Raw genomic sequence first — 110,851 nt, forward strand, 5'->3', positions numbered from 1 at the left:
ATCTGTGAGACGGGTCAATCATACTCATATTCACAATAAAAAAGTAATACTCTTAGCATAAAAAGTAATACTTTTTCATGGATGACCCAAAAAAAAGATCAGTTTCACAGATACGACCCGTTAGACCGTCTCACACAAGTTTTTACTATTATTTAGAGAATATTAGTATTCATTAATTGTAAAAATCGTTTAATCATAATGTGAACTTTACTTATAGAGTAGATCTCTTGTGAGACGAGTCAACCCTACCTACATTCACAATAAAAAATAATCCTTATAGCATAAAATATAATACCTTTTCATGAAAGACCCAAATAGATATCCATCTCACAAAATAGACTCGTAAGATCGTCTCACACGAGTTTTTATTAAACTTCTATTCTTATCAACTTTATCCCATGATTAAAAAGTTGGATATGACCGGTAAATTAATGTAATCACTCGGATGATGTAATAATTACAAAAAAGTTAATTTTTTTTTTTGGTTATGATTAAATAAATTAATTAAGGAATGAATAAAACAAATTGAATTTTTTAATAAAGCATTTTATTGGAAGAAAAATCTAGGATTTCTCCACACCCCTCTCACCGCATAAATTCAGGCTCGCTCTCCACATCCACACACACATTTTTTTCCCTCTTTCTCTGCCCCCATATCTGTTCCCACGCGAATCCCTCTGCACGCGAAGAAGAGATGGGTGAGTCGACGCTGCTTCCGGATCTCGCCACTGAAATCATCATACCCCTCTGCGCGGTCGTGGGCATCGGCTTCGCCCTCTTCCAATGGATGCTGGTTTCGAAGGTGAAGCTTTCAGCTGATAAATCTAGCTCCGGCGACGGCAAGAATGGATTCAGCGAATCTCTCATAGAGGAGGAAGAAGGCTCCAATGAGCATGATATTGTTCGGAAATGCGCCGAAATCCAATCAGCCATCTCTGAAGGTATAGTTGTTTTTATATATTCTGTGCATCGGTTATGTTTGTTGATATTCCTGAGACAGGGGATTTTTTTTTTACGAAGGAGAGTTGAGCATTCGGTCTGAATTATATTATGGCTGAGGATATGGGTTTTGCTTGGTTTCGAGGATGGTTTGGCAGATTTTGCTTTTGGCCTTTTGGTTATGGCTGCTTCTCACCTTATTTTTTTCGATTGGTTAAAGTATGTAGTAATATGTATGTGGCTCTTTACAGTCTCAAAATATTTCTTTATAAACTTATTATATTCCTCGTGCTATTCAATATTATGTTCTAATTGTACGCTATTGCACGAAAAGTTTGCATTTTTTATAATTCTAGCTGGGAAACCTGGATTATAACTCAGATCTTTTTATGTTAAACGGCGTTTGCGTATGCCTTTAGCAACCTCGAATCCCTGGTTGAAATCTTTAGTTTTACATGAGTTTATTTCCCTTTTGTTGTTTTGGCTCCTTTTTTTCTTTGATTTTCCTGTTGTTCCTTTTTCATGGTGGAAAAGATAGCGTGCTATTTTGTATATGTATTTTGCCATTTTTTAAATTTCCTTTAATATCTCCGTCCATGTGAAAATGGAAGATCAATTTTTTAGCACGCGTCTTGCTAGCTGATGCTCTTCCTTTCCTCCTTGTCAAGCCTATGACGTGGATCTTCTAAAAGGATCCATGATCATACTTCGTTGTTAAACATAATTGTGGCTACTGTTTATTGTGATGCTTTCTTCATTCACACGTGTCGAGACTTAGGCGTTGGTTCACATTATTAATAGTTGTCCTTTTCATACATCAATTTGATAATTGATAACAAGTGTCGGTGTCAATTTTACCATGTCAAAGCTTGTGAGCCGTGTTCAGATTAGATTTCTTTTTATTTGTTTCTAGAGGTTTTATTATTAATATACACGTATAATTTCTCTACGTCACTACACGTTTATTTCTATGTTGGCATAAAATTGCTCTTGTAGCCCTACTTACGATTGGATTTCTGTGTTTTCCTTTTCTTTTCTAGTTTTCTTTTTTCTTAGTTTTTTTCTGAATGTTTGTACTCTGCGCCATTTCTGTCTGAACGGTATATACCATGTTGACTAGTAACATTCTGCAGATTACTTATTTCCGGCATGAAAAGGTAATTATAGCATGAATTAGTCAGTGAAAAGTACCTAGGCATGGCATGCATTAAATATTGCTGTTATTCCACGTGGTAGAAATGATCTCAAAACGATTTGTCAGGCTAAATGATTTCTTCATAACTAAAATGCGAGCGCAAGTGACGAGTTCCGGAAACTAATAATGTTTTCAATCTTGAATTTCTATTGTCTTCTCCCGAGCAGCAGCATTATATGTTTAGAAGAAAGTCAAATATTTGCTTATTAATTTGTCTCCCAGTCTTATAAGCTAATTGTGATGTCACAGGTGCAACATCATTTCTATTTACCGAGTACAAGTATGTTAGCATTTTCATGGTTGCTTTTGCCATATTGGTCTTCCTTTTCCTTGGTTCTGTGGAAGGATTCAGTACAAAGAGCCAATCATGTACGTTTGACAGCACCAAATTGTGCAAGCCGGCTCTAGCAACAGCTGTCTTTAGTACCATATCATTTCTTCTTGGTGGCATCACATCTTTGGTTTCTGGATTTCTTGGAATGAAAATTGCCACTTATGCCAATGCCCGGACTACATTGGAGGCTAGGAAGGGTGTTGGAAAGGCTTTCATAGTTGCATTTAGGTCTGGTGCAGTAATGGGTTTCCTCCTTGCGGCAAATGGCCTTTTAGTTTTGTATATTATCATCAACCTTTTCAAGTTATACTATGGTGATGACTGGGAAGGCCTGTTTGAGGCTATAACTGGTTATGGACTTGGGGGATCTTCAATGGCTCTCTTTGGCAGAGTTGGTGGAGGTATCTATACGAAAGCTGCCGATGTAGGGGCCGATCTCGTGGGAAAAGTTGAAAGGAACATTCCAGAGGACGACCCTAGGAATCCCGCTGTATGGCTACAGTAAAAATAGCGATAATAGTTTCTGGGAATTTTTTGTTCTTGAATTGTAAACTTTTATTTGATGAATGTTGCAGGTCATTGCAGATAATGTCGGAGACAATGTAGGGGATATTGCTGGTATGGGATCTGATCTATTTGGTTCATATGCAGAATCCTCCTGTGCGGCCCTTGTTGTGGCTTCAATCTCATCTTTTGGGATCAATCATGACTTGACTGCTATGTTATATCCTCTATTGGTCAGCGCCGTTGGAATTCTTGTTTGTTTGTTGACCACCTTGTTTGCAACTGATTTCTTTGAAGTCAAGGCTGTCAACGAAATCGAGCCAGCATTGAAGAAGCAACTTATCATCTCCACTGTATTCATGACAGTTGGTATTGCTCTTGTCAGTTTCATTGCCCTTCCGTCCTCCTTCACGATATTTAATTTTGGAACCCAGAAAGATGTCAAAAGCTGGTGAGTTCAATGTGGCCCCAAATTTCTTGATGGCTTTGCTTTCATTGTTTACCTTAATTTACATCTAATTTCCGTTCCTTTCATATAATGCATATATACAATCTCATAAGTACCAGTTCAAATTTGGAAGCTTATTGTTTTCCACGAAGAGAACATTGTAATATGTTTGAATGGCTCTCCAGTCTCCCCTCTTTAAGATTTTTGCATAAATAATGTGCATAGATTTACCGTGTGTACCATTTTCTTAATTCATTTAAGTCTTTGACATCGTTATCCGAATGTTGCAGGCAGTTGTTCTTATGTGTTGCTGTTGGTTTGTGGGCTGGTCTGATCATTGGATTTATCACAGAGTACTATACAAGCAATGCTTATAGGTATATATTTGTACAGTTATCTTGTGTAAAGTAATTATAAAGTAAATGGATTAAGTCGTCTCTCCATTGTTTTCAGTCCTGTGCAAGATGTTGCTGACTCTTGCCGTACTGGAGCAGCCACCAATATTATTTTTGGCCTTGCATTGGGATACAAATCAGTTATTATTCCAATTTTTGCCATAGCAGTTAGCATTTTTGTCAGTTTTACCTTTGCTGCAATGTACGGAATTGCAGTGGCTGCCCTTGGAATGCTTAGCACCATAGCCACTGGTCTTGCTATTGATGCGTATGGCCCCATCAGCGACAATGCTGGTGGTATTGCTGAGATGGCAGGCATGAGTCATAGAATTCGAGAAAGAACTGATGCCCTTGATGCTGCAGGAAACACTACTGCAGCTATCGGGAAGGTACTTGTTTCTTATATCGACAACCTTGATAACCATTTAGTATTTTCTATATCGATCCTTGCTCCTAATTTCAGGGATTTGCGATCGGTTCTGCTGCTCTAGTGTCTCTTGCGCTCTTTGGAGCATTTGTGAGCCGTGCTGCCATCTCAACCGTAGATGTTTTGACCCCAAAAGTTTTCATCGGTTTAATAGTTGGTGCTATGCTTCCTTACTGGTTCTCGGCAATGACCATGAAGAGCGTCGGCAGTGCTGCTCTGAAGATGGTTGAAGAAGTGCGTCGGCAATTTAATACTATCCCTGGTCTTATGGAAGGCACTGCAAAGCCGGACTATGCAACTTGTGTTAAGATATCCACTGATGCGTCACTCAGAGAAATGGTCCCTCCTGGCGCTCTTGTCATGCTCACACCCCTTATTGTCGGTATTTTCTTTGGTGTGGAAACTCTTTCAGGTGTTCTTGCTGGATCTCTCGTCTCTGGTGTTCAGGTAAATTGATTGAAACGTACTTCATCTTATCGGGATATCCTAGGATATTTATTTTATTAAATTTCTTAGTAGAGATTAATTTCGTATCTGGTTGGAAGAAAAGGCAAACAAATGAAAGGAAAACAAAGTACGAGGACGCTATTTATGTAGAAAGCATTCCCAGATAGTAGGGAAATCTACTGCCATCCGAGAAAATTACTTGATTCGTAATGAAAATCTTGTTTCAATTACTAGAGAAATTGTATATACAAATCAGTACAGCACCCACCCTAGATATCTGACGGGCCGTACCCCGCCCGCTAGTCCATCCTTTTATTAGGTTTTACGGACTCTTATCATTCTTTTCTGCGGGGCAGGCAAGGAGACACGTCCTCAAACTGAAATAGCTTCAGAATGTGATTCATAATACTAAGTAGTATTTATTTCTTTTCAAAGTTTCATTTTTGAACAGGAAAATCTTTTGACCAATTTGTTTGTTACAGATCGCCATCTCTGCCTCAAACACCGGCGGTGCGTGGGATAACGCCAAGAAATACATCGAGGTAAAGATTTGTTCCAAATTTTAATCACGTGATAGCTGAATCTAAAGCTTAATTCACTTAATTTTTTTAATGATCTTGATCCCACAACTTATAGGCCGGTGCCTCAGAGCATGCTCAAACTCTCGGTCCTAAAGGATCTGATCCGCACAAGGCTGCTGTAATCGGAGATACAGTCGGCGATCCTCTTAAGGACACATCTGGGCCCTCGTTGAACATTCTTATCAAGCTTATGGCTGTAGAATCGCTGGTATTCGCCCCGTTCTTTGCTACACATGGTGGTTTGCTCTTCAAGATTTTCTGAAGTAAAGAGATACGAGATGCTCTAGATTTCCTGCTCCAAGTTTTTGAAATTTCCATTAAAGTATAATCTGCTTTGCTGATTTCTAATTTAACTTAGATTTGAGGAGAAATTCTCTATCATCAAATGGCCAAATCTCGTGAAGAGTTGGGACATAGATTTTGTGTTCTTTCACCAAATATATGAATTGCTTGTCAACTTTTTCCATTGGCTTTTGCAACTGATCTTTCATCTACGAGTTGATTATGTTCACGTTCTTCCAACTTTTCATAAGTTGTTGACCAAGCTCAGATATTTGCATAAATTATGATCTTTTTTGAATTAATATAAAGTTTGATTAAAGAGTGAAGGAATCATCCTTGTTTAAAAAACATCCATTTGCGTTCAATTAAATTATGCCTACTTCAAATTCAACTTTTTATTATATAGTTAATTCCGCGGTTTTTCTTATAATCAATTAATAATGTTGCATTTACTTTAAATGAGAGGGTTATATAAATAAATTTTATTGTGATTATTAAAGTAATTTATAGGCTGCGAAATAATAGATAAAATTATAATTAGGATATGTTATGATAAAACGATGATTGTCCAATTTACCCTTTCATCATTATATTTTGTATAATAAATTTAATTTATAACTAGTTTTTTCAATTTATATAGTTAATTATATTTGTTTTGATGTTCCTTAATATTTCTAAAAAATAGTAAGTTTAATTCAAAATACATACATACGTGATAATTTTCTAACGTACTTAATAATAATAGCGCATTATATAAAAAATAACACCATGAACTTTAAATTAGTAAATTTAAAACTTTATGTTTAATTTTTGTTATTATTCCATTTCTTCGATTTTATTTTATAAAAAATCTTGTAAATATTTATTTTCACACTTCAAATCTTGTAAATATTTATTTGATAGCTTGAATTAAATTAGATGTTGAGATAAAAAAAAAGCATACAAATAATTACAAGGGGATAGATAATCAATTTTTAACAACAATTAAAACAGACCTATTTATTTGTTTTGAGAGGATAAAATTTGATTATTAATCAAATCCGACTCTTATCCATGCTAAGTAAACGCAACTTTATTATGATATTGAAAATAATCGTTCCCACGTATGGATTACGTATTTATGTTCGTGTATATAAATAAACAAACAAATTTCAAATATAATACATGCAGCCTTGTACGCTTAATTTATGAGGAATTGTGTTCAAAATACAAAAATTCACAGGAAATATAATAGATATCCATGACGAAAATGTAATTACAAATTAAGTAAAATGAAAATGAAAATTAATTGGCAAAATGGTCAGATTTTAAAAAATTAATCATCATTTTGTAATTATTATTTAAGCAACGTACGTACCTAAGGAATATTGGTCAATACAATATTGCTTCACATAAAGATTTATCAAACATTAAATAAAACGAAACCAATGGAGCTTGAAACAACATGTATCACGCATAACGATATATGAGGAACCGCTGACTTTTAGATTTGTCAACCTCTAGGCTATCGAATTTGGGATTTTTTTTTACTCCCACTCACAATTATGAATAGGTTTTTTGAGAAATGCATGGTTTCACGAATTTTTATTTTGAGATGGGTCAATGTCACCGATATTCACAATAAAAAGTAATATTTTTTTATGGATGACCCAAATAATTAAGAGATATGTCTTACAAAATACGACACGTGAGACCGTCTAACACAAATTTTTGCCCACAATTATTCTTAAAATATTATATATGACTTGTCCAATTGTAACAGTTTTCTCCTCGAACTCAAAAATATTATATATGACCGTCATTTCGCAATTTTATAATTTTTTCCTTTCTAATATATGTGTTTTTAGTAATAATTTTTCTTCAATTTAGTTTAAATAGTAAAAAATAAAAATATGAATTAAAGTATATGACTTTATGTTTTATTCACTATTCTACTCACACTCAATATACTCTTAATTAACGTCAAATGGTCATTAAAAAAAAAAATAAAGTTAACGTCAAACAGCGGTACAAATTTGATGTAGGATAGTACAACTAAAACCAAGTCAAAAAAAGCAAGCATGCAGCTAAAATTTCATATAAATAGCCACGAATACAAGGATTTAATACAGATTTTTTTTAAGCCTAACGTACAAAATTTAGCAGTGACAAAAATTATGGTGTTTAAATCAATTGTTTTTTTAACTTGCATAATAATAGTTCTAGTGCAGTTCGTGGCGGCACATGATGGCCATGACCACATGGCTCCGGCACCTTCCCCTATGGCGAGGCATGGAGGCCACCACCACAACCATACGGCTCCAACACCTTCACCTATGACGGGGCATAAAGGCCACAACCACATGACTCCGGCACCCTCCCCTATGGCGAGGCATGGAGGCCACCACCACAACCATACGGCTCCAACACCTTCACCTATGACGGGGCATAAAGGCCACAACCACATGGCTCCGGCACCTTCCCCGATGCGGGCGCCACCACCCTCCGGTGGGATAAGTTATTCTCCAACGCCGGTGATTGGGCTCGTGGCTTTGGTGGTTTCCTTTGTTGGAATACTTGGGAACAAGATCTGAGAATGTTATATGGATCGAGTGTTATTTTGTTTCAGTCTGTTATATATATATATATATATATATATATATATATATATATATATATATATATATATATATATATATATATATATATATATATATATAATTTGCTCTATCTTCATGTATTTCTATTTATATATTTGGTACCATATTCTAATAATGTTTCAAAATTTACTTGTTATATGTACTTAATGTTTAATTTTGCATAATCAATGGTTTTGTGGCCAAATCTAATTAATTATTCAGAATTATATCGGTTCACAGATAAACTTTCAATTACTTCATTCCATATATAATTAATATTTAGTTACACAATCAACATTTTCCAAATAAATATTGGTAATGCTAAAGCCATTTTAAAACCAACATTCTTAGACATGACAACGTTTTCCATGAATTCTCAGAATTCTCCATCATCAAATGGACAAATCTCGTGAAGAGTTGGGACACAGTTTTAGTATTCTTTCACCAAGTATGTGAATTGCTTGTTAACTAATCTTTCAATCTACGAGTTTATTATTATATCAACGTTCTCTGCACTTTTGGACCTTAGCTATGTTAGCACATATGGTGGTCTATACACCCGACTATCCTTGAGTCAACATAATGGAATCACCTCAGACCACATTTGACGAACGACGAACGTCGTTGTAGATTCACTAGCGTCTTTTGCTATTTCTCACCCAACTTCCAGTGTTTGGAAGCCTGAGAATTTTCTTTATTGGCTTGTAATTAAAACTTTTAACCAAGGATATTTCTTAATCTCAATAATATTACAAGTTTAGCGGAAAAAAGAAAAACATTCTCTGCACTTTTCATAATCTGTTTATGAAATCGAGTTAGATATGAGCAAACAAAGTTTTTTGATGTTACCATATGATTAGTTCCCGACACTTAATATTCCTTATTTATTAAAGTTTGACTTAATTATGTCATTACTTGATATTTATATTGCTTTCACCCTTAAATTGAGATATTTTTTAGAAAAATTATTTTAAAGTTTGATTAAAGAGTGAACGAATTTCCCTTGTTTTAAAATACAACAACTTGTGTTCACTTATCGTCCGCACGACGATATATTTGCAAGCACGACCATCCTTCCGCGTTTGACTTTCCTTTACATATCATTGTTTCGATATTTTCAAAAAATAAAAAATATGTGCAATATATATTTAATGTTTGTGTACATAAATAAAGAAATAATTCTAAAAATATAATCTGTAATACGGCTTATCCACTTAATTTTATGAGGAAATTGTGTTCAAAATAATAAAAAAAATGACAGGAAATCTTTGCATCCCACCAGCCTGTATTCTTTTAAAATATAATAGAATCTCTTCCCTATGAAAATGTATTATAAATTAAGGAAAATGAAACAACTGTCAAAATTTAACATTTAATTTCTAAAATTTTAATCGTCGGTATGGAATTACTATTTGAGGAATATTGGTCGTTACAATTACTTCCCATAAAGATTTTCCAAACTTTAAATAAAGCGAAACAAGTGGGAAAATTCAGGACAATTCCGCAAAAATAAACAGGACATCTATAAAAATTAACATTTAGGTCTAAAATTTTCAGCCAGAAATAAATTTAAGCCGAAGCCGCGATGACACAAAACTGAAATTTTTTTTCGAATAATAAATTTAAGCCCCGATTTCGTCACGTCACAAACCTTTCCATTTTCCAAGTCCAAATGTGAATTAACACCAAATTTTTACTGAAAATATTAAATTGGGACGGTATAAATTTTAATGGTAAATAGTTATTTTGCCATAAATTTATGTGAAAATTTTATCCTTCTAAATTTAATTAAATATCCTCATATATAATAATTGTTTTGACCAAAAAAATTCCTTCGATATTTTTATGTGGATAGCGCGTTTTAAGGGAGGGTCAATTATTGATGTTAGCTTAGCTTGCAAGGTATTAAGTTATTTTTGCCAAGTCTGAAATTTGGCAATAATTCATACATTTTAATTAAAAATCAGAGTAATTGTAGTACAAACTTGATGCTGGATGGTACAACTCCAACCAAGTCAACTGAGGCAAGTGTGCAGCTAAAATTGCATATAAATAGCCATGACTGACTACAAGGCTTTAACACAGATTTATTACTCCTAAACAAATTTCTCAAGCATCCTTTAATTTGTGTGTTGCTCTTCTTCTTTTTTTTTTCTGATCAAGTGACACAACAATTATGGCTCTCAGATCAATTGCTTTGTTTGCTTGCATTATAGTTCTAGTGCAACTCGTGGCGGCACATGAAGGCCACGACCACGACCACATGGCTCCGGCGCCTTCCCCTATGTCACGTGCGCCACCACCCTCCGGTGCGATGAGTTATTCTCCAACGGCTGTGATCGGACTCGTGGCTTTGGTTGTTTCCTTCGTCGGATTGCTTGGGAACAAGATTTGAGAATGTCATGCTTTGTGACATTTTACGTCAGTCTTTTTCGTGCGTGTTTATTTGCTCTATCCTCGTGTATTTCTTTCATATATTTTTGTTATGAACTGTGTTCTGAAATCCGTTTGCATGACGATTGTGATATGTTTATCACAAGTTCTTCTAATATATATTTGTAAACTCTGAGTGAATAAAAAGATTATTTAGTTAACGTTGAAAACTACAATTTTTTTACTATTTTATCATTGTTACTTTGCAAGTAAACAATAAATACTCGGGAAATTTTTCCCTCAAAAACAAATTAAGTCGATACTTCTTCGTGGGTCGTCACAGTGTATAAAACTAAATTCTAACATCTTCCATTGGCCTTTTCCCCTGCTGGTAGTATTTTAAATAGGTCTCCGTGTAGTTTCTTACTTTCTTGTGTAATCTCGACCTCGTAGCATCAACTAGTTTATTCACCGGTCCAATCTCTGATTCAGGATCTGGAGCACAAAACATAGCTAGAGTATTTATCTCCCTGACCTTGTTCACATCTTTAATTGCTTAACGAAAATGGTTAATAGAAACAGGGAGGATAGTCCATATTGTGTGGCTTTATAAGTCCATCAACGCTTCTCCCACGATATGATTCAAGTTATCCCCGTGCCATCTGCGTGTGGTTTGAGGCCAAGAACAATGTCTGGCCTCGAACATGGAGTAAAATAGTTGAATCTTGCATACATTGTAGGCCGCTCCCCAAATTGATTCAAAAAGCAATTGTTTGGTAAACTTAATGATCTTGCTATAGACTTTAGTATCAGTCCTTTGACTTTTTTCAAACTACCTATGTACTCATCTAATATCTTCCTGAAGGATTAAAAATCCGTAAAGTTGTCAGATGAACTTACGCTGTCCTAAAAATAATCCATGTTTTTTACACACAGACAATGGCTAATGTCACCTGAAAGTTTCTGGATTTTCGGGCCATATTCAAGATTTTGCTGATCTTAAGGACTAATTAAAAGACAACCGATTGTTCCAAATCAAGGGATTGATTCTCGAAAAGAACCATTTCACTACCGTAACATTCAATGCCATCCACCGGTCTAACATATTGTTGTTTCTCTGTTGTGGGCACTGGCAGCTGGAAAATTTTTCTTGAAACTCCTCGCAGTTGATCCAGGAAAGAATTTTCAATGCCATGGTTTATGGCCTGGATATTCAAAATCTTAAAGGACATCTGCTAATTTAAATATTTCCTAGCTATGATTTGCAAAACATAAAAGAATAAAAAAAAATCAACCACAACCGAGAATGATTCCACCTTTAAGCAATACATGTGACAGGTATTGTCTTGATCAATATATATCAGCAAAATCTTGAATATGGCCCGAAAATCCAGAAACTTTCAGGTGACATTAGCCATTGTCTGTGTGTAAAAAACATGGATTAAAAATTCTAAGCAACCCCCGTCACGATGTACCAAGTGTGGACAGAGGAAGTGGCACCTTTTAAAGAAAAACATCATTTGTACAATTTTTGTTGGTGTCAAGGGCTCCATTTTGAGATAGAGATATGAAAATAAAAGATAAAAATTAACGTCAATATTTACGTAAAAAACCATATAAAAATTATTCGGGTAAAAATCACGATCATGATGAAAAAATTTCACGACAATATTTTATTTTGAGTCGCCTCTTCTTTCTTGGCCCAGACTTGGGAAAATTCTTCAGCTATTATTTACAACATTTATAAACATCGTATTATCAGATACATTGCCAACTAAATGGAAAAGTTATTTGAGGCATGTGATTAGTTTGCAGAACATGGAAGACAATGCGCAGTGCCAAAATAATGATTGACCAAAGTTGACTGTGATGGATTACAGAGAACTTTAATGTATCGCGGGTGTGTTCTTATCTATGATTCATTGTATTATTCTCATTTGATTCATATATATATATATATACTAGCCCGACGTGCATGTTCATTCTATTTTTTTTTTAATATAAAATTTATAATTTCATTATTTTTAATAAGCTTTTTATATTCGTTTTTCATTAAAAAAAATAGGAAGCTAAAAATATTATGACCTAAATGTTGTGTCTTTGCTGTTTTGTCATTAAATATTTTTGATATTCTTTCTAAAACATTGTATCAATACTTCTTCAAAATATTCAAACATAGTATCGGTTTTTGTTAAGATGTTCGAAAATTATTCATATATAGTAATACCATAAAAATACGTACGATATATTTTTGTAAATTATGATATTATATAATATTCAAACGAAAAATTTTAAAATTGATGGATATGGTATTTATAGAGACACGTATGCATGCGTATTTTACACGCAAATTAAAGAGGTGTATAAAGAACTTTTTGACCAATATTAGGAGACGATGGGATAAAGATGAATGCAATAATTTAGTGCAATGAACTCTTGATCATTTTAGTGATTTAAATCCGGGGTCACAATAATTATGTACATATTATCTATACACACTATGTGTGGAGTTCCTTCGTTAATGATTGGCAGCACCAGCCCAGCCCCCCACATATCCGGTGCACTTTCGGTTTCAACAGGTTTAGCCAATGGTGCCAGCAAAAAATGGGTGAAAACTACCCTTGTCCAAAAAAAAAACTCCACTTTATTTCAAGGGTTTGTGACCTTGGCCTCGTCTACATCTGTATGAATCCTAGAAAAAAATGGAATAAATAGCCTTCCGTCACATCTATATGAATCATAGAAAATGGAATAAATAGCCATCGGTCACATAACACTGACGTCCTAACAAAAGAACGAGCTAGGTCTCGAGTTCGAGACTCACTTGTAATCCCCTTCCACGATAACAATTGATCGGCCTTGGTCTCATATTACATCCATCTAAATCATTAAAAATGGAAGAAATCACTATGAGTCTTTGCTAAGTGGCACCAATGTCTGAATATAAAGACGAAATCTCAAGTTCAAGACCACAAGTTTTATCTCCCGTTATATCAAATAAGTAGAAAATGGAAAGTGAATCGAATTATGAAAAACATTATTAATTGAATCAAGGGGTTTTGATGATTTTACATGCATATATATTATTTAGTATACAAAGGATGAAAAAATTTCTCTCTACTTCAATTTTTTCACATTGAATCTATAGAAATATTTTGATTGAATTGGTTTGTGGTCAATCTTTTTAAGTGAATGATTGATTGCACATTCATGAGCAGGAAAATCTTATACTACATGTTTAGATTTCCAACGAATGTTTTCCTATTTCTTTTTTCTTCTTTTAAGATGCATTATCAAGTTATCCTCGAGTAGGGGCCAGCTTGAATACAAAAACAAATGAGTTTGTAAAAGTATTTTTATTAACTACAAGATGTATTGAAAAACGAGGAAGTAGAAAAATGAAATTTTGAAAGAGAAGTTGCAGCAGAAGTCTAAACCCAATTTTTTTGGCCTTGGGTTTCAAGTTCTTTAACCTTTTTTTTTTTTATTTATTTCCTAAAAATTGAATTATTGGAAATTTTGAAACCCTTTTTCAGGAACTTTTTGTGCTAGAAAAGTTTCGTGTCCAATTATATTCCAAATCAAATAAATCTTCCCCGATTCTCTTGCTAAACATGGCACGCCGTAGCTTAGAAGCCTCTTACTCTCTATCGCAACTTCTCTAAATTTCAGGCCCACAGTCACTATCCAAATCACTCCACAAAACATACATTAATTGCACGCATCTCCAAAAAAATATCTTCCTCGATTAATGTTTTCGCTTTTGGCCAATTGGGTTAGTTTTTTTTTCAAAAAAAAAAAAAAACAATTCTGATACTTATTTTTTTGATACGAAATTTTGGTATTCTAAAATATTAAAAGAAGATTTTAATAAAGAGTAAACCTAGTATAAATTTTAAACAAATTATTTTGACATATTAAAAATCAACCAAGCTTCCCCTGTAATGAGGTTATTGAAAAATTATTGAAAATGCAATTCAAATGACCAAAATAAAAATAAAATCTAAGTCAAAAATTTAAATCACAGAAACCAGCTTTTGATGTTAAGGACCCATGCCAAGCAATATAATCAACTCGTTAAATTTTAGCTAAAGATTTACTTATCTTCTTGGCATGCCATGTAGTACTATCGTTGCGTTCATAGAACTCGATCAGATGTTCATTGAGAGCAGATTCATATCGCAAAGAGATTTTTACATGTTTTGTTAAGATTGGAACTTGGACATCACTCAACCCCAAAAGCTAGCTCAGTGGGGGAGGATTGTCCAAGCTCATATATACAACTCCCAGGTTATTTATCCAACCGATGTGAGACAATTAACATATTCTTCGACAATATTGATTGAAATTAATATATTTGAATTTTAGAGTGAAATTTATATTCACAGAATTTAAATTTTTTTCTCTCCTCAAAATAGGTAACAAAACCTTAACTCCCAACACAAAATATTTTAAGATGTCAATACTCTAAATTCAAATTTATAACATCAAATTATATATATCCATGCACATCATGATATTATTTGAAAATCTACATTCAATTATCCATGAATATCACTTCTCTTTGTCACCATTCCATTAATTTTCATCAGTACAATAATGAATACTTGTTATATCAAAATTTCACTCAATAAAAATCATATCAATCAATTATCATTGTCGTATAATTAATTTCTACGTTTTTAAATAATAATTATATTTGAGATTTTTCCACTCATACGGGGGCTCCGCCACTATACCGCTACTCCCGATTCATTAACAGAGACTGCAGCCTTAATATACACACGATCGCCCCCTGTTGCAAAAGGGGTCTGAACTCGGTAATAAGATATTTCTCTTATTCATAGAATTATATATTTTTTTCTAAGTCTTCCTCCCCATACTAGTAGAATTTCTTTGATTTACTTCGCATATTAAATGAAGTAATAGATAGATAATTGTCGAAGTAGATGCGCGTGAAGTAATAGGGTATCATTTTACTTCGTATTGTCACCGAAGTCGTATCCAATAAAAGTCTTTGGCCGGAATTAGACCGATGACGAAGTAAAACAACATCATCTATATCGTTGATTTCGTAAAGTGCAGAAGTAATAGCTTATATGTAACTGCATAGTTTATATAAAATGACGAAGTAAATGTGTTGTATAACTTCGAAGGTTTTGTATTTTTGTGAAGTAATTGATGCAAACGACTTCGGTGTTATGGAACTAAATTAGCGACGATATATAAGGAGAAAAAATACAAAAGGTATTTGAGTAAACTTTTGCTTGTAGGGTACCAATATCACTTACAGAATCCTACACATGAATTGCAGGTGCACATTAGCTGGTGCACTCGTGGTTCTCGACCTCCAATAATGGAGCTAATAATTCTTCGTTTCGTCGGTGTTCATGCTTTTCAAGAACCTTGATATAAAGTATAGACTATATCAGGGATTAAACCCTATATATGAAAGATTATTAGCACGTTTTGATTGAACAACACGTTTTCATTTTTAAATTATTTAATGATTTGTTTTGGAATTATATTTTGAGTGCCTTACATATATATTATACAAGTTCCATATTGCTTCCTTTTTAGCTCTTTTTTTTAATTATACTAAAGAGCAATTTAACAAAATGGTTAGTTCTCACGTACATTCTTGTTGATTATAAATGCCAATAATTTATTCAATGATATATATCTTCCTTTTTTTTCATCAATTATGTTTTAAGTATACAAAATGTTAATTAAAGTTTTATTTACTGTCACAGGTGGGAAAAGCACAGTGTTTGAGTGTTGCAGATGCAGTGGACTACAAGGGATTTCCGGCTGACAAGTCCAAAACAGGGGGCTGGTTACCTGCTGCACTTATCCTAGGTTTGCCACTTTTTCATTTGAACATGGAATATAACATTTTTCTGAAGCTCTTTTGGCCGTTGTCACATATTTTATTCAAATGGAGAAAAGGTATTGTTCATACATATTCCCTATAATTTCATACATACATATATGTATGTATGTGGTATTTTCAGAGGATATATATAGATATTACCTTATTAGTGATTAGAATATTGTTGTAACATTTTTATTTTTCATGTAGTATTTTGTGTGTGTGCGTGTTCTGGTCACTCATTTCATGTAACCTTGGATTTTAAATTGTTATTTTTAAAATTTTAAATTAACATGTATTTATTTGAATTCAGTCATAGAAATATGCGAGAGGCTTTCCACAATGGGAATAGCAGTGAATCTTGTTACCTATTTGGGAGAAACGATGCATCTGCCTAGCTCTACTTCGGCCAACATTGTTACAGATTTCATGGGCACGTGTTTTCTCCTGTGTTTACTTGGAGGATTTCTTGCTGATTCATTTCTTGGAAGATACAAAACAATTGCCATCTTTGCCATAATACAGATGCTGGTGAGCTACAAAATATACTGTAGTACTATTGCAGTCGAGTTACAGCTGCATAACTTATCATATACCGTAGCGGAGTTGATTGAATCTTGACATCTTTAATATATATATTCTTGACCTCTTTTAAATTTGAGTAAATTTCCAACATGGGATGATGGTGGAATATGATCTAATTCAGGGAACTGGCATGCTCGCAATAACAACTAGGCTGCCACAACTTAGGCCACCATCTTGTAAAGATCATGCCATGAATTGTAAGCAAGCCAATGAATTCCAAATGGGAATGCTGTATCTTGCCCTATACCTCATAGCCTTAGGCACTGGAGGTCTCAAGTCAAGCGTTTCTGGATTCGGAACCGATCAATTCGATGAAAAAGATGAGAAAGAAAAATCCCAGATGGCCTATTTCTTCAACAGATTCTTTTTCTTCATAAGTATTGGCACTTTGACAGCAGTCACTGTACTGGTTTACATACAAGATGAAGTTGGTCGAAGCTTGGCGTACGGGATTTGTACCATTTCAATGGCAGTAGCAATCTTGTTGTTTTTTTCGGGGACTACGAGATACAGGTATAAGAGAAGCACGGGGAGTCCTGTCGTTCAGATTCTTCAAGTGCTTGCTGCAGCAACAAGGAAAAGAGATATGAATGTTCCACATGTAGTCGACATGTTGTACGAGGATTCTCCCGAGGGTTCAAGAATCCATCATACAGATCAGTTCCAGTGAGTAGTTAACGTATCCTTGATAGCCCAATTGTTTTCAGTCTAATGATCGATCCCATTATGTACGATCGATATCTCACTCATAACGATTCATTTTACTTTTAAAACTTTCGTTATCAATAAGCCAAGAGCAAGTCCACGAGTACCATATAATACCCAATCTTTTACTTTCTTCCAACTCTTTTGCCAACATACTTTTACTTTCAATATTATCCAAGTCATTGAACTTTCGCACTCACCAGAAGTGCCACTGCGATTGAATTATGCATGCACTTGTACTCGCTTTGACACCAAGCCTTCATACATAACTCAATCTGTGTCACGTACTTTATCATTAAGAGTGCCTAGAATTAATCTACCAAACTTTTGCTCTGACGCTTTTCATTGTAGATGAAGGAAGCCAAGAGTCTGTCCGCACGTTTCTTACACACACACTCATGCATGCGTGAAGCGCAATCTTAATCAAACATAAGCACACAAATCTTAAGCCTATATCTATCAATTAACATGTAATCTCGTGAATAGAGTTGAGGCCGCATTTGTCATGTAGGTTTTTGGACAAGGCAGCCATCGTGAGAGAAGAAGATCTTGGCAAAGGAAGGAACTGTTCCATGCCTGTTAATCCATGGAAGCTATGCTCAGTGACGAGGGTGGAAGAAGTGAAGATGATGGGAAGATTGCTGCCAATATGGGCCACAACTATCATATTTTGGACAACCTATGCACAGATGATCACCTTCTCAGTTCAACAAGCATCCACCATGAATCGATCAATTGGTCATTTCCAGATTCCAGCAGGCTCGCTCACTGTCTTCTTTGTGGCTGCTATTCTGATAACATTAGCAGTTTATGATCGAATAATCATGTCACTTTGGAAAAAATGGAAAGGGAAACAAGGTACTATCTTGATCAGTACTGGCTTGAATTTGTCCACGTTGTATGTATCTTTCTTGGTGTTTACGATGCGTCAAGTCATTTATATTCAAGTTCAAAATATTCCATACCCAATATGGTTTAAGTTAATGTAGAATCGGACGGTAATACAAGCTTTCACCTTGGTTGCAGGTTTCTCCTGCCTACAGAAAATCGCCATAGGACTAATTCTCTCCACGATAGGGATGATGGCTGCAGCTCTCACAGAGATGAAGAGGCTATCAGTCGTAAAGGTCGTCTCGGACCGACCCTCCTCTGATCTTCCTATAAGTGTATTCCTTCTAATTCCACAGTTTTTTCTAGTGGGATCGGGGGAGGCGTTCATATATACAGGGCAGCTAGATTTCTTCATCACACAGTCGCCCAAAGGAATGAAAACAATGAGCACTGGCCTCTTCTTGACAACTCTTTCACTTGGTTTTTTTGTCAGCAGTTTCTTGGTGACAGTTGTGAAAAAGGTGACAGGAGCCAATGGTGGCCAAGGATGGCTTGCAGATGATATAAATGAGGGTCGTCTCGATTGCTTCTATGGGCTTCTGGCTGTTTTAGGGTTGATAAATCTTGGGATATATCTAATATGTGCTGTGTGGTATAAACCTCAGAAAGCTAAACCTGCTTTGGAGGTTGAGATAGGGCATAGTGGTGATGATAAGTGTTGACTATTAGAGATGTTTTTTTTTGGATTTTGAATTAGGAAATTAATCGATCTGAACCATGCACCGATTTATGAAATACGTAATGAAATATAATCAGTTCTGAGTGCATTTATATATGGTTTCAAATTTGTCATATTTTCTACTATGGCGTTTACATACATGCATATAAACGTCACACAACCCAAAATTCAATATAAAATTGGATAAAATAGAAATAATGGTTGTGTAAAATAAAATTTTCTCAAGTAAAAAACCAAACATTTTTCCATTCATTCTAATATAAAAAATTCATTCTTTCATATATATACTCTTTCACTCTATTATCTCATAAAAGAATCAAGCATCATACGTATCTCTTCAGCCTGTGGATGTAGCAGATCACCAGCACGGAACTCTTCAACCCTTCCATTAACTTCAATCACACTGCAACCAGATTTTTATTTGCTGGTCTCCGATCAATCAACTTCCTAATGCTCTAGGCCAACCAGCTTCCTTGTACATATTATAGGAAAGAGCACGAATCCCATATTCAGTCTCTCCTCTACCACCTAAAATCATAACACGCCTTCACTGAAGGCGTGAAAGCGTAGTTGTTTCTGATAAGCCATCCCTTAGCATGCTGCATGTGTTTATAGCATAAAATATACCGGCAAATTGGATTGAACATATCCTCTAATCATCCTGTTGTACAAGAAAGTGGAATGGTAACGGAGATTTTTAAACGCCGGTTGCACATGGGAAAAGAAAACGGGGTTGCTTGAGGGGACAGTGAAAGAGATAAGCGGCGCAACGGCAACAGGGATTTGGGAGAGGGAGAACTTGATGAGGTTGGTTAGGGTACTTGAAATTACAAGAGGTTCAAAGAATGTGTTCTTGATTTATTTCACCTACAAAAAGCATATTAAATAAAATAATTTTTTATTACTATATATATTATATTTTACTATCAATCAATTTTTTATAATTTACTTACAATCATTTGATAATCTCATAATTCGAACAAAACATTTACTCTCCATATTTTTAATTCAAAATTATTATGTTGATTAAATGAGATTTGAGGTATAAATTGAATCAGTGAACTGAATGAAAAGTCACAACACCACCAATATAATTTGGCAAAAACTCATGTAAGACGGTCTCATGAATCGTATTTTGTGAGACGAATATCTTATTTTTGTGAGACGAATATCTTATAAAAAATATTATGTTAAGATTATTACTTTTTATTATAAAGATCGGTAATGTTGACTCATTCTACAGATAAAGATTCGTGAGATCGTCTCACAAAAGACCTGTTCGTATGTATAATTTTTAATACTCAATTAACCTGACACCTATCTACTACTTTAAAGTTTTTTAATCGAGTAGCCACCTCCCCGTGTTGAGTTGGGGATTGAGTTCCATTGTTATGTAAAAACAAAAAAATTCTCCAGCCGAAGTTGTACTTTCTTTTAAAAAAAATTGAGTAGTTCTCGATTTTGTGATATGTTATAATTGTTGAACGAAAAATCGGTGTTTTTAAAATCAGATTGGATCGGACTGGTCGATACGCTAGAGAACCGACTACGGATCTAATCAAGACCAAGTCTAATAACCGTTTTTATTGTCAAATCGGTCAAAACCTGTCCAACAAGTCATGACCGAGTGAAAACCAGTCGGACAACTTCTCCACTTTATTTATTTTTTTAGAATTTGATTATTTTTTATATTCTTTAAATAAATATTACATATTACTATTTTAAATTTTATTTTTAGTTATATATATATATATATATATATGATTATTTAGATTTTGAACTTTTATCAAAAATATTATTTTAGTAACACTTTAACTTATTTTGATTTAATTTTTTGTCTAAAAAATATAGATATAATTATATTTGATTATATCTATATTGTTTAAATTTTAAACTTTGATAAATATTTTATTTTTTTATTTAAATTTTTATAGTTTAAAATATATTTTATTTGATATAATAATTTTCCGGTCCGTCGTTTCCGAAAACCGATTGAGCAATTAAACCATTTTTTAAAGATAAATCGGATGAAAACATTGCAAATAACTTTATGAATATGTATCATTGACACCGTGCATTCTAAAATTGTATTTTTGATATATCATACCTTCTAAACAAACTCAATTAAGACAATGTAGTTTAATTTTAGTTCTCAAAGACTTTTAATTGAAATTTTATAAATGACATTTTTTTTAATTTTTACATATTAGAAAGAAATTTGTACTAATTCATCTTCAATTAATAAATTTGTAAAACAAAATTTTATAATTGAAAATTTTAGAATGTATTTGGTTGGAGTGGAGAAGACAATTTTTTTAAAAAAAAATTTAAAAAAAGTTTATTGTTGGATTATAAAAGTTATTTTAAAAAATCTATTAAAAACTAGATTTATTTAAATATTTTTTAAGTTAACTCTTTCTTATTAAAAATTAATATACTGAGAGCATCTCCAAAATAAAGTATGGGTTAGTGCTCCAACTCAATTCCAAACGCAATCTCCATTTTGGAGATTGCAATAGATTCCACCAAATCAAATTAATGAGATGTTATCATAACAATTACAAAATAGTTCTTTTGTATTTTTATGTATTTGTTTTGCTCCATTTTATATTATTATATTTCAAATTATTTTATTAATTAATTTTAATGTTAAATAATTTTTATAGTTAGTTAATTTATTTTAATTGTTTTATTATTTTCATGAATTAATTATAAGTCTATCGTTTATAATAATCATGAAATGAAAATAATAAACAATATAACAATCAAAAAAATTAATGACATAATTTATTAAAAAACTTATTATCTATTTTATTATTTAACTTTATATTCTCGTCAAATAAATTTATTTAATTTTATATTATGAATGTTGTATTTTGTCATTTATGTTTGTCGTGTCAAAAAAAAAATGTATTATTTTAAATAAATTGAGTTTAACACATGTTTTATTTTATTATGTTTATCGAGTTAATTAAGTTTGGTTATGCTATACATTATGTAATTATATAATTATTTGTATGTTTTTGAAAATGAAAAAAAAAAGAAATAGAGTATTTTGTAATATTTTTAGAGGATATGAGTTGGAGAATATTTTTAAAAATAGAGATTACAGTTCTCTATTTTAGAGGATAGAGGATATGAGTTGGAGATGACCTGATGCACGAAATGATACTTTTTATAATTTATTTTGTTTATATTTAAACGAGAATCAAATGTAATTATAAGAATTAGTGAAGGATACACTGTAATTTTGATATATAAATTTAAAAAAAATAAAAAATTGAAAAAAACAAGTACAAATAAAAATTGAACTTACGACTTAATATTTTAAAAACAAAATTATATATGTTGAACTACATAATATTTGTTTTAAATATTAATATTTTATTAATATATATAATTATTAAAACAGCACTATAAAACTTAATAATATATAATATAATATATCATAGATTGAGTGGCAACCCAACCGTCCATCGACGACCCCTCTAAAACCCTCGGGCTTTCCCGCCATCGCCCTTGCTGGGTTCTCCCATTTTTCAGCGCCATTCGTCTGCTCAACCCAATTTCCGTAGTATTGATCTAGAAAGAAGAATGGTATCTCTTATACACCTGATTTCGATAATCGAATCTTCACTACCTGGACAGACTCCACCAACTGCAGCACAGAGAGTCGAGCTCCTCCATGCCATTCGCCGCTCTCTTCCTTCCCTCAAATCTGTCCTCTCATACCCGGTAACTTTTTTTTTTTTTTTTGGAAAAAAAATATTATTTACAAAATAGACCTTTAGGAGACTTGGGAATTGTTAAAGAAACAGTTTTTTGATAGAATTCTGTTTTTTTTCTGTTATCTTGTGCTTTATGAGGCTTGATTGTGTTGGAAAAGGTAGGGTGTGAATGGCTGGCTGCTGGCGTATAAGTTCTGAAATTAGATTTTCAATTTAAACCTTTTTTATGTTTATTTTTTCTTAAAATGTTTTCTTTCGTTTATGTATAGAACTTGAATTAGCAGTCTATATGAATTTGTTTGACTGAAAAAAATAAAATAAAATTTTCAGCATAAACTCACTGGCACAGTTATCATTTTTTATACCACATAAATTTTTTTAAAAAAAGTGCACTCATAATCTAGTGGAATTGGACCAAAATTGTTGTTTTGATAAACACCTGACTTTATATACGATACTAACTTGTTCTTTTGCTTTGTCATTCTCTTAGTTTGGCTGACTGGCCTTTGATTTAGTGCATCTCTGATAATAGTGTTAATCTTGAGCATATCCTACTCGAGTTCACATTGTTCGTTGAACGGCAGTGAGTTATTTTTGGAGATTATTTTGCTAGTTTGATTTAGATCACCTTTTTTGAATTCATTTTTCATCTAATATAGATTATGTAATTATGCATCAAGTTAAACCACTGCAAGCTTAAATCTATGTAATAATATCAACTTCTTTATGATTTCCTTTTCTCTAATACGAGATATATTGCAATGGTGGCGATGTGCCAGATTGTTGGGCACAGGAATCGGCTTATTATGCTTTTGCTTCTACTTACACAAAACGCGATGAACACTGTCCTTGCTCATTTCCAAGATAGGTAAAATTTGTCCATACTTGACACTCGTGGTGGGAAAATTTATCTCTCTTTCCCTGATGAAAATTTTCTCGACAGTGCATATGTAAATGATTATAGCCACCCTATGAAAGTAATTGCGCATAGCACCCAACTTGATGCCGAAGAAGACCTCCATACGTTGGGAAGTCAATTCCAGTTCTTGAAAGATTTGAAGCTCTAAGACAGGTAAGCTCTCCACTTCTTTTGTACGTACTCATGTTTGCTATTCATGATATTTCATTGCTAACCATATCTTTTATGTTGACAGATTATAGTTATCTTTAAATTCCTTCGCTTTTTTTCCTAATTTGAGAGGAAATTCCTTTGCTTTTAGTTGCACCAAAAACTAGATACTACCATTCAATGGACGAACAAAATACACTGGTGGATACCATATCTACAGAACGGAGTTGCATTTATGTTTTGTCCTCCTATATCCTCCATTTTAGCTATCCGTTTTGATTTGATTTTATGCGACTAACGATGAAGTTGGAGCTCATAATAGATTCTTAATGGACATAGTTACTGCAAGTATAAATCACGCTATATCGAAGAAGAAAGTTTTTACATAGTGACTTGAAATTCATTATAATAATCAAGTTGAAGAGACACGTTCTCTATCAAAATTTGGTTAGCACCATCATTTTGTAACTCATTAAACGATTTTACATCAATCTGCCTGCACGTTTTGTTATGTTTCTATTTTTTTTTCTTTTTTATATATACATTGTTGAATTCACAGGATAAAACACGGCAGAGCCTCAAAATTTTTGGGGAAATAGCAATTCAGAAGTTGTCAACTTAAAGAGATTATGTAACCCATTAATGGCGTTGCGTAATTTTATGTACGTTGTATTGAAAAAATAAGAGCACCCCCTTAGTTTAGATACTGGCCTTATTGCATTTATTATAGTTAAATTAAAGCCATTACAGTTGCAATTTTTTATGTAGGGCATGCGTGGTCGGGTATTTCCTGATTTCTTCGTTGATAGTTTTAGCAACGTTCTAAAAAGCAAGGTTCGTGGTAATTTAGAAGGATTAAGCATGAATCTGGGATAAAACACATATCATTATTGTTATGCTTAATGATCTAAATTCAATATTTACACTTCAATAATTAAATAGGTTGTTTGAAAAAAAATTAAATATTAATATTTCATGTTGGTTTTAAACAACTTGAAGTTTTGTCCATCAAATTAAGGAATCCAAGTTTCGTTCATTGCCCCTTGATAATTTTATAAAATCGAGTTTGATTTGAATGCTATGTTTTCTACACGTACCTATGATTAACTATAATTAAGCCTGTGATGTTTAATGCTAAACTTCGATTGTTTTAATGATTAAATTCTTACATCGTTTTTATTTTCAAACCTAAATGAATCAAAATCATTGTACCTGTTGAATAATTATTCTTATTTTTTAACGTTTTTTTTTATTATAAAACAATTCGTTCTTTGCCTTATTTTAAATATTCTTTTTTAGGAAAACCCATTTTAAATATTCTATGTCTAGATCTTACGTGAATTTTTAGGTCGCATTTCAATTCTGAGGCTCCCGGAGGATCTTTATTAGATGCAATGTGCATAATAATGTAGGTAAGAACTTTTTAATAGTTATATGTAGCATTCAATTAATGTAGGGCAAAAACTTGTGTAAGACGGTCTCATGGGTCGTATTTGTGAGACGCATATCTTATTTTGGTCTTCCATGAAAAAGTATTATTTTTTATGATAAGAGTATTACTTTTTATTGTGAATATGAGTATGGTTGACATGAGACCCACTCTTAATGTAGATTGTAACCCTCAATTAAGCAATACGATGACAAATATTAATTAGAGTGGTCTCATTTGAGACCGTCTCACGGATCTTAATATGTGAGACGAGTTAACCCTACTCATATATACAATAAAAAGTAATACTCTTAGCATAAAAAGTAATACGTTTTCATGGATGACCCAAATAAGAGATTTGTCACACAAATACGACACTTGAGACCATCTCACACAAGTTTTTGTCTATTAATTAAAACACAAAAAGAAAAATACTCGTAAGCTTTATTTATTTCTTAGCATGCATGTTAGCACGATCATTTAAATTTATTGATCAAACAACATATTTATCAATCTTAGTCTCCACTCTCTTCACATTGAAAGAAAATCTCAAAAACTTGCGTATAAAAAACCCACATTTGTTTCTATTTGTTACTCATTCCAAGTGCATGAATGTCCAAGGGTGGAGAATTTAATCAAAAAAACAAGAACATGAGTAAGAAAGTTGATCAGAACATATTTTAATTAAATTCTCCACCCTTGATTCGGACTACACAAATTAAGAAGGGATTTTTTCTCCTTGCTGAACATCAATCGAAGTGTAAGGACTATTGATTTGAAGCAGCTCTTCGATCATTTGCAGTGCAATTATCTTTCTTCTTCATCCATCATCAGTGCTTCATTTCCATATTCCTCCTTTCGTTCGGTGTTGCTCGAATCCAGGACTTTTGCTCCAAACTCGGCGTCGCCTTTATCGTCATTTTTCTTCTTAAACTCGACTCTCATAACCCATTTGGAATCAGAAGTCGGGCCTGCGCGCTTCTGCCACACCCCGATTCTCGAGTTCTCCGTATCTAGCCTCAGACAAGTAAGTGATGGAGAAGGTGCCTTGCTGCATTTTCTTACCTTCGCATAAAGGATTTCTGACAAGGGTTTTGATGATGAATTCTTGCTGACATCGTTCTTGGTACTCTTCGATTCTTCGTGGTCGGGAGTTTGAATCACTGGAAAGTTCGTCTTTGCATTCCTTCCGTTCATCAAAACGGATGCTTCGTCGTATGCTCTTGCCGCCTCTTCTGCCGTGCCGAATGTACCTAACCATACCCTTCTCTTCCTGAAATTATATCCAATTGGTTAAACTTTATAGATATCTATATATGATCATATGTTTCATAGATGATCCTCAATGTTTTATCAAGCTGTATGCATGGAACTGTGATGTTTAATCAACTCTATAATAGAGAATTATGTTAAAAAAATCAAAAGAATTCAAATTCATGGATATATAGCTACACTCACAGCAGAGGGTGGCGAATTTCAGACACCCAAGAGCCCCAATGGCGTTGCCTCACACCTCTGAATTTCTTTGAATGAACCATTTCTTATCTTATATATTCAAAATTATATAAAAAACATATGTATATATATATGTGTATATATTGCAAGCTTATGAATTTTGTTTGTATATTTATGAATAAGCAAACTCAGATGTTATATATATATATATACATATATATAGGCTAGTGTACGTACAGCAGAACGTCGTACAGTTTAATTACTTGCACTTGAAACTTTAATGATTGAACTCTTCATCATTGTGTGCAACCACATTATTAAATCCAAGATTTGACTACTAACTTAATTATTTGTTAGTTTGCATGTGAAATAATTTTTATTATTGGGTAAAATCAAAACGTTACACATTCTGCTTCCATGTATAAAAAATTGCATGTTAATGACTCGATGGTTAATTAACAAAATGATGTTATTTTTATAACATTATATAAATACAATTACGTTTTCATAAATATATATAATGTTTTATTATAATAAAAAAATTGATTGTGATTAAGAAATACACCTCCTTTATATTTTATAAATTGATAATAACACCTCTTATGGAGATCAGTTAATAATAATAATATATAGTTTTCATGTGAGACGGTCTCAGATATCTATATCCGTGAAATATGTCGACTCAATTAATATTTGAATTGAAAATAATACTTTATACTTATCAATTTCATGGATCGAATCAAATAAGAGATATGTCAATACCTAACAATTATTAATGAATACTATCTTTTCGACAGGAATTAGCGAAAGTTGTCTTAAAGATAAGTAGGGTGTGGTTACATCTAATCCATAGAGTACTTTGTACTTACCCCTCCCACATGGAACCAAATTATAGGTTTAATTACCGATTGATTTTTTCTCGTCTACCTTTTTTTTTTGTGTGGAACATTCTACCTTCGCATTTTGTCAATTATCTAGATAATTATGTCTGACTTTGAATCTTCGGTTTATTTATGCAGATAAATATTGACAAATATCTACTTAAAAAAGCCATCTAATTTAATTAAAATAAAACAAAAAATATTTTCTCTGGAAAATTCTAGCTCACGTAGTAGATAAAGTTAATAAAACACACAGTTTTTATAATAATTGACAAGAAATAATAACTCAAAAAACCAAATTAATCATAAAATCAGTTAGGAACATAAACTCAAATTTAATAACTCAAATAAACTTAGACAAAAACTTGTGTGAGACGGTCTCACGGGTCGTATTTGTGAGACGGATCTCTTATTTTGGTCACCCATGAAAAAATATTAATTTTTATGTTAAGAGTATTACTTTTTATTGTGAATATGAGTAGGGTTGACCCGTCTCACAAAATATGATTCGTGAGACGTTCTCACATGAGACTCACTCATAAACTTAATAAAACACACAGTTTTATATTGCAACATTTCGAATTCACAACATAATACCATCATTCGTGATGCAAAAAAAAAAAAAAAGAAAAAAAGGTTACGTATAAATAATTGGTGTGGGAGGGGAAATGAGGGTACAAGAGACGAGAGGCAAATCAATAAATTGGAAGAAGTCCACCGACTAATTTAGAGTCTTTTCAATTAGGAAATGGATGTTGACTATCAAAAAATGACGCGTCCATTAATGGGAGTATCGCGTGAAAGCCGACACCCATGTTTCTTAGGGCTGCTCATCAATTGGGACTTGATAATGATTTTTAAATTATATAAATAAATAAAATGAACTCGATTCAGCGACATCCTTGGGGGATTTTTCTATCCTACATTGGAGTTTTTTTTTTTTTTTTTTTTTTTTTTTTTTTTAATGACGAGGTGGAATGTATTTGAATTATCAGTACATGATGTCGACTTCCATTAATATTAAAACCGTCAAAACGGGCTAGGAGCTAGTCGGCTCGCAACCCGCCACAACACGTCATTTGACAGATCGGGACATGCTAACTCGCCAATTTTTAGTTATATTAGGCGAATCTTGACATGTTGGCTTGCCATGTGCAACAACGTACCCACCATTTGGGTGGATCGAAAAATTGTCATCTGAATCCACCTATTTGACAGAGCTTGGCGGGGTGGACAAACCCGACGAACCTATCTCGTTTTGACAATTCTATTTAATATATGTCAAACCAACATCATTTGAATCGATAAAAAAATTGCATCAGAAAATAAACGTAAGTTATGTTATGAAAATAAGTAACATACTCCAAAGAACTTGACATCTAAAAATCTATGTCATATTATAATCTTTGATAGGTTTAAAAAAACTATTTTTGGTATCTTCAAATTTCCAAAAAAACACTTGTCTATAATAATTAAATAAGCACAAATTCTTTTGTTAATAAAAATATCGCAGTGATATGATGAAATTGATAATCTAATTTTTAACTTCCTTTCCCCACTTTCCCTTCATGTATTCAATTTCATGTTTTCCCTTCAATTGGAAGAAATGTTCATTGCCATATTTTTTCCTTCAAATTTCTAGCGACTAACATTGCCAAAGTACCATGTACAAATAGAATTCTCTTACCCAGATACTAAATTTCCGCTATGGTTTTTTTTATTATTCGTGTCCATGTTTTCTTTTGATTTTAATGTGTATATATAAATATAAGTAAAAGATCTACACGCGTTGCATCTATTATTATTATTTTTAATTTGATCAAATAATACTAAACAAGTAACACGAAGAAGAGTTGTTTGATTTAAAAGGGAAGTTTTGTTTAGATATTTTTTCAATGGAAAATATTGAGTGACTTGAGGAGTTTTTAGTAGGATACGAAAGACAATTATGAAATTAAATATTTTGCTATCATCTAAGATAGTTAATATGATGATCATATTTAATATAATAGTACAGAACTCTCACTATATAAAAAATAAAATAAAATAAAACTAAATACTTTTATAAATTTAATATCAAAACCTTCAGCCCAAAATAAACCAAATCGATCGATTTTCATATGGTAGAATTGATGTGGAGGTAACAAAAGCAAATCAAGATTTATTGGTCTAGGTGTTTGGCGCACAGGCGTTCTCAGTGGTTGCTACGGCTCGTGCTTTTCATGCCTGATCGTACGCGGTAAAAGTAGTTTTCCCACCTCTCCTTTTGATTGTTTTATTTATTTTTCGAACGAATTATTGTAATTAATTTTTGAATTGTTAACGGGTTTCGTGAAAATTGACAGGGTTTATGCTGATCTGCTATAGCTCTCTGTTGAGAGATTTCTATGATTTGGGAAGAGAAATTCATGTATTGGAGTGTTAGTTTAGGTATACGATGCTTGACAGTTGTTTCTGTTCTTGGATCAGTCATTTCCTAGCTTGTATGGGGTATGTTGTCTGATTTTAATCCTCTTTTCTTTTCGCCTGATTGTTTTCTTCACATAATACAAAAGTTAATCTGTTGTGGTGAAATATGAATGGGGTTTGTGCTGATCGGTGTTCTTGCTGATTTAGTGCCTGAAAGTTTTTCTTTTGTCAAGTTTTTCATAGCAATTGTAGGAAATTTTATTTACTGAGTGGATAACTTTGTTCTTCTTAGAAACGCATGTAATCGCTGTCTCTACCATAATGGGAATTTAGAATGTCAAATTTTTTGCCATTTAATTATGTTGTCTCTTGCATAAAGTCCCCAGAATTATTCGCAAATCGATTTGTGTTGTAAATTTCATCGAGCTAAGAGTTGAACCTAGTCTTGGGGCAAGTAGGCAGTTGTGGCTCATCAAATGGGAAAAAACCATAAATTTTTACATGTTTTTTTTTCTACAAATGGAAGTACTCTCTCACTTCCCGTATCCCCTCTCATTCAATAACTTGGTTTTCCACTGCGCTTGGACTCTTTTGGTTTGAAATGTTAGTTGTTAGTGGGCTGTCGTCAAAAGAAATTGCCCCATTTTATCTTTGTACGTAGAAAACTAGATCAGGATACTTGCTATTCAATACCCATAGACTGGAAAATTTGTCCCTTGATACCTGTGTGGCATAACATATTTGCCGTCTCTTGGATGTCTTAATGTTTCAGTAAAAGAAAACATGCTACTTTGAATACATAAGTGACATCTTGCGTGTGCGTGTGTGTGCGCGTGTGTGTCTGTATGCGTGTGTGCATGCTTTACATCGACCAGATTTAGCACTATTTAGGCATCCTGGTTTGCAGTTAGTCATGCCAATCATTTTTGCTCGATCATTTACATATTTGAATGTGTTTTGGCTTAAGTCTTGACAGTAGCATAAGTCAAGTGTCAAATAAATAGCGAACGCAGCAGATGCGGTCCAGTCTAGAATAAACTCAGCAACGTCTTGCTCCACTTTTAATGTTTTTAATTTAAATTTTACTTTTGGAAAACATGTCTGGCTGCTGTTTTTATTGCATCATCGCTGTCTCTGCTGATTGGAAAGAATTGTTAAACCACGTGAAGCCGCCGTTTTCCTCGTATTTTTTGTTTTCATATGATCCAGCAGCATAAATTGGTTGCAATTAAAGAGGTTTAGCTACTCCATTTTTTCTTGAATTATATAATATCGAAGTGTTCACCACCCCTCAAAACTTTACTCAGAACATGTTTTAACAATCGCATAAATTTGTAATAAAGATCAGAGCTCAGATGATGAAATGGATTTGATATGAATCCTCTGAAAACACGAACTGTTTGATATGTTTGTATTTATCAGACAGCTGTCTTTTGGACAACCATCTAATGTAACAAAATCATTCATCTTGTGGCAAATTATTTTTTATTATCTTTAGCTTTGCTTTTCAAGAGATCGAGCTCAATACCCCTCTATGTATTTTATCTATACACAATTTATTACGGGTTGGTTCTACATTGACCCTTTATCACTTGGCTGGTGTTTATTAAGAAAAGTATCGGAATATATTTGTTTATGTCAAAAACAATTTGATACTGTTGTTTATGTGTAGAGGCGCAAAACCTCTAGTAAAAAGTATATTGGTTTTAATTATGATGATTTATGTGAAATATCGAGAATACTGTTATATTACTGTGGTCAAACATACACCTATCAATTCACAAACACCCGAATAATTCATGTTGGCCCAACAATTTTTAGTAGTATATAAATGGTAGGTAAGGCCTCATTAATTATTTGCATATACTGTCAAGAATTTGACTTGGTAGGTGTCTGTTTAACCGTTGCTCCAATTTTCTTGTCATGGAAGCATTTCTTGCGAATGTGTATAAATACGGTTTGTAACAGAACAGAAATTGTATCGGTTGCTGTGTTAATTCCCTAACGACTATTGGGGATGAGTCATCAAAAGGACTAAAAATTCAAGGACAGGCAGTGAATAGACCAGTCATTTCAGATGGCTTCTGGAGCACGAGTACATATGACTTGGATAACAGCACATTTCCATCGCAGAAAAGCTTGTCATCGATCAGTGTATCAGCTCAGAGCCTCAGCCAATCCAGTGGCATTGGAAGCTCCGGCAATTCTGAATTCGTAAATCATGGCAAGTCTGTTCTTTACTCTTGGAATAAATTGATGGATACAGATTATGAATAATGCATGGTATATACATGAATCCAGAAGGCACACCCTTAGAGTTTAGTGTCCGATTAAAACTGAGGGACTCTGAAGCATTATCTCTTTGTTTTAATGTTTTTTGTTTGTTCTGGCATACGTTGGAAACACGTTCAAACTTTCTTATCAACGTCATTTCTACAATTTTCTTTACGCTTAGTTTTTTACACAGGTCTTATGCTCTGGAACCAAAGCAGACATCTATGGGTTGGCACTCAAAAGTCTCAGCGCCAAGGAAAAGTTAGGGAGGCTGTATTGAGGTGCATAATTATGCATACTTCTGTCTTGAGCTGTATGTATGGATGAATGGTAAACCTTGTGTCAAAAAATATGGTGGATCAACTAGTTGGCACTGTGATTCTAATTTGTAGTAAATGTTGGTTTATTATATTTTAACTTATTCCTCGTGTTATGGGTTCTGTTGATTTCTTTCTCACATTTTAATGCACCTTGAGAGTACACATTTGACTAACTCTCTGTATTTATAGTTGGAACACGACTTATGAAGGCCTGTTGGGGACTAGCAAAAGGTTTTCTCATCCTGTTCCTCTCCCTGTGAGTCACTTATCCAATTATTGGTGCTTTATTCGCTTCTGTTATTGGTATTTGTAATATGGAGTCTCATTAATAAATCAAATAACTCTTCATACCAGGAAATGGTCGATTTTCTTGTGGATATATGGGACGAGGAAAGGTTATGTGATTGAGGAAGCACAAGTTTGAGATGGATTATTTCTAGACTTGTATTTTCTGTAAGTTTGGCCTTACAAACACGATTTAATGTACAGTTTGAAATAGGAAGAGGGGGTTTGAAATGTTGGAAAATCAGGACTTTCAAGTGCCATCATATTTTGTGTTGTACTCGTGCCATGATATTGTGATTTTACTATACTTGGTCTGAATCTGTTACCTAATATGGTGAAAGCCATCCAAGTCCATTACCTCCTGTAGAATTGGCATGGGATTTGCGGCATCGCCATCCTCTCGGCGCCTATTTTGTTACTTTAATTCATCGTAGTATTCGAATATACAGCTCAATCATATTTATAATGGGACACTCTGCAACATTATCAACACTGTTATATAATCATGAATAATGAGTGGTCGGTGACCACATTTCAGGATGCCGAAGCTTTTGGTCTACAATTGTTGATAACTTTTTCAAGAGCTAATTCTCCTTCCTCCATAGTCTATATCGATTATCAACATGAAAAATGTTCGGTTCAGAAAAATATTAGCCAAGCTAAGTCAAATGAGATCGTTGAGCTAAGCAGAAGGGTTCTTGTAGCGGTACGACCAATGTACTCGACAGAGGCACAAGAAATACAACTTTAGTTTCAAATCTATAAGCTGCAATTTTTCGGTTTTTATCAAATATGTAGTTTTATTTTTCACATTTAGTACTATTTGTTCTTTCTTTTTACTAGCATACCTCTATTTTTAAAATTTTAAAAAAAAATTGCAATCGTTTTTTGATTGAATTAAATAAAGATTGAAATTTGTTTGTAGATTTTGTTTTTTAATGATATTTTAAATGAAAGGAATGCAAACATATAAAATTAAAATAACTTGCCATCTAAATGCAAAAGGACAAGATATATATGGTAAGCACACACAAAATTTTAAAACGAAAATACTTTAGAAAGTACCTTAAAAAATTAATTTCAAAACTTTTTTAAAAAATAATTAATAATTAATCTCAAAACATACAGCCCAAAATAAAACCAAATCACTCGATTTTCTTAAAATTTCTGAAAAACATAGAAGTGTTTTTAAAAACTAAAAAGCAAAATACCCTTTTTCAGATTTTTGCTCTGGATGTTTAGAAAACATGCATTCTGTGAATAAAATTTCGGTTAAATCGAATTAATTGAACGAATCAAGTTAATTCAAAATTTGGTTCGATTAATTCCTAATCTTTAGATTAACTCAATTCAATCGGTTCAGTTTTAGTGGTGGTCGAAAAAATTCTGTTAAACAGAGTTAACTGATAGGGACCATATTTAAACTGCAAAAATCAATTAAACTAGGGTACGTAGTTATGTGAAACAAAAGCATTTCACGAGTTTGGTCAATAAAAATGCGCAGATGTATGAAGTTTCATATCGAGTTTGAAGTAAGCCTATCATCCTTGGAGTAGGGGACTTCATCAATCCCTTGACAGAAGCTTCCCCAGTTGAGAGATGTTCAATATAATATATTCATCGTGACAATTTATATACATTTAAAAATATATATAAAATATTCGAATTTTATTTATTTCAAAATTGATGATGGCAACTCCATTCATATCATTGAAAAGAAGATGGGCAAACCCCATCCCAAAGACACATGCGATGTACCTCCGCGATGAATTGTATTTGCTCACTTCGATGGAGGCTGCAATAAAATTAATCAAATGGAATTACTAATTAATTTCACTACCAAGTTGACATTAACAAATATGCTAGTTGACCCCAACTTGCTGGATTATGTCGTCAATTTTCATCTTCGTCGAAACTTCATCTTCATCTAGCCTGCCTGCCTGCCTGCTTTTTTAAAATTTCCCATAAAGTGACTCAATTATTATGGTATAATTTAAAAGAAAAAATAATAGCAATAACATATACCATAGGGGTGTACGAGTTTATGAAATAGAAAAAACGTTGATCAATGATCATGAGTTAGACTTTTTCTTGTAAGTCGATGGTATTTTTTATTTTCATGAACTCGGCATCGTAGTTAAAAGAAAAGAATATTGTAAAAATAGGATTTATAGCAACTGAATAACAATATATATTTTCTCTATGTTTTTTTGGATGTACAAAATGTTATTTATTTTGAGAAATAGAAAAAATATTGACCCACGCGGTTACCTGTGAGAGCAAATAGAGAGCAGATTTAGCACAAGTGTCGGGACCATGGTGCTGTGACCGGGAGATCCGGTTCTCGGTAACGATTTATTGAACCATGCAAGAACTGAGAGAAGACATGCATTGATTTTTCGGCCACAATCATGTACCTGAAGACTTCACACCAAACCAAATATATGGCCCTATAATTAATTATTATTAAGTGTAATTGATATATTTAAATTCATGCATGATGCAATTGATTCCCGATTATATAATGCTAATACATTGTATGTCTGCTGTGAGAACAAAGCAAAACAGCTACGTTTCGTCCTTCTTTTCTCTACCTTTTTGCCCCTACTGAGTGGGGTTTCTTGACGAAATCTTGGGTCCTCTTTTTCTTCGAATGCTAATCTCTGCTGAAATCTTGATCTGGGTTGTGTTGATTCTTGTTAAAAGCTTTGTCTTTTTTGCTTTTTTTGGGTTTTTTTGTGAAGAACAACCATGCCTGCTCTGGTTAATTACAGGGGTGAGTGTTATCTTTTATGGTCTTTTAAGTTGTGATTTGAATGCTTTTCTTATTCATACAAATTGGGAAATTTGTTTTTTTTTTCCTTTTTAATATGTGTTTGCGATATCTTTCTTCATGATTGTGGTGTAATAACGTTAGTAGTCGATGAATTTTTCTTCTCGGTCATTGAGCAGAATCCCTTTAATTTCTTGTGGAATTTAGGGTTTGTGAAGTTATTTGTTTGCTTGATTTATCACGATAATAACCTTCTGTTGCTGCTTGTGTTTGCGGTTAGGAAAATGCTAAAATTCTTGAATTATATGGTTTTCTCCGCTTTTCCTTTTATGCAGTGGATCTAATTAGCTGTTAAGATCTTTAGATGGATTTGTGATTTGAGAAAACTTCACCTTGTTTCTTGATTTGGGAAATCAGTGTTTAATTGTGTTCCAATTATGAATATACAGTCAAATTTATTATGTATGTGTCCAATCATTTAACATAAAAATGAAAGAGCATAGTTTCTATGTGGATTTATTTTCATTGAAGTTCATGGTTTTGCTGCTTTTGGTGAAAGAAGATACAGGGCTTTGCATATATATCTGACTGTATTATTATTGCTGAATCAGGTGATGATGAATTCTACGCTGGGAGCACGTTTTGTTCCAGAGATTCTGGGTTCATGTTCTCGTTACGTTCTCATGAGGAGATCTACTGCCCTTCTAGAAAACGTCCACGGGTTAGTGTCCCAGACATTTTTGGAGGGAGACTATACGAGCATAAGAAACCATCCATCGACATACTCCCTGATGAATGCTTACTTGAGATCTTCAGTCGCTTACCCGGTGGCCGAGAGAAAAGTGCCGCTGCTTGTGTTTCCAAGCATTGGCTGACACTTTTGAGCAGTCTACGAAATTCCGATTTTTTCCGAATCCAAACCCCGAACGGAATGTTGGACACAATGAACATAGATAAAGCTTTAAACAAAGATCTTGATGTAGAATGTGATGGATACCTGACAAGGTGCGTAGAAGGCAAGAAAGCAACAGATCTTAGGCTTTCGGCTATTGCTGTTGGTACTTCAAGCCGTGGTGGGCTTGGAAAACTTTCCATCCGAGGAAGCAAATCTCTAAGGAACGTCACTAACCTTGGTTTGTCGGCGATTTCTCGTGGCTGCCCTTCTCTCAGGGTTATTTCATTGTGGAATCTGCCCTGTATTAGTGATGAAGGCCTATTTGAAATCGCAAAGGAATGCCATTTGTTGGAGAAACTAGATCTTTGTCAATGTCCTTCAATTTCGGACAGAGGGATAGTTGCAATTGCAGAGAGCTGTCCCAATTTGGTTGCATTAACAATTGAATCTTGCACAAAAATCGGCAATGAGAGTCTGCAAGCCATTGCTAAATACTGTCCCAAGTTACAATCAATAGCCGTCAAAGACTGCCCATTTGTTGGAGATCAGGGTATTGCTAGTGTCATTTCCTCAGGTTCTACGGTCTTGACGAAGGTGAAACTGCAGGGCCTGAATATCACCGACTACTCTGTCGCTGTTATAGGGCACTATGGAAAAGCCATCACCACGCTTACTCTTAGTGGGCTTCAAAATGTGAGCCAGAAGGGATTCTGGGTAATGGGAAACGCTCAAGGTCTTCAAATGCTGTCATCCTTGGCGATAACTTCGTGTTGGGGTACAACAGATTTGAGTCTCGAAGCAATGGGAAAGGGCTGCAAAAACCTGAAACACTTGTGCCTTCGTAAGTGTTGCTTTGTGTCCGATGATGGTCTTGTAGCTTTCGCCAAAGCTGCTGGTTCTCTTGAAAGCTTGCTATTGGAGGAGTGCAACAGGATTACTCAAAAAGGGATTCTGAACTCTCTTTCAAGCTCCAACTCGAAACTAAAGTCCCTTTCCCTGGTTAAGTGCATGGGTATTAAAGATATATCTCAAGAATCTCTGACCCTTTCTCCTTGTGAATCCCTTAGATCTTTGTCCATCCGCAGCTGCCCTGGATTTGGAAGTCGTAGCTTGGCCATGGTTGGAAAGCTCTGCCCACATTTGCATCACTTGGATCTAAGTGGACTTTGTGGAATCACAGATGCTGGTCTTCTACCACTTCTCGAGTGTTGCCAAGCTGGGCTTGCTAAGGTTGATCTTAGTGAATGTGTGAACTTAACCGATGAAGTTATCTTTTCTTTGGCTCGATCTCACGGAAAAACACTTGAACTGCTAAATCTTGATGGTTGCCAAAAGGTTACTGATGCGAGCTTGGCAGCCCTTGCAAATAGCTGCCCTTTACTGAATGATCTTGATCTTTCAAAGTGTTCAATCTCAGATTTTGGTGTTTATGCTTTATCTTGTGGAGTGCAACAAAATTTACAGATCCTCTCGCTATCTGGCTGCTCTATGATATCAAACAAGTGCATGACAGCTCTTGAAAAACTTGGGAGCACACTAGTTGGATTAAATCTCCAGCATTGCAATTCTATCAGCGGCGGCACCATTGAGTCTTTGACGGAGATGTTGTGGAGATGCGACATCCTTTCATAAATCAATAAAACCTCATGCCAAGGAGGTTTTGAAAGGTCTGCATAAGCGATAGAAGCCATTATATCTATAGTTTTTGCCCTCAATATGTTGGGGGTATTCGGATAGCTCACTTGACAAGGTTGTTTTCCATGGAGACCAAAGGCATATCGTTTTTTTTAATACCCGTTTTTCCAGGCTTCATTGTACTTGACAAGCCTGGTTCATCCTTTTTAGCCTCTCGAATGAGAGGCTTCCTCTTTCGTTGCCTTTGGTTTCCTGGGAATACAGATACCAAACCTTGCCACTGGGCCTTCCCCGCATCGTGTTCCACTTCAATCTGTGAAGCCTCGTGCTACTGCCCATAGCATGCTCTCAATAAAGCTTCCTCGAGTCTGCCTGTCGAAACTTTCATATCTTAGGAGTCATGTATGTATGTTCATATTATCGTGCTGTGTTCGACTTGTCTTTGATGTTCGGTGGTCTTCTTTGGGCAATTATACAGATTTTGGGTTCCTGTGACCCGAGATTTCGCATGGGAGCTTAAGCTTATTTTTGTTTCCATGACAGATCTCTATGGTTGTTTTTAGTGGGATTATTGAATCCTATTTGCAGGTTCCTTCGTCTTGTAATTGTACCTCTGACCGTTGATATCTGATGTAATAAAACTGTGTGTTTTGTGCAACTCAACTTTGTGTTCCCCTTGAATTTTCATTGCTTGGACTTGTAATATTTTATTGCAACACTAAGGTTTTGTTAAAAAGTGGTAGAGAAAAATTATCGCTTTTTTGTTTCGTTCTGAGTTTTCTTAAATAAAATCAAAATATCAGTCTCGTTCTCAATTTATGTTCCCAACAAAATATTTCTATCCATTTTTATCAATCCGGCATTAACTAGTACTTCATTCAATTTCTTGCCTTTTTCAAATGTGCAATACCATTTTTTTTTATTTTAGTACACTATATTCTAAATCTGAAATTCTCGCATATATTAATTATTTACATAAATATTAACTTAAATAATTTTACTGTGTGTGGAAAACTGTGGCATCATAATTTATAGAGCAAATTTAATATTGCATGTACAACTCTAAGAGCTAGGCATTAGTGTTAAATAGAATTTTTCCATTAACATGTTTAAAATTTATATGTGGTTATTAGAAGGGTTTTTTCCAGAGATTATATAATGTCACATCAATTCTATTGTGCTTGACTAAGATAAAATAATATAATAATATATTTTTCCTTACAAAGTTCTGAATATTCATTTTATATAGTTTTGTTTCCGATAATCGAACCCAACCCCAAAAGGTCGTTGTTTAATTTTGTCAAATCGTATTGAAAAATAACAACATTTTATGACATCAGCTTGCATTAAGTGACAGAATTCAATGCATTACTACTGTAACAATATTTAAAAGTCATCAAACTCGAATTAAGTTATTGTCGGGTTTTATGGATTCAATGGACTGGTTTTATTGGGTCCACATGACCACGACCTATTCCAGAGCTAGACTTGTCGACTTTTCAAATTTATTTTTTCATTTTCTTACATTTTAGTTGACTTATGGTAGATTCAGTTGAAGTTCTGGTAACTTTAAAAAGTTAGATTAGACGAATTAATGAGAGTAATAAATAAATTAGAAGTGTTTCTTATGATATGATGATGATTTTTTGTTCATTTACAAAAAAATAACTGCAACAAATGACCAACTAGTTCGATTCGATCTGTTTTATTTGTAGTCAAGAACATGTAAGAGGGAGAGGCGCAGGTCCATCAAGCGACACTGCAGAGTAGTTAGATTTAACCAGCTCCACATACATATGAGAGTAATGTTTGTTTGATGACTACGAGATTTTAAATGCTCGACAAAAAATACATATAAGATGGCTTATTTCTGAGAGTAATTCCGTATATTCTACAAGTAACACCAATGTAACAGTAGTAGTTCTACATAGCTACACCACTCAGTACACGCAAATATCTTCGCATCTAAAATTACAATTTTTACTCTTATATTATCTTCCATATAACAAGTTAGGCTAGATTTCTGCATCAACTTGCTTCACACCATTGAGTTGGGTCAGCAAGTCATTGTTTGAAACAGAGTGGAGCTCGGCATGCTTACCTTTGGTCTCCAAATGATACGGTCAATTTTTTCACATAAATGTTTGTAGAACTGCATGAAGCAATCAGATGAGAACAAATCAAACAATTGGTGAGGTTCAAGTATGTTAAGTTGTCGGAAGAATTACAAATATTGAAAAGAAAGCAGATGACGGTAAATAAGGGTGACCTTGTGATACTCCAGGGTGTCTCCAGCAACCTTGCGAACGTCCACCATAAAAAGAGATGGAGCAACTTCAAAAACCTTCAAAAAGATAATAAGATGTATATTTTCTTTAACAGAACAAGAAACCAAGAATTCTTTGAAATCAAAGCATACCTCCAGCACAACAGCAAATTGACTGACCCTGTTAGCAGACAAACCCTCAAGTCTTGTCTGCAAGACATTTTAGTTGCAAAGAATTAGGGCACTAAAATGCAGAAATGTGTAATTTCAGACCCCTTCATTTATTTCCTTCAGTAATCAGCATCATTACCATGTCGAAACACTCAAAAATATTTGAAAGTAGATGACACAACAGATTTGAATTCGCTATAAAGATATCACGCACAAGGTTATCACACTATTTTTAGTCAGCACATCGCAACCAGAAACTCATAAAAGCATTTGTCAAAATATGAGAGAAAAATTGACCTTGTAATTTCGAGTGTGCGCCTTGAAACCCAGTGACACAGCGGCCGCCTCAATTGCTGATGTTATAACTTTCGCAGGTTGGCGAGAAACAAAACGAGTCTGTCTCTTTACATAATCCTTTGAATAGGATAAAAACAAGGTAAAATTATCTTACTTCCTTGGGACTAAACGCATCGCACATACATTCAACAAAAAGTTTATGAGATTATTGGATATCCAATGCTTTAATTTCAAATTCTAACAATTACTCGAAGTTCTAACACATTTATAGGACAAACCAGTTTAACAATATATGTGTTAGAGGACCTAAAGTACAAACAGATTGAGAAGATAACACGAGACTAGAACCGCGAGATCGAGCTTGGCATTTACCAGAAGTTATTGTTAATAGATAAAAATACAACTCAAATATTTTAAATCGTACAGCGGCCCAATGCTATATTTCGATCAATACTCTAGCTAAGGTAATTATTATTTCACAACAATCTTGTCTCTATGGTTATATCACATTGTAATTCATTAGAGTCAAATATATAACCTTGGCTCTCATACTAGTTACAGGATCCAAAGCTTGCCACTTTTTCCAAAATTATAGCCAATAGAAAAGTTGCTACTCAAAATTTTTCAAAACATTACGCAGTCCAAAAATGCCACATTTTGATTGCTCCTCCAGTAGGGGGGACAGTTACTTTTCACAGTAAAGACAGCATATGCTTAATGGGCTTCAGAAAACCAAAATTTGGAGCAGCTATGAATCCAGTACATTTTTTTTAGAGCCAATGGCACCATCTGGCCTCCAATTGGAAAAAAAAATGTTGATTATGCACTGCACCAAGCACCGTACTTCCTTTCAGATGGCTGTTAGACTTAGATGAAAGCCACCACGATCTCAAAAAAGTAAAGGGTAAAAGAAAGTCTATTTGAAGAATATTTATTGAATTGAAGTGTACAACAGTTATGTGAAAAAAAAAATTCTTAGGCCAATAAAATAATTTCAAGAACCCAGGTATAAGAAGAAGAATAATTTGAAAAAGACATTCTGTGAATTTTCATATCTCTTTATCTCACTTCAGAGAGAAAGAAGACACGACAATTTTAGTTGTAAATTTGGAGTGAAGTGGTAAATTATGCAAATAAAATTTCTTATTTTTTTTTCATTTAATTTATATTCTTTCATGAGTATAAATTTTAAGTACAATTTTATTGATAAACAAGTGAACTGTTGGGCTTAGTTCAACTTGTGTGGGAATATTGTAGCCAATAATTTGCATAACTTGAGTTTTAACCTTGAGAGCAAAGATATCCCATTCAGAAAGCTTCAAAATAATCCAACGATATAAAGTAAAATTGAACATAGACCATGTTCATTCAAAAAAAAAAAAAATTGAACAGAGACCAAACTACATTTCTTTATGTGGTCTTAGGTGCCAATTGGAATCTCATCTCATTAATTAACGGTAATGGTGGATGAGTCAAACGCAGCCCCAATCCCATAATCCGTGCCAAATGACTCCCTTCTTTCATCCAAAAGATACAATAAACATAATTATCTTACTCGCAGAAGAGTTTCTACATGGCAATTGTATCATCATCATACCGGGTATTTTAGGTAGATGACTGCCATAAAATTCCATTTTGAATTTTGTTAAAAAGTTATTCTAGAAGATGCATAAAATACTTTTTTGTGCTTAAGAACATAGGTAATAAAACCTTAATGACACTCATCATACCTGCCGCCTTTCAAACAAGGCTGATAAGTTCAGTCCTTGAGATAGGGTTATCATCTCAAATGCATTCATTATTAAAGGCCCATCATCACTGTTCTGTGATTCCTCATTCACAAATTTGTCCTGCAAGTGCAACAACCGAAAGTATTTTGGTATCAATTGATACAAACAAAGGGTTTATGCTCTGTTTTTTATAGTATAAGGTAAAAAATTGATTGACAACCAGAGATCAGGTCATAGCATGAAACAAAATGATAGCATACAGTTAAGCTGTCAAATTATTTAATTGAAAAATCACTCTCAACCACAAGGGTCTTTCTTATACCAAGGACACAGTTTACAAAGAAAAAACTCGAAATCATCTAACCTGAATGCCATCAAAAACAGCAGTAACATCATCCAGATTCACCACTTCATCAGCTCTAGGTGTAATAGGCACATAATTTTTCTGGAACCACGGATCTCTCTTTATTCCTTCAATTTTAATTCGCTGCAAAAACGGCAAAGCCCATCTCAAGTATCAGAATTTTGATAATCAATTTTCAAGTGGAAAGTAAACAATTTTTTTAAAAGTGGAGAAAAAGGCCAGTGAACTACAAAACAGAACAATTACTGTATTTAATTTGTGGAGTGGTGTCACGTGGTCCAATTCTTCTTTTTCTCCACTAGAGTTTTGAAGTAAACTTGAATTACATCACATAAATACCAAAGTTTGGTACATCACATGGAAAATGCTAACCTCGAAATCTAGGTTACAAAATGAACTTAGGAGCGCTGCATTGTACAAAAGCACTAAGCAAAATATAAGTCATTATAACTCGCTGTAACTACAATTGGATTTTTAATCAGGCGGCAAAAGGGAAGGGGGGAACTGAAACCAATGAGAACTCTTTTTATTTCATTTATTTAACAGAACAAAAAAGAAAATTCTAAAAATTTGTTTAATATAACTGGGATCATTAAGGAAGAATAAGATGTACAACATTGAAACTATCACACTTGATTATTTATGTGAATGATTTGCGTCATATCATCATATGCATAACCCACTATCGTTTTTCTCATTAGAAGTTAAGCTCTAATTGGACCCTCATATAACTACGCTTGATGATGGAAGCTGCAAAATGAATTAGCATAAATATGGCTCAATTTTCCAACTAAAAGATAGTACATTTACTAACTTTTAACTCCATTTTCTGTAAGCGCAAGGGTGACCCAACCCATTTTCCTGGTCATTAACTAGAGGGCATGCCAGATCGTTCTTCGGTTTCCCCATTCACCAACATATATCTTGCAAAGTTTTTGCTACACCTTAATTATATTTTGAATTTGGACAAATCTGCCAATCAATTGAAATAGTTCAAATTTAGAACCTAATAGCCAAAATACCACTAAAATAGAAGGACAATATAGTTCCGAACTTCCAGATTGTCAGCTCGTATCGATCTAAGTTTGAGGAGCTAAAGATTCCATGCCGAAACCAATAATTTCACATGATAAACAAAAGTTGTGAACCAGAAGCATAGTTTAAGCTGTATGGCGCTCAAAAAGCAAAAAAAAAGGGCTAAATACATTAAATGGTCTGTGAATAAATAATAAGAACTGGTTACTTTACTCACAGTTACAGGATTTGGATCAAGGATTTTATGTATCAATGATGTTGCAGCTGGAGAAAACCAGCATGGACACGAAAATTGGGCAGCATTTATCTGCACAGCAATTGAGGAAAATGTGAGAAATTTTTGGTGCCAACAAGGATATCCTGTGACTGTGTTTCTACCATAGTATGCGAGATATGTATGATGAAAACTAAATCATCGATAAAGCCTGATAAGTGCATGAAATGAGTCGTTAGTCACCAGCAACCAATATTTAACAGTAACTGAGTTGATTCAGCTAGGGGAAGCAATCATAAGCTACCTTTTTTTTTCAGTTTATAGCCAACATAGAGTTCATTGAATGTATTTACATGTGCTGAGAACTCATTAACAAAACGATGAATTAGATAGCACGAGAGCTTCACTGGTAAAATATCTACGTAAAATTCACTAGTCCAGAAATAGAAAAGAAATGAAGGAATGTCGAGATAATTTCTGGACAGCAATATATGTCAGTGATTCATATAAAACAATGTAAGTGTCTGAATCCATCACAAAGGTCATCAACACATCTATACTATGTTATGTCTGAAAAGTAGGAGTCACTGATTAACCTTGCTGCACAAGGAGGGAAGGTCTGTTTCATCAAATGGTAGATGTCCTGCAAGTAGCACATAAAGGATAACGCCACAGGACCATAAATCAGCAGCGGCGCCATCATAACCTTGGCCACTTAATACCTAAAGACAAATTAAAATTAGAAAGTAAGAACTGAACTGAAGATGGCAGATTTTGTTCAACAGTAGTAAGACGAGGACCAAGGAATTGTGAACTTCTAGGTAGTAAGTTTTATCGAGTTCAAACAACTGAAATCAGCTACAAACAACAAAGTTTCACAACAGATAATTAAGAAGATAATAAATCCCAAAATAATTGCTATTTACTGATCATTTAGTGTTCAACAAACATGGTCGAATATACTATAACTTTCATCATCTACCACTTTTTATGTGCTACATAGTTGATAAGATAAACAACAATACCTCAGGTGCAACATAATTTGGAGTCCCACAAGTTGTATGCAGAAGTTCGACTCCCTGGTGAAGTCATAAGCACAGAGGGGAAAGCAAACAAATCAAGCGAGTAGCATATACGATTTATAGTCAAAAGTTATTTTATTCTCCTTACCTGCTTAGGCAACGCACTAAGTCCAAAATCCAAAACCTTCAAGTTTGCTCCAGAATCAAGAAGCAGGTTTTCAGGCTACACAAAGAGATTTCAAACTACAGTCAATACCTTGACTTAAACGATAGTTACAAAACTCAAGTCATTCAACAAATGACTAACACCTTTAGGTCACGGTGATATACACCCTTTCCGTGGCAGTGTGAAACTGCATCAATGAGTTGTTGAAAATATTTCCTCGATTCACTCTCTGAAAGCCTTCTTTGATGAACCTGAGTACCCCAGTAATGCAGAACAAACAGCCAAGTATGCATAAAATGGAAAAAGAGGTCCGTTTTCCAACATCAATGATGAACAATAAATGATCAAGGTAGACTTCAACAATAGATTCTACAACAATTAAAAACAAGTATACAAATGTACATTTGCAAATGGATGTGTACCATACTATAACTAATTCTGGATTCCTCTGTGCACTAAAATGATTTCAATACTTCTTACTACGAACAAACAACTATAAACAAAATTTCACCTCATTTTGTAAAAGATTTCAAAAGAACTTACAAATCTATCAAAAAGTTCTCCTCCTGAAACCAACTCCAGAACAATGTATATTTTGGTCTGGCTGGCTAAAACCTTCAAAGGAGGAACCAATAAGATCAGAGTGGCTGCCGCTAGAAAATTACTGTAGTACTGTGGCAAAGAACTATGCCTCTGGTAAATTTCAAAAGACCAAACTCAAAAAAGGGAAATTATGAGCATACAAGGCATACCTCATGCAGCCTGACTATGCAAGGGTGTCTGACAATCTTCATTACGGAGATCTCTCTCTTTATCTGTTAACAACTTTAAAAAGTTGTCAATAGAACTTGACAGGACAAATATTAGAAAATGTATGTAGCTTCTCATCGTGAATTTGCATGTATTGCTTGTCCTCCTAAGAATTACAACAATTAAATCAACAAAATAATTTTTCTATGGCAGTACCTGCGAACTTCTATATATTCATTAGGTTTTCGAATGGTAACCCCCATAGTTACACGGGTACTGAGAGTGCAGCCACTTGTCGTCGTGAATATTTTCATACTGAGAGTAGTTTGGTAATCATAAAAACTAACTTCTCAAGTACTAAATCTTGAATTTTCCATGTCCAGTTGAACGATTGACAAGGATAGAGTGAGGCAGTAGTACTTGTGTGAGTTGAGAGCAAAGATGACGATGCATACACAAGCTGTCCGTGCATCTTGGGAGTTGGGACTTGAGGAATAGGAGACATAAATTTCAATCGTTTCACAAGAACTTTAGCTAAATTTTTCCCACTAAAATTTTATGACTGATACTTTTGAAAAGAGCCAAAAAAGTCCTTGAATCCCCAAAATTGCCGAAACCTTTGTCTATCAAACCAATTATTTTAATTAAACTTATTCATGGAAGAATATAAGCTGCGTTACTTTGCAAAAATGGTGGAGCCACATCCAATCGCGGGCACACAATAGCCCCAGGTTCAGAGAAACGCTCTTATTCCTTTTTGAAAATCACAAAAATTGTTGATTAAAACTTTACCCCCTAACACTGGGTCCAGGCTCCTCAATATCAGAGATCACCTGATTTCGGTTTGTATAATTGAAGAGGGAATATTGATGTAACATAAGTCCAGATTATGGATAAATAACTCATTTACTAAGCAGTGAAACCTAAAAGTCCATGAACATAATTCACAAGTTTGCATTTGAATTATTTCCAAAAATAAAAATAAAAAACAAACAAACAAACAACACTATCAATCAGTGAAGAGATAATGTGATACCTGATCAACCATTTTGTGCCTGAGGATAGTACTTTTAGCCATGATTTTGATAGCCACACTCTCATTGGTCTCCATGTTTTGTGCGAACTTAACTTTCGCAAAAGTCCCAGAGCCGATGGTTCTTCCAAGCTCATACTTGCCCACTTTTCTCTTCACTGCCTTCATTTCACTTTAACAATAGTAAATTTGCCTCAGTAGAAATCTATACGAACAGTATCGATCAGGAGCAGTTCAAGAACAGAAAATTCAATCAATTATCAACAAATGATCGCAATCTACAAATTCTATGTGAATATTATTGATCATAAGCAGTTCAAACACAGAAAATCAATCAATTATAAAGAAATGATCGTAACATCCACAATTCTACAGACAATCAACTCCACGAAACTCGTTCATATAACAAAAATGAACACAACATCAACAAAATGAAAATTTGTTGCTATTCCTAAATCAAAAAGCACGTTATTTACTAAATAAAAAAAGACAATTTTTAAACAAAGATTTCTTGTTTAATCAACTACAAATAATTGCAACAATTGAACACAACCGAAAATAATTACCCACCGCAATTCAAAACTGGTGGAAAGAAATGATTGCTGTTGCATTATCACAGGGAAACACAAATTATCGGCAAAACTGAATCCGATCGACGGAGTTGCAGCTCAAACTCGTGATTGATTTCAATAACTCGATCCATGAACTAATTATATTAATTCGATCGAAGTTTTAGTATTTAGAGTATAATTATAAGGTCATTCGACCCGGTAAACGGTGATTTATACTTGCGTAATGACTTTGAAGGGAATTATTTATCATCTCACGCGTAATATTTGACTAATGACTTTGGACACAAAAACAATTATCGTCTTTAATTATAATCTTAAAATATGATCGACTAATATATATATATATACACATGTATATATATATAATTTTGATATTAGAATAACTGTTTTTGGTGTCTTTGGTCTGTTTTTTGATTTCCCTATTTTGCCCCTATTTGATATCAAAATTATATTTTTGTTTTTTTTTAATTTCAAAAAACATTTTTGTTTTTATTTTTTTTATTACAATTATTCAAATAGCACTTTAGTACCTCGATAATTTGTCAAATTTCATTTTAATCCATAAATAATTATAAAAAAAATTGTACACACACGCACCGCGTGTGTAGAATAGCTAGTTGTTCATTAATTATACACTACATATATACGTATCTATTAGATAATAACATAAGTGGGACATTGTTGATGGACATCGGAAATTTTATGCACACGATGCGTGCTTATATTTAATACTTTTTTAAACTAAATAAATTTAACTTTTTTTGTTTTAGACTTATATTTATATAAATATAAAATAATAGGAGAAAACAAAGTTTAATATGAAATTAATATGCCGAATTGGATGAAAGTGTAAAAGAAATTTTTGAAATCGAAAAATGCACACATGTGAGGATTTTTATTTAGCGAAAAACATTATTTTTTAAAAAAAAAATACTTGAAAGTAGCTAAGAGAAACGTGGAACCAAAACTAAAAATATGAAAATTAGAATTAGAGGGTGAAGGGCCTTTTTTAATCAGGGAAAGAATCACCAAATTATAGTTTTTGTTAAGACTCTCTATGTAGCTATATAGATGTGAAGGGTCAATAGAATTTGGAAAATTGTCTTACAATGGAAAAATACGCAATTAATGTGACAAAAGTTGCGTTCTCTAGTGTGCTACATTAATTAATAATAATATATACATGCACACGCGATGCGTGGTACATCTTTTATATTATCGATGGATTGAATTTGAAAATAAGAGGGTTACTTTAATTGAATGGTTGAATAAATAAGAAATTTAAAAAAAAACAGTAAAGGTAAAATGAAAAAAATGGTGTCTCCAGGTAGTAGTATATGCTCTCGCAAATAATAGTTAGTATATTATTTAGTACTCAAATATTATACGAAAATTATAACTGATTCTACTAATATATTTATTCGAGTATTAACTGTTTTAGATATAACATTAATATATAATTTATTAATAGCCTAATGATTGTCTAACAAATTTGTATTATGGCATTTTTTTTTTGAATGAATTCAACTATATGTTGAAAATTTAAAGCAAATCTCCTTAGAAATAACTTTAATTTATTTAACTTTATAATCTTTAATAATAATAGTATCAAATATATATTAATCAATCCAAATTGTAAGATTTATAAATAGTTATTGGATTTAAAAAAAAAACACAAAAAAAATTGTCAGAAAATCTCACGAATCAATTTTATGAAACATCTCATATTTAGATCACTTATTAAAAAATATTCTTATTATTACAAAAATATTTCTAATTATTGTAATTATAAACCGCCTGACGAATAAATATCATATTAATTTAAAAATATTCATCAATGAAATTAGAGAGTAAAATTAATTTAGATATACATAACAAGGAAACTATCCACTAAATTCCATTTTTATTACAGAATTGGACCTTAAATAATTGTTGCTTAATTTTTTTTAGATCATTATTATTGAAGATTCATATGATCCAAAACCACCCCATCACCGACCCAGCAGCCAGACCCAATCCCAGCATCACCGCCATAACAATGGCGGCAACCTCAGACTCCTGCGGCGGCACCGCCTTCGGAGTGAGAATCATAATCACACTCGTCAAATACCCATTACTCAGCCCCAGCATCGCAGTCAGAACTACCACCGGCGCCTCCGTCCTCAGCCACTTCGGGCCCCGGAAACAACCAATAAACAGAGGATAAAACATAATCCTCAGCACGCAACCCCACGTAGCTTTCCTGACACCGTTCATGACATAGATCCCTGTCAGCGATTTCCCCACAAAATCCGCCAAGTTGTAGGTCGCAATCAGCATCACTGGGTACCAGTCTCTGAGGATCTTCGACTCCAGATTCTCCGCCAAGAACCCGGGGAAGATGGACAGAGTGACTGCGTAGATCATGAAGATCCCAAAACCTGGCCAGCGGATTTTGGTGAGAATTCGAAGGAATTTGGGCGGTGAGAGACCGAGTGGCAGAAACCCATCTTGGAGATTGCTGTAATGGTGCTGCATTACCTGTAATTTGCAGAGAAGATTGCAGCAGAGGATGCAGATTAGCAGGATAACTGAGCTGACCATGAAGTAGAATTGTGCACTGATTTTGAGGCCTTGCGGGGTTTGAGGAAGCGATGCTTTTGTTATGATCCGCAGCGTAGATATCATAACCCCTGCCACCAATCAAATCAATGAAATATGTAAAATTTTAATTCAATATTAGACACAAAGTTCAACAAATGGATTTTTGAGAGGTAATTTATTGTCTTAAATTTTTGTGACAAATGGAAAGATGATATTCAGAAACGAAACAATGAGTTATTAACTAATTGCGGTGACGAGTTATCAAAAACATCTAATTTACACTAGATTTGGATTTTTGAGCCCAATCTTATATAACACAATCAGTAAAATATGAATTAACTATATGATCTGATGACAAAAATGTTAATTGTCCTACATCGGTTGGATAAATAACTTTTGAGTGGTATATATGGGATTGGACAATCTTCCCCCTTGAGCTAGCTTTTGGGGTTGAGTTAGGTCCAAGTTCTAATCTTAATAAAAAAAATTAACTCCTCTTCAAACATGTGTCATAAAATAGGATTAAAGGGTGTTTATTCTATTTTTTCAAGAATTATTACTTATCGAATTTTTTATTCTAAAAAACTCAATATTGCTCATATTTCTTTTTGAATTCAGTCGACACAAGTACTACTCCAAAGCCACGAATGAGCTTGCTTACCCGAAGAAGCCGTCCCGGCAAAAATGGCCTGCATGTATTGCTTCGGCAGCTTACCCGCACTCCCCACCAAGCTTCCTCCCACCAACCCGTCAGCAATTCCGCAGACAAAAACCGACGCAACAACCGTGTAGAACGCCGCATCAGAACTCAACATTCTTCCGTTTTTCCGCCAGCTCCAACTCATTATCGGAGTGGCCATTAACGACAGGACAAGCATAGAGAAGCCCAAGTTCATCCTCAACCTCAAGCTCAAACTCCTCCTGAAGAAATCCCAGCTCAAAAGTATGATCAAAACCATCAAAGAAGAGCTCATGTACACGACGGAAAAAACCCTTTCGATATGTCTGTTTGGATAAAGATACCCAAAGTAATCCACGGCTGTGATTAGCGCATTCCATGGAAGCAAGTTGCCAGCTCCGAGGAAGAAATGGAGAATATATGCGATTTTGTATGGGTCTTTTGGTGGAGTACAGTCCGAGTCTTTAATGGAATTAATTTTGCCACCCTCCATTGTTGTAGGTGGATTAATTTTCTGGGTTGGGTGTGGGTTTTATTGACGCATTTGAAATTCGTGGGGATGTGGTTTTTTCGTACGTTTTCGTATATAATATGGTGTCACACCATATATATGAAGGAGATTTTATCAGAACTTGCATGGGCTCACGTTTCTTATGGAAAACTAATTCTGATGTAATATTTTTGTTATTAGAAAGTGTTTGGCTTAGCTTTCTCAAAGTGATTCACGAACGTCCTAGAGTCTGAAATAAGTGTTCGAGAACATGTCAAAAAATAAATTGTAACAGTAAAAATAATAATCGCATAACGTAACTTATATATTTAATTTTTTAATATTATTGTATCCATTTTTGTACATCTACCCGAGCTTGCTACACAAACAAAACACATTTAGAGTGATCGAAAGCATTATAGGTACGACACTAACATTTCATGTTGAATGATACTCTTCAAGTCACATTCATGTGCACGTCAATATGGCGCGTGCTAGCTTAATTAGCTAGCCTTTCTTTCATAGCTTCCTTAAATATCTATATAATTTACCTGCACAAATTTTCCATTTCTATCTCAGTATTCATCATTAACTAAGTATTCATTAAGTACTATATATATAAGAAGGAGAATTTCTATGTTGCACCGGGTCGAACAAAACCAGTGCAAGTATTTATCGTTGATTTTCGTCAGCCGGTCAGCCCCACACGATTTCAGATGGGTCCATAAAATAACCAATATCAACCCCCCACTCACTGTAACAGGGTGTGTTACACCGGGTGGAGGATAGAATTTTCCTATAAGAAGCAAGAGCAAAAACGCCAGGCTCGTAATCGGTGTTTGAGTTGGTAAAATAGGTGAGTGTTTGACTAATGTTCATGAATTTGATTTCCCTTATCAGTACTTTCTCGAAAGAGCTTGTCGCACATAGTTTGCCCATAGTTATTTACCTAGTTAGCTGTTTGCTAGTTAATGTATTAGCTCGGATATTTACTACGTGTGCACAAAAAGGTAATAGTTGTGAATTCTATCATCTTAAAAAAACGAAACAAAACAAAATTGTCACTACTCAAATTAGTAAACTTGTCATGTCCCGATTTCTAGAGTTGGACATACTCAAAAAGAATTACAACTTTGGTTTTGTATATTTGTATTTTGCGATTTTTATCCATTATATAATCAAAATTTTGGTCTTGTTACACTATCTTGGTTCTTATTTTTATTATTTTTTCAATGTAGCACTGACATAACGTTTAAATGTCAATTGTTATGTCAACAATCTTGTTGAAAAATGATTAAAATTATCAAAAGTTGAAAGACACCTGATTAAATTAAAAATTGACAATTTAAAATATACAAATCACAAAAAAAAAAAAAAACAAACAAACAAACAAACATGTAAATCCAAAATTATAATTTTCCCGAAAAAAACATACATAAACTTTCGATGACACTAGATCTTGAACTCTCAAAAGAGTAAAAGACCATGACTAATGTATTTTATTTATCACATACGTACTATAATATTTTTTTATCATATCATCGATAAATTATAAAAATTTATTTAAATACCATGATCAAACAAAACGAAAATGCAGAACAAAACAATTAGCAGCAAGTCTTCACTGACTTTCGTCGTCCAAAATTTAGATATCCTATTCGATTAGTTCGATCATAACACATGAATAGTACTACAAAACTCGATTTAATGTTATAAAAAAATTTATATTATTTTTCCATGTGATGCAATGTATTGAACAACACAAAAAACGTATATATACAACTTTATTCTAATCACTGGATAAAATATTTAGATACTACTCTGATAAAAGTCGGATCGAACAAATCCTACTGTTGGTTTTCTGTCCAATCTCTATCCCAAAAGGTCTTTTCCAGGGAAAAAAAAAATTTCCCAGCGACAATACATCATAATAACAGTAAAACTTTAACTGCGTAATAAATGGCTAAGGTATATGAAATTAATAAATAGAAAACCAAAACAAAAACACCATAATTTATTATCAAAAACCATTTTAAGTGGGTGAGTTCAGTATGAGTAGGTAATTCATAATTGTCTCCCCCACCATGAACTAATTATTATTTTTTACTATTTAATTTACAATTATATATGTATTGTATGAATCTTTGATTTTTTATGAACAAAAATGTCACGTCGTTTTTTTTTCCTTCTTATCAAGAAACGCTAAATTTCAAAGTATACTTTAATTAAAAGAGCGTAAAAAAAAGTGAATAAAAGCCACTTCTTCAGGAGATGGCAAGTGTCGTCGATTCAAAGACTTTTGTGTTATTTTCACATGATTTGGCCATGTTTGAGTACTTTCTTCATAGAATCGTCATAAAATAAATATAGAGAATGAATTAAAACTTCATCACTAATTTTTTGTTAAAAAAAAAATAGACATATCTATTTCATAAATCAAAATATGTAATAATTTTTGTACAATATTTGTAGCCATTGTTGGGGGAATAAGGTGAACCAGTGGTTATAGGTAGTCGATCGAGGATTATATATGCTTAAAATTGACATGGGATTTGATTGATATGAGTTTAAAAATTGGAATAAAATGGGTGATTGATTATTATATATTCTCACTGAATGGTGGGGACAGAAAATGGATGGGTTGTGTTGGAGAGAACCCAATGTTTCTACTGCAGCACATGCTACCAATAATATATCCCAATTCCAGTGATATTGAATGGTTTGCATCGACCAATCCATCAACGTACGTGTTGCTTCCTCCTTTATGAATTGTCAAGCCTTTTGTGTGACATCCAATGGATCGCGTGGGGGTAATTGAGTGAGTCGTATTGTTTGGTGTGGTTGATAAGATCGTAATTGATTCTTCGAATCTCATTGATTGGAAAGAGTGGAATTATCGGTATGGAGATTGTTGGGTGCAATAATTGTCCTTGCTTGATAGAGCGATCGAAGCGTGGTACTTGAGCTGCTGTGCGGTGTAAAATATTTGAGTTGCACCATTACCACCAACTATAACTTTTGGTAAAGCGACAAACGTTCAGTCATACACTACTGAAACCAAAACCGACAGAAGTCTAATTGTTGTCATGAGTTATTTAATTTTTTTTAAAGAATCTATAAGAAAATTGAAATAAAAAAATGCAAGAAATGGGCTGAGAACTAATGAAGAGTGGTCTGGGCTCTAAAGGCTCCTCTTTAGAGCCCACAGAAAGAAGAAAGAATTGAGAAAAAGGCCTGTGAAAATAGTTTAATATTATCAACACTAATTTTCTTCAATTATTTAGAATTATGAAGATTTGGTCTTCCTTACAAAATTGTGGACTTGAAGGCTGAAGCTGAGGAATCTAATTGGCCGGTGGGATTCTATTTATTTTGGGATGCGTGTAAAAACTTATATATATATATAATTTTAAAATTATACATATATTTTTGGAAAATTACCAAAGAACTTACTCTATAATTTTTAAATATTTATTATAACTGACAATAATTTCATTAAAAAAAATACATGTAATCGAGAAAATAAAGCACTGCAATACAAATTCGACATACTGTAATCAACATTACATAATATATCGAATTGATTAAGAATTTTAACTCATCACTAAGTTTATTTATGTCAACATATTTGATAATAATTAAATTAAAAGAATTTATAATCAAATTAAAACATAGGATTAAAAAAGATATAATTTAGGATGAAAAGCTTATAACATGTTTCAAACAAGAAATCTTAAATGAAAAAAAGTGATGTCCAAATCTAAATTATTCCCAAAATTTGCCCATAAATTCACTGTTCCAAAAGGTGAAATCGTTCACTTTAGGCGTCCCTCACCCTCCGGCCCGACAGGAATATGAGAGGAGGTAAATCATGGTGACTCAGCTAACCAGCAACAGCTAGTCCATACATTCACGCAAAAATGATACAAACGCACGCGCATGCTTGAATGACCACTCATTCACAAGTAGGGGACCTCTTTGAAATTATACAAGCTAAGATTACCACTATGAGGCATTATATTAGATTGATGCACATGATTTTTTTAATTTTTTTTTTTCATTTTTTTCGTCTTATTTGCCCATATAAGTGGTCCTAGTAGAGGTCGCTCGGATTAAAATAGTGAAATTTAATATGTACTATTTTTTAAATAAAAATGAAGATAAAAACCTTTCTTATCGACTTTGTGAATCCACCCTTGTAGTTGTACACTTGCATCCTCGAATGATCAGACGACAAAAAAATGGGGAATTTAACTCCTTTGAAAGTTTGAAGTTTGCTAGTACTATTGACTTTCGGCTCTTCATTTCTTTGAAAATTTGGATACGTCTTTTTACGATTTTGATCTTTTATATTTTAAATTTAAATTTTGATAATTACTATTTATCTTTTGAATTTCGGGAAAAATTATAAATTTTTTTTAAATGTAACTAAAACTGAAATTTAGTAATATAAATGATCAAAATCACAAAAATTTATATACAAGACCAGATTACAATTTTCTAAAAATGTATAAGGAGAAAAATAAATATACATATCCGCACATAAAAAGAAGTTTAAGAACATCTGCATTGGTCTTGTTCAAATTGTGTTATAACACCAATTTTGTTGTTTAAATCAATGCACAATTGAGTTGTAACTGCCACCTAGGCAAGAGAGAGAAAACATTGTTTTTCTGCGCGTGAATACACGTACACACTAAAAATTTGGTGTGTGCATACAATCTCACTGTTAGGAGAGTGGAAGTGGTCGACAGTTGTGGTCCACTTCCATAGTGTGTGCATACCGCTTTATATAAGTTTATTTCATCCTACTTATGCGGGCATTGCCTCTATGATAGGATGGATGGTCAAGATTTGTCCATGCATATGTAGGACCCACTTTTTTTTTTGAAATTGTATGTTTGGCAAGATCTTGGCCATCCATCCTCTCATGAAGGCAATGCCCACATGAGTAGGATCTCATTAACCCTTTATATATTCACGCATTACAATAATTATTTCAAACATCAAAATATAATATTTTACATCATAAATCACTCTAAAAATCTTTTCACTTCTATTTTCATCATCTCAATTTCTTTTAAAAATTAATTTCTTAAATATTATTTTGTTCCGAAATATATGAAAAATATAAATAAGATGAATGAGTTGACAACAAAATCTACAAATAACGAGTGTTAATATTAAAATGAATATAGGAGAATATACGTGTTAATATAATGTATATGTGACATGTAGACCTCAGATTTTTTATAAAACCAATTGAACGCTCCTCTGTCAGTTTATTTATTTTTTAAAAAATGGACAATTAGTTTTTAAAAAACGTCGCTGCTTTGATGACCTGCGGGTCCCACATGTATTGAATTATTTTAATTTTATTTTTAAATATTAAATTTTGATTTTCTGATTGGTTTTTTATATAAAAAAAGTTAATTTTTTTCTTTATTTTTATTTGTAAACAGTTGTATATATTTTATTTTTAAGAAATGTGGATAAAAGATATATGTTGTTATAATGAGTATGTAGCAGTGAGACTCATAAATAATGAGTTTGAATGTTAAAAAGAATATGGATAAAAGAGATATGTTGTTATAATGAGTATGTAGCAGTGGACCTTACACTTTTTGATGAGTTAACACCCACCAACTGTGGATGCTCTTAGAGCATGCGCATCAGTAGTCATTAATTTATGTTATTAACATTTCATCTCTTCAAAAAGCATGGGTCCGTGAGCCACATAATCATTATATTAACACTTTCTCGCTATTAATACACACTCACATTCATTTAATATCAACAATTCAACATTCATTATTTATGACTTTATTATTTATGGGTCTCACTGTATTTTATATTAATTAAATATCTTTCTAGTTTTGTTTAAAAATTTACAATAAATATTATTTAAAATAAATAGTATTATTATTTTAAAAATAACATAATTTCAATATTGATTAAAATATTATTAAAAAAATGAAAAAAACCATTGGATTTTTCGAAAGGATTTATTTTTCAGAACAAAACAAAAAGAATATCTTTATACATACATACATATATATATATATATATATATATATATATATATATATATATTTCAAAAGAGTCGTTTGGATTTTTTGACCTTTTTTAAAAAAAGATATGTGAATTAATGAGATTAATACAGATGAATTTTCATTCTGACATGGTAACAAATATTATTAATCTATATATCCACAATGTGCATGAATATTAATTAGTGTTAATAATTATCAATTAATGCATCAATGTGGGTGTTCTTAGGAATATAATGTAATGGACGAGTGTACATACGCCATTGGTCCCCATTAAGATAAGAATTAAGATTCAAACCAACTAGGGATGTAAACAAACCAAACTGTTCGCGAGCTATTCGGAGCACGACTCGATAAAAAGCTTGTTTGAGTTTGTTTGTTAATCATATCAAACCCAGCTCAAGCTCGATTTTGAACTCGACAACTTAATCAAACCAAGCTCAAGCCTAAGCGTATTTAGCTCGGGAGCTCGCAAACATGTTCGTTAATAGGCTCGCGAGCTCGAACTCGGCTCGTTTAGGTGGTTCGTAAGCTCGAGCTTGACTCATTTGTTGAGTTGACAAATAAAAATATTAATACCAATAAAAGTTAAACTTTTATGTCGAATATAAAATTAGTTCATAGATATATATAATTTTAACAAGCTCGAATCAAGCTCAAATTCGAGCTCAATTGTATGTTTTACGAGCTCGAAAAAGAGCCGAGCTCAAGTCAGGCTTGTTAAATATGATAAACGAGCTATTAATAAACCAAGCTTGAGCTCGGCTTGATTAACTTGATAAACGAGCTTTTAACGAGTCGAACTCGAGTTTTTTACAAGCTTAGTAATTTCAAGACAAGTCAAATTCTAGTCTGATAATAAAAGCTCGAATAAAGCTCGAGTTTGAGCTCGAGCTCTATCAATCTTAAACGAGCCAAACTCAAGCCAGATGATAAAAGCTCGAATCAAGCTCGAGCTCGAGCTTGAGCTTGAATTAATCTTAAACGAGCCAAGCTCAAGCCTGATACTGTTCGGCTTGGTTTGGATCATTTACATCCCTAAAACCAACCGTACCACTTTTAAATGTTTATTATTTTAAATCGATAATATATAACTAATGTCCTTCCAGTCGCGCGCGCGTGTATATATATATATATATATATATATATATATATATATATATATATATATATATATATATATATAAAGATATTCATGTAAAAAATTCAACGTCGCTAATTTAGTAATACTTAGGGTGTGTTTGGTTGAGTGGATTAAATAAGGATAGATTAATAGTCAAATATTTATCGTTAAAATTTTAAGTTGTTTTAATAATCATTTTGACCCGGTTTAAGATCCAATTTTATGGATAACTATTTGATTAATAAAATTAGATCTTAAATCGGGTCAAAATGATTATTAAAACATCTTAAAATTTTAACGATAAATATTTGACTATTAATCTATCCTTATTTAATCCACTCAACCAAACACATCCTTTAGATTTTCCAAAAATCCAAAATTAACGTACGGTGTGTGCTTTTGAGTTTTGAATGAACAATCAATCACATGCAATTCACGTGAATATTTTTGCTTCTTCTGATATCAACTCGAGGCTAATCAATTACTTGGTTAGGAAGAGACAACTGTACGTGTCAAGTTCGACGATGACATTCTTCTTGATTTCATGCATGCATCTATTTTGTTCATTTCTTAATTATTTTATATTTAAAATCGTGAGAAGCTAATATTTAGATTTTAAATTGATTTCCAAAAGCATAGCTAGACCATCTATTCATGTACCTGAATTAATTATAAAATTAAATGAATTAGATAATTCGAATCAACGTACGTAAGACACAAATTAGTTGGTATATATGATTACGATTCTAAATATGGACGAAGAAACAAATGGAGTCGATCGAGGTAGTCATATCTCTTCCAATGTAATTTCTCATTAAAATTAACGAATTTTGTCACACCCCGAACTTGGGCCCGCAGCTGCGTGACTGCACAATAAGCCCCTATAGCAACTACTTCGTATTCTTCATCGTTTTACGAAAATGATTAACTCAAGTTGCTATAGAAGTCCATTATAAGTCATTATAAAATCATTTTAAATATTTTTTTAAGACGTGAGACATCACAAATTATATTTCGTTAATCTGTGATTGAATTGATGAATTTGATAATTTTGTGGTTTTTAATTTATTTCGATTCCGATGTAAATTGGTCATTCAAAATTGATCATGATCAGACAGCCACACAGATAGTACATTTTTATTTATGCATTTTCGTGCGACATTTTTGGTGTATCCTCTCGCTTCATAGACAAACCCGAACAAAGGTTGGACCATTTTTTGTTAATGTTTGCTAATTTCTTGTGAAAAATACTACAGGAATAAACTAGAAATCATAGTTTGTTGACCAATATCAGCCTCAATTATTTTTTACGTGTACTATAAAATTTTGAATTCTCGACAAAACGTACATACATTATGTTTTTGTAAAAACTAAGAACATGGGTTTGACGATCCAGCGCTCAATCAAACTCTAGATTTGTTATTTAGTGTCATCTGCCAGCTCGTTGAAATTTTGGAGGGGAAACAAAAACAAGGTTTTCATAATTCGATAATATAAAGTTTGTACTGTTTGATTCGTGAGATGAGATGATAATTAAACTATATACAATATAGTGATGATATATAACAAAATGAGGTATGACTCAAAACTGTTTGTAGAAATTGAGTCAAACTTCGAATGAAATAAGACTGTATAATAATTTAATGTCTTATATCCAGGACCGAGATGATGGGTATATACACAAAAATTATAATGATCATTATATAAAAGTTATTATTAATTTTGTGTATACATCGTGGATTTGTGAACTCATACTACAATCAAGAGCTAGCTAACTTGAGATTATGAACCTAAGATCGGAACTCGATCGAGTTCGTCTATTAGCTCGAGCTGATCAATTCGTTTACCTCCCTAGACTAAAGCTCGAATTCAACCACGTTGTTTAAAAGGGACGTTAACTTGAACTTGAAGGAGCTAGCGTGAGACGAGTAATTAAGTTCATATATATCTATGTATATTTTGAAATAGTTATTTGCATATCCATAGATTCATGTATTGATTTAAGAAAATAATGACACCACAATTTTCAACGCGGTATCTTTTTATAATTCACTCGTTCTTCAAATTTTTGACTGAAAAAATGGGCAGAAAAGAAGTACCGGTGCATTGAATGTGGTGTTGAGTTATCACACAACAAAGGGAAATTGGTTGAAATGGAAGAAATGAATTTGTCGGGGTCCGAAAAAGATGAGCAATTTGTATCGAACAGATGAGCAATTGGGTCGGCTAAAAGACTAGCAATGATGGTGACACACTAGGGAAAATGTTGCCCCCAACTCCATCTCAATTCTCCACTATTACTCCCCACCACATCCCTCGAAACATTTTTCCGAACATATCTTGAATTAATTAGAATTTCAAATGTTCAAATTTTTTCCTTACTTTTAAACAATTCTACATTTTGTTTTTATTAACATTTAACTTGCTGATCTTTTCCTATCTATATATTGTGAGAACTTTACTTATTTCTTTCGAAGGTGTATTGATTAATAAAGTAATTAAGCAGATGGAGCTGCAACTGGGGCTTGCACTCTCAAGCAGCTTAGCTCCAGGGAGGTTCGATTTCGACCTCAATCAAGATTATCATGAAACTGACGAAAAAAATTATCGTTACGACGAGCCGCGAAAATATATGAACAAATCTTTTCTAACGACGCAAAGGTACTTTGTATATATATATATATATTCAGTTCTTTATTACTTTTCAGTGGAAATTTACGCATTAATTCACGTATGCTAGCTTTTCTGACATGAATTGCATATTGTTCGATCATATGACATATAAATTAATTGGTAAGATTTGGAATTAATTTGTTTATGATCTGAATTCTGATCAAATTTTAATATTTTTGCACAAGCTTCTTCTTAGAAATGGTAATCGGGAAATATATATCTTATGGAGATGAATTAGTAGGAATGATATTTATAATTTAGCATTATATCCAATTGACGTAAGTATGTTGGATCAACAGAAAAATTGATTTGAAGGGTGATGATCATTTTGTTATCGGGTGGCCGCCGGTGAAGTCGCGAAGGCAAAACTACGGTGGTCATCCCCCTGCCAACTATGTCCACGTAAAGAACAGCGCCTGCTGTAGCCGTGGCGGTGTATCCAATTCTCTGTTTGTGAAAGTGAAAATGGAAGGGATTGTGATAGGAAGAAAAATCGACCTAAAACTCTATCATTCTTATCAAACACTCGTTCCCATTCTTATTGGCATGTTCGGAAAATGTAAGCCAATAATTTATTGTTATGCTCTTAATTTTCAAAAGCAAAAGCAGCAAAAGAATATATAATTAATTACAGTCTCACATATTTTTATTCGTGAATATCATATTTACATTAAAAAATATATATTACTTTTGTTTTTACATGAGTGACTCAGATAGAAGATCCATGTCACAAAATTGACTCATGTCACGTCTCATTCTCACAAGAACTTTTATGTAATTATTTAACCTCGATTCCAAAATGTTTTTCTCAATTTGACAGGTCGAGCGGATGTTGACATGTACAATCTTATGTATCAAGACGAGCAAGGTGGTTGGCTGCTAGCTGGAGATGTGCCTTGGAGGTAAGTGTACTTACATGCCTTATCCATGTGTTTTGATGAAGGTAGCCATGTTTTGCAGCAAATATCAAGGGCTCACGTTCTTGTTTTTAATGGTTTTTGTTTTTGCAGAATTTTGGTGAATTCAGTGCGACGTTTGAAATTGGTCAAGAAAATAGGGTAGTGATAAATATTTAGCTGAGATTAAGGAGAATCTCATTTCGAAATTCCTTGCTTTTGTAATGTATCTTATAAACTCGGTGAAACTTGATTTTTCCATTTAAGATACTACTAGCTAGTTTTGCTTTTAGATAGTGTAAAACACATATTTAATTTTATCCCCCGATTTTATCACCAGGACGAAACCAATCTTTTCGATTTCATCTTTTCCACAAATTGAAGGGCAATATGGTATTTTTCCTTTCATTAATAATCTTTAAAAAAAAAAAAACTGATGTGAAATCGTCTCACGTGTCAATTTTGTGAGATAAATCTCCGAGCCAGGCCAACCATTGAAAATTATCAGTTCTTATGTCTAAAGTATTATTTTTCAAAGCAAAAAATATCATTCTTCTTTAATTATGTTATTAAAAAATATTGTGTAATATATACTGATTTGAGAGACATGTAATATTTTTCACTACATGTATAGATCGAGACGATCCATATTTTGGACGTAAATATGTGAGATTGTTGCACAAGAGACATGCTCATCTTAAATAGGGTAACTAAACATTTAGCACCGGACCTTGTGAAATCGAAACATACAAACAATCCCTTACAGAAAATTAATGATTTTTTAAACCCATTGGCTTTCTGAAAAATTCAGACGTAAAGCCCTCGCAAATGAAGCAAATATGCCTAATTTTAAACAACATTTGGTTGTAAAAGTGTGAACATGACATAGAGAGTTGATGTTTTTCGATATCTCAAATGGTGATAATTGCAATTTGCCCTGATTAATTGAAATGGAAAGGAAAAGATGAATACTTGAACATACATGTGCTAATGATATCGATCATCATTCATATATATGTTAATATTCAGAGCATCTTAATCAATCTTATAATATAACATGTGTTATCGACACTAATCCGTCTTTTCGAATGCTTCGATTCTCATTAAAAGCCGATGAATACTACCAAAAATTATTATTCTAGCTAGAATGAGAGGTTTTCAAATTCATTAATCACTCCACAATCAGTTATGAGGTCAACGGTTGACATGTAATATAAAAGATGTTTTATATGGATAAACTCCAGAAAGTGTATGACCAGGGACGGATCCAGGAATAAGAGTTGGGGGGGCTTGAACTCAATATGATAAGTTATATATTATTAAAAAAAATTTACATCAGATGAATTAACATCATTCAGTAAAAAGAAAACAATAGAAACAATATGCCTTATTTGTTGAAGGCGAATACTCCAACCAATAAAATTTCTGAAACCATTTTTTCTGAAAACGACGATTCTGGCTTCCAAATTTTGTACCTGGATACTCCAACATATCTAGTTGATAAGGCCCCATATTTAGATATGAACGTCTTATCTCATCTCGTACATTAACATGACGAAAACTGATGATCGTCTCTAGGAGAGGAACATGAAGGAATTTGGATATTGGGAAATAGAAGACTTTCACTGGATTGATGTTGCATTGTAAGGACCGTAGGAATTGAAGTATCTTCACTAGCTTGACGATCTCTCTTCTTAAAGAAAGATGATATCAATGTTTTTTCTTTCTTTGCAGCAGATTGATGTTCCATTTTGAAATAGTTCAAGTTATAATCCTAAACAAGAATAAAATAATTATTAAACAAATAAACAAGTAATAGTCACTCAACAACAAACAATCAAGAAACCACAAATCACGCACAGAGAAGCTATAAAAACAAAATAAAAAATGTATAGCCGATTCTTACCTGGATTGTTGCCTTGCCGATGAGCAATTCGATTTCTTCGGGAGTCCGCAATTCTATTCTGTCGCTAAAGGGCTTGGGACTTGGGAGAGAAATTTTGTAGAATTGAGGTGGGGCGGATCAGAGGATATGAGATGAATTTGGTCTCATCCTTGTAAATGGACGGGACTTGATTGAACTAAGACATTGATGTACGACGGTTTTTGAAATAACCGTCGCTATTAGCGAAGGTTTTTCAAAAAACTGTCGCTAATAGCGACTGTTTGAACTAAAACCGTCGCCAATCACATCGGCGACGGTTGTACTAAAACCGTCGCAAATATTAGCGACGGTTGCTGAAAAACCATCGCTAAAAAAAAAAGTGGGCTGGGCTACAGCCCAGTACAACCCTAGAATAAATCATCTCTGTGTATGACCAAAAACCAAGCAATGCTCCGGTCGTGAACACGGAGATGGGGTTGGTAGCACTGCACGTACCGTATGAATTAACCTTCAGTCTCTTCTGCTACATCGTGTGTTCCGGTGGGGAATTCGAACACTGCATGAAATGTTACAAAAAAAACTTTATTTAGCCAATATTTGAAACAATGAACAAAGTAATTTTACTATTGAGGAGGGCATTATATGTGTACCTAGAACATCCCCAACTTCGAAAACATGTTGACAAGCCCAGTGCTCGTAGGTGGAGGCACCGTCAGGAGCTAGGTACCTTCCAGCCCAAGCTGCCTCCGACCATATAGTTGGCCGCCGCCACATGTGGCGCACCTGCTCCGCGATGGCAGCCACCACCAGAACAGCTAAAAGAATCCGGTTGATTGGTTTTCATTTACTTCGACGACATATTCTTGTTCTCAGATGCCTATTGTGCTATTGTTTAAATATGTTTTCTTTGATGTTAATGTTAAGTTCGTTTGATTTTTATCCATTTTGGGAGAGTTATACTCCTCCTGGAGGCTGGAGCATTACTTTCCCTTCCCTTAACAATGGACATGTGTCTTATTCTACTATATTTTTCTTTCTTTTTTATATTTTCTTTCTACTATCTTTTTCTTTCTTTTCTTATTTATCTTTTTCACCAAACTTTTTTGTTTTTTTTTTCTCGTTTTCTCCTCCTTTTTTTTTTTTTTTAAAATCTAATTTTATTTATTCACTCTTACTTCTAATCGTATTTTTTTTTATCATTCTTTGAACATTAATATTATTATATATTAATTAAAAATTTCAAAATCTAAATGCTAGAATTTAAATACTCCAAGAAATTCTTCATATATTTTTTATTTTTAATTATCTAAACTAAATTGGAAACTACTAAAAAGATATATTTTAAAGAAATAAAACCAAATTATGAATTATGAATCGTTTTAAATAATTTTAAAAATTAATATAATTTTTAATTCTTATTAAATGATAAGTTTAAAAATAATAAGATTATTTTAGGAGTGATAGTTTTTTTTTAAGCATAGAGTTATTAGAGTAGTTTTGGACCTCACATAATTAATTATTTTTCTGATGGACTCAAAAATTAATTTTTGTTCCAAATAAGAATGTTTTAAATAAATTAAATTTTGTTTTAAAAATAAAAGTAAAACATATATAACACAAAAACTTACATAAAATTTCGCTCAAAAAAATTAAATCTAATTGAAATTAAATAAATTTGCATTTTTGTATAGTCACTACAAGAAAAATACAAATCAACAACACTCATACGACAACGGTTTTTACTAAAACCGTTGTCTTTTTTCTTTTAACAACGGTTTTAACAAAAACCGTTGTCGTAGCCTAAAAAAACACGCTTATAGACAACGGTTTTTTAAAAACCGTTGTCTTTTACGGGTCTACAACAACGGTTTTTAAAAACCGTTGTTTTTGATATGTCTACGACAACGGTTTTTAAAAACCGTTGTCTATGAGCGTTTTTTTTTTCTACAACAATGGTTTTTAAAAACTGTTGTCTAAGAGTTTTTTTTTTCTACGACAACGGTTTTAAAAACCGTTGCCTTTGAGCGGTTTGTTTTTAGGCTACGACAACGGTTTTTAAAAATTGTTGTCTTTCAGATGGTTTTTTTTGGGCTGCAACAACGTTTTTTCAAAAACCGTTGTCTATATAAGATTTTGTCAAGGGTCAAAGACAACGGTTTATGTAAATCGTTGTCTTTCGGATGATTTTTTAACTACGACAACGGTTTTTTAAAACGTTGTCGTTTCTTGGTGTTTTATTTGGTTAAAGACAATGGTTTTTTAAAAAACGTTGTCGTAGTTTCAATTTTTTTAAAAAAAATCGGTTAATATTTAGCGACAGTTTTATAAAACACCGTCGCTAATTTAAAATTTGCGACGGTTTCCTATTACTCGTCGCAAATATTAGCAACGGTATTTGTTGTACCGTCGCCGATTTATTTTAGCGACGGTCTATAACCCGTCGCATTTTTAAATTTTTGACGTTTTAAATTAGCGACAAAACAACCGTCGCTAAGTTAATGTATGCGACGGTTGTTTCAAAACTGTCGCTAATGGCGACGGTTCCAATAACCGGTGCAAATAGCGACGATAATAATAAAGTTGTCGCGATTAGCGACGTTTTTATTTAAGACAACGGATTTTATCTGTTGTTGTTGTCCTGACTTTTAACAACACTGCTTACAACATCAGTTTTTCACCGATAACAACGGATAAACTCCGTTGTCATTTAGCGTTTTTCTTCTAGTGAGTATTAATGAATACAAATATATTATCACTATTAATTTTAAAATATTTGATTTTAAAATTCTGAATTTAAATAAACAATTTATAAAATTTGAAAGAAACGATGACCGTTTTATGTGGATGATTATAACTCATAAAATTTATGATGAGTTAGAATATTTTTTCCTGGTAAATGTAAATTCCTTGTAATTTTTAAAGTTTATTATGATTTTTTTTGGGTCATTATTAGAGATATTATGGTTATAAGCATGAAATATTAATAAAATAAAATAAATAATAATGAAATGAGTCTTAAAAAATGACAAATCAAGATTAAGCAAGGGAAAAACGAAAAAAGAGAATGAGAGAGGAATGAAGAAAAAGGAAAAAAAAAATGCAAATGCTTTTTTTTTTTAAATTTGAACATACTTCTATAGAGAGGTGTAGCATGGAAAAGTTTTACGCGGAGAATTCCACATACAATTCTTTCTGATATTTAATTATTAAATATAATCTAAAAATATAGGGTTAATATCTTTTTGTCAAGTAACTTTACCATTTTTTAGTTTTAATCCGCTAATTTTTCAACTTTTGGTTTTGAAATATTATCTTTTTATATTTGACTATTTTCTAATAGAATAGTTAATTTTGGTCGAAAAAAGCTGACTAGATTTGATATTAAGTAACATTCTACTGGAAATGTAAATGAAATAAATCAAGAAATCCTTAGTTTTGTAGTTATATGTTAGCTTTTTCATGTAAAATTGATCACTTCGTGAGAAAATGAACTAAAATAGCCAAATTTGAAAAGATAATGTCCCGAGACCAATATTGAAAAGTAAGTCTTCTGTGATAACGTCTCACAAATTTATATTTGTGAGACGGGTCGATTCGACTCATACATACAATAAAAATAATAATTTTGACATAAAAATTAATACTTTTCATACGTGGGGTGTGGTCATAGATCTATTTCACAAAATTAATTCGTAGGAAGGTTTTACAAATGTTTTTTTTTTTCAAAATTGAGAAGTTAGTTGACTTAATCTCAATATTAGTAAAATTACTACTAGATAAAAATGTATGAGTTCTTTAGACGTATCGATATCGAATGTAATATATAAATTATAAAAACAATTGTATTTTAGATTTTGTCAAACATTTATTTTTTGGTATAGAATCTGATCATGTACCTTACGAACGGTCTGACCCGAAAACATAGTTAAGCTTGAATTGGTCATCCAAATCCAAGCATGATGCATTCGTGCTTCATTTTATTTATAAAAAAAAAATAGATAAAGAAATGCATTTTATTATATAAAAAAATTATTGAAAAAATAAACTCGAGAACTCGGTCTTTCAAGATTAAGGGGCCATCATTCTATCTTTATAAATGGGCAAATCGGGGTTTGTATATATAATAAAATCTTTGAATTAGCAAACAAAAAAAAAAATATCTAGTGATACTTTTTAAAATGCTTGTACATATAAAATCTTGGAAATAAAAGGCACGATATCTAGTCTAGTAAAAAAAAAGTACCAGAGATGATAAAACCATACATCATATAATTAATTCTCTTCAAAAATCTTTAAATCGATCTGTCCGAAAAATATATATAAATTGCTATAAACTTAATAAATTCGAATTTCAAATTTCGAAATTCGAAAAATCATATCTAGAGGTCACGCCACAAAGAGCCAAACCTATAGATCATAGGAACAAGCTCTTACATTCTTAGCTTGATTATTTATCCGTTGGTGCAAAAAACGAGATTGGTTCGACAATATGGCAAGATCGTCAAGGTCTTGAAATTGCATTAGAACCTTAGTACGTTATTATTCAATTTTATTATTATTCTTTGAAAATATATAATTAAAATTTGGAGAAAAAACAATAATTTTGAATAAGAAAAATCTGTGTGCACATGTGATTCAATCCGAACGTCTTCTTATCTGGCTTTATATTTGACTCGTAAAAGTCTCGCTCCACCTTCCTCTAACGAAGTCATACATTCTTGATTCTTCCATGGCTATATTTCCACGAATTTCCATATTCATCTTCCTCTTCTTCGTCGTCCTTCCATTCTCACAATCATTTGATGCGAATGAAGGTCCCTACAAGGAGTTGACGAGTTATGGCTTCCCATTGGGCCTTCTCCCCACAGGCGTCAGTTCCTACACCATTAACCGCACTTCCGGTAGGTTTTCCTTAAATTTGGGGGAATCTTGCCGTGTGACGCTACCTCCTGACAATTACCTGGCTACGTACTCCCCTACGATCACGGGGAAGATTGTTGAGAATCGGATTGCTGAGATTGAAGGGATCAGCGTCAGGGCGTTTTTCAAGTGGTGGGGTATCACTGGAATCAGATCTAGCGACCAGGATCTGGTGTTTGAGGTTGGCGTGGTTACTGCTAAGTATCCTTCCAAGAATTTCGATCGCTCCCCTGACTGCGAGGGACGCCGGTCGGCTTCTTCGTAACGTTTGATGGTATTTCTCTGCCCTTTTTTTCTTAAGAATATTATTCGAACCGTTCTGTTAATTCGATGCTTCTGCTGCCCTTTTTTTAGGTGGAAAATTGGGTGTATTGGATTTATCTGGAATATTAGGGTTTGCTTATTTGCTGTCAATTGGGATTTGATTTTCGGATTTTTTATTTTTAGATTTTTTTATGTGAAGATTTTGATTCCAAGTAGGATTAGATACTATATATTCATGCTTGTGGGTTGATTCATGGCTAAAAAGTCGATTTTTGCAATATATATATTTTTTTAAAATAAACTATTTTTGTTACCTTTTTGACATTAAGTTGCTATTTCTTTTGAGATTAGTACTTTGATCATGGGATAAGTTTTTAACTGATATCCACATTAATTCCAAGAATGAAAATGGCTTCCTCAATGCAGGAAATCACATACTTGAGTTGAGAGGTATAACTTGAATTCGCATTAATATGAAGGAAAAATTTGAAGTATAATGGGATTCCCTCAATTGAAGTATTAGAGGCATGTGTTTCTTTCTCGATTGACAACTTTTTGAGTCTGGTCCACCTGTTAAAGGTCACTGATTATTTGATAGTTTAATTTAAGTAAATGCTAGGACATGACTTGAGGATTATGAAAGCATTAAGAAAGAGGCGACCAAATATTCTTTTAGAAAGTTGGAAGACGGGCCCTCCAAGTGTAATCGAAATGATAGTTTCTTGACCAGTATTTGGTTTACAATCAACCTACTGACTCAAAATCAGCTGGTGTAAAAGTTGTCCAGTTATTGTATTCTACATGAACATGCCAACTTGAGGTGGGAGAGTCAACAGTATATTCTGTTTGTGACGCGCGGGTGAAGTCCTTCTGGAAGTGTCTGACACTCATCGTAGCATATGGAAGTGTTAGTCTCTTGCGGTTGGTTCTAATGAAGTTACATTTAAGCCAGAAAAGTCTCTCATTGGACTTGTTGTTCTTGTGCCCTGTGTTAATACTGTTTGGTCCAGGAAGAGAAAATTAGCCATGCCAAACAATGACACTCTACTTTTGGTTGTGTGGAACAGTCATATGTCAAAGTGGGTTCATTCAAATAACTGGTTGTGAGATTTAACTCATCTCATAAATTTTGTATTGGGGACAACAATAGTGCATGCCAAAGCATGGGGTTGGGTTACTGTTTAAAACATTTATGTTGCGTTATTCTCGTCATCTATAAGCCTACAGATGTATGTCCAACACTTGGCTCTCTTTTTATCAAAATTAGAGATACTTGAACCTTGTAAGCAATCTGAATGGTACTACTATATCCGTGGAATGATTTCTTTGTCATAGGAGTGTATGTTGATGATGACAAAACCATCATCATGGCTTTAAAACCAGTATTATTCTGACTAAAATGGTTCTGCAACTCCTGCTTATGTTTGAATTCTGAACTACAATTTGTTGTTTTTTTCCAGGAAACGGTTTGATGGCTGATTGGCTTCTATTGGACAAGTTCTATGCTATCAATGTATAAGACGACTTTGTTGTGATTCGTCTGTTTAATAAGCTGTATACATATATTGGCAGCTGTGATGTAACAAGATGTTAGGAACCATGGACGCCGTGACTTGCTTTTTTCTGTCTTTTGCCTTAGAACTTCTTATTTATTGTGTAGTATTGATCTATGATAATGTGGAGCCAGTAATGACTTCTGAATATCACGACGTGCGTTGCTTGAGTTCATCAAAGCTAAAATTAACATTCAGGTTTGGAGATAAAAGTGCATGGCTTGAAAGTCAATAGTGGGTTTTTGTGAAGAAAAATTGGAACTGTTTTTCGATTTCATGGTGAAGTATCATTTAGTTATATATCTTTTGGAAGAAATGTACAGAGTATATTATTTGAACTTCTAGTGTTGTGGGTGGTGTTTTAGAGTTGATAATTATGAAACCTTTTAAAACTACAAGAAATGCTTTTTCAATCTACACCTACTGTAAAAGAGCTTCGTGGACTTGCGTTATGCATACTATTGGATCAAACATGTAGTAGGGGGTGTGAATACAGTTATCGAAAAATATATAAATACTAAATATATTGTGTATTTGCTTTTTATTTTTTTTTTGGAATGTGTTCTCATTTTCAGCTGCAAAGTGTTTGGTATTCGGTTCCTACCTTTTCAATGGATGTTGTCATTACAAATGTGCAGGTGCCTAATACCTATCGATGCTGCAGATGGCCCCATAAATTTGATGAAACCCAGAGATTTATAGCAATTTCATACTTCGATCTAAAAATATTATATTGTACATAATAAAATCTGAAAGAGATTTATTTGAAACAGATCAAGGGTCGTTATTTTCCCAAAGCTGTGCATTTTTAACTTTAGATACACTCTCCAAGACTTCGAATGGAACAATGTCTCCACTTACCACTACCATCTTCGTTTCCAAGTCCACTTGGTATGATGTCACTCCTGTTTTCAATAAATATTAATAATATTATTTTACTTTCTGAGAACATGATTTTTGTAATCTTTGCTTATGGGCATTGGATTTGTTTGGTGGAGGGATAATCATTATGACAGATGAATTTAGCAGAAATTAGTTAATTAAATAGCACATTACCTTCCAACTTGGAAATATGCTTCTCTACTTTCCTAGCGCAGCCATTGCAGTGCATTGAAACCTTCATCACCACTATCTGCAAAGTCATATGCACAGGTTCGCAGAGAAGAACGATATTGGCGAAAGCATGATTTTAATTATAGAGAAAGAGACGTAAATACGAAAAAATCCTGTGATCCTTTGCGACCAATCGGCACCAAAAATTCAACCATTACAAGAACTAGCAGACCAAGACTATATATCATTGAAAAGGCAGATCTCTAATCATACAAGTATGAATAAACTTTAGATTAATATTCAAACAAAAAAATTTAAAATACCTTAGGCTTTAACTGGAAGGCAAGGGTAGGGGCTCCAGAGATAAGATCCTTGAGCTTCAATGGTGAGCCTGAAATTACTTCAACTTTACTTGCACTAATCAATGGCTTACTTTCATGTTCATCGTAAGACTTGTCATTATCGGCTTCCGAAAACAGACACAATCTTTCCAGGACTCTGCTGTAACGCAGCACCTTTCTCATGGTACCTTCACAATCCCAAAAGATTATTAGCTTCACCTGTAAAGAATATGTGTTCGTTTACATGCATATTTTCCCTTCCTCCTCCATTATTAAATAATCCTATCGGCGGTGGAGCCACATGTTTTGCCTTGGAGAACGAAGATGAAACTAAGACATACTGCGAAGTGGGTAGGGAGGGTTAGAAGTGTGTTTTATAGTACTACAATTCGTCAGTCGAAAGATTTTGCAAATTCTTTCATTATTTTTATTCATTTTGTGTGTTTTTTTTATTAATAATATCTGTTTTGGATAATATATCTTCGATACGAGTGGTTCAATGTTTCTTTGGCCTTCATTTAATATATTTTATTTAATTATGAAATCTACATGAATATTCTACATATTTTTCCTGTACATGGAGGTCAGGTCTCAGAGGCAATACATCTCGAAGAAGTGAAATTTCATGGGCTCTACTGTTTACCTCAAAATGTATCTAAAAACAAACGTGAGGTCTGTTGAAAAATCAATTAATCTCGCATATATTAATAATTATTGAGAATGAGAGAACCCAAAAAGTATTTTATACAGATTTGAGATCAGGGTGATCATCTTTCTTGCTTCTGTTTTTTTTTCCTTTTTCATTTTTCATAATTAAACCGGGATTGATGGAGTAAATTATTGGATTATATATATATATATATATACATATATATATATATATATATACATATATATATATATATATATATATATATCAGTTCTGTGATTGGAAAAAAAAACAGGGAACAGTTTTCTTTGTGGTTCTTTTCCACGGTTTCTTTTCTCCATTCTGAATACAATCATGTTCTCAAATTGTTGGCCACGTTAGTTAATAAATAAATGCAAATTAATTTTTTTTTTTCATGCTAGCTAACTTTTATCCGATGGAGCACATGCATACAGACAAATGTGGCATAAAATTTAGTTATTACTAATTTGTAACGACAAATTAAATTAGTTGCGAACGTTGATTGGTGAAATTTATATTAGGCATGCAGCTGTCTGTCACTCAAAGAAATTCGCAGAAAATAATTGTTATTATTTTTAGACTAATAATACTTAAATTTTAAGTTTCACAATTTACTGACTTTTTTTCTTTAAGGAAGAATTTTCAAAAGTACAATAGCAAAAGTCAAACATTCATCGGGAATCTCAAGTATTAAATATTAAAATAAATGCATAATCAAACATCCCACTTTCTCAGGGAGATGAATCGGGAGACAAGCACGTCCCCTCTCAAGGACTGCTCTTGATTTTATGGATTATCATCAATTTTTATTTGTGAGACAGATTAATTTTTATTGATATTTATAATAAAAAATAATATTTTTTTATGGATGATCCAAATAAGATATATGTCTCACACCCGTGAGACGTGTCACACAAATTTTTGTCAATTTTGAGTATTTTGTGATATCAATTCATGGATTTTATCTGTTAGATGAGTATATTTTTTTTCGTATTTATAATAAAAAAATAATAATTTTTCAGATATGACTCAAAATTAAATATTTGTATCACAAATTTAGCAAGTGAGATCGTCCCACACAAATTCAAAAGTATATGAAATTACTCCTTCCGCCCTGATTGTAATTCACTTTGTTCTTCACATAATTAAAACATATGAATCAAAATGTTTTAATTTTTTAAATTTGAAATATAATATCCTCATTAAAATAATATAATTCATAGTTAGTAGAGATCACATGTTCATTTTAAATGCAATAGCTAGATCCCATGTAGAATGAACAAATATATGAATTAAAAAATTATAAGAAGTATATAAAGTTTTCATATGTTAATTTCATATGCCAGCAATCACAAATATTAATTCCAAGTACATATATGGTCTCCAAATATTAGAACATTAACACCGGAGAAATTTAAACCTATTGATAATGAGTCAGAGAGGTAGCTAAGAGTACTGTGAGTTTTGACTTTGCAGACAACCACTCCAATCACACTGAGTGAAAAAGAGTTAGTTTATGAATATATTTGTCCAACATGAGACAAGGGCATTGACGCATTGTTCTAATGTTTTATTTAAATATCGATATTTATTCTTATACATGATGTTAATATTTTTTTCGATAGTATATGTGAGTGAAGATAAATGTCATAATTGGATTAATCGTACGAGATATACGATAATTGAATGAGGTTTATTTCATCCTACTCATGTGGGTATTGCCTCCATGATAGGATGGATGACCAAGATTTGCTCATATATATAGGACTCGCTTTTTTTTTCTTGAAATTATATGTCTGACAAGATCTTACCCGTTGAAATGAAAGTGAGGGTAGTTCCTACATAGATAGGATCTCATCTACCATTGAATGATATTATGAATGTTTAATACGAGTAATAAGCAAATTGAAAGGTATAAGTGATTTATGTAGTATGATTAATTATATAATGTTTGGTACATATATTGACTGGAGTAATTAATTTATAGCTATGAGTATCTTAGTGTGTTGCTCAAAGGCTGAATCAAATTTTACGGCCCGTGTCACATGTAAAAAAATTGAGTTAGCTGCTGAAATTTTGATATTTCATGAATCAATTTTGTGAGATATCCATAAAAATTATTACTTTTTATGCAAAAAATTATCACATATTATTATAAATATTGACAAATACATGTCTCACCGTCTCACAACACAAGAGCTCTGTTATATGTATAAACACTTGTACGTATACATACATCTACGTATACACACACCATGCTAGAATTATTGGAATTATGATTAATTAATATTGAGACTTTTGCGCCTGAATATTTGTCTTATTCCTGAATCGAAATAATTCATGCATACATATAATTGAAGGGCCACAATTATTTATTCAATTATTATTTAAGACTGTTTTTACATATGAGAGGAGAAGGGGCTCAAGTTCTTCCAGGTTGTCCATGTGATATTATATATATATATATATATATATATATATATATATATATATATATATATATATATATATATATATAGGGATTGTATTTATGATATCTCCAATGTTTGGAAATGGTGGCATTTAGGTTCATAATTTCAAGAATATATATATATATATATATATTATTATTCAAGAATATATATTATTATAGTCAACTTTATCGAGTTAATCCAAAGCAGTACACTCAATTAATAATATTATTATTTAAAATATGCATGTTTTCAACATTACATTAAATGTAATTAATTGTATCGTTTTTTTAAAATTTAAAAAATGTATTATAATGGGATATTTTTATATGGTGTCCACCATGCCTTATTTATTACCATACATTACCTCATGTTAGGCCGAAATATTTGACCTTGGTATCCAACCCCGATTTCTCACTACATGTGCAAGATTTCTTTAAAAGAAATAAAATATTAATGATGGGTATATTCATGTACACGTTCATTAAAAATGTGGATATTTTATCTTTTAAAAAAAGTGGATATTTTGGCATGTCTTTGAATTTTTTAAAAATTTATGGATTTGAGCAAACGAAAATTTAAAATTTTTTATTAATACTTGAATATCTCTTTAAATTAATTTATATAAATATGTTTCTTACATGTCAAATCAAAAATAAAAACCTTAAATATTACTTTTTGACGAAATACATATATAATTTTACGTAGCCTTTGGGTCACGAAAGGCCCAATGTTCTTAAATAGATTACTAAGTGGGTCGATTATTTCGTGGATTGGGCTTTTTATATATTCTGGGCTTGACAAATACATTTGGAATTAACTCCATTATATTTAAATCTACAATAATCGAATTGATTCTTAACAAAATTTAAACTAACCAAATCAGAATATCCTAAATTTTTTTAAATGGTAAAAGTTGATGAATACATGCATGAATTGTTTCTCCCCACGAAATTTATACCTATTTACTTTTAAGAAAATATATCAAACTAATTGTTACTTGAGTTTTGATTAAAAGTTTTGTACGAAACTATACCAAATCACAACTGATGTTAATAACATGACGACTTTGGAACGGATTTGGCCAAATTCAGGATCCAACCCACTCCCACCCGATTTTTAGACTTGATGGGTCCAATCCAGGTTGGAACTATTAAATACAATGACCAGTCTCGATTCACTTCATCATATTTAACCCGTTCTGAACTGGACGATTTTAAACATGACTCATTGTACAAAAAAAAAAAAAACTAACTATATGTGATTTGAAATTTATTGTAAGTTGTATTTGCTCAAATAAATTTATTATTATTATTATTATTAATTTTTTTTTAGTATTTCTCAAAATTATGATTTCTCATTACATTATGAGAATATCGAGTAAAAGATTTTTTTATCAATTTTAAATTTTTAGGAAGTGAATCTTGTATTTTTTTTAATCATTTTTTTTACGTTTTAAATGTTTTTCCGAGTAAGAATCTGATTGAATTTTATGCGAAAATGATGAGGTAATGATAATTATATCGTAAAAACAATTAAAAAAATCTATCCAAATGTAATCTTATATCTGGTTATATATTATTTGTTATAATATATATATATTAATATATATATATATATAAGAACTTCGACCAGCGTAACTTTCAAAACAGCAGATGGAGCAAAGTTGAGCTAACCCTAAGATTTTCCCAAGCACCGCAGAAGCTTCGTTTTCGACCTCCATGATCACCTTATGATCACATAAACACTCCGGATCTGAGGTACTTTTTCTCATCCATTCTCTGTTGCAATATTTTTTTTTCTAGAAGATTATCAGTTTTTCTATTAAATTTATATTTGAGAGTGTGAGAATGATTTTTCCCTTTGCAAGATTTTGACAAGTTTCCGAATTATGCAGTAATTTCTCTTAAATTTATGAATTATGTGACGTGCTTTTCAAAATTTCCTATAAACTACTTGCTAAATTAGGTGCTGAAATTTGGTAAAAAAAATTTGCTGATTATTAAATGCTAAAAATTTGAGGGCTGATAATTATGTGCTTAGTGTATTGATATGTAAATGTTAATTTGTTTTGGATACCTTGGAATCTTTATTTTTTTTCGTTTGTATGATTCTTCTCGTGTTTTTGTCCATTGAAATATGCTGCTTAAATTTTATGATGCTTCATGCTTTAGAAGCTATCGTTCTTCCCATCTAAATTTTTTATATTCTTCTCGTACATTTTTATTTTATCTGGTTTTCCTCATTCTTAAAACAAGTCCAGAAGTAAAGAATACCAGATTTCAAGTTAAGGCCCGCTTTACATTTCCAGACTGAAATTCTCTATGAAAAACCCCAATTTCTACCCTTACAAATCCCACACCTCAGCAGAATATGAAGACGATGATGTTGATGAAGATGAAGAGAGCCCTGATCAGAATTTTGCCCAAAATGGTTATTATGAGGACTCGAAGAGGCATCCCAAGAAGAGAAAGTTAGAGTCTTTTGTCTCTACTTATGAATTGACTCCTCGCAAGGAAATGTGGAGTGAGGAGGAGAGCTTTGTGCTGTTGGAAGTTTGGGGAGAAAGGTATATGGAGCTTGGAAGGAGGAGTTTGAGGGCTGAGGATTGGGCTGAGGTGACTGATAAGGTATTGGAGATGAGTGGAGTTGAGCGGACGGTGGTGGAGTGTAGGCACCAATTGGATGTTCTCAAGAACAAGTACAAAAAAGAAAGGGCAAAAGTGGAAAGTGGGCATGGAAGCAAATGGGTATTTTTCAAGAAAATGGATGTTTTGTTGAACATGAGAACAAGAGGTCATTGTGGGTTGGGCTGTGGGATTGATTCGGGGGAGTATGTTTTTATGAATCCACATGTATACTTGGACAGGTCTAATGTATTGGACGAAATGAGGGATAGTCCAGGGCAGTCAGACGAGGATAATGAGGATGAGGAGGAGGAGGAGGGTCTGGGAGGTGAGAGACTGGAGACCGAGTCTGCTCGGTTGTTGGCTGGATCAATTCAGAAGTTTGGACAGATATATGAAAAGATTGAAGAGAGTAAGAGGAGACAAATGATGGAATTAGAGAAGATGAGACAGGATTTTCAGAGAGAGTTAGAGTTGCAGAGGAAGCAAATTGTTGAGCGTGCTGAAGCGGAAATTGCTAAAATAAGGGAAATGGAAGATGACGAGCATGATACTACCGATACTTCATTGGAGAATATTGAAGATTGATGCAGGTAACTCTAATAGTGAATTGGAATGTGAAGAAATCGCCTCTAAATGATTTCCTGTGCTTTTCTGTTTTGTAGAAAAATCTGTCGTTTCTCATGTTTTTATTGTTTTTATATCTCTTGTTTAAGCGATGTTTGTTTGTTTTGTTCATGATTTCTTTTTAGAGGTTGTGGTCATGATTTTCTTGTGATGTTTTCAGAATGAATATCCTTCTGTGTGTGTCTTTGGGTGTCCTTAAATTTCATGTTTACATGTACCAACTTTCTTCAATTCTTCTATTATTTATCTTGACTTTTCTGTTCTACTAGTGAATTAATTGCTACTTTTGCTTTGTTCTTGTTTTATTGTATGCATTCATATTTATGTGTCATGATATATTAGTTTATAAATATGTTTATTGACTTTGGTCAGATTTCAACACCAGGTTTATAAAATTTTAAAGTTTTGAGTGGCAAATGAAAACACGTATTGTTGTTCATGTTGACTATTTTTACTGTAACGCTATATTTATATTGTAATGAATGAAGTTCAGATATGAAGGATAGCGAGTAAAGGCCAAAACACAGTACAATATGATTATTAAAGGCACAAGGTGCACCAAGGCGCAAGCCTCATATATAAAACATATTTAATTCAATTCAAGCTTAGCAAATTGATTCAGATGTTGCATAAACTGAAAATTCAAATGTTTGGTGATCGTCATTATAGAGACAGGCCAGTGGATGGGCTTAGGTTTAAGGGTTGTAATTTAATTTGGACTATTGTGGGACTCCTTCAAACCCTGAAAATACAAGAACCCTGATTTAATGAGAAAATGGTAAAAGGAACGCTATTCATCTGGGCGCCTCTTCGATGTCAGTGTGGTTGGGGTGTCCTTAGGTGCATGGACTTGGGCATGGCACTCATGCCTTTAACAACGCTGAGTACAATCGTTGGGACACTTATGAGATCATTTGGAAAAATATGTCACATGTTTATTTTCATTCTACCCTAGGAAATTATGAAATTTCTGCCTGATATTGTATACTTAACTAAACTTTTTATTGTAATGCTTTTGTTTGTCAGTATTCGTTAGTTGAGGTTATCTGCAGCATTATGAATATGATTCATCTATGCACCATGAACTAGATACGAACGAATCAGTAGATGTAGGAAGTGTGTATGAAGTAGCTACTCCATATCTGTTATTATAGATGCTGTCAAGTTTATATGTACATCAGCAACCTCAATACGCGTGGTAAAAAAAATTCTATGATTTATCTGCTTGTAAAAGTTTGTATCAAAGTATCCTTGATGATTCTGTTGGAGTCAACCAATTTTACGCACGGCAAACCTTCTTATGCATGATTTATATCGAGCGTTAAATTTTTCAGGAGATTCTTTGGAGGGATTTCAATGGTTTAATATCTTGGTGGCCATCGGATTAGGTTCCATCCTTCAAAACAGAATATGGGAGAGAAGTGGTACAGAGAAAATTACATTGTAATATACTACTGAACGCCAGTGTTGTAGGAATTTGCTTCAGAATTATCAGGTGCATTTTATTTCTTCTGTATTCATATTGCGTCCTTAGATATTTTAAAGGTAAATTTCAGGTGCATCCTCTTTGCGTTATCCGAGTTTTACACCTTAGAGACAGAATCATTTTGTAAATTCTGGCTTTTGTGGATGCTGTATGTTCGTTTTTTAGATTTTTTTAACGTTGGTAATTCAAATTTCATTGTCGAGCCAAGTTATGAGAGTCAAAATGACGTTACTTCCTAGTTTTTACATACATTAGCATGCACCATATCTATATGATTAGGCTTAGTTGATTTACTGTAAAGATTTATAGAGTGCCATTTGGTGAAATACAAAAATATGGAATATTTTAGGTATATTTAGTAAATTAATTTTGGTATGGCTTTGTTTGTTGTCAAACTTATTGTTGGATATCGAATAGTGTACAACTTTTAGTTTAAGATTTAACTTATGTGGTTGTTTAGGAGCTGAACTATTTCATCTACCTTTCGTAAGAAATGTATTTGCAAACAAATGATGGAACTTATAGATTAAGCGAAAGCTTTTATATCCCAATTATTATTCGACAGGAAGCCTGATAATTGCTTTAACGGTGAATTCATAATTTTGTATTACGGGCACAAGTAGCTTGAGCTCATGCCAACAAGTGAAAATTTTTACTGTGTGCGCCTTATTGACCTGAGCTTGGATCAGCCACAACCCAGCTTAAATAACTCGATTTATATGGGGTCGGAAGGATAATTAACATGTATACCGAACTTATCTCTAACTAATAGAGTATTTTGAAATCTTGGGAAACAGAGAGGCGAAGTCGTCACCGATTCTCAATATCTTCAAAAATAAAATTTAGTTATGTATCACATTTTGCCAAGGATCCCTAGATTGGTAAGATATCCATTTGATCGGAAAACAATACCACTTGTGTGATTGTGGGAGTAGTCAATTGCTTTTTCTCCTCACGCACTAGTACCAAGCTCACTGGATCCCATTCCCAATACTAAATATATTTTTGTTGAACTGGTGAGCACCAAAAATCCATTACATGCTGAAACCAAATCAAGTACAAGTAAAAAAAAAAAACCGGATTATGGATTATTTCTCATGTAGTCAAATGTTAGTACTTATTATCATTAATATATATTTCAATTTTTATAAAAATATAAAGACTATAATGTTATTGGAATAAGGAAAGAAATATTATTGACCCGTAAAAAACCCATGATTTTGTGCATATGTATTTCCAGACGGATCTAAGAGAGAATAAATGATAATTTTATAAATTAAATCGCGGTGACCAAAATTGGCTCCAAAATTATTAATCTGGAATTTCAATTCAAAATTATAACTAAAAAAGGTATATTAATTAAATTTACCAACCAACCTACTTGTAACTCACTCTTGTTCGTTTTCTCACCTTTTCTTTCTTCTTCACTCTTTATGCGCTCTCAAAATCCACACTCCTTTTGCCTTTTTCTCACATGGCTTCTTGCCAGAACAAATTCTTCTCACCCACACAACTCCGTTGAATAATCTCCATTCACATCCTCCAATGACATTGATTCTCACCCAGGCTCTTCTGGAAGCCGTTTTCTTCTTGCTGCTACTCGGTGGTTGCTGGGTTCGCTCGGAGCCCGCTCAGGACAAGCAAGCACTCCTCGATTTCATCTCGAAAGTCCCGCACGAGAGCCGGGTCCAGTGGAATGAGTCCGATTCGGCTTGTGTTTGGGTGGGCGTCGAGTGCGATGCTACCAATTCATCTGTTTACTATTTGAGATTACCGGGTGTTGGCCTCGTCGGCGAGATTCCGCCGAACACGCTGGGTAGGCTTACGCAGCTCCGAGTGTTGAGTCTACGTTCCAATAGGCTGTCCGGTTCCATTCCGGCGGAATTCTCCCAGCTGAAACTTCTCCGCAGCTTGTACTTGCAGGGGAACCAGCTTTCCGGCGAGTTTCCGACTGAGATTACCGAGTTATCTCGGATGATCCGTCTCGACCTGTCCTCCAACAACTTCAGCGGCCCGATTCCGTTCTCTATTAACAATCTCACTCATTTAACCGGTTTGTTTTTAGGGAACAATTCCTTTAGCGGTAAAATCCCGAGTATAACTCCTCCTGGTCTCGTAGATTTCAATGTGGCTAACAATAATCTCAATGGTTCGATCCCTAGCATACTTGCCAAATTTCCGGCATCCGCATTCGCCGGAAATGTAGATTTGTGCGGCGGCCCATTGCCTCCGTGCAACCCATTTTTCCCTTCGCCGTCCCCCTCCCCTACATTACCTCCAATCCTCACTCCACCCCATAAAAAGCATAAAAAGTTATCGACAGCAGCAATCATTGCCATTTCAGTCGCCGGCGGAGTACTGCTGCTGCTGCTCATACTAGCATTAATATTCCTTCTACTGAGAAAGAAAAGGTCAAGAGAAACAACAAAAACGCCGAAACCTTATGCTGCATCCAGGGCAGCAGGGCCAGTACTCGACATCGGAACTTCGTCATCAAAAGACGACATCACAGGAGGTTCCACAGACGGAGCGGAAAGAAACAAACTCGTATTCTTCAATGGAAATGGATACAGCTTCGATTTGGAGGATTTGTTGAGGGCTTCGGCAGAAGTATTGGGAAAAGGGAGTGTGGGCACTAGCTACAAGGCGGTGCTGGAAGAAGGCACAACTGTGGTGGTGAAGAGGCTGAAAGATGTGGCGGTGGGGAAGAAAGAATTTGAGCAACAAATGCAAATTATTGGGAAATTGCAGCATGAAAATCTGCTGCCACTGAGAGCTTTCTACTACTCCAAGGATGAGAAATTGCTGGTGTGTGATTACATGCCTGCCGGGAGTTTATCTGCTCTTCTTCATGGTACGTCAAATTTGATTCTTCTTCCTCCTCTGTGTTTCTTTTTTCCTGGTAAATCTGATTTGCATTTTGTTTATAACGTTAATTTTCTAAAAATTCACACACTGTTTATAAATTTGCCGTTTTTATTTTTATTTTTTAAAGGGAAAAATATGCAATTCAATGGTCAATTACATACATGTGGAATGAATATTTTCCACTGGTATCTTGCACAATTGTCGGCTTTTTGAAAGAATTGTCTGCCACTCTCCCTGGAAATGCCAATTCTTTCCTTAAAAAAATGCCAATTCTTTTTTTGGGGGGTTCTTCTTCGTTCTTGATTTTTGTTTTGTTTTGTTTTTTCCCCTTAGTCAATTTTCATAAACATTTCTTAAAATATATTTATTTGCCTGCAAAAAAAAATTCATCTTTATAATGAATCATCATGTTGCTGAATTTTAAAGAGTAATTTTAAACAATTTATAAAATTGTTTATGGATTACATTTTCAACTGTATAGCATGTATCAATATTTGAAAGTTTTATTTTTGTGATTGACTAAAATTTTAATTTTTATGATAATTATGAGAAGAAATTTTATTTTATTTTTTTACAGTTTAAGATCTGAAATCATCGATCATGTTGCATAATTTTGATTTAAATCTTGAGGCTTTAATGAGTGTAAATGGAGCGTTTTGTAGTTGCTAAACTCTAAAGATGGGTACTTTGTCCCCTCCTATATTGGGACTTATTTCAGTAGCTAAATTATTTTATTCATTATTGTAAGTGCAACTGATCTAATTTAGTGTAGTAATTATGCGTCTGTTTTCATAATGCATAATGCATGTGATGATTTGACTAATAGAATAGAAAATGTTTGATCAAGAATAAAAGACAGTAAAAGTTAGACTTGTATGGTCAGGTGTACATGTTTAAGGCTCAAGGGACATAATATTTACCCACTGATTAATCTATGGGGAAAACATAAGGGTGGATCCAGCACGATGGCTGGGTGTGCATTTTTAAAGTTAAGGTGTATAGTTAAAAAAGTTTGATTTGTTACATGTAATTTTACATCTAATGATTTTTGGATACCAAGGGTGTGTTTGGTTTAGTGGATTAAATAAGGATAGATTAATAGTCAAATATTTATCGTTAAAATTTTAATATGTTTTAATAATCATTTTGACCCGGTTTAAGATCTAATTTTATTAATCAAATAGTTATCCATAAAATTGGATCTTAAACCGGGTCAAAATGATTATTAAAACAACTTACAATTTTAACGATAAATATTTGACTATTAATCTATCATTATTTAATCCACTCAACCAAACACACCCCAAGAGAATTGTTCCCGATGAGCATAGATAAACTCGTGGATTTGTTAGCGTCCACGGATGAAAATGTAGCCCACCCATAAATCAATCCTCATTCCTTGTTGGGAAATAAAAGTTTTTGGCATAACTTTAAGGATCCATACTATTTTCTTTTGGTTTATTTTTAATATATTTAGTGAAACAAACTTCTTTTAAAGCAAAGTAGATGGAAAAAGTTGCTAATAAATCGGGTAATCATTTTGAGATTAGTCATTGTTCTACCATTCTTGCTTTAATTTAGTGTGGAATAAGTTTCAAATGAATTTCTCAAAGTTCAAGATGTAGTAAAGATGGACGTACTAAAAGAGACTACTTTGTGAAAAGGTTAAAAATTCTAAAATCTCGATTCTTTCTTGTATTATTCACTTATTATGGAATAAAAGTTTCATTGAAGTCCCCAAAGTTCAAGTTGCAGTAAAGCTAACTCTCTCCAATAAAAAAACTTGCCCTTTACTTTTCTTCTTTTTCAATTTAAACAAACCATCAAACAATGATGACTACATACTTTTTCTTGCTTCTTCTTTTTATCTAACTTTGCCCTTTCATAACGTCACACATACTAATGAATGTCATACTTAGCTTACAGAACTTTTCAACATTTGAATGTACATAATTTTTTTGTTCCATCGTATCTTTGAAGAACTCAGACTAATTGCGGCTTAAAGAATGCCTATGTCGAATGTGCAACAGTTTTATTATCTGATAACTAAACTGGCTGACCTGGCATTATAATGAAGGGCTGGGATATGTTGGACTGATGTTACTTTGATATTCATTGTTTCCTGCATGTATTCACATAAGATCTTATGGCTATTGTCCGATACAGGTAGTCGAGGTTCAGGTCGCACCCCACTAGACTGGGACAGCAGAATAAAAATAGCATCAAGTGCTGCCAGAGGACTAGCACACCTTCATGCATTTGGAAACTTACCACATGGAAACATCAAGTCCTCGAATGTCCTTCTCAAACAAGACAATCTTGATGCATGTATATCGGAATACGGGCTTAATCCCCTATTCTCGGGCATGATCCCTCCAAATCATCGCATCATGGGCTACCGCGCTCCTGAGGTGCTTGAAACCAAGAAAGTAACATTCAAGTCTGATGTCTACAGCTTTGGAGTACTCATCTTAGAGCTCTTAACCGGCAAATCGCCTAATCAGCCTTCATTAGGTGATGAAGGAATCGATTTGCCTCGATGGGTCCAAAGTGTCGTACGCGAAGAATGGACAGCAGAAGTTTTTGACGTGGAGTTAATGAGACAGCACAATGTGGAGGAAGAAATGGTACAGCTTCTCCAGATAGGTATGGCCTGTGTAGCAGTGGTGCCAGATCAAAGACCAGCAATGCAAGAAGTCGTCAGAATGATCGGGGAAATTAAAAGGGATGATAATGATGACGCATTACGGCAGTCGTCTGATGATGCCTTACGAGGGGGGTCAGACAGTCAAACGCCTCCAACAGAGCCAAGGTCTTCTTCCCCGGGTGGCACAGCTTAAGTTACAGCTTGACTCACCCGGAAATCAGGTGGCAAATTATTGGTTCATTATAGTGTTTCTATTCATTTGTGATCCTCTTGTTTTATTGTATAATGTGTTTAATTGTTGTTTTTTTATAGAGGTTGGGATTCTGTGGGATTTTCTTGAAGTGATTACAGTGGACTATGTCAGGGATTTAGTTGTTTTGTGTTTGATTCTTTGTGCAGTAAACTTTAAGCCTTGTTATCAGAAGTTGGTGTCGTTTTCTTGCATTTGCTCTAATTGGAGGGTTGATATGTATTTGTCGTTGGTTCGAGTTTTTTTCACACTCAATCTAAAGTTACACAAAATAATATTAAAATATAAATCTTGAATTTGATGTGAAGTAGAGTAACGTGTAATTTTGGTAAATGGTGAATTAAAATGTGAATTAAAGTAATGTTTATTTTCAAAAATAGATAGAATAAAATGTAATTCTTTAATTTGATGATTTAAATGCATTTTTCTTCAAAAAAAAAAATCCAGAAATAAAATTATAGATTTTTTAGCCAAGTTACGCATGATAATTTTTTTAAAGCGTCCAAACAAAATCTCTAGCACTGGTAAACATGTCAAAAAAAATATATTTATATTTACGTTTTCATTAATAGCTTCATATGTAAAAAATTTCCTTTATCTAGACCATATAAAAATAAGAGAGACTCTTTAAATAACTAATTTTGCTGAAGCCATTTTCATATTCCAAATTTGTGCTTTTATGTCATTTCTTTTTTTAGTTGATTCATCATTTTTTTGACGTAGAAAAAATAATTATATATAAAGAATTATATAAAGTATTTTATCTAAATTTATCACTAAAAAAATATGTACACACGCAAACGACCATCATTCTATCTCCACTGGTCTGGCAACGAAAAGAAAGTAATATGCGTGATATAAAATCGAAACAGGAACAAAAATTCTCAACAAAATTCGTGGATCCTAAATTGAATAGGAAACACAGAACAATTTCGCCAAGGCAAAGCAAATAACCAAAAGAAGAAAACCAGTTCAAATCTCTTTCTTTAAAAAAAATTAATGCAAAAGATAAAGCACCGTGAAAAGAGAACAACGATGCAAACACCAGCATCTATGTTAATGTGAAATTCATCTCTACCGACAACTCCAGGGCCGTCTCTTTCGAAGTCGAACACACTCGTCTTTACGTTATCAGCATCCATCGCCTAAGAACTCCTTTGTTCCAACATATATTGAAACAAGAATTGCATAATAGAGCCATGTCGATCAGTACTTTAATCACAACTAAGTCGTTACGCAAACCAAAGATCATACAAAAAGAAATAAACACTAATTTGCAAATAAGGAACCATTAATACTCATGCAATGATAATGGTACTACAGAATCCTAAAAGGTTCAGGCAAATTATCACTTAGGGAAGAGCAACTAAGGAGCACATAATTGAGAAGCTAAGCAAACACTTGCTTGAATTATTTCTGTTGAAGCTGTCTTCAAAAAACTTCATCTTGACTAATACCACGAAATTCGCTTGTTGGCTTCTCCTCCTCCTTGTCAACGTTGTGAAGCAGGTTTACATAGATCAGTTCCACAATCCACATTCAGATCTTGGTTGAGCAGTTGGACCTGGCAACTCAATCAAAGAAGAAAGTATATGTTTCAAGCAACTCCAGTTCAGGTTTCTGATATTCTTATAAGTTTTCAAGCAATCTAAGAAAAGTTCAATATTTCTACAAACTACCTGGAGCTTGCAGACAAGGATTCTTAACTTCGTACTTCCATTAACTGGTGCAATTATTTTTGGGAAATCATAAAATATTCCGTTTGCAGACTAGGATATTCCCTTGGAGGCTAGTAGAATAGTCCTTCTTAAGCGAATAAAATACTCCGCTTGTAGCGTTTAGAGTCTATATTTTTTAGTTGGTTAATTATTGATAATATTGGCTTTTGAATGTAAAATTCAAAGAGTGGTTCTCATGTGATACCGTCTCCTAATTTGTGAGACGGATCAACCCTACCCATATTTACAATAAAAAGTAATACTCTTAGCATAAAAAATAATATTTTTTCATGGATGGCCCAAATAAGAGATCCATCTCACAAAAACAACCCGTAAAACCGTCTCACACACATTTTTGTCAAATTTAAAATTTCAAATATTTTTGGGTTGACATTGAATTTAGTACATTCCAACGGGGCAGTCAGCTTGTTCACATGAACAAAGTCAACGTTCAAAACGGGACAAAAGTGGAAAGAGCACAACACTTTCTATTAACATATATTTTTATCAAACTTATTATTGTTTATTATGTTTTTTTATTTAAAAATAATGGTATTTATGGGAAACGAGTATTTAAAAAAAAAAACTGAGACAATTTAATAGACTAAAATAGTTAATATTCATATCTCGACTTTAATAATAATAATAATAATAATAATAATAATAATAATAATAATAATAATAATAGCTTCTACATATTTATCATTTAGTTATCCGCCAGAATTCTTTACAAATACAAAAAACTTAGCTAAAATGATTGAAACTCTGCGGAAAGTTGCAGTATTTAGTTTCTAAAGACGACAAAACTTTTGAAATTTGACAAAAAAAAATCTATTAATTTTGTTTGTTTTAGGTTTTGATCCACAAAGTTTCCAAAATCTGATTTTGATAAGTTAACGTTGGCACTGAAGAATGTTGGTATGACACGAAAAAATTCTGAATTGTTCAAAAAATGTTGCCGTGTATCACAATTGTTGACTTTTCTATTGTCACATTAACGTACCCAAAAAAAAGGAAATTTAAACACTGTCTACCAAAATCAAAATTTAAAATTTAGAATAGCAAAACTTAAATTTAGGGGAAAAAATCATTTTCCCATTTGTCAGTAATCCACGAATTCTTCTCATAGACATTATAATCCTCTTAATATCTGTCTTTTATTATAAATTTAAATAAAAAATTTGCGTGAGGCGGTCTCATTGGTCGTATTTTGTGAGACAAATCTTTTTTTTGAGTCATCCATTGAAAAAATTATTATTTTTTATGCTAAGAGTATTACTTTTTATCGTGAATATCGGTAGGGTTGACCCATCTCACAGATAAAGACTCGTGAGACCGTCTCACAAGAGACCTACTCTAAATTTAAAGTGTGATAAGACTCAAAGACAAATAATCGAGGGCAGGAAAAATAAGTCATGTTATTGGTAATCAATTTTTATCAAAATATATACCACCGTCCGGGTCCCAACTATAAGGCTATATCTATTTTTTTTTATCCATCTCAAATATGTGATTCATTTTTATATTTAGTATTATCTTTTTTATTTTTTAATCAATATATCATCACCACAAAATTCATTGTAAAGTTTATTTTTCGAATAACTTGATGAGGAGAATAATATCTAGATAATAAGAGTGAATTTAATTTCACCGTAAAATTTACTTTTCAATAACTTGAGGAAGAGAATATTATATAATTAAAAATATATATAGTTTAAAATATATATAGTTTTTGAATGAGTCTCATATAAGATCGTCTCACGAATTTTAATCTGTAAGACGATTCAATCCTAAAGTAGTTCATCTGAATACCCGTGGTTAGTCAAAGAAGCAACGTTAATAGTGATCTGAGGACATACTAGTCTGAATCTTCATGAAAATTTCTTACCTTTCTCTTATTCAAAAGTCAACCACCGTTAACATGAATCGGCGTGGGCAAGATGAAAATCTTGCAACATAACAGCGTCAATGGAGGACAGAAAAGCACACCTGATCGCCATTTTCATTATCGTACTACTCATCGTTCTCACCATAGTCGCTCGTGTTTCCCTAAAACAATCTCGCACCTTCTTCCTCATATGCGGAGCAGATACTGCCGCCATTTTCGCAGTCCTCGCAGTCATTTTCATCCGCCTCCGCTACACCAGCCGCAGAAAACAGCTGGAAAAGTTACACGATTCTGAGGGGCGCGAGCTTCGGATCGAATACAGTTTCCTACGGAAGGTGGCCGGGGTTCCCACGAAGTTCCGCTACCGAGAACTTGAGGAAGCGACGGATGGGTTCCGGTCTCTAGTAGGCCGTGGGGGATCCGCTTCTGTGTTCAAAGGGATACTCAGCGACGGAACTGCGGTGGCGGTGAAACGGATCGACGGAGAGGACGGCGGCGGTGAGAAGGCTTTCAAATCTGAAGTAGCGGCGATTGCTAGTATTCAACACGTGAACCTGGTGAGGCTGTTGGGTTACTGCATTGCTTCGACAGGGCCGCGGTTTATTGTCTACGAGTTTGTTATGAATGGGTCGTTGGATAATTGGATATTTCCGAAGATGGGTAGCACAGGGCGGAGGAGCGGTTGTTTGCCGTGGAACTTGAGGTGCAGAGTTGCTCTTGATGTGGCCAAAGCGCTGTCTTATTTGCACCATGACTGCAGGCAAGTTTTGATATTACCCGCCCTTCCATATATGCTCAAGAATTTTATTTATAAATAATTCATCTTTACGAAAAACTTCCCAAGCCTGGTATAGAGATCGATCATACAGTTTTTGTATGTAAGTTCAAAATTGTACATCGAGCTTTTTAAGTGTTAGATTTCTTGGAAAAAATTAATTGTCTTGCAACAGAAGAAACAAATTGTATAAAATTGAATACTGATCAAATTATTGTATTTTTAGCAAGATTTGGATCTTGAAAAAAAAATATTTTTTGTCGAACTCGATTTTTTTGGAGCTTATTAAAGCAAAATTTGAGGAATAATGCGGAAGGGCACAAAATGTTTGTAAAGCTGCCATGTTCATTGGCACCGGACATTTATATGCCAAGTATTTTTCTCAGTCATATATGGTGAAATGTCGATCTCTGAATCATCACTTGTACTAAAACTAAAATACGATACATTTATATGATCTAATCGTATTGAGATATCGGTAGAATTAATACCATTGTAGCGCAGTATTGGCACCCTTTGGCTTGGCTCACAACGAACTTTCCACCTTAATAATGGCATGGCTTTCTCTGATTGCAGATCGTGTATATTGCACCTTGATGTAAAACCAGAAAACATACTAATAGACGAGAACTTCAGAGCACTAGTTGCAGATTTCGGGATCTCAAAGCTCAAAGGCAAAGAAGAAAGTAGGATTGTAACGAGACTCCAAGGAACCAAAGGTTACTTGGCCCCCGAATGGCTCTTAGAAAACGGGGTAACGGAGAAGTGCGATGTCTACAGCTACGGGATGGTACTTTTAGAAATCATAGGTGGGCGGAGAAACATCATTTCGCTCGGACAAGCCAATGGTGACTCGTCCAGAAAGAAGTTCCAATACTTCCCCAAGATCGTGGCTGGGAAATTGAGAGAAGAGAAACTTTTGGAGATTGTCGATGAAAGGCTGATTGAAGATGGAGGGATAAAGAGAGGTGAGTTGAAAAAAATGGTTTGTGTAGCTTTGTGGTGTATACAAGACCAGGCAAAGCTTCGGCCGAGCATGGCTACGGTCGTCGAAATGCTTGAAGGATATGTGAATGTCGAAGATCCCCCCGAAACTAAAATGTTTCTTGCTGACCTTTTGTCCACTGATGACGATTACAGAACACAAACCGATTTTCAAGTGCATAGATTTGCTCAAAATCATGGTGAAACTTGTAATACTTTTGCTCACTCGTTCGCCTTTTCCACGTTTTCAGCTAGATAGGGGAAGATTTACCTCAAACACGTGAGATTTCTGACTCAGCTTCAAATGTTTGTTCGCTTGTTTCCCCATGATTCTCACGTATAACTGAACTCATCAAAAGGGAAGACTTCACACATTTTACTTGTACATTTTGGATTGGTTAGAAGTTACTCTTTTTTTGTAATCAAACATATTTGGCTAATGCGATTTTTCACCACTCTTAATAGCGATTCTAGAAGAGTACAATTGGCATTAAGATACTCCCACGGCATCTATAGAAAAGATCATTCATATATTCTTCTATGAGTTACATAAGTTAACGTTTAGTGCACTACGCATGTGCAGAATATTTGAAAAAATAATATAGCAAAAAAATGTCTATGGATGCAATAGCTCATTTTAAAAGTTTTGATGAAAGCAGGTCTTCTGTTATATTTGGGTGCATAAACATTGGAGTCCCCGTGCATTCTAATAAAAATCACATGGCAAATTTTCATTTACATGCAGAAAATGATACAAAATGTCACATACAGCATACGAATCATGCAGAAAATGATACAAAATCAACAACAAAAACTTCAAGTTATCGCCCCAAAAAAGGGTCCGACTCGGTTAAATAGGTGAGTGTTTAATTAGTGATCAAGACTTTGATATTCTCAACCAACACCTTCTCTGACGATTTTGTTGCACAAGACTTATCCAATTTATTTCTATCACACCCTCACAAGTAGTGCACTGAGTTACTCAAAAACATGTATTGTTCAGGTTAGGATTAAAAAATATTTAAAAATAAAGAATTTTTTTAAGAATGAAAAAAAATACACAGCATATTTTGAATTGATCCCTGCAATCCCCATATGTGTAGGATGGAATGAACCGGCTTCTCCATGATTTACTTGATTAACGTAATTTATAAATTATTGCGTTAGTTCGAAAGTTTACCCGGTACGCACCCAAGATCAATGACTGCAGGTTCCTATGTCGTAAAATTAAAAATAAAAATAAAAATTCATGTTCTGAGGCCAAACATTCTACGACACCTGTGTCCTCCATGATAATGACCAAATAGTACAGCATGCTACACCATACAAAATTTTCACCATTTGAAAAAAAATGGAGAGTGCTAATACAAGAATATAAAACTAAACTCTCTTTTAGAAAACTAATAGCATATCACAGCAAACATGGCAGTAAACTCACAAGAGTTGCCTCAGGTGAAATGATCGCAATACATAAAATCGGATGTTGTATCTATAAAAATGTGGAGAACAGAACTCATTCAATGAAAATTTTGTTTTTCACAGGTGGAAGCAATTTGCCCGACTGTTTCATCTCATATGACAGGTCAATTTCCATCAATCGATGGTTCTCTTTGGATCGATACATTGAAAACTGAACTACCAAATCATCCCCTTGTTGAACACGTGGAGGAGGATGCAGAGGGAACACCTAAAGAAATGCAAAAAGTGACTGAAGAATGCTTCAAGAAATGGACAGAAGAGTAAGATGAGTGAGAGGGGTAAAAAGGAAACATTCTGCTGAGACTTCTCTGAATCAACGACTAGAACACGGTACAAAACTTTCTAGCATTTCTTCGTGGCTCTTCAAATTTCTCAAACGAAGCAATCAACTTAAACAGCAACTTAATTTGCTATCGCTCATGAAAAATATTAGGCGAGACAATGGAAACAAATTTGAAGTGCACCAATGCAACATGGTATATCAGTGATTAAGCAACTCCTTTTTAAATCAAAATCAAAACAAAGTAAAAGCATCAGTTACAGATGCGTAGACAGCCTCAACAGCTTGGCCTTGGAAGAAGCCCAGCTTTTTGGTATTTCACACACAATTAACCGTCATAAGTTTGTTGACCCTCTTTTGGTTCAAGAATTAAAAGAACGAGAATCCGTTTAAAGAAAATCGAACCCCGTACTCGCCTATAAGCCTATAACCCAACTCTCTATTAATATGCTTAAGCTTGTCCTCTTATTGACAACAGAATTTCTCGTTTGCATAAAGGAAAAAATAAGCATGGATGCTACCAACCTGCTGGCCCCAATGTGTATCAAAATCTTCATTTGGGGCAGTGGTCAACTCAATTTCCTGTTGAGCTGGATTTGTATTGCTACCCTAAATCGATCATTAAAGTTAAGAAAGCAATATTTAAGAGATATTCTGAATGTTTAACATCAGAAATGCAAAAACTCACCCGGAAATGGACATCAAACCATCCAGCAAAACCACATAATCTTGAATTTTCTGCTGTGATGGATGACGAAAAGCTTGCACGAACAGCACATATATCATTTACAGTGGCTTTCAAGCAATCGATCTCCTTAATAACCACAGTTGTTCCGATAATTTGATTTGGATGAAGATTTTTCCAAGTCGATGTCTACAGAAGCATGAATGTTTGTTTAGACGGAGGAACAGACCTTTGACACGGTGATAATCACTAAAACCACAAAAAAAGTCAGAAAAAGGACAAAATTATAATAGCGCACACAAAAAAAATTGAATCCCTACCAACAGGAAACATTAGATCTCCAGATTTCTCCCCCACTCCCCCTCTCTCCCAACAACACTTTTCTAGATCTTACAAGTGGCAAGAACAAATGTGGTAAAGAGAAGAACAGGCTATGTTTATAAAGACTAGTTGCCCCAACCTCCAAATAGTATTTCCTTTGTTCTTCAGTAAATGGCTTTGTCAACACACCCATATCCACGCCGTAGTAACTTTTAGTCTCATTAACAAAGCAATGCCAATCATCCATGGTTTCTTCATAATCTTTCATTTTCTGATCTACTAAACCAGACCTGATAGGTGCCATCCACATTCGAGCATGACTTGGATACCTGCAAAACAGAAGTGTGATAAGTCATCTATTAACAAACAACATATCACACATCGTTGGTATTGCACCGTGAAACAAAAAATGTCACTGAGTTTTAAGGGCAAATTTATCATTAATTCCTACTTATATTATAATCTTGCTACCTTATATTTTTCAGTATTCAAAATGATATCTTTTTGTGGATAGGATAACTAAAAAAGGTATGAAAAAATTGTCATTCGATCGATCACAGGTCACATGCACAAGGAGACAAAGTATGGACAACATCTACATTCAAGAATTAGAGTTTACTGAAAATTTAAACAATCCAAGAAAGAAAAAATTATACTCTCGGAAAGAATTAAATGAAAATATAGAACTGATAAAAACCTCATCAACTATGAGACAAGCAGCTCTATAATTCATGGTCCAATCCAAGGGTGTGAAAGGAAAATAGATTAGACCATTCAGGTCTTCAAAGAGCGATCCAACAATACAGTGCTTTGTAATTTGAAGATTTTATGCAATAACTCAGTTGAGCTTTCAAAAGTCTCATTTCCATTCAAGCCAGTCAGTCTTATTTGTGTTGATGTACAAAAGAGATTTAATTCACTGAGGCTGTCACTCAATAACATTATGTTTTCTTGTCCGAACAAACTGCAAGCACTCAATTTCATCCGTGAAAGAAACAACGTGAATAGAAGCATTAATTTCAATGTAACAGATCACAATAGAGTTTTCCTAAATATACTATGTCAATTTCATCTTGTTCATCAAGACAGCAAGTGATGCAGTCGACATTCTTTCCCTTGGTCATGCCTAAGGAAATTTGACACACAAGCCTGCCCTATTCGGCAACAAATGAGAAAAGAAAAATACAAATGCATTGATGGCCAGCAAGCCAACATAGCAAGCTTTTTAAATTTAAAAGACCTTCGATACAATATAATGTCTCTATATCTCACCAACGTTGTTAGATTGACTAAAGAATGAATCATTGTACCAACCTCACTCTTCTTCGGCATATAGAACAGGGCCCTAAATCTCCCTCAGGCTGCAGATTTTTATTTTCTAAGCTAAGAGAAAGCCCAGGAGCAGTAATGCGGGTTGGTAGCAAGAGAACAAGATCGTAAAAATGGAAGAAAAGATGTTTGAAAGCTTTATATGAAGAAGTAGCAGTGGGAGTGAAAGATGTCGAAATATTTCTGTCGTGGTAGCCCCATCACAATCGTCCTTACTCTTGTAAGCTATTGAGTATTGAACATGTTAGGAAATTATGTAAAGAAGGACCCAATGTTAAGTTTGTAGATTCTAGATGGCCCAAACGAGATGGTCACGTGGGGGAGGGGGAAGGGAATTAAAAGAGAAAGAGGACTAGGGAGTTAAATATTCAGAAATCATTTTGAGTCTTGTACTAGCTTGTGCTAGGGGTCCTCTACAGAGATATTCTCTAGGGAAAGTTAATTTAACACTTCATATTTCATTGGTCATTCCATCTTTGATTTCCTTATCTCATCTATCTTGTTATCCTATATTTCAATCTGTAATTCCAATTTATAGAATCAGTAAATAGATCTCACTTATTTATTACTACTTTCTTTTATTAAAATTTCTTTTCTTTGAATATATCTATTTATCCACCATTGTTTTTCTCCCATTTTCGCACTCAACATGTTCCATGCCATTTAACTGTACTTCACTCACTTCAAAATTTAGTTTGGTCCAAATGTTTTCTCCATCTGCTTTCAACTTGTCAAAATCACCAACTCCTACAATTTCTCACAAAAAAACAACTGGCAGTAATCCTTTCACATAAGCCTCTACAGAACACATTCTTTAGACCAGGCATTGTTTGAGAGTAAAACTAATCAGTGGTTACATTTTAATGCTACTACATCCAGATTTTACTTTAAATAAGTATGACACAACAACACCGGGCATGCACTCTACTTGAGATATAATCCCAAAAGTCTGCTAAAATGTTGCTGAAACTTTATTTTGAGAAGAAAATGTATGGAATGCAAAGAAATATTCTGAAGGTTATGATTATCTGGTGTCATTCCAAGGCTTTCGTGAGAACAAACACATTTATCTATTGCATAGAAGATACAAAATTCAAGGCTACTGTTAAAGGTCATAAAATATAAAACAAACTATAAAGATAGAAACCTGAATGCCGAAAGGTAGAGTAGAAATGAAAATGTAAATTAGCAAAAGTACTCACATGACTCCATTTGTCTTAAGCCAGCGATCCCGAGCGCAAATTACAGAGTCAAACATTGATTCCCTCAGAAGGAAGTATCCCATCCATTCTGAAATAATAACATCAACTGACCAAAGGCAAATGTCAGGTGCAATGTAAAAATATCAAAAAGCTGAGAGAAAGGGATCCATATACTGGAACAAAACAAAATGGAAACCAAAAAACCGACGACGACAGGATGCAAGACCAAACCTTTTTCTGGAAGATTCACATCTTCAATTGATCCCTCAATCACTTCAACAACATTGTGAAGATTGTTTGCTTCAACAAGTTTACGTGCATGTTCTGCCATCTTGGTGGCTTCCACAGCGTAAACTTTCTTTGCCCCCGCCTGCGCAGACCATATAGCTAGAATACCGCTCCCCGCTCCAACATCTAGAACGGTCTAGGACATGTTCAAACCAACTCTATCAAACGTAAGAGGGAAAATAACAGCTCGCTCCAAATTCTTCAAACGTTTCTGTTTCCCCATTCAAATTTTTTGGCGTGTATTTCTAGCATGCGAGACGCATAATAGCAAACCTATTTTCTCTCTCTAAGTCTATAACATAGTTATACCGAGAAAGTATGGAAAAAGATAACATGAACAGGAAAGGAACACATGAATGATCCGGCATGAGATTTGGAAAAAACATAGAACAATCAACAAAGCAAAATTAAGCCGCAACATCCTCATATCCAAAACACATCTCCATATAAAAATAAAAACCATACCAATAAACAGCAGCAACTCAAATACATCCTCAAATTAGCGAATCAACATTTATCGTTTATAACCAAAAACAAAATCTATGAAATCTACCTTCTCAAAGAAATGGTGCTTGTTTTGAAAGACGGCGTTGAAGTAAGCATCCATACGAACTCGATCACAGAGCATCTCCTTCTGGTGGTAGAGAAAGCCGTAGGTGCAAAAGTAGTTTGCGAAATCAACCCCCTTGTCTACGACGGCGGTTCTGCTAGTGCTACCCATCGCTCCGCCCCACTCGCCTTTCAAGCAAAGGCACTTTCTGCAGAGAAGTTGGTATGCTAGGGCAAAGGAAAGCACTGACGAGTGAGTATTTATACCTCAAGTTTAGATTTTTGTATCCAACTGTGAAAATAATGTAATTCGGGTCGTACGAAGTCATTAATTATTATAAACTCACTTGAAATCACAAGAAACTAGTAATTCGTGATTTAATGTTGCATTTGGACCGTAGGATTTGGATTTAATGATTATTTGAAATTACTATTAGTGGTAAACTTAAAATCCAACTCAAATACCCAACAAATATCTAATTGATATTTGAAGTTCTTTGTAATGATTTTGTCAAATAAACTAATAGATTTGAAATTGTAAGGCTCAAATACATTCATCTAAATACAACTTATATATACATGCCATCAAATTTACAATACAGTTACGTCAACTAACTACATTTTTTTTTCATCTGAATAATTCAACCCTAACCCTTGGCAATGGGTAACACCTAAATGTTGATCCCAAGTTTATAATGGATGGAGCCACGTATTTTTTTTCACAAGGATAATGAAAGAGTAACATGACTCCTGGTAGCTCCAACATTGGTATAATATCTCATGAGATCGAACAACCCAATTTCAATACATTGGAAATCAAGAGATTGATTTTAGTTGTTGAAATTTTGATATACGTGATTACTCCGATGATAATGAGTATAGATCCGGCCTAGAATCTTATTATGGAATTATTACATTGCTATCAATGCCATGCAAGATAAATTGAAAAGGACGATTAATTATGGACATTTAATAATTCAAGGTAGCTGTTATGATATCCCTGTTAAAATTCAAAAAATCAAAGGTTGAGCAGCCGACTCAAGTCAGCCGAATATACCTGTGGTTCGAAGTAATTCACATACCGGCAGAACTATCAAAGTTACAGAAGCACATTTAGGAAAAATACCCATCCATGTAGTATCTAGTAAAATATAAATGTCCAAACCAGGGAAAAAAACTAATGGAATCTTACGTGTACTGAGACGCATCTCTAGTTCATCAAAATCAACTTTTGTTTGAAACAACAAAGAATAATCAATCCAACACAACCAGAAAGAACTTAAATAACATGAAGCCAAGCTAAAAGACGTAGAAAAACAGTTAATTACAATGATTTGAAGTTCTTTGCATCTCTCTCCCAATGAAGGAAAAAAACCCAAACTTAGGAAACTATTTAATATACTGATAGAATTCACAGGAGGAAGATTAATGACCAACAAAGAACAGAGAATTTATATTCTATGAGAAAGCCAGTGACAAAGACATGGCACTAAACACTCCCTGTTGGGTGCTGACTCATGCTCCCGATTCTGTCAGCATGTTTAGGCCTCCACGCAGTCCTCCCCTTGATGACTTCACCTCCACCCTCTAATCGCAGCAAATGCTGGCACTCGACAAAACCAGGGTGTGCCAAATCACCAATTCCCTTATCCAGTACAGAACAGAGAGACTCCAGCACGCTGTCCCTTGTGCATTCCCTCCGATATTCTAGAGTTATGCCAGCAAGCTCATGAGTCTCCACGACCGGCAATGGTGCACTCTACGGTGAAAAAAAATGCAACGAATGCGATTAATTTGAAGCAAGTCAAGAAAGAACACAATGGGCCATTAAAAGTTGGATGATACACTGTGAATTTAGTTGATGGCGTTATGGTAGATGCATCATTTTCATGTATTTCTGGGAATTTCAACGCTTTCTTCTTGTTTTAAGGATATCCAATTCTAATTTAGTGTATTTACTTCTAAGCTTGGGACTTCACTTTCTGAATCTCCAGTAAAACATGAAAAGTCATGGCATTATTCCACACTGATCACGTCCATGGGTATGAAGCCACGGTTTTCATGAGGGAAAAAAAACAAATAGTAAAAACTTGAGACATTGAGAAAAGTACAGTGGACCAAACATTAATCTTTTATAAGGTGTGGTCAATGACAAAATGATAAAGAGAAACAAAAAGCTAGTACTCCGGACAGATTGCACATGGACGCTCACTTCTTTGCAGAAACAATCTTCACTAGGAACAAGATAGAGTTTGAGGAAAATTCAGACGATTTCCAAATCAAAGAAAAAAGTTGTCACAGTGAACTAAAATTGGAGAAGGGAAGGGGAAAAGGAACAGGCTGCAACCTGTTCGTGATAAATTGTGTACTTTCCATGTACTTGAAGCAAAAAAATGAACAAGAATAAGTCGAAGTAACAAAGGAGTGAGAGAAAATGTTCACCTCAAGAATCCAGCCAACATATTTGACATTATTCACGTGTTGGTTCACATCTAAATCAGTCCATCTTGGCTGCAAGCAAGTGATAGATTTTAAAGGAAGTTAAACAGAAGGGAACCTGTGGTGATACTTATACACCAAATAGTTTTTGAAAACAAAATAGTTCGCTGCTTACAGTTAAACCAGTACGGATATAATCTGCAGTTGTATCATCAAGTTTTGGTAGCTTCCTAGATTCCTGGTCCACCACAGGAGGAGAATCCACAAAATAGCCACCTATTTCATCCCGAACCTCATCTGGAATTTTAGCTAGTCTCCGGGTCTCTTTATTCATCATCACCCATTGACTGATGCCATGCAACAAGATGACAAATATTTTCAGTTAATTAAACTTGAAAACCTGGTTGGAAAAAATCAACCTTTAATTCAAATAATTCGGAACATGATTGAAGCTTTGAAGTATAATGATAGTCATTTTCCAGTCATCACCCACATACACAAGTTAAAATAGTTATTTGGTAAAGTTTTACATTTTATTGAAAAGCAAAGTATAGCACTGACAAAATACAAAGGAAACAACAGACATCAAAAGATCAATAAAAAAATCTGACTGACTGGTTGGATAAGTGCTAAAGTAATCTAGCAAATCCAAACCTGGAAGCTCTTGTTAAGATATCTCCGGTGCTGCGATCACGTATAAGCCAGTCTCTGCGCATGCCATTCTTCCCAGAAGCAGCTACCCAAGTATCTACCTGAATAACATCACCCCTGCAAGATAAACATGTAACTTACAACACAATATCTTTTGAGTCTATCCACCACATGATCGCAAGGTTTAATAAGACTAGAAAAACAACCCCTCTGCTAGGCGATACACTAAATTATCAGTAAAAACTTACCAAGTAGGATAGCGATCCACGAGAACCTGCATTTTAGCAACCACCCAAATTAAATTTCTTTTGCACATCTCAGGAGTTGAACCAAAGCCATCATTGAGCAGTCCTGCAGTCTTTACATGATTAAGAGCTGTTTCCTACACAAAAAGTTCAGAGTTTGTCAAACAGGAGCCTTTCAGCTTTCAGTATTCCCAACTAACGAAAAGATAACAGGCATGTAAATGCATCTCAATAAAGAAATCCTCTTGGACCTGCAAATGATTCATCAACGTCTCTACAGAGACAGTCCGATCAGCACCTATTTCATATGACCTGATACTGAAGTTTTGACGAAATATCAAACCGTTCTGCATGATGCTCCCTAAACCAAAGGGATCATCAATCACATCTAAACGTTTTGGTTTCCAATCAAGCATCATCCATTGCTTCTCTGCTGCCAGAAATATTGTGGTGATGGCGGCAAGGAGCATGCTCCAATCAGGTAATTGGTTGATAAAAGTCCTTGGAGGAGGGGATGATGTCACCTCGTCTTCAATCTTAAGACCATCCATTACTCCAACCCTTGTCCCATTAACCCTGGGTTGGGCTTGTGCATTGGCCTTAACTTGTAAACGTCCCGAAGATGTGGATTTTGACTTAACACCATTCCCAAATGCATCAATACTTGAAGCAATGTTTCCTTCATTCTTTCCCATTGCTTTTCCAAAAGAATCAGAAGCTGGAGAAGCTACTGAGAAAAAGGCAGATGTTGCAGCAGTCGTCACCATGGTACCGTTAGTAGAATCTTTCAGGATAAGCTATGAGAGGATAACAGATTATAAATTGTCGGCAAATTGTTATCCACGAGGTTATCCCAAAAATTAGTCCAAAAGAGCTGTGTAAACTCTGCATATCAATTGAGATTTACGATAAGAATCTATAAAAATTCGCCTCATATAGACTGATAAAAATAACTTATAATTTGTGGTAACCCGAAAGGCTTAAGCCTGTACACTAAGAATTAAGAAGGAACAAGAATAATTGTGGATATTTGCCGTGCAAATTTCAGGCTGAAACCATGCAGAATTAAAAAAAAAAAGGAAAGGCAGTGAGAAAAGGCCAAAGAAAAAGAAATAGTAAAACATTATTTTCATCCTCGCAACGAGATGATTTCAAGCAATTCACATGAGCACATACAAGGGATACGGTACGAAAATTTGAATTTTCCCAGCTATAAAACTTCTTCACGACAAGTTTTTAATGGCTATCCTTCGAAGCTCAAAGGCGGACAACAGAAAAAACACTCTCGTGCCAAAACAAAATCAGACCCAGAAATTTAAAACACCAAATTCAGATTTAGACATCAAAAAACAGGATTACAAAACAAAATCCTCTAAAAAGGACCAAAGCCGAGACGATACAAAGACAGATCTGGGAATCCAAAAACTAAACAAAACCGCCGTAGTTACCCCCAAATTCAAATTCAGAATGTAGACTAATAACACACCTTGTCAATTTTATCCCGCCATTTTCCAAATGCAGACCCAACAATAATAAATATTAAAAATTGCAAACATTCAATCAACAATGGCAACGAAAAACCCCACCTTCCCAATGTAAAAGATCTGAGACAAAAACAAGTGAATCGAACGTACATCGATGAAAGCCGGGAAGAGAAACCAACCCTTGATCGGCCAACCCTTGAACGTCGATTTTCTTCTAGGACTTGCAATCGTGGAAGGTCCGTCTGCCCCTCCCCACCTTTGATTTTTCCGACAGAATCTTCCAATAAAAAAAGTTTCCTGGAAGATTCTATCTGAATTTTCTTGAGGTTTTTGGGAAAAAAAGGCTGGAAATTCACAAAGAAAAGAGAGAGGGGAAAGGGACAGGTGAGGTGATCAGTGAGTGGTGGGCATTTGGCGCATCCGCTGTCCCGCATTTCGCTCCTCTTTAATAGTAACGAAGAAGTGCCCAAATTGCTAACCTGGCACTCCCGCCTCCTCGTGGATCCAAAGTTTACAACCTTTGTTTGTTCACCGTTTAATCCCCATTTTCAAAATTAATTTTTCAATTAGGTCAACTAAATTAACTAGATGCGTGTCGTCATCGAATGGGCTTCCATTTCACATGATTTTTATTTTTATGAAATTGGTACACTGGAAAATATTTTGATTAAAAGAAATAATTTCATTTTATGTATGGATAAGATAAGATTATCCAATTATTAACTATACCTAACACTTTGAAAATTTATTTGTTTATCTCACGTTAATCACGGTCGAAATGTATATCAATCAATATGATAAAAATATGTTGTTAATTCAAATTTCTTGTTTATTGTCAATGATTTATTCAAATTTAAAATAAGATATTATGTCTGTTATTCAATTGTAACAAACTCATTTTTAAGTTATTAATATCAAAATCTAAGAATATTTACATAATCTATTTACAATCAAATGTTGAGGATCCGGTGTCCGAGAGCTATTTGCATACAAAATTTACGTGAAACATTATATCTATATATTATTTAGAAATAAAACAAGAAATCCCGTTTATCAAAATCGTGTAGCCTAGTGTTCAAAATGCGGTTTATCATGACAATTACCGTAGCGACTTAGAGTAGTTTAAGAAAATTTATCACGTCATGTTTCAGATTACGAAATCTCATATTTTATTCTATTTTTTTATGATGTTCGGACAATAAAAAAATGCAAAAAAATAAAAAAATTAAGACTCGCGTGCATATTTAGATAGAATATATTTTTCGAAATAAATTGCATGTATGTGGATGTTTGAATAAATTTTTTCCCGATTAGTGGGACAGAGGAGTGATGATTATATGAACATGACGTCGCTAATTATATTCTCATGTACAGTTTGCTTGTACGCTAGTTATTCCTAGTGACACGATTTTGACTTTTTTTATTATTCCTAGCGGTACGATTTGACTTGAGAAATTTTTATTAAAAAAATTATTTTTATTTATTTATTTATTTGTCCCTGCCCGTACCCTGATTTTGCATCTCCTAATGTTTGGTTTGCGTAAATCTTTGTGTGTTAGTTGCCTAACAGTTCGGCTTTGGCTCCGGCACAAACCCGTTTTGAGGGATCGGTTGTTTACAACAGTCTTGGTTGGTGCCTTTGCCATGGGTTCTATTTGGTGTATCCTTTTTCTGTATGTTTTTATGCTTATCTATTATTAGTTCATTGTTACGAGGGTCGTGGTTTCTATCCATGCTTTATTTTATAAGAATGAAACTCACTAATAACGTAGAATATGAAAATAAGAAGATATCTTAGTATTTTCTAGGTGAGATGCCTTCCAAGAAATGAATTGGGCATGGGAAAATCTTACAATTTAAGTTGTGGAGTTCAAATAGGAGTTACTGTTAGAAATATTATTTTCTACAATGAGCTTACATATTTAAATAACAATTATATTATATATACTATCTAATTAATTTTGAGTCTAATAAGTGATTTATAAAGTCTACTCAATTATATATTTAAAGTATGGAATTTAATGTGTAGAAATCATATAATATTAGGATTGATGGGATTCTAATGAAAGGGTGCCCCTCATTGAAGGGACACATTGAATGGTTGTAGTCCCCAAACCAAATCTATATAAATACATGTAGTTATTCTTCCTTCCCCATTTTAAAGAGAGGACTAAGGAAATTCTAATAGGAATCAAAAGTGAGAAACTTGTTGATCTATTGAAGAATTAAGGAGATTTGGTTGTGGAAGGCTTCATCCAAGACAATTTATTTATTATGGATTCCGGTATGTTTTATAGTATTTATTTCTGATAATTTGACATGAATGTTTAAAGATCTTGTTGTGGTTATGACATTTAAAGTGCCAACAAGTGGTATCAGAGCCATCATTCATGGCATATTATTGAAATTTTTTTTTTTTTTTTCGGATAGCAGCCTTCTATGTGCATTTGTTTGTTTCTACTTTCCTTGCCAATTTACGGTTCACGTACAGTGGGTTAGCACATATGCAATTTATGTACTGTGTCTTATTAATGCTGTGTATATATATGGCCTTGTGATGGATTCCGTGCATCATTTGAAATTTGATTACTGTTGCGAGAATTCCTTGCCAACTTGTTTATACCGTAAGTTTTTTTTTAATTTGATTTGAGTATGGATTAATAATTGCTAAACATATCTTGTTTCATGCATATTATTCCAACCGCTCATCCATCACCAATGGTTGCACCATTTCATTAGTTGTGGCCAAGTGAAAGTTGCATCATTTCATGGAGTCATATTTTTATTAAAGGCTTTTCATGCTTTATAAATGATTATTTTCATTTGCATTTTCACATCAATTATTGTTACTCTTAAATTTATTTCTACATGCGAATTTTAAGCCTTAGCGCTTAAAATCCAAATTTACAAGATATAAACTCTTGAGTTTGGATTTTCTAAGCTTATACGCTTAAATTCGAACTTTAGAATTAAATTCGAGAGTTATCTTTTAGTTTCGAATTTTTTAAGCAATTGCGCTTAAATCCAAGTTTTACAAGATATATACTCTTGAATTTGGATTTTTAAGTTTAACGCTTAGAATTCGAAATTAGAAAGTTCAAATTTGGCCGGTATGGGGCGGCGATGGTGGTCATAGTGGGTGAGGGATAACGGTTAAGGTATAAAAATCAAATAAATATTAATTAATTAATTACTAGTTTGATTGATTAATTAATTAATCATAAAATGATTTATTTCTTTTTAATCATAATTATTATATGAATTGGATTATTGTTTTTTTAATCTATATGACAAATTCAATTCATTTAATATCCAATCTTATGGATTATTTTGTTATAATATTTTAATATAAATTGATTGAAATTATATGTTGCCAAAGTAACCTCTATAATGTAGATTTATTTATTTTGAAATATTATAATGTGTGTCTACTATTTATGAAAATATGATCGGCCCAAAGGAAGATTATTATTTGGTCAAATAATAGACATGTTAATTAGTGTACGGTAATTTTTAAATTATTTTACATTATAAATATTAAGTCGGTCCAAAGAAAGACTTACTATTTGAGTAAATTTAATTAATTAAGTATTTGATTACCATGTCAAGAGTACCATTTGCAATTGATATTTTTTCCAAAGATTAAATGTCAATGTTGTGTTAGGTATCTTGTTTTCGGGCCCACCATTATGTGGAGTATTTAATCATATCATATGTGTGTTTATTTATTTATTTTATAATTATGATGTGATTATGAATTGCGAGCATGATATTTTATGTTTTATTTGTTCAGTCAATACTTCTGCTTCTACTATATCTGCTAGTATCAATTCCGTTCCTGTGCTTAATGGCACAAACTTCAAGAATTGGAAAGAGAATGTCATGATTGTTTTGGGTTGTATGGACTTGGACTTTGCGCTTCGGGAGGAACGACCTGTACCTCTTACTGAAGGGGGTTCTGCCGATGAAAAGGCGAACATGGATAAATGGGATCGTTCTAATCGCATGAGTCTTATGATCATGAAACGCTCTATTCCTGAAACCTTTCGGGGCTCTATGTCCGAGGAGAAAGTTGCTACTAAGTTCTTAGAGGAAATAGAACAACGTTTTGCAAAGAATGAAAAGGCCGAGACAAGTACTCTTTTGGCTAATCTTGTGTCCATGAAATATAAAGGAAAAGGGAACATAAGAGAGTACATAATGGAGATGTCTCATATCGCTTCCAAACTAAAGGCACTGAAGCTACAATTATCCGATGATTTGTTGGTGCATTTAGTTTTGATTTCTCTCCCTATGCAATACAGTCATTTTAAGGTGAGTTATAATACTCAAAAGGATAAATGGACTCTTAATGAGCTCATATCTCACTGTGTGCAAGAAGAAGAGAGAATAAAGCGAGAAAGAATCGAAAGTGCAAATTTAGCAACTGCCTTTAAGGACAAGAAAAGAAAAAGAGGAAAAGAAGCTGCAGTTGGGACATCAAACAACAAGAAGCAAAAGAAACAGAATACAGAAATTAGATGTTTCTTTTGCCGCAAAGTTGATCACTTAAAGAAAGATTGTCCCAAGTATGCCAACTGGCGTATCAAGAAAGGTTCGCTTCTCAATTTAGTATGTTCTGAAGCTAATTTGAGTTCTGTACCTAAACACACTTGGTGGATAGATTCTGGTGCTACTACTCACATAAGTGTGTCTATGCAGGGTTGCCTGTGGAGCCGACGGCCAAATGATGCTGAAAGATTCATCTATGTGGGCAATGGTGAAACAGCGGCAGTAGAGGCTATAGGAACTTTTAGGTTGTTATTAAAGACAAGTCATTATTTGAATTTGGAAGAGACTTATGTTGTACCGTCTTTTAGACGGAATTTAATTTCAATTTCTCTTTTGGACAAATTTGGTTACTCTTGTTCATTTGGAAATAATAAATTTAGTCTTTTTCATAATTCAAATCTCATTGGTACTGGTTCTTTATCTTTACATGACAACTTATATTTATTGGATACTATTGTCTCATTTAATGAAACCTTGCAAACAAGTTCACATGGTACAAAACGAAAATTAATTGATAAAGATTCCGTCACACTATGGCATAAGCGTTTGGGTCATATTTCTAAAGAAAGAATTCAAAGACTTGTGTCGGATGGAATCCTTGATCCCCTTGATTTTACAAATTTTCAAATTTGTATTGAGTGTATAAAGGGGAAACAGACAAACACAAGAAAATTAGGTGCAAACAGATGCTTGGATGTCTTAGAACTAATTCATACTGATATTTGTGGACCATTTCCTACAGCTTCGTGGAATGGCCAACAATATTTTATTACGTTCATAGACGATTATTCAAGATATGGGTACCTATATTTAATCCATGAGAAGTCTCAAGCATTAGACGTATTTAAGATTTTCAAAGCTGAAGTTGAAAATCAACTTGGCAAGAAAATTAAAGCCGTCAAATCTGACCGTGGTGGAGAATACTATGGCAGATATGATGGATCTGGTGAACAACGTCAAGGACCTTTCGCAAAATACCTAGAGGAATGCGGTATCGTCCCGCAATACACAATGCCGGGCAAACCCAGCATGAATGGTGTTGCTGAAAGACGAAATAGAACGCTTAAGGATATGGTTAGAAGTATGATTAGTCATTCTTCTTTGCCAGAATCTCTCTGGGGAGAAGCTTTGAAAACTGCAGTTTATATCCTCAATCGAGTTCCTAGCAAAGCAGTTGCGAAAACCCCTTATGAACTATGGACAGGCAAAAAGCCAAGTATTAAGCATCTTCATATTTGGGGTTGTCCAGCAGAGGCAAGACCTTACAAGCCTCATGAAAAGAAACTGGACTCTAGAACTGTAAGTTGCTACTTTGTTGGTTACTCTGAGTGCTCAAGGGGTTTTAAATTTTATGTTCCTACTACTAAGAATATTTTTGAGACAGGAAATGCAAGATTTCTTGAGGAAGTTGAGTTTGTGGAGGGAGATAAAGTTAGAAATATTGCCTTTGAAGAGGAATTTGTTAATATTCCTTTTATTGCAATTGATAATGGTCAAGACGTTATTCAAAATGCAAATTCGGATAATCAAGGCAATATAGAAAAACCACAAAATATAGAAACAACTTCTGTAGTGCAAACTCAACAATCTGAAGAAAATATGCCATTACGAAGATCCACTAGAGAAAGGAGAACTGCAATTTCGGATGACTATTTTGTTTTTCTCCAAGAAAATGAAAATGATATAGGCATGGTGGAAGATCCAATCAACTTTCATCAAGCCAAACAAAGTCCCAATTCTCAAAAGTGGATAGATGCAATGAATGATGAGATGAAATCCATGATGGAAAATGACGTTTGGGATCTCGTTGAATTGCCTGAAGGTGTCAAACCTATTGGTTGTAAATGGATATTTAAAACCAAAAGGAATTCAAAAGGCAATATCGAGAAATATAAGGCACGTCTAGTTGCCAAGGGGTTCACTCAAAAAGAAGGCATCGATTATAAAGAGACTTTCTCTCCTGTTTCAACGAAAGACTCTTTTAGAATCATAATGGCACTTGTAGCTCATTTTGACTTAGAGTTACATCAGATGGATGTTAAGACTGCGTTTCTTAATGGTAACCTTGATGAAACGATATACATGACGCAACCAGAAAACTTTGTATCAGGCGACCCAAAGAAAATGGTTTGCAAACTAAAGAAATCCATCTATGGTCTCAAACAAGCTTCTCGTCAATGGTATCACAAATTCCATCAAGTAATTATCTCATTCGGTTTTGAGGTAAACAAAGTTGATGATTGTGTATATCATAAGTTCAGTGGGAGTAAATACATATTTCTGGTATTATATGTCGATGATATCATACTTGCTAGTAATGATATAGGCTTATTGCACGAAACCAAGAGATATCTGACCAAGAATTTTGAGATGAAAGATCTTGGGGACGCCTCTTTTGTATTAGGTATACAAATACATCGAGATCGCCATCGATGCATTCTTGGGTTATCACAAAAGAGCTATATCGAAAGAATTCTTGATAGATTCGGCATGAAAGCATGTTCTCTAGGAGACACCCCTGTTGCTAAAGGGGATAAATTTAGTTTGAGTCAATGCCCCAGAAATGAGTTGGAACAAAAGGATATGCAGAAAATTCCTTATGCATCAATTGTAGGAAGTTTGATGTATGCCCAAGTATGTACGCGTCCAGATATTGCGTTCATTGTGGGAATGCTAGGCAGATATTTATGTAATCCAGGGATGGATCACTGGAAAGCAGCCAAACGAGTTATGCGTTATTTGCAAAGAACAAAAGATCACATGCTCACTTATCGGAAATCAGATAATTTAGAGATCATTGGGTATTCTGATTCTGATTTTGCTGGATGCCAAGATAGTAAAAGATCCACTTCAGGCTATATTTACTTGTTAGCCGGAGGGGCTATTTCATGGAAAAGTGCTAAGCAGACACTCGTAGCTTCATCCACTATGGCGGCAGAGTTTGTTGCTTGTTACGAGGCATCTAATCATGGGATATGGTTGAGAAATTTTGTCACTGGGCTGCGTGTTGTGGATAACATTGAAAGACCGTTAAAGATATACTGTGACAATAATTCGGCAGTACTTTATTCCAATAACAACAGAAGTTCTTCGAAATCGAAGCATATAGACATCAAGTTTCTTGTTGTTAAAGAAAGAGTTCAGAGTCGTCAAATTACTATAGAACATATTGGGACAAACTTTATGATCGCGGATCCGCTTACCAAAGGATTACCACCTAAGGTCTTTCACGAGCATACTGCTCATATGGGTGTTGTACTATTTGATGATGTACATGTTTAGTGGGAGTTTGTATTTTGATGTTCTTTGGTACATATATACATTTTTATGTTTGTGTTCTGAAGAATAAATTATTTGGTTCAAATTCTTAAACTCTGAATGTTACTTATGATTTATTTGATCTCATTAAAGAATAATTTTGGACTAGTTGGAATTAGGCATGTTGATCACATTGCATGTAATTTCCATGCTACACATCCATACTTGATCTATGTCATTGAATATATCAGTAAGGTGACCATTGATGGATCTAGTTACGAATTAATGTAACAAAGATCGCTTTGATTCCATTCTGATATATTAGATGGACCAGATTGTTGCTAAGAAAATTGGATAGTTAATTTTGCGCATTAAAGTCCATATAATATAATTGATCAAGAAACATATGAAGCCCAAGTGGGAGATTGTTAGAAATATTATTTTCTACAATGAGCTTACATATTTAAATAACAATTATATTATATATACTATCTAATTAATTTTGAGTCTAATAAGTGATTTATAAAGTCTACTCAATTATA

General features: G+C 33.7%; 15 protein-coding genes and 1 long non-coding RNA gene across 25 annotated transcripts; 10 read left to right on the forward strand and 6 right to left on the reverse strand.

Annotated features, from left to right (window-relative positions):
• Positions 1–588: 588 nt before the first annotated feature.
• On the forward strand, positions 589–5,736 carry LOC140825401 (pyrophosphate-energized vacuolar membrane proton pump-like). Its single transcript, XM_073187155.1, has 8 exons — positions 589–941; positions 2,384–2,958; positions 3,044–3,423; positions 3,711–3,797; positions 3,874–4,204; positions 4,279–4,689; positions 5,172–5,231; positions 5,326–5,736. Exons 1-8 carry the CDS (start codon positions 695–697, stop codon positions 5,530–5,532), a joined length of 2,298 nt encoding a protein of 765 aa, XP_073043256.1. The 5' UTR covers positions 589–694; the 3' UTR covers positions 5,533–5,736.
• A 10,363-nt stretch (positions 5,737–16,099) lies between these two features.
• Positions 16,100–19,383, forward strand: LOC140825403 (protein NRT1/ PTR FAMILY 6.2). 2 transcript variants are annotated; one of them, XM_073187156.1, is made up of 6 exons: positions 16,100–16,166; positions 16,308–16,402; positions 16,729–16,946; positions 17,122–17,666; positions 18,217–18,563; positions 18,732–19,383. In XM_073187156.1, the coding sequence occupies exons 1-6, from the start codon at positions 16,162–16,164 to the stop codon at positions 19,256–19,258; spliced, it is 1,737 nt and encodes a 578-aa protein (XP_073043257.1). In that variant the 5' UTR covers positions 16,100–16,161; the 3' UTR covers positions 19,259–19,383. The 2 variants fall into 2 exon arrangements, with proteins under 2 accessions (XP_073043257.1, XP_073043258.1); XM_073187157.1 differs by having other exon boundaries at positions 16,129–16,164; positions 16,297–16,402.
• Positions 19,384–22,739: 3,356 nt separating this feature from the next.
• On the forward strand, positions 22,740–24,832 carry LOC140828014 (uncharacterized). Its single transcript, XR_012117098.1, has 4 exons — positions 22,740–23,010; positions 23,783–23,871; positions 23,947–24,075; positions 24,632–24,832. It is a non-coding gene; the product is annotated as an uncharacterized lncRNA (long non-coding RNA).
• Positions 24,833–26,189: 1,357 nt separating this feature from the next.
• On the reverse strand, positions 26,190–27,078 carry LOC140828015 (ethylene-responsive transcription factor WIN1-like). The gene is made up of 2 exons (XM_073190983.1): positions 26,960–27,078; positions 26,190–26,774 (listed from the first exon to the last, which is right to left on the reverse strand). Exons 1-2 carry the CDS (start codon positions 27,037–27,039, stop codon positions 26,309–26,311), a joined length of 546 nt encoding a protein of 181 aa, XP_073047084.1. The 5' UTR covers positions 27,040–27,078; the 3' UTR covers positions 26,190–26,308.
• Positions 27,079–29,910: 2,832 nt separating this feature from the next.
• LOC140825404 (uncharacterized) lies at positions 29,911–33,455 on the forward strand. 2 transcript variants are annotated; one of them, XM_073187158.1, is made up of 6 exons: positions 29,911–30,076; positions 30,183–30,327; positions 32,220–32,470; positions 32,714–32,801; positions 33,030–33,096; positions 33,195–33,455. In XM_073187158.1, the coding sequence occupies exons 2-6, from the start codon at positions 30,275–30,277 to the stop codon at positions 33,246–33,248; spliced, it is 513 nt and encodes a 170-aa protein (XP_073043259.1). In that variant the 5' UTR covers positions 29,911–30,076; positions 30,183–30,274; the 3' UTR covers positions 33,249–33,455. The 2 variants fall into 2 exon arrangements, with proteins under 2 accessions (XP_073043259.1, XP_073043260.1); XM_073187159.1 differs by having other exon boundaries at positions 29,935–30,082.
• Positions 33,456–35,641: 2,186 nt separating this feature from the next.
• On the forward strand, positions 35,642–39,091 carry LOC140825405 (EIN3-binding F-box protein 2-like). The gene is made up of 2 exons (XM_073187161.1): positions 35,642–35,901; positions 36,510–39,091. The coding sequence occupies exons 1-2, from the start codon at positions 35,877–35,879 to the stop codon at positions 38,423–38,425; spliced, it is 1,941 nt and encodes a 646-aa protein (XP_073043262.1). The 5' UTR covers positions 35,642–35,876; the 3' UTR covers positions 38,426–39,091.
• Positions 39,092–40,277: 1,186 nt separating this feature from the next.
• On the reverse strand, positions 40,278–48,268 carry LOC140825406 (CBL-interacting serine/threonine-protein kinase 24-like). 2 transcript variants are annotated; one of them, XM_073187162.1, is made up of 15 exons: positions 48,047–48,268; positions 47,480–47,648; positions 46,446–46,508; positions 46,236–46,308; positions 45,837–45,952; positions 45,676–45,750; positions 45,531–45,584; positions 45,102–45,227; positions 44,509–44,598; positions 43,257–43,379; positions 42,893–43,012; positions 41,163–41,279; positions 40,848–40,904; positions 40,698–40,772; positions 40,278–40,580 (listed from the first exon to the last, which is right to left on the reverse strand). In XM_073187162.1, the coding sequence occupies exons 1-15, from the start codon at positions 48,085–48,087 to the stop codon at positions 40,485–40,487; spliced, it is 1,395 nt and encodes a 464-aa protein (XP_073043263.1). In that variant the 5' UTR covers positions 48,088–48,268; the 3' UTR covers positions 40,278–40,484. The 2 variants fall into 2 exon arrangements, with proteins under 2 accessions (XP_073043263.1, XP_073043264.1); XM_073187163.1 differs by having other exon boundaries at positions 45,837–45,944; positions 46,237–46,308; positions 48,047–48,266.
• Positions 48,269–49,899: 1,631 nt separating this feature from the next.
• Positions 49,900–51,880, reverse strand: LOC140828016 (equilibrative nucleotide transporter 8). Its single transcript, XM_073190984.1, has 2 exons — positions 51,293–51,880; positions 49,900–50,720 (listed from the first exon to the last, which is right to left on the reverse strand). Exons 1-2 carry the CDS (start codon positions 51,801–51,803, stop codon positions 50,017–50,019), a joined length of 1,215 nt encoding a protein of 404 aa, XP_073047085.1. The 5' UTR covers positions 51,804–51,880; the 3' UTR covers positions 49,900–50,016.
• A 10,036-nt stretch (positions 51,881–61,916) lies between these two features.
• LOC140828017 (auxin-responsive protein IAA12-like) lies at positions 61,917–62,881 on the forward strand. The gene is made up of 3 exons (XM_073190985.1): positions 61,917–62,205; positions 62,467–62,548; positions 62,657–62,881. Exons 1-3 carry the CDS (start codon positions 62,112–62,114, stop codon positions 62,706–62,708), a joined length of 228 nt encoding a protein of 75 aa, XP_073047086.1. The 5' UTR covers positions 61,917–62,111; the 3' UTR covers positions 62,709–62,881.
• A 6,189-nt stretch (positions 62,882–69,070) lies between these two features.
• LOC140825407 (uncharacterized) lies at positions 69,071–71,314 on the forward strand. The gene is made up of 2 exons (XM_073187164.1): positions 69,071–69,621; positions 71,072–71,314. Exon 1 carries the CDS (start codon positions 69,157–69,159, stop codon positions 69,610–69,612), a length of 456 nt encoding a protein of 151 aa, XP_073043265.1. The 5' UTR covers positions 69,071–69,156; the 3' UTR covers positions 69,613–69,621; positions 71,072–71,314.
• Positions 71,315–71,841: 527 nt separating this feature from the next.
• On the reverse strand, positions 71,842–72,928 carry LOC140825408 (protein SODIUM POTASSIUM ROOT DEFECTIVE 3-like). Its single transcript, XM_073187165.1, has 3 exons — positions 72,541–72,928; positions 72,221–72,296; positions 71,842–72,069 (listed from the first exon to the last, which is right to left on the reverse strand). Exons 1-3 carry the CDS (start codon positions 72,739–72,741, stop codon positions 71,939–71,941), a joined length of 408 nt encoding a protein of 135 aa, XP_073043266.1. The 5' UTR covers positions 72,742–72,928; the 3' UTR covers positions 71,842–71,938.
• A 4,370-nt stretch (positions 72,929–77,298) lies between these two features.
• LOC140825409 (trihelix transcription factor ENAP2-like) lies at positions 77,299–80,620 on the forward strand. 2 transcript variants are annotated; one of them, XM_073187167.1, is made up of 3 exons: positions 77,299–77,438; positions 77,937–78,898; positions 80,267–80,620. In XM_073187167.1, the coding sequence occupies exon 2, from the start codon at positions 78,003–78,005 to the stop codon at positions 78,891–78,893; it is 891 nt and encodes a 296-aa protein (XP_073043268.1). In that variant the 5' UTR covers positions 77,299–77,438; positions 77,937–78,002; the 3' UTR covers positions 78,894–78,898; positions 80,267–80,620. The 2 variants fall into 2 exon arrangements, with proteins under 2 accessions (XP_073043268.1, XP_073043267.1); XM_073187166.1 differs by having other exon boundaries at positions 77,942–78,898.
• Positions 80,621–81,791: 1,171 nt separating this feature from the next.
• LOC140825410 (probable inactive receptor kinase At2g26730) lies at positions 81,792–86,377 on the forward strand. 2 transcript variants are annotated; one of them, XM_073187169.1, is made up of 2 exons: positions 81,792–83,276; positions 85,457–86,377. In XM_073187169.1, exons 1-2 carry the CDS (start codon positions 81,964–81,966, stop codon positions 86,124–86,126), a joined length of 1,983 nt encoding a protein of 660 aa, XP_073043270.1. In that variant the 5' UTR covers positions 81,792–81,963; the 3' UTR covers positions 86,127–86,377. The 2 variants fall into 2 exon arrangements, with proteins under 2 accessions (XP_073043270.1, XP_073043269.1); XM_073187168.1 differs by having other exon boundaries at positions 81,794–83,272; positions 85,453–86,377.
• Positions 86,378–89,724: 3,347 nt separating this feature from the next.
• LOC140828018 (probable receptor-like protein kinase At5g20050) lies at positions 89,725–91,991 on the forward strand. The gene is made up of 2 exons (XM_073190986.1): positions 89,725–90,549; positions 91,141–91,991. The coding sequence occupies exons 1-2, from the start codon at positions 89,870–89,872 to the stop codon at positions 91,805–91,807; spliced, it is 1,347 nt and encodes a 448-aa protein (XP_073047087.1). The 5' UTR covers positions 89,725–89,869; the 3' UTR covers positions 91,808–91,991.
• A 754-nt stretch (positions 91,992–92,745) lies between these two features.
• Positions 92,746–97,934, reverse strand: LOC140825412 (protein arginine N-methyltransferase PRMT10-like). 2 transcript variants are annotated; one of them, XM_073187170.1, is made up of 7 exons: positions 97,686–97,934; positions 97,076–97,268; positions 96,845–96,950; positions 94,453–94,642; positions 93,996–94,181; positions 93,833–93,916; positions 92,746–93,235 (listed from the first exon to the last, which is right to left on the reverse strand). In XM_073187170.1, the coding sequence occupies exons 1-7, from the start codon at positions 97,851–97,853 to the stop codon at positions 93,062–93,064; spliced, it is 1,101 nt and encodes a 366-aa protein (XP_073043271.1). In that variant the 5' UTR covers positions 97,854–97,934; the 3' UTR covers positions 92,746–93,061. The 2 variants fall into 2 exon arrangements, with proteins under 2 accessions (XP_073043271.1, XP_073043272.1); XM_073187171.1 differs by having other exon boundaries at positions 97,076–97,258; positions 97,686–97,825.
• Positions 97,935–98,895: 961 nt separating this feature from the next.
• LOC140825413 (palmitoyl-acyl carrier protein thioesterase, chloroplastic-like) lies at positions 98,896–102,979 on the reverse strand. 4 transcript variants are annotated; one of them, XM_073187175.1, is made up of 7 exons: positions 102,651–102,979; positions 101,268–101,813; positions 101,020–101,153; positions 100,775–100,888; positions 100,296–100,467; positions 100,124–100,192; positions 98,896–99,440 (listed from the first exon to the last, which is right to left on the reverse strand). In XM_073187175.1, exons 2-7 carry the CDS (start codon positions 101,781–101,783, stop codon positions 99,171–99,173), a joined length of 1,275 nt encoding a protein of 424 aa, XP_073043276.1. In that variant the 5' UTR covers positions 101,784–101,813; positions 102,651–102,979; the 3' UTR covers positions 98,896–99,170. The 4 variants fall into 4 exon arrangements, with proteins under 4 accessions (XP_073043276.1, XP_073043274.1, XP_073043273.1 ...); XM_073187173.1 differs by having other exon boundaries at positions 101,268–101,901; positions 102,680–102,978; XM_073187172.1 differs by having other exon boundaries at positions 101,268–101,901; positions 102,651–102,976.
• Positions 102,980–110,851: the final 7,872 nt, after the last annotated feature.

The sequence above is a fragment of the Primulina eburnea genome, chromosome 3 (assembly GCF_022965805.1).
Source record: "Primulina eburnea isolate SZY01 chromosome 3, ASM2296580v1, whole genome shotgun sequence".
Lineage (NCBI taxonomy): Eukaryota > Viridiplantae > Streptophyta > Magnoliopsida > Lamiales > Gesneriaceae > Primulina > Primulina eburnea.

Coding starts and splice junctions, on each gene's coding strand:
- LOC140825404 (XM_073187158.1), top strand. CDS start 30,275: ATGCTTGACAGTTGTTTCTGTTCTTGGATCAGTCATTTCCTAGCTTGT. Junction 30,328..32,219: donor CATTTCCTAGCTTGTATGGG/GTATGTTGTCTG, acceptor GTAACAGAACAG/AAATTGTATCGGTTGCTGTG. Junction 33,097..33,194: donor CTCATCCTGTTCCTCTCCCT/GTGAGTCACTTA, acceptor TCTTCATACCAG/GAAATGGTCGATTTTCTTGT.
- LOC140825413 (XM_073187175.1), bottom strand. CDS start 101,783: ATGGTGACGACTGCTGCAACATCTGCCTTTTTCTCAGTAGCTTCTCCA. Junction 101,154..101,267: donor CGTTGATGAATCATTTGCAG/GTCCAAGAGGAT, acceptor CTTTTTGTGTAG/GAAACAGCTCTTAATCATGT. Junction 100,889..101,019: donor GTGGATCGCTATCCTACTTG/GTAAGTTTTTAC, acceptor TTTATCTTGCAG/GGGTGATGTTATTCAGGTAG.
- LOC140828017 (XM_073190985.1), top strand. CDS start 62,112: ATGGAAGGGATTGTGATAGGAAGAAAAATCGACCTAAAACTCTATCAT. Junction 62,206..62,466: donor TATTGGCATGTTCGGAAAAT/GTAAGCCAATAA, acceptor TCAATTTGACAG/GTCGAGCGGATGTTGACATG. Junction 62,549..62,656: donor GCTGGAGATGTGCCTTGGAG/GTAAGTGTACTT, acceptor TTGTTTTTGCAG/AATTTTGGTGAATTCAGTGC.
- LOC140825412 (XM_073187170.1), bottom strand. CDS start 97,853: ATGGGTAGCACTAGCAGAACCGCCGTCGTAGACAAGGGGGTTGATTTC. Junction 96,951..97,075: donor TGTGAATCTTCCAGAAAAAG/GTTTGGTCTTGC, acceptor GCCTTTGGTCAG/TTGATGTTATTATTTCAGAA. Junction 93,917..93,995: donor GGTTTGATGTCCATTTCCGG/GTGAGTTTTTGC, acceptor TGATCGATTTAG/GGTAGCAATACAAATCCAGC.
- LOC140825405 (XM_073187161.1), top strand. CDS start 35,877: ATGCCTGCTCTGGTTAATTACAGGG. Junction 35,902..36,509: donor TGCTCTGGTTAATTACAGGG/GTGAGTGTTATC, acceptor TTGCTGAATCAG/GTGATGATGAATTCTACGCT.
- LOC140828015 (XM_073190983.1), bottom strand. CDS start 27,039: ATGGTTCATTCAAAGAAATTCAGAGGTGTGAGGCAACGCCATTGGGGC. Junction 26,775..26,959: donor GAAATTCGCCACCCTCTGCT/GTGAGTGTAGCT, acceptor ATATAATTTCAG/GAAGAGAAGGGTATGGTTAG.
- LOC140825410 (XM_073187169.1), top strand. CDS start 81,964: ATGACATTGATTCTCACCCAGGCTCTTCTGGAAGCCGTTTTCTTCTTG. Junction 83,277..85,456: donor TCTGCTCTTCTTCATGGTAC/GTCAAATTTGAT, acceptor CGATACAGGTAG/TCGAGGTTCAGGTCGCACCC.
- LOC140825401 (XM_073187155.1), top strand. CDS start 695: ATGGGTGAGTCGACGCTGCTTCCGGATCTCGCCACTGAAATCATCATA. Junction 3,424..3,710: donor CAGAAAGATGTCAAAAGCTG/GTGAGTTCAATG, acceptor CGAATGTTGCAG/GCAGTTGTTCTTATGTGTTG. Junction 5,232..5,325: donor ACGCCAAGAAATACATCGAG/GTAAAGATTTGT, acceptor CACAACTTATAG/GCCGGTGCCTCAGAGCATGC.
- LOC140825406 (XM_073187162.1), bottom strand. CDS start 48,087: ATGCAACAGCAATCATTTCTTTCCACCAGTTTTGAATTGCG. Junction 46,509..47,479: donor GGCACAAAATGGTTGATCAG/GTATCACATTAT, acceptor AGTTGTTAACAG/ATAAAGAGAGAGATCTCCGT. Junction 45,953..46,235: donor AGAACTTTTTGATAGATTTG/TAAGTTCTTTTG, acceptor TGCATTACTGGG/GTACTCAGGTTCATCAAAGA.
- LOC140825403 (XM_073187157.1), top strand. Junction 16,403..16,728: donor ACCTGCTGCACTTATCCTAG/GTTTGCCACTTT, acceptor ATTTGAATTCAG/TCATAGAAATATGCGAGAGG. Junction 18,564..18,731: donor AAAATGGAAAGGGAAACAAG/GTACTATCTTGA, acceptor CCTTGGTTGCAG/GTTTCTCCTGCCTACAGAAA.
- LOC140825408 (XM_073187165.1), bottom strand. CDS start 72,741: ATGAGAAAGGTGCTGCGTTACAGCAGAGTCCTGGAAAGATTGTGTCTG. Junction 72,297..72,540: donor CCTTCCAGTTAAAGCCTAAG/GTATTTTAAATT, acceptor ATGACTTTGCAG/ATAGTGGTGATGAAGGTTTC. Junction 72,070..72,220: donor GCATATTTCCAAGTTGGAAG/GTAATGTGCTAT, acceptor TATTGAAAACAG/GAGTGACATCATACCAAGTG.
- LOC140828016 (XM_073190984.1), bottom strand. CDS start 51,803: ATGGAGGGTGGCAAAATTAATTCCATTAAAGACTCGGACTGTACTCCA. Junction 50,721..51,292: donor TGCCGGGACGGCTTCTTCGG/GTAAGCAAGCTC, acceptor GATTGGTGGCAG/GGGTTATGATATCTACGCTG.
- LOC140828018 (XM_073190986.1), top strand. CDS start 89,870: ATGGAGGACAGAAAAGCACACCTGATCGCCATTTTCATTATCGTACTA. Junction 90,550..91,140: donor TATTTGCACCATGACTGCAG/GCAAGTTTTGAT, acceptor CTCTGATTGCAG/ATCGTGTATATTGCACCTTG.
- LOC140825407 (XM_073187164.1), top strand. CDS start 69,157: ATGGCTATATTTCCACGAATTTCCATATTCATCTTCCTCTTCTTCGTC.
- LOC140825409 (XM_073187167.1), top strand. CDS start 78,003: ATGAAAAACCCCAATTTCTACCCTTACAAATCCCACACCTCAGCAGAA.